General features: G+C 51.6%; 8 protein-coding genes and 1 pseudogene across 27 annotated transcripts; 4 read left to right on the forward strand and 5 right to left on the reverse strand.

Annotated features, from left to right (window-relative positions):
• The first annotated feature begins 11,519 nt into the window (after window positions 1–11,519).
• On the forward strand, window positions 11,520–15,379 carry IGFALS (insulin like growth factor binding protein acid labile subunit). Its single transcript, XM_045820772.1, has 2 exons — window positions 11,520–12,225; window positions 13,286–15,379. The coding sequence occupies exons 1-2, from the start codon at window positions 11,673–11,675 to the stop codon at window positions 15,085–15,087; spliced, it is 2,355 nt and encodes a 784-aa protein (XP_045676728.1). The 5' UTR covers window positions 11,520–11,672; the 3' UTR covers window positions 15,088–15,379.
• A 1,237-nt stretch (window positions 15,380–16,616) lies between these two features.
• On the reverse strand, window positions 16,617–22,213 carry NUBP2 (NUBP iron-sulfur cluster assembly factor 2, cytosolic). Of its 4 annotated transcripts, none has more exons than XM_045820624.1 (7): window positions 21,783–22,213; window positions 19,098–19,216; window positions 18,746–18,830; window positions 17,945–18,099; window positions 17,721–17,831; window positions 17,484–17,553; window positions 16,617–16,912 (listed from the first exon to the last, which is right to left on the reverse strand). In XM_045820624.1, the coding sequence occupies exons 1-7, from the start codon at window positions 21,796–21,798 to the stop codon at window positions 16,767–16,769; spliced, it is 702 nt and encodes a 233-aa protein (XP_045676580.1). In that variant the 5' UTR covers window positions 21,799–22,213; the 3' UTR covers window positions 16,617–16,766. The 4 variants fall into 4 exon arrangements, with proteins under 4 accessions (XP_045676580.1, XP_045676578.1, XP_045676581.1 ...); XM_045820622.1 differs by having other exon boundaries at window positions 18,746–18,944; window positions 21,783–22,211; XM_045820625.1 differs by having other exon boundaries at window positions 18,746–18,944; window positions 21,718–22,211.
• A 26-nt stretch (window positions 22,214–22,239) lies between these two features.
• On the forward strand, window positions 22,240–28,401 carry SPSB3 (splA/ryanodine receptor domain and SOCS box containing 3). Of its 3 annotated transcripts, XM_045820618.1 has the most exons (8): window positions 22,240–22,307; window positions 22,532–22,660; window positions 23,649–23,786; window positions 26,469–26,649; window positions 26,764–26,951; window positions 27,029–27,131; window positions 27,213–27,338; window positions 27,598–28,401. In XM_045820618.1, exons 3-8 carry the CDS (start codon window positions 23,661–23,663, stop codon window positions 27,936–27,938), a joined length of 1,065 nt encoding a protein of 354 aa, XP_045676574.1. In that variant the 5' UTR covers window positions 22,240–22,307; window positions 22,532–22,660; window positions 23,649–23,660; the 3' UTR covers window positions 27,939–28,401. The 3 variants fall into 3 exon arrangements, with proteins under 3 accessions (XP_045676574.1, XP_045676573.1, XP_045676572.1); XM_045820617.1 differs by lacking the exon at window positions 22,240–22,307 and having other exon boundaries at window positions 22,314–22,660; XM_045820616.1 differs by lacking the exons at window positions 22,240–22,307; window positions 22,532–22,660 and adding an exon at window positions 23,256–23,465.
• A 140-nt stretch (window positions 28,402–28,541) lies between these two features.
• On the reverse strand, window positions 28,542–32,051 carry EME2 (essential meiotic structure-specific endonuclease subunit 2). 2 transcript variants are annotated; one of them, XM_045820621.1, is made up of 8 exons: window positions 31,718–32,051; window positions 31,259–31,395; window positions 30,737–30,829; window positions 30,180–30,211; window positions 29,781–29,874; window positions 29,495–29,610; window positions 29,179–29,368; window positions 28,542–29,090 (listed from the first exon to the last, which is right to left on the reverse strand). In XM_045820621.1, exons 1-8 carry the CDS (start codon window positions 31,953–31,955, stop codon window positions 28,920–28,922), a joined length of 1,071 nt encoding a protein of 356 aa, XP_045676577.1. In that variant the 5' UTR covers window positions 31,956–32,051; the 3' UTR covers window positions 28,542–28,919. The 2 variants fall into 2 exon arrangements, with proteins under 2 accessions (XP_045676577.1, XP_045676576.1); XM_045820620.1 differs by lacking the exon at window positions 30,180–30,211 and adding an exon at window positions 30,067–30,158 and having other exon boundaries at window positions 31,718–32,049.
• On the forward strand, window positions 32,029–33,360 carry MRPS34 (mitochondrial ribosomal protein S34). The gene is made up of 3 exons (XM_045820626.1): window positions 32,029–32,412; window positions 32,566–32,608; window positions 32,695–33,360. The coding sequence occupies exons 1-3, from the start codon at window positions 32,092–32,094 to the stop codon at window positions 32,985–32,987; spliced, it is 657 nt and encodes a 218-aa protein (XP_045676582.1). The 5' UTR covers window positions 32,029–32,091; the 3' UTR covers window positions 32,988–33,360.
• Window positions 33,361–33,689: 329 nt separating this feature from the next.
• On the forward strand, window positions 33,690–34,829 carry NME3 (NME/NM23 nucleoside diphosphate kinase 3). The gene is made up of 5 exons (XM_045820596.1): window positions 33,690–33,774; window positions 33,854–33,984; window positions 34,081–34,182; window positions 34,266–34,378; window positions 34,478–34,829. Exons 1-5 carry the CDS (start codon window positions 33,729–33,731, stop codon window positions 34,593–34,595), a joined length of 510 nt encoding a protein of 169 aa, XP_045676552.1. The 5' UTR covers window positions 33,690–33,728; the 3' UTR covers window positions 34,596–34,829.
• A 22-nt stretch (window positions 34,830–34,851) lies between these two features.
• On the reverse strand, window positions 34,852–87,471 carry MAPK8IP3 (mitogen-activated protein kinase 8 interacting protein 3). Of its 14 annotated transcripts, none has more exons than XM_045820582.1 (33): window positions 86,991–87,471; window positions 72,663–72,783; window positions 69,964–70,034; window positions 69,576–69,667; window positions 63,451–63,474; window positions 60,657–60,798; window positions 56,796–57,042; window positions 55,723–55,825; window positions 55,357–55,475; window positions 47,757–47,768; window positions 46,814–46,831; window positions 45,498–45,555; window positions 45,039–45,191; window positions 44,056–44,137; window positions 42,727–42,857; window positions 42,116–42,172; window positions 41,864–42,034; window positions 40,950–41,076; window positions 40,690–40,785; window positions 40,395–40,553; window positions 39,538–39,703; window positions 39,036–39,218; window positions 38,756–38,945; window positions 38,534–38,653; window positions 38,378–38,458; window positions 38,225–38,292; window positions 37,958–38,106; window positions 37,417–37,588; window positions 37,218–37,331; window positions 36,984–37,022; window positions 36,653–36,832; window positions 36,397–36,546; window positions 34,852–36,321 (listed from the first exon to the last, which is right to left on the reverse strand). In XM_045820582.1, exons 1-33 carry the CDS (start codon window positions 87,306–87,308, stop codon window positions 36,200–36,202), a joined length of 4,035 nt encoding a protein of 1,344 aa, XP_045676538.1. In that variant the 5' UTR covers window positions 87,309–87,471; the 3' UTR covers window positions 34,852–36,199. The 14 variants fall into 14 exon arrangements, with proteins under 14 accessions (XP_045676538.1, XP_045676547.1, XP_045676542.1 ...); XM_045820591.1 differs by having other exon boundaries at window positions 60,750–60,801; XM_045820586.1 differs by having other exon boundaries at window positions 44,083–44,137; window positions 60,657–60,801.
• Window positions 87,472–100,034: 12,563 nt separating this feature from the next.
• On the reverse strand, window positions 100,035–121,407 carry JPT2 (Jupiter microtubule associated homolog 2). The gene is made up of 5 exons (XM_045820902.1): window positions 121,259–121,407; window positions 115,111–115,259; window positions 108,718–108,860; window positions 103,481–103,526; window positions 100,035–102,460 (listed from the first exon to the last, which is right to left on the reverse strand). The coding sequence occupies exons 1-5, from the start codon at window positions 121,300–121,302 to the stop codon at window positions 102,273–102,275; spliced, it is 570 nt and encodes a 189-aa protein (XP_045676858.1). The 5' UTR covers window positions 121,303–121,407; the 3' UTR covers window positions 100,035–102,272.
• Window positions 105,097–106,876, reverse strand: LOC123807109 (annotated as a pseudogene).
• Window positions 121,408–121,896: the final 489 nt, after the last annotated feature.

The raw sequence follows: 121,896 nt of genomic DNA on the forward strand, positions 1-121,896 counted from the left end.
TTGCTTATTATAAAGGATACAAACCAGGACTGGCTACGTGAAGAGACCCACAGGGTGGGGTGTGGGGGTGCCCGGAACGCTGAGCTCTGCCCGCTCTCTGAACTGCAGATATGTCCCCCTGCCCCAGCACATCAGGGCGCCCACCTACAGGAAACTCCATGGGCCTCACTATCGAGATGGTTTGGGGTGTCACTATGTCGGCCGGCCGTGGAATCAGTGGCCACATGATTGAACTCCAGCGCCTCCCACATCCAACCCTTTGATCACAGGGGAGGTCTTTTTCGTGTGACAACCCCCACTGAGTCATGTCATCAGTGCAAAGTCGGGTGGCCGGGGGAATCCCAAGGAATTAGAGGCTCCTTCCCCTCCATAGGGACAAAAGGCTGGAAAAATTCTTGATTATCTGGCGGGTACCTTTCTATCAGATTGTCTAACCTTTTCTCCAGAGGTGAGTTCTCTGGGAGCATCTGGTCTGTGGGTACTTTGTTTTTTGATGTGTTGTAAATGGCACCTTTTAAAGATTTTTTTTTTACATTGACTTTAGAAGAGAGAGGAAGGGAGGGAGAAAGAGACAGAAACATTGGTTTGTTGTTCTATTTATTTTTGCATTTATTGGTTGATTCTTGTATGTGCCTTGACCGGGGATGGAACCTGCAACCTTGGTGAATCGGGACAGTGCTCTAACCAAGGGAGCTACCTGGCCAGGGCAATGACACCTTCTTTTAAATTGCTCCAGTGGTCAAGGGCAATCTCCCGTGTTCCTGAGAACCCTCTACACTTGCTCACCCTGATGTTCTTTCCTTTGTAGCTGTTTTGAGGTCCCAACAGAACAACAGGACATTTGTTCTCCACATCTTCTTATGTTAAAGTGAGGCAAGTGGGCACGGTGACCTTTATTCTGACTGCATTAGTAAGTATCTGAATACTGATGGTGTGGCAGGTGTGGACACTCCAGGGATCCAGAGTGAACGGACAGAAGTCCCTGCCCTCATTGAGCTGCTCTTCTGGTGGAGGGATGCAGACAGTGAAGGTGGTTAAAGTGCTGGCAGGTCACATGGAGGAGACAAAATAAAGCAGGGAAAGGTACTTAGAGCACCCATGACTTCTCCTTAAATAGAGTGGCTAAGGGGAGACCTCACCGAGGAGGTGACATGAGAGTGAAAATTTGAGGGGGTTGAGGGAGCAAGCCGCCCAGGGACTCTGAGAAGGAAAAGCAAGTGCAGAGTCTCAGGGGCAGGTCTGCGGAAGAGCAAGCCTGTGAAGACAGTGCGGGGAGGGCGGTGGGTCAGTGTGTAGGTCGTGTGAGGACCTTGGCATCTACTCGGACGTGTGCAGAGGCAGGTCATAGTTGACTCTAAGAAGGACTTCTCGGAGTGTCATGGCAGGGCTGCCGGAGAGGAAGCTGGGGTGGCAGCCTGGGAAGGCCAGGTAGAGGAGGGACAGGTGGCAGGTTCCCAGTGTGAGCTGAGTTGGGGGCTAAGGCCGCTCCCAGCTTGGATCTGAGCTGTGAGTGCTAAATTAAGGGGACTCCGTGTCCATTTACTTACCAGGGACATGTGGGGTTGGGTTTGGACAGGCTGTGTTTAAAATGCCTGCGAAACACCTGGGCAGGCAGAGGAAGCTCAGGGCAAGGTTCAGCCTGGAAATGCATGTGAGGGAGTGGCCAGCATGGGGGTGGCGGGGGGAGTCCTAAAGCCAGGAGACAGGTGCCATCATGCGAGAGTGAGAGAGAGGTCAGAATGTCAGACGTTCATCAGTCCGGAGCCAGAGGAGCCCATGAGGTGGAGGAAAACCAGAGGAGCAGTGTTGCCGAGAGGAAGTGGCAGGTTTGGCAGAGGCACAGAAGGCCGCTAGGCCCCCTCAAGGTCGGCAGCCAGGCTGAGTCACTGTCATTACGTTGAGCACGTTCCTTCCTTTTTCTCCTTTGGGAGAAGCCATCCCAACCGGGAACTGGATCTTAATCACATAATTTTCCTGCATCACTTGACCGTTGCCCTTTGGTCTGGTGAATTATGTGAACAGTTTCCAGTGCTAAGCTGTCATTATAGTCTTGGGCTAAATCCCATTCAATCAGGACATCAGCTGCTGGTTTGGTTGGCTGGTCCCTTCCCTGTGCTGTCTGCCTGGTTTTGGCAAGTGAGGAAGTGACACGCAGTGTCTCTTGACTTCTTCAGGGCTTATGGCGGGTAATTCTGGTCTGAGTCTGGAGGTTTCACTCACGGGTATTTTTAATGGTTTAAGGGCTACTTCTATTCTTCTCCAGCTGCATTTGGTAAGTTTTTTTTTTTTCCTTTCTACGTTTACAAAGCATTTGCATTGCCTTACAGTCTGTAACATGAGCGCCTGGGTTCCCTCTCCTTAACAGAGCTCTCTCTGCTGTTTGGCCTCCAGCATCAGGCCCCTGCTTTCTCAGCTGCTGGGGGAGTCTCTGCTCTTTCCCAGCAGGAACGGAAAGCTAAGAATCCCCCTCAAGTGCCCTGTGTCAGGCACGCCACACACAGCCACACGGGGCTTCACGGCTTCTCCTTTCCGTTTCTTCCCCGATCTGTCCGTGTGTAGGTGGCCGAGAGGGACTGAAGTTACCCTGTCAAACACAAACCAGCCCTTGTCACCGATGACTCATCAGTGTCCTCCTCTTCCTTTTGAGCATTTTTATGTTAAAGTATTTCCCCACTGCTCTGTCACCTGTTTCCCTGGATGTGGGCTCCATCTCTCACTAAGCCACGTCCCTGTGCATTTAGCGTGACCCATCACTGATGCCTCCGGGACCTGCCCACTGCATGGTGGTCTTGCACGCAGCCGGCCAGCACCCTGGCCTGCCCAGGTCCTTGCTGTTCCTTTGACAGCTACACAACTGATCTGCTCTGTGCCACATGCTAGTCCCAGTGTGGTGCATTTCTCTCTAGCTTTTAGTAATGACTGTGCTTCACTAATAAGAACCTTTTAGAATTACTTTTATTTATTTAAATTGAAGTTGAGAGACATACAACATACAGTTAGCCATTTAAACGTGTACAATTCAGAGGCATTTAGTGCATTCACATTGCTGTGCAGCCCCCACTTCTGCCTAGTGATCTGAAACTTGTAATCATTACATTCATCTGAGAGTGAAACAGTAAAAAGAGAGGCCTCTCCTGGTCCCCCCACCCGCCTTCTATGGATGACCTGGTTCTGAGTTAGGACAGCAGAGAGGCCTGGGACAAAAGGAGATCTCCATGGATGTAGGGAGCCTGCTCTAGGGACCCTGAATAGATCCTGAGAGAAAGGCCCCAGGACACACTCATTCCCCCCACATGCCTTTGTCCGCTTGAACCTGAGCACAGACCCCACACCCATCTGGGACCTGACTGAGGCCAGGGGAGTGTGTGGGGCAGGAGGCAGGCCGAGGAGGCAGGACACCGAGGACCCGGTCCTTTCTCTTCTTTCACCCTCTACCTGGAACCCTAGCTCAGAGTCTTTCTGCTTATCAGCAAATATGCTTAGGCTGTGACCTTGACTTAAGCTCTAAAGCTATAATTTTTCTTTTCTCTATGATTTCTGTTAATAACATTCCTCGGTTACAGGAACAAACACCTCACATCTGGTTTCAATGGGGAGAGGTGATAGGGCAGTCAATGAAGAAAAAGAATCTTAGAAACCGAAAGGAAAAATAGGTAATTGAGCAATAATAAATGAAGATTCTAGGATAACTAGACAAACATCAGCAAAAATAAAGAAGATTGAACACTATCATTCAAGTGAATCTATTATTTATAGAACATTCCACCGACACTCTCTTCAGGTAGCTATGAAACATTTTCCAGGATAGACCACATCTTAAGCCACAAAATAAGTTACCACAGACATTAAGAGACTGAAATTATATACAATATGTTCTCTAACCCTGGTGGAATTAGATACCTACAACAGAATGAAGTCTAGAAACATGCCCCAATGTTTGGGAGTTAAATAACGCATTCCTAAATAGCAGGTGGGTCAAATAGGAGTAAAACTGAAAACACACCGTACCAAAATGTGTGGATGTGTCTAACACAGTTCTAGAGGGAAATTTATTTGCTTTTAACTGTATGAGAAAAAAGAAAGACCTCAAAGAAGAAAAACCTAGGTTTCAACCTGAAGAAACTAGGAAACAGAAGACCAAATGAAACCCAAAGGAATCAAAAGAAATAATAATCAGAGAGGAACTGAAATAGAAAGCAAACAAAAACAGGAAAATCAAGTTCTTTGAAAAGATCAATAAAATTGACACATCCTTAGTTATACTGACCAAGAAAGTAAGAGAGAACACAAGTTTTACCAAATGATGACTGAAAAAGAGCACATCACTGATGGTCCTACCAGGTTAAAGGACTTACAAAGGAATGCAGAGATGGTCCCAACTTAATGGTGGTTTGACCTACACTATGCAAAAATGATACACATAATAAATTACATGAGATGGTCAACACTTTATTTATAAAATAGACTTTGTGTTCATTGATTTTGCTCAACTGCAGGCTAATGTAGGTGTTCCAAGCACAATTAAGGCAGGCTAGGCTAAGCTGTGCTGTTCAGTAGGTTAGGTGTGTCAAGTGCGTTTTTAACTTCCTTGGGTTTATCAGGATGACTACAACATTAAGGAGCATCTACAGTAGGAAAATTCTATATCAGTAAACTAGATAACTTAGGAAATGGACAAATTCCAAAAAAAATACATCACTTGCCTTGACCAGTGTGGTTCAGTTGGTTGGGCATCATCCTGCAAAGCAAAAGTTCATCAGTTCGATTCCCAGTAAGGGCACATGCCTGGGTTGCAGGGCACACACCCAGTTGAGGCACGTACAAGAGGCAACTGATCAATGTTTCACATATTAATGTCTTCTCTCTCTCTCTTTCTCCCTCCCTTTCCCTCTCTGAAAATAAAATCTTTTTAAAAATTAAATTAAAAGCCTTGGCTGGTGTAGCTCAGTGGATTGAGAGTAGGCCTGCGAACTAAAGGGTTGCCAGTTTGATTCCCAGTCAGGGCACATGCCTGGGTTGCAGGCCGCAGGCCAGTTCCCAGCAGGGGGTGTGCGAGAGGCAACCACACATTGATGTTTCTCTTCCTCTCTCCTTCTCTTTCACTCTCTCCCTCTCTTCCCTTCCCCTCTAAAAGTAAATGACATTTTCAAAATAATTAAAATTTAAGTTTAAAAATCACTTAAATTGACTTAGAGGAAGAAAATCAGAACAAACCTACAACAAAAATTTGAATTAATACAAAGTCTTAAGTCTTTATGCAAAGGAAAGCCCAGGCTCAAATGTCTTCACTAATGCGTTCCATCAGTAACACCAATCACTCTCAAACTCCTGCAGAAAGTAGAGGAGGGGACATTCCCCCAGAAGAGGAGGACCTCCTCTGACCCCCTCTCCCACTTTGAAGTACCCTTGTAATTACACTGTGTCCACTGGAAAATCCACTGAGTCTTACTATTTTAAGGTCAGCTGATTGCTGATCTTAATTCCCCTTTGCTGTAGAACCTGACATATTCATGATTTGAGGGATAATGGCATGAGGTCTATTAGTAGTAAATGAATGCAATCTTACCTGTAAAATCAGGAACAAGGCAAGAATGCCTGGTCTGCTCCTGCTACTTCTACTCAGCACTACTGCATATGCAGTAAGGAAACACAGGAAAAAGGAAAAAGTAGTGGACATATTGGAAGAAGTAAAAATGTCCTTGGCTCTGGCCAGGTAGCCCAGTTGGTTAGAGCGTCATCCCAATATGTCAAAGTTGTGGGTTCAGTCTCTGGTTACAGCACATACAAAAAGCAACCAATGAATGCACGAGTAAGTGGAACAACAAATCCATGTTTGTCTCTCTTTCCCACTTCATCTCTCTAAACTCAATTTTTAAAAAAAGTCCTGACCCTATGTTTAGTTAATTCTAAGGAATTCAGATACACACACATACCTGGAACTAAGTAAGTTTAACAAAGTCCTAGGATACAAAATTTATAAAGAAAAGTCCATTTTGTTTCTATAAACTAGTAAGTTAAAAGCGAAATTAAGAAAACAATTCCAAGCCCTGGCTGGCGTAGCTCAGTGTATTGAGCGCGGGCTGCAAACCAAAGTGTCGCAGGTTTGATTCCCAGTCAGGGTACATGCCTGGGTTGCAGGCCATGACCCCCAGCAACCACACACTGATGTTTCTCTCTCTCTCTCTTTCTCCCTCCCTTCCCTCTCTAAAAATAAATAAATAAAATCTAAAAAAAAAATTCCATTCATAATAGTATGATAAACTGAGGAATTTATCAAAAATAGTGTAAGATTTATATACTGAAAACTAAAAAACTGATAAGGGAAATTAAAGATCTAAGTAAATGGACAGATAGTCCATGATTTAAAAGACTATTTTGAAGATGTCAATTCTCACAATATACAAATAATGTATTATAGAATTGTACACCTGAAACCTATATAATTTTATTAACCAATGTTACCCCAATAATTTTGGCCCTATGTGGCTCAGTTGGTTGGGCACTGTTTCACAAAGTGAGAGGTCACCTGTTTGATTCCCAGTCAGAGCACACAATTGGGGTACAGGTTCCATCCCCATTCAGGGCACATAGGGTTCAGTCCCCCATCAAGGTGCGTAGGAGAGGCAACCAATCAATGTTTCTCTCCCTCTCCCCCTCCCCTTCCTATTCTCTGAAAATAACATTTTTATTGAAAATTTTTTTTAAAAGAAGTAAAAACACCACTATATTCATTGTAGCGTTATTTACAATCGCCAAGATATGGAAGCAGCCCAAGTGTCCATCAATAGATAAGTGGATAAAACAACTATGGGATATTTACACAATGTAATACTACTCAGCCATAAAAAAGATGAAAGTTTTATCCTTTGCAACAGTATAGACAGACTAGGAGAACACTATGCTAAATGAAATAAGTCAGTCAGAGAAAGACAAACACCGTATGATCTCACTCGTATGTGGAATCTAATGAACAATCAGAACTAAAAAGCAAAACAGACTCACAGATGGAGAGCAGATGACAGCTAGTGGAGGGTGGGAGGTTAGAGGGTGGAGGGATTGAGCAAAAAGGAAAAAGGACTCATGGACATGGACAACAGTGTGGTGATTGCTGGGGGGAGGGTATGTAAGGGGACTAAATGGCAATGGAAAAAATATAATGAAGATTATCCAAAAAGTAGTTTTAAAAAGTGTTACTTCTCCCCAAATTGATGTATAGATCCAATGCAATTCCTGTCAAAATCCCAGCAGGATTTTGGGAGAAAGCAACGAGCTGATCCTAAAAGTTATATGGAAATACAGAGGACCTAAAAGAGCCAAAACAATTTTGAAAAAGAGCAAAGTAGGAGGACTTTCACTGCCTAATTTCAAGACGTATCATAGCCTTGGCCAGCACGGCTCAGTTGGAGTTTTTTAACCGAAAGGTTGAGGGTTCAGTTCCCAGTCAGGGCACATGCCTAGACTGCAGGATCCCCGGCTGGGACGCTGACCAGGAGCTAACAATCGATGTTTCTCACATTGATGTTTCTCTCCCTTCCTCTCTCTCTAAAAGCAATGGAAAAATGTCCTTGAGTGAGGGTAAAAAAATTTTTTTAACTTACCATAAAGCAACACTAATAAAATATATTTGTGCAAGGATAATAAGCATGTAGTTTAATGGAATTGAGAGTCTAGCAATAAACTCTTATATTTATGATCAACTGATTTCAACAAAGATACAAAGACATTTCAGTAGGGTAAATGATAGTCTTTTCAACAAATGGTGTTGGGACAGTTGGGTATCTATACTTAAAACAGTGAGTGAACCTAGAACCTAACCTCACACTATACATATAACTGGAAATGGATCATAGATAGACCTAAATATAAAATCTAAAAGTAATCAGGCTTTTAGAGAAAAACAGGAAACATTTTTTTGTGATTTTGGGTTAGGTATTGTTCTTAAGACACAATACCACAAGTGTGAGCCAATAAAGGACAAAAAAATTGGTAAATTGGACCTCATTAAAGTTAAAAACGTACACTTCAAAAGACAGCATTTTGCCCTGGCTGGTGTGGCTCAGTGGACTGAGTGCCGGCCTGAAAGCCAAAGGCTCGCTGGTTCAATTCCAGGTCAGGGCACCTGCCTGGGTTGTAGGCCAGGTCCCCAGTTGGGGGCGTGTGAGAGGCAACCGGTCAATGTATCTCTCGCACATGTTTCTCTCCCTCTCTTCCCCTCTCTTTAAAAGTAGATAAATAATATCTTTTTTTAAAAGATAGCATTTTTTTAAAGATTTTATTCATTTTATTTTTAGAGAAGGAAGGGAGGAAGACAGAGAGAGAGAGAGAAAGAAAGATCAATGTGTGGTTGCTGGGGGTTATGGCCTGCAACCCAGGCATGTACCCTGACTGGGAATCAAACCTGAGACACTTTGGTTCGCAGCCCGAGCTCAATCCACTGAGCTACGCCATCCAGGGCCCAAAAGATAGCATTTTTTAAAAAATGAGACAAATCATAGACTGGGGAAAATATCACAAATGTTATATCTGATAATCCAAAGTAAAATACATATGTATATATAAAGTATTGTATCCATTATATATAAAGTCTCAGAACTCAATAAGAAGACAATTCAATTTAAAAATGGGCAAAAGAGCCCTGGCTGAGTACTCAGTTGGAGCATCATCAGGGTTGAAGGTTCAATCCCTGGTCAGTACACATACAGGAATCAACCAATAAATGCATGGATGGGGGAGCAGCAGGTCGATCTATCTTTTTCTTTTTCTCTTTCTTTCCTTTCTCTCTCTCTCTCTCTCTCTCTTTCTCTCTTTCCCACTTTCTTTCTTTCTTTTTCTTTTCTTCTTTCTTTCAAGATTTTATTTATTCTTTACAGAGAGGAAGGAAGAAAAAGAGGGAGAGAAACATCAATGTGTGGTTGCCTCTCATGTGCCTCTGTCACTGGTGACCTGGTCTGCAGCCCAGGCATGTGCCCCAACTGGGAATCAAACCAGTGATGTTTCAGTTTCACAAACCAGTGCTCAAACCACTGAGCCACACCAGCCAGGGCTGATTTTTTTCCATCTTTATTATTGGTATTGGGTTGGCCAAAAAGTCTGTTTAGTTTTTTTCCATAAAATAAGAGATACATTTTTCATTTTCAGCAATAACTTTATTGATTTGGATATTTTGAGTGTGGCAGCTATCTCCTGCTATTGGCTTCTAGTGGGGAGAGGCCAGGGGTGCTGCTACACACCTTCCAATGTATAAGACAGCCCCACAGCAAAGAATTATTTGGCCAAAATACCAATAGTATCAAGACACTTCACAACCCACTATCGAGGCATTTGGTCAGTCACAGCACCTTCTCCATACAGTGCACATACAAATCTCTTTTTGTGTTTCAGTTGCGTTTTTACCTTTCTTGAAATAACAAAGCACAATACACGGAAAATATTGCATATTTTCTTCCATCTTTAATATTAAAATGGCTGCACAAAAATTCAATTCTGATCAGTCTTTTTAAAATGCATGCTGACACAATGCAATCTAACAAACTTTTTGAGTGAACTGGAAGACAATTAAGTGCTACTATAGCCATCAGATAGAAAAAACTAAACCAACTTTTTGGCCAACGCCATATTTGAGAAATCAAGTTCAATATGTAACATTGAAGGAATATTTCATGATAAGATACATTGAGAACTCTTGTCCCAACCATGATAAAAGGCACAACAAGGCAAACTACAGAGCAGAAAAGACGGGCCTCATACCCCTGACAAATGCCTTACAAATCAGACTTGACAGATAACCAAACAGAAAACTGGCCAGAGACTGAAACACGTGCTTCACAGGACAGGACAATGCACCGGCCGGGGAGCCTCTGAGGAGCTGCCATCCAACTGGTGATGGAGAAGACACAGAGCAATGAAGCCCGCTGTCCCCGCCCCGCCAGGAGAAGGGCAGACAGAGGAACATGTGCTGTCCGGCGTGGCCCCCTAACTATCCTGGAGGGAACCCTGAAGGGGTTCCCTCGCCTGCTATGACACACCCCTTCAGCACCAACAGAAGACACCAGCCCGAGAGCCTCACAGCAGCACCGTTGGAAACGCCCTGCTGTCCCTGGACAGGTGGGTCAATGCGTCCTGTGAGCTGAATGAGAACCCAGGGACAGCTGTTTCTAGCTCAATCTGGCTCATCTTGCAGACCCCACACTGGTGTCTGACAGGCAGCCAGACCCAGCGCTTCTGTGTGCCACCATTTACAGGAAGATCAGAAACAAACACCGATCCTCAGGGAGCCCCTCAGCTGGTCAACCAGAAAGAGGCTGGGCAGTGACCGGCCAGCCCACTACGGGGGCGGGGGGAGGGGGCGGCTGGCGGGCAGGGACCAGAGCTGGCCAGGCAGAGGTGACAGTTGTTCTCTTTAGAACGTTAAGCACTGATGTTACTACATAACTCAAAGATTTTAAAATGCCCCACCCAGATGCCAAAATCCTCTAAGGGTTTTCCAGACACACAAGCTCAACCAGGAGTTACAGGAATTTCCTGCCCCAACCCTCACATGCTCAGCGACAGGACCACCAACCCTCCTTTCCAGGCCGACCTGCACGCACCCCGCTCTAGCCTCCTTCTCCAGCACAGAGGGCCATCCATGAGGGGAACTTTCCAGAAGGGGCCCCTCTGGCCCCGGAACTCCTGCTGAATCCGCACTTTCTACTGTGTAAATGTGTATTTACTCTGTAAATTTCTGGGTGTGGACTTTCTCCCTGGCAGATCTATAATTTCTCAGAAGCTGAGAACCGACCTGGAAAAATATCAAAGCTCAATAAAGGGAGGGAGATAAAGCTGCCTCCCCATACCCTACCACTGGTGAGGCTGGGGAGGGGCAGGGTGAGGGTGCCGGGCCCCCAGGCCCTGTAAGTAGCCAACCCAGGGGCCAGGCAGAGCTTTCAGACCCCATGGGGGTCTGCTCAGAGAGCTCCCGCCTCCTCACCCCTCCTCTCCCCACTGTCCATCCAGTTGGACGCAGACCTGTTCCCTTTGAGAGTCCCCTAAATGTCAGCAAAACTTGCTCTCCCCGGACCCAGCTGTGCCTTCTCTAGTCCCTTCCAAACGCAGGCCCACCAGCAGGGGCAGAGCGAGGGACTCTGGTGGGCAGGTGCAGCTGACAGCCAAAGGAAGGGTCCCCCAAAGAGGAGGGAAGGGATGGCTTGAGGGCCAGATTGTACCTGGTTTGAGCAGGAAGGACAGAGACGGGGGTGGGGCGGGGGGGTGGTGTCTGGCGGGCAAGGGTGTGGTGGGGTGCCCTAGGCTCCAACAGCTTTCCTTGCCAGCGGTCACCTTCTACCTTCTGACCCCGGGCTGAGCTCAGGCCAGGCACCGGGCACACATCCCAGCGGCCTACCTACAGAATGGGGTGGTCATGCCCCCACAGCAGCCTTACAGGACAGCACGGGGGCTCCCAGCAGGCGGAGGCTGGTCCCAAGGCCAGGCCACCCCCATTCCCTTCCAGGGAGAGTGGCGCCTGCCTGCTGAAAGTAAACACAAGGCGGCTGGGCTCTGCCAGGCGTTTTTTTTAGGAGAGCAGGGGAGGGGCAGTGGCCAGACACCAGCTGACCCCGAGATCACAGAAAAAGCCAAGGCTGGGCTGGACGACCCCACCCAGGTTGTTAGGAAATGGGAAGGGGGTGGTCAGCATGCCAGGGCAGATGGGCAGGTCCATTGGGAAATGTGGCGACTCCTGCTTAACCCTCAAACGGCCATCTGCTCAGTGCAGGGACCCCAGGAGCTGCCCAAGGAGACCCATCCATGGGCAGGGTAGCCAAGCACAGGGGCTTCCTTTCCTGGACTCCCCAAACCTAGCCAAGCACCAACACCTCACAGGCTGTTCCAAGGGACACCCCCATGCCCCTCCCCTCTTGCTGGCCCGACTCTGCAGGCCTAGGCTGAAAGGGGGCGGTGCCCACAAGACAGGGCCCTGCCTGCTCTCAGAGCTGCACCTCGGCCCCCCTTGGACCCTCAGGGTGGATTCAGGGTGGATGCAGCTCCCAGCCTCACCCCTGTGCCATCTACACCCAGGACACTTGGCCGCCAGACAGGAGGGGGTTAATGGAGCCCAGGGTAGTGGGGATGGGTTGGCCTGTGAGAGGGTGCTGGCTGCCCTGGAGGTGGGGAAATCCAGAGGGCAGGAAGAGCCAGCCCCCAGCAGACCTGCTGCCTATTTTGCACGCGGGATGGCCCCGAGGAAAGGTGAGGCTCCCTGTGTCCCCAAGCCCACTGGGGCTCTGCAGCCCCCACGAATGGCTCAGCTCTGGGAAGGCCTGAACTTTTGGGAGCTCGTGGGGGGAATGGGGCCACAGGGGTGTTGGAGGGTGCAGCTGCACCTGGCCCCACAGGGTCTCCTTTTCCTCTCCCTGCCTAGGGGCCCAGGGCAGTGGAACAAGGGAAGCAGGGCGGGGGTCTTTCTACACCCTCGCCCAGGGCTCCTCCGCTGGGCTAAGGCCTGCCACACTCTCAGCCACTTGAAAGCCAAGCCACTGCCATCCTGTCCCATCTCGGGGCCCAGCCCCATCCAACTGCATATAGGGCACTCTCCAGTGCTGCCTCTGTCCCACCCTGAGCTCTCCAAGGGCAGGGATGGGCCAATGTGGGGGACAGCCCTGTGCCCAGCAGCGGTTCTGGGGCATCGTTGCCGAGGAGCTTGGTGCCCTTTGTCCACAGATGAAACCTGACCCTGGTGAGTCAAGTCCTGGGTCTCTGTCTGCCACCAAGGCCTGCACCCTGTTCCTCTCCCTGCAATGGTGCTGGGCCAAGTACCAGGGTGCAGGCTGAACGTGTCTGTCCAGCCCCCAAAGGAAACAAGTGCATACCCACCCAGGCTGGCTCCAGAATATTCTCTTGCTCATGCCTTCCTCCGGGCCCAGATGGCAGCCTGGCCTGGCTTGAGTGCCCCACTTGGGGACACAAATGGGCACATGGCCTAATTGCCAGGTGGCCAGTCCTCAGTTTATTCTGGGACAGTTGTCACTGCCCTGTTAACCCTGCAATGGTTTTGAGCAGAGAACATCCCAACTGACCTGCCCGCCTTCTGCTTCTGATTTAAGTGGGGTAACCACATTCCTCACTCATACTTTTCTCTCGTCCCATCAGCAGTGCCCCCTTTACAGTGCCTTGCTGGGGTCTGGGTGTTAGGTTAAATGGTGGCCCACACGTACAGGCTACGGCCCGTAAGTTTCTATGCCTCACTCGCCCTGGGGTTCACATCCTGAGCCCCTCAGTGCCGCCTCTCCCCAAGCTCCTCTCCCTGCAGGAGGCCTGGCCCTGGTGGTGTTGCTGGTCTCCTGGGCAGCACTAGGCCCCTGTGGCCTGGAGGGAGTGGAGCAAGGAGTGCCAGGGGACACCGAGGGCCTGCAGTGCCCAGCTGTTTGCACCTGCGGCCACGATGACTACACGGATGAGCTCAGCGTCTTCTGCAGCTCCCGGAACCTTACAGAGCTGCCTGACGGCATCCCAGATGGCACCAGGGCCCTGTGGCTGGATGGCAATAACTTCTCCTCCATCGCCGAGGCAGCCTTCCAGAACTTCTCTGGCCTGGGCTTCCTCAATCTGCAGGGCAGTGGGCTGGCCAGCCTGGAGTCAAAGGCGCTGCTGGGCCTACAGAACCTGTACCACTTGCACCTGGAGCGGAACCAGCTGCGCAGCCTCGAAGCCGGCACCTTCCTGCACACACCGAGTCTCGCCTCACTGGGCCTCAACAACAACCTCCTCAGCAGGGTGGATGATGGCCTCTTCCAAGGCCTAGCCAACCTCTGGGACCTCAATCTTGGCTGGAACGGCCTGGCCGTGCTTCCTGACACCGTGTTCGAGGGCCTGGCCAACCTGCGTGAGCTGGTACTCGCAGGCAACAAGCTGACTTACCTGCAGCTCCCCCTCTTCTGCGGCCTCAGCGAGCTCCGGGAGCTGGACTTGAGTAGGAATATTTTGCGAAGCATCAAGGCCAACATCTTTGTCAAGCTGCCCAAGCTCCAGAAGCTCTACCTGGACCACAACCTCATTACCGCCGTGGCCCCAGGCGCCTTTCTGGGCCTGAAAGCACTGCGCTGGCTGGACCTGTCACACAACCGTGTGGGCGGCCTCCTGGAGGACACCTTCCCAGGCCTGCTGGGCCTGCACGTCCTGCGCCTGTCACACAACGCCATCACCAGCCTGCGGCCTCGGACCTTCAAGGACCTGCATTTCCTGGAGGAGCTGCGGCTGGGCCACAACCGCCTCCGGCAGCTGCCAGACAAGGCCTTCGAGGGCTTGGGCCAGCTGGAGGTGCTCACACTCAACGACAACCAGATCCAGGAAGTCAAGGCAGGTGCCTTTCTAGGCCTCTTGAACGTGGCTGTCATGAACCTCTCTGGCAACTGTCTGCGGAACCTTCCAGTGAGAGTGTTCCAGGGCCTGGCCAAGCTGCACAGCCTGCACCTGGAAGGCAGCTGCCTGGGCCACATCCGCCAGCACACCTTCACCGGCCTCTCGGGGCTGCGCCGGCTCTTCCTCAAGGACAATGGCATCACAGCCATCGAGGAGCAGAGCCTGTGGGAGCTCCCCGAGCTCCTGGAACTTGACCTCACTTCCAACCAGCTCACGCAGCTGCCCAGTCAGCTCTTCCAGGGCCTTGGCAAGCTGGAGTACCTGCTTCTGTCCCACAACCGGCTGTCGGCACTGTCCGCAGAGGTCCTGAGGCCCCTGCAGCGCACCTTCTGGCTGGACATCTCGTACAACCACCTGGAGGCCCTGCCGGAGAGCATCCTTTCACCACTAGGGCGGCTGCGCTACCTCAGCCTCAGAAACAACTCCCTGCAGACCTTTGTGCCACAGGCCCCTGGCCTGGAGCGCCTGTGGCTGGAGGGCAACCCCTGGCATTGTGGCTGCACCCTCCGGGCCCTGAGGGCCTTTGCCCTGCAGCACCCCACCATCGTGCCACGCTTTGTCCAGGCTGTCCTAGAGGGGGACGACTGCCAGTCACCTGTGTACACCTACAACAACATCACCTGTGCCAGCCCGCCCGGCCTCTCCGGACTTGACCTACGTGACGTTGGCGAGGACCACTTTGCTTACTGCTGACCCAAGTCTTGTCCAGGCCAGACGCCGCCGTGGAGCCAGAATGAGTCCTCGCCGTTCCCAGAGCCTGGTGGTTGCTCCACCCCTCAACTCCCAGGGGCCAGGCTCTCCTGATGGGGGTCTCTTCCTCAGGGAACACACAGGCCCAGGGGTTTCGCTGGCATGGGCTCGGGACATGTGGGTGCTGACCTGGTCCCTGAGGGGCCAGATCAGGAGGGTTGGGGGCTCAACCCTCCCCAGCTGTCATCCATTAAAAGCAATGTTACAAACCCTGCCTGTGACCAGAGGGGTGAAAGTGGGGGAGGGGAGTGTCAGCCAGCGCACCTGTGGAACCCCCTCCTGCTGCCAGCTCAGCTCGCGCCCCCTTCTTCTCCCCTCCCTGAGCTTGGACTCCCTTCACGTCCTCCCACGCTGGGCCCCCCAGGATGCCTGCCTCCCCCTGAGGAGCAGAGGACGCTCACTCAGGTTCTCTTCAGGTGGTGTTCTTGGAGGCGGCCTAGCACCAGGAAGCCAGAGCACGGCAGAGGCAGCCTCTGCTCCAAGAGGCCCAGCAGTTAATGTCACCCAGGGCCAGAGTGGGTGCCAGTCCTCTGTCTAGACCCCTACTCCTGGCCCAAGCCCTTAATGGCACTTCTTTCTCCCCCTACTTTCTTTCCCTGACAGTTCCCTCCCTCAGTGCCCCAACACCCCCCAGGAAGTGGTACCTGAGGTGCCTCCCCAGACCCCCCTGCCACCCTTACCCCAGAGCTACATCTTCTCTGGCGACAGCTCTTCTTCCCTTGGAAAGAGTGGCATCACTGCCATGGCCTCTGCTTTCCAGAGCGGTCTCCTCTCCTGCCCTCCTGGGAAAGAGGCATAAGAGCCCTGGGCCTGACTGTGTTGCACACTCACCTCTTTTGCTCTAAGCTCTGCCCCAGGTCCCTGCAGTGTGGAGGGCGGGCAGCAGTCGGCACTACCAGCTGGCCGAGGCCCCCGCGCACACATTTCTCTGCCATCACAGGTTCCTCTGCAAACTCCATTCAAACACACCCTCACCCTAGTCTGCAGGGGTCTGCTGACAACTGAGTTGCTGGTCCAGCCCCGGGACTCAGGGTGCACCCTATCTGCTCTAGGGCACGGCCATACACTAAGGCAGAGGGAAGACTGAGGTGGAATGACCTGGAAACATCAGACCTGTAACCGTGGTGGCAGGACACATTTAATTGCGGGCCCCTTTGAAGCTAACACCTTACAGGTTGCTGCTCCCTTCCGCACCCACCATCACGGCCGCTCACAGCCCCACTGGCAGGACAGCATCTGATGGTGACAAAGTTCCGGCTGGCCTCCAGACCCACAAGCTTTGTGGACAGCGTGGAGACGGGTATCAGGTATGGCCTGTCTGGGGCATGTGAGAACCACGACATGAAGAGAGAGTGTGCAGGTACCAGAGCTTAGGTGGTGGCACTAGGACCTCATGCTGTCCCCTGGGGCCTGCCATAGACCAACTCAGCAGGACCACTCACTGTCAGCAGCTCTGGTGCCCAGCTGCTGCTGAAGTGCTGAACTCTCCAAAGGGCCCGGGCAGGGAGGTGCGCACAGGGCCAGCCTCTCGGGCCAGCCTGGCAGGCTCCAAGAAGCACACCCAGGACCCAGGCTGGAGTTTGTGAGCTTGAGCCCCACAGTGGCACCAGAAGGTATCTCAGTCAGGACAGCTGAGCAGGTGTCTCCTTCAAAATCTTCTGGGCTATGGCGGAAAGGGCGTGAAAGGCAGGGCTCTGGGGGAACTCCTGCATGAAGTCTCGGCCCTCCTCCAGGCATCTCGTGAGCTCGGGGTCCAAAGGCACAGAGCCTGTGAAGACAGGGGGGAGGGGGCCAGGGAAGGGGTGAGGTGGTGACAGCGAGGCCTGGGAGGCCATGTCCATATACCTCCCATGGCCCAGGAGCTGCTGTCAGTGCTGCTTTAACCCAGAGCAGACACCTGTCAGCCTCACGCTGGCTGCGTGCCTGGAAAGGGTCTTGGGCTCAATTTCCACCTGGACAACCACCAGCCCACCCAGCAGGCCCAGTTCTGCTGCCTCGGACTCTGCCCGCTTGTAGAAAATACAAGACGAACACTGGGAACATGTGGCCGCGCACACAGAGGTGCTCCCAGAGCCAGAGCCGGGGCCATTCTCCTGCTCTGAATGGGGTCCCGGTAGGCATCAGCCGCTGCCGCTCAAGAGTCTGGGGGCGCTGCCTTCCCCTCAGGCTATTTCTTTCCAGTCGGTTGGCAGTGACTGGCATTAGAGATGAACTGATCCCCACAACCCGAGGAAGACGAGTGGACACAGCTGCTGTTATCCTTCCCCTTCTTGGGCAAGAGGCGCAGGCAGGTGGGACCACCTAGAGCAGAGGCCAAGGGGCAGCCCTGACCCTCTCACCTAGGAAAGGGACTCCAGCGTGTTTGGCCAGCTCCTCACCGCCTCCCCTGGAGAAGACGTTGGTGCACTCCTAAGACAGATGTGCAGGGTCCACCTGAGGATTCTTCGCACTTGGGGAGTGGGGTCCAGGCCCGGGGAGCAGGTTGGGGAGGTGTGGTGTGGCATCCTCTTCTCCCCCGCCTCCCGCCTCATCCCCCATGCCCGCAGGTAACTGCCCCACAACCTTCCGTGACTTACCGTGCAGTGTGGGCAGACGAAGCCGCTCATGTTCTCTACAATGCCAATCACCCGCAACCCTGTCTTCCTACAGAATGTCAGTTCCCGCCGCACGTCCCCCACAGACACAGCCTAGCAACCAGGAAGAGCAGGGACGGGCCAATGGGAATCCTTAACAGTCACCCAGACGAGCGTAAAGCGCAGGGAGAGCCAGCACTCAGAAAACGGATGACACTCTGCAGTACCTGAGGTGTAGTGACCACGACAGCCCCCAGAGGGCTATAGGGGCGAAGGGCGTCCAAGGCAGCCATGTGCTCATCAGAGGTCCCTGGAGGCGTGTCCACAACCAGGTAGTCCAACTGCCCCCAGGCCACGTCAGATACAAACTGCTTTATCAGAGCTGCAAAGTCCCAGGCAGGACAGTGGTCTCAAAAGGGTCTCTCTGCGCCCACTGTCTCCACCCGGCCTCCAGTGCAGAGCCGCCTCACCCAGAGCAGGGGAGCACAGTGCAGCAGCAAGGCACTCCCGTTCCTGCCCCCAGCAACCACCCCCTTCTTCCCAGCAGGGGCCACCCCACCCCACAGGACTTCTGCTCGGGCCTCAGTAAAGGCCAGCTGGAGCTGTGACCCTCTTGGGACGCCTGTGTAGACCCCTCAATTTTCATAGCCCCTGCCCTGTGCCTCAGTGCCAGTTGGAGGGGGTTAGCGCACCCTGCTGGCGCTGAGGCACAGGAGTCCAACCTTGTTATCCCCTGGGACCCAACACACACAGGTTGGGCTCGGGTCTTAGCAGACCCACCCTTGCTGCCCAGGGGGAGGGGACTCTATTGAGAATGGCCACACAGCTACCTTGCCCTCCTGGCCCATACCCGCCATGTGGACACGAATACCACACCTGGGCCTGACTGGTCAAGTGAGCAGCGGGAGGCCCATGTGGCAGGGAGGGCCAGCAGCCCCGGGCTCTTGCTTGGCTTTTTAATTGAGCATCAAGGGATCAGCTGAGGGAGGCCGGAAGGCTGACAGCGCGGTCCCCTGCCTGGACGTTACCATTCTTCTTGGGGCCTCTCCACACCACAGCCTCATCTGGCTTCTCCAGCAGGAAGCCCACGGACATGAGGGAGACACTCTGCTCCTGGTCCACAAAGACAGGCACCCAGCCACCATCACACTGGTGCACGGCCCTGCCCTGCACCCGGAGCATTCGGGGGATGCTGGGGCCACACAGGTCCACGTCGAGGATCCCCACCTGCAAGGAGCCAGGATGTCCGCGTGGTGTGTTGGGGTCTCCCAAGGTAGGAAGAAACCGGCTGGCTTCCCTGTATGTTCACCCACAAGGGGAAGGGGGCAGGACTGGTTCAGGAGGGGACAGGTACTATGGTTAAGGATAGGAGGTGCTCACCTTTTTGCCCATGTGACGCAGGGCCAGGGCCAGCTCCGTGGAGATGGTGCTTTTCCCGACCCCCCCCTTTCCAGAGAGGATTAGGATGATGTGCCGGACGCCAGCCAAGTTTCCAGACTCTGCTCAGGAGGATAAGAGAGGAGATCCTTCACACAGATGCTCTTCACGGCTCGCTCACCAGGTAACCGCGTACCTCTTCCTGTGTCTTGAGTCCTCAGACCAGGGCAAAGACCTGAGACCTGCCCCTTCCTTCGCTGGAACATCTCCCTGCAGGCCTAGACCCTCCCCACAGGCTCCTCTAGTGCTGCTGCTCCCCCTCTTGTCTGAAATGCCCCCAATTGCTCCTCTTTCTAGTTCTCGCACTGCAGTGAGGCAAAGACTGCAGGCTCCTGGCTGAGCCAATGGTAACAGCTGGAGACTAATGTGCCCCACCCACTCATCTGGGATCCAAGGCGCTCAAGGAGGCCTTGGACTGCAGTTCTCAGGAGGGACCCTTACAGCTTTGGGGACCAATCATGTGTGCGTGTGAATGCCAGTGTCACCTGGCTACCAGCCATGCCTTAAGAAACACTAGGTACACAAGGGCAGCCACAGGGTGTCCCTGCCTCCTTTGATAACTCCCATAGGTCCTGGGCCTCACAACTCTGTAGACCCCGGCTCTCTTCCTACCAATGAGCCCCTAATGTCACCAAATAAATAATTCACCAACTCAATCCCTGCAGCAGGCAGGCATTACCATCTGCATTCATACAACCCTTAGCCCCTCTGCAATACCCCCTTGTCCTGGTCTCAGTGGCCTCAGGACTTCGCCATGCCTCTAACCAGCTGCTTTCCCCACCACCCTCCCCACACGTGGACAGGGCTCAACCATCAATCCAAAAACACAGTCTTCCTCCTGACCCACCACCTGTCAAAGGTCTGCTCAAAGGCCCGCACCTCCAAAGCCTCCCTAGCAAGAACTCAGAGAGTGCCTACCCTGGCTTTTGGTGGCAGTTCCTTGTCACCAATGCTCTTCCTAGATACTTCCAGCACCTGGGGCTGGGACATCTTGTAAGGTGACGACAAGGAAAGGACACAACCCCGACCAGGATTACTGCCTGCAAACAGGAAGCCCCAGACCATGGCTTGAGGTTACCCCCGTGGCAATTTAAAAGCTTAATTGCCGCCCTGGCTGGTGTGGCTCAGTGGATTGAGCGTAGGCTGTGAACCAAAGGGTTGCCGGTTCGATTCCCAGTCAGGGCATATGCCTGGGTTGCAGGCCAGGTCCCTAGTGGGGGCCATGTGAGAGGCAACCACACACTGATGTTCTCTTCCTCTTTTTCTCCTTCCCTTCCCCCCTCTAAAAATAAATAAATAAATAAATTTTTAAAATAAGCTTAATTGCTTTAACATCAAAAGGTATTTGGGAATGAACTTCGCTTTTGTTCAGGTGGAGGGCAGGGCTCAGGTGGAAACAAAAGCCAGAGGTGGGTCCTCATCTGGTCAGTTCCGCCAGCCTCTAATCACCAGCATGCACTACCCTCCTGGTGGGAGTGGGATGTTTCAGCTGAGAATCAACCAGGACACTCATGCTCTCATCTGGTATCAGGGAGGACTTCTCAGACAACAATCCTTAGGGGTTAACCACAGAACCCTTAACTTGTAAGGGTTCTATGGTTACTACCAAGTACCTACTGCAGTTGAGAGGTTGTACTGGAGGCGGTTTCTCCCCTCGGAAGAAGTGAGGAGCCCCCTTGACAGAAACGTGTCCTGCTCAGACTCAGCGGTAAGTCTAACCAATGTCAAGTCCAACCAAACATGATTATTTGATACACTGGACAAGTTTGTAACTTTTTGTGTGTAAGAAATCTTTCTAGAAAGATACAAGTAACTGACCCTGGAGAATCCTTCTGGGCACAGAGAGATCAAGCTTTTTTTTTTTCCTGTATACCTGGTTAAGCCTTTTTATCTTTATGTGCATCTTCCCCTAGTTAAAATAGCAGCTAGCTCTTTTTAATAAAACTAATCAATCTAGAAGATATTCTTTCCTTTTAGCAAGTCTGCCCTTATTCTAAAAATGCGTTTCAGATGTTTTTCCTCCAGTGCTATGTTTATAATCTGACATATGAATCCGCCATATAAGAGCTTAGTAACCCCAAGTACCAGACTAGAGGTATTTCAAAAAATAATGTGGCAAACCCCTAATTATAAAAGTCTATTTTAGTTAATCTTGCAAATCTGATTATACCCACTTGTATTCCGTCCAACACAACTTTCACTTTTTCAAGTATTAAGGTTTATAAAACTAGACTAAAACTTCCAAAAATAATTTAAAAGTATGTGACGTTCTGGTGTCTTTTTAGAACCTTGTATTTAAACGACTTCCTGTTTTCTTGCGGTATCACCAAATCAAAAAACCATAGCATAAATTCGGGAAAATATTGTGTTTTTAACAACAAACAGCATACGTGCTCTTCCTGAGTTCCCCTGTATCTACGTTCCCGAGCAACGTTGTGGTTACACGAAAACTTGTAACCTGATGACCATACACGCGTAAGTACACGTGCGCCTCCTTTTCACTGCAAATAAGACAATTCGCTACACACCCTTTTCACTGCAAATAGGACAATTCGCTACACACCCAGAGTCCTGACTAGCAGAAGCGGGACGACTTCTTCCTACCATCTCCAGTGACCGCACACTCACCCGCCGACGCCTCCATCCCCGTTGCAGGTTGCAATACGGTCGTCGGCTTCTTCTCTCTCCCTCTCTCTCCCTCTTTCTCTCTCTCTCTACCCGCCTCCAGCCAGACGAAAGACCCATCCGGCCAATGGGCAGCTCGAGGCCGTCCCCTTTGTTGCTAGGCCCTAGCCAATCAAATTGCACAAAGGCTGTACGCAGTTCCGGCGCGGACGCCGTACCGGAGGTGAACCCACTGCCTCGTCAATCCTTGAGTGTGGGGCAGCATCCCCGCCTCGCCCTTAGTCCCATGGGTGGGCGGGTGTTGTCCCAGACAGCTTGAGATGTAACCAATGAAGATACGGAGTCAAGATTGACAGGTTCAGCAGCCTTCTGGCAAGAGGCGCGGGCCGCGCGGCTGGCCAGAGCCCAGGGCCCGCAGCGCCCGCCTGCGGCTGTTTGGCCAATGCGATGCGGGGGGCGGGGATTGTTTACGTCTCGCTCGGGAGCGGAAAGTGGGTCACGGCCGTCAGCGACAGCGGAGCAGTGCAGGTGAGACCCGGTCGCGTCTGCGCCTCCCCGCCCGCCCGCCGGGGAGGACCGGGGCCCTGCGGGACCCCGGGCGGCGGAGCGCAGCCGCGCATTTGTTCTCGCGGCCGGCGCTGGGGCGGGGCTGGCGGAGCGGGCTGGCCCACACGGTAGGCCCGCCGCGCAGCGCGGGGAGGAGCCGCAACGCCGCCTGAAACTGGAATTAGTAGGAGTCCTCCTGCTTCCAGGCCGGAGACAGTCTCGTACGCTGGTCACTCCGCGTGTATCGCGTGGCGCCTACTGGGCGCTGCAGACGCAGCAGATGGTGACTAGGCCGGCCGACTGGAGCCGGCTGATGGACGGGCTCCGACACGCAGGTGAAGGAGCCGTGCAGCGCCGTTGCTGGAGGGAGGGGAATCTGGTTCTGTAGACTGCGCTTCCAATCCTGGAAAGCAGTGCCTACGCTCATTGACCAACAGCGCTGGCCTGTGTCTGGCGGGGTCCTCACGGGGGGACAGCCCCTGTCCTACAGGGGGGTTCAGTTCAGGAAAGAGCAAGGAAGTAGATAATCACGGAAGTCGAAGTGTTACTGAGTCGGATGCGGAAGCTGAGAGCCAAAGAGGGCAGGGGAAGGCTTTCTCGGCCAAGGGCAGGGAAGAGGTAGCAATTAGAACAAGGCCACTGAGATTGGAGAAGCCCAGGAGAACTTGATAGGCTTGGGGGGATTTTGCCTTTTATTCTAAGAACAGTGATAAGCCCTGAGAAGTTTGAAGATTTGTTAAGATTTACTTAAATGTTCAAGACTTGTTTCAAAAACATCTTGACTATAGGGAGTGAAGTGGGTGGAGTGAGACTGACCCTGTGGAGGTGGTGTGGGGTGTGTGGGGGCCCTCAGGCCATGGTGGGAAGGAAGAAGGCAGGTAGGTGGGGCAGGGGGGTGGTGATGGCTATGAGCCTGGCATGAGGAACTTGGAGGTTGGAGATGCCATTTGTCAAACTGTACAGTGGGGGAGGAGCCAGGTGAGATTTGAGATGCCTGAGGGCTATACAGGCTGCCCATCTGGGCTCCAGAGGCTGAGCTCAGAGCTGGGCCGAGATATGTATTTGAGAGTCGTGGATGTCCAGGTGGCTTTTCACACTCTGTACCTAGGTCTCATCAAGGTGCTTGGACACTGGAGTAAGGTAGGAACTTGTGCGGAGAGTTCTGGAGCCCCAGCTTGGTACCTACTTGGCTCAAGAAATCCTCCACCTTTTGGGGGGGGGGGTCTGGCACAGCTGGCCAAGGGACAAATGCTGGGGTTGTTGGGAGACCTTTCAGTGTGCCAGGTATTTTCTTTGCTCAAAACCTGCGCCCCCCGCCCCCAGATCCTGTCCACCATGGCCAGGCGCTCCCGGAGCGGCAGAGCATGGCACTTTGTCCTTAGTGCAGCCCACCGCGACGCAGATGCCCGGGCCATGGCTCTGGCAGGGACCGCTAACCGAAGCTACGACTCCGATGGGCAGGTGAGTGGGTACTACTGGAATAAAGTGAGGAGACCCCTGAGGCAGGCTTTTCCGTAGTGCAGTAGGACCCTACTGCTCATCCTGGGTTTGCCCTGGTTAAGGACCTACCCAGCCCTGAGGTGACAGGACCTCCAGACAGATACCATATTCCTCTTTGTACTCTTTGCACTGAAGAGGGCGGCAGTTGGTTTTTTGGTCAGTTCATTCAACAGAACATTTCCATTCCATTTCTCAACCCATTTCCAAAGATCGCCGTTGTTAACTCCATGTTAGCCTCCTGGACAGTTCCTCTGTCTGTACAAATACATGGTCTATGTTTGTGTGTATGCATGTAAAAAAGACATTGTCTTGAAAACTACAACTACTATGCTTTCCCCCACTCAGTCACCCCCAAGTTCAGGTTGGAACAGCAGCTCATCCGCTTGTCTCAGTGCAGACTGCCTGATGTACCCAAGGCTCTGCAGCTGGAGGCTGACTGCACCCACCCTGCGAATGGCTGGGCTGCGTGGCTTTTGCACCCGTTGCCAGGTGACTGGGAGGTGGAATCTCAATCACCTTCCAGAATCTTGAATCAGAGCAGGGGGTTGGCTCTGCCTTGAGTCACCTCCGCTGTTTCCTGCAAGGCTGATCTTCGGGTGACTTGTCTGTGCTTTGTCACGCCCGCTCTGCATGTTGCCCTGGCTCAGCCAGGCGTTCGGGGTGGGGGGTGGGCACCTCTCTTCCCTAGAGTGAGGGCTGAGCCCCGTGGAACTGCTAGGCCTTGAAGAAGACTTGGAGGCAACTATTCAGGGTTGATAGCATTCTTGGGCCTCCCCAAAATCCCTGTCCAGGCCAGCTAGAGACGCTGCCTGCATTCCTGTCCTGACCATGCGGCCCGAAGCAGTCTGTGTTCTTGTGTCTGTCCCTGCCTCGCTGGCTCATCACTCTGGGATGTGGGCAGTGTTGTGGGGCTGGGGTACTGTGTTTGACACATGCCTGCGTGCAGCCTGCCGCGTCACCTAATTGGTCTGGAGTACTTGGGTGTGTGGGATGACAGGCGGGTGTGTCACCTTGGCATCTTTGAAGGCTGAACACAGATGTCTCCCTTTCCTGTGCCCTTATGGCTTGCCCTGGGACTGTCGTCATCCACCCAGGCTGACCTCCAGGCCTGCAGTACTCAGGTCTGCACCCAGGCTCCTGACTCTGGGAAGGGGCTTGTGTCTGACGGTGCGCTGCCTTGGCTTTGGGGGAATCACCATTTCGTGCTAGTGGGCTGATTTGGGCTTGATTCCAGTCTCCTTTCTGGGCTCGCTCTGGCTGACTTGGGTTCAACCCCCTTAGTTCAGTCTCTGGTTGATTCACAGGTTTCTGTGTGGGCCCTGGGTATAATAGGAAAGTAAGAAGGACAAAGCTCTTCCCCTGCAGAGTTTCAGTTTTGGTGGGAGGAGGTAGACCAACAGGACGAAGGAGACTGTCGGAGGAGAGATGAGAAGGGAGGGGACCCAGGAGGCAGGGCTAGAAGAGCATTGGTGAAGTGGTGTGTGAAGAGCTGCCATCCCAGGGCAAAGAGACCTCCCATGTGACATGTGGAGGAAAGTGGGGGATCAGGGCAAGGGAATGGGCCTGGTGAGCTTTGATGGAGAGTGTGGCATATTCTCAGGGTGGTGTGATCTGCCCTAGGTCTGAGTGAGGTCACCCGGGCTGATATGTAGAGGGTATTTCAAGGAGGCAAGAGGAACTACCAGAGACTAGTGTGGAGGCAGGAGCCAGACCAGGACCCCCAGGCCAACCTGAGAGGGCTGGCAGAGCAGGCAGGCAGAAGCTGTCTGTACCCTCTGGGCCCTGGGCAAAGAGATCGGGGTCAGCCTGGGGTCCAGAGCCAAGGCGAGTGTCAGAGGGGCCTGTGTGGCTTCAGAGCAGGAATGACTAGTTGCACAGAGCATCTCTCACTGGCCTCCAGGAGACGGTGGGTCAGCAGTCGCCAGAACCTGATGAGTTGGGCTTGGGATCAAGCCCAGGATGGGGCCCTCCAGGTAGAGAGGGTCAGGCACCCAGTGAATGTTTTTCTGTGACAGGCTTAAAAGGAACAGCACGAAACCCCTGGGCTCGTTAGGGCCCTGGGGTAGGGGCTAAGGGTCATCACCCTTGCAGGGTGATGAAAGAGCTGCGGCCCTGGGATGTGCGTAGGTACTGCCAGTTAGGAGTCCCAGTGGGGCCCGGCTTCCACCCGTGGGGAGGCCCAGGCTGCCTTCAGTAGATCACCAGTGGCTTTGCCAAGAGGCTCCCCTCCTTCAGGCCACCCTTGGTGGGTCCATAGCTATTCCATGCTGTCAAAGTTGCTTGGAGATGGATGGCCAGGCAGGAAGCCCTGCTGTGGCTCACCTGCGCCTGGGCCGCCAGGCCCACTTGGATGTGCAAGAATGGGGTCGAGCCCTTAAGCCCACTCTCAGGAAGCTAGTGGCTTGGTGTAGGCCTTTCGGCAGGAGGCCCTCCCAGTTCCTGAGGCAGGAGGTGATGAGGGTCACTCTGAGGGCACTGTAGAAGTGGGCCAGCTGTGCACTGGGGACCTGGGGAAGCCCTTTGAGGCCAAACTCCCAGATTCTTCCCTTGGGGCCCCAGAGCAGTTCGTCCGTTGGTCTGTGCTCAGCGTGGCAGGTGGGTGCAGAAGGCACAGCGGGGGAACAACCTGCTTTCCTTTCTCAGCACAGTGACTCTGACTCTGACCCTGAGTACTTGTCCCTGCCGCCATCCATCCCCAGCGCTGTGCCTGTGACAGGCGAGTCCTTCTGCAACTGCGATAACCAGAGTGAGGCCTCCTTCTGCAGCAGCCTGTACACGGCAGCCCACCGGGGCAGGGACTGCCGCTGTGGGGAGGAAGATGAGTGTAAGCGCCTGGCATGGGGTCGCCTGGGCTGGCTGGGGCAGGCCTCTGGGGCCTGGTAAGGAGGACCCAGCAGGGGCTCCAGAGACTACCCCCGCCTGGCCTTTCCTCTCCCAGATTTTGATTGGGTCTGGGATGACCTGAATAAGTCCTCGGCCACCTTGCTGAGTTGTGACAACCGGAAGGTCAACTTCCATGTGGAATACAGCTGTGGCACAGCAGCCATTCGAGGCACCAAGGAGCTGGGGGAGGGGCAGCACTTCTGGGAGATCAAGATGACTTCCCCCGTCTATGGCACTGACATGGTAAGTTGGTGGCAGGGTGGGGGGTGTTGCTGGCTGCCCCTGCCCTGGGTCCTCTCTGCCCAGCCTGTGGTCCCCAGATGGTGGGCATTGGGACGTCAGACGTGGACCTAGACAAGTACCACCACACGTTCTGCAGCCTGCTCGGCAGGGACGAGGACAGCTGGGGCCTCTCCTACACAGGTACCTGGGGTCCCTTCGGCGGGGCAGGTGAGAAGAGCTCCCATGCCTCAGAGCTGACCCCCACCCTCTGCTGTCCCCCAGGGCTCCTCCACCACAAGGGCGATAAGACGAGCTTCTCCTCACGGTTCGGCCAGGGCTCCATCATCGGCGTGCACCTGGACACGTGGCATGGGACACTGACCTTCTTTAAGAACAGGAAGTGCATCGGTAAGGGCGGTCAGGGTCCCAGGGGAGACACGTGCCTGTGGGGGTTGCTCTCACTGAGGTGCTGCAGGAAGCAGAGACCGGGACCCAGGCTGAGTGGCCTCAGGGCTCCCGAAAAGGTGTCCTCGAAGAAAGAAGTCTAAGGTCCCAAGGTCTCCAGAAGGTGGGCCAGCACAAGCACCACCTGTTACCCCAAGAGGATGTCCAAGGAGTGGCCAAGTCCCCTCCTGGCCCAGGTTTCAGGTTGTGCTCCCTCCTCTAGGAGTGGCAGCCACCAAGCTGCAGAACAGGAAGTTCTATCCGATGGTGTGCTCCACGGCGGCCAAGAGCAGCATGAAGGTCATCCGCTCCTGTGCCAGCGCCACCTCCTTGCAGTACCTGTGCTGCCACCGCCTGCGCCAGCTGCGGCCCAACTCTGGGGACACACTTGAAGGCCTGCCCCTGCCACCTGGCCTCAAGCAGGTGCTACACCACAAGCTGGGCTGGGTCCTGAGCATGAGCTGTGGCCACCACAAGTCCCCTGTGTCTTCACCCAAGGCCACAGCCAGTCCCAACAACCCAGAGACCCGGCGCTACCAGAGGAAGCGCTGCCGAAGGACCTAACTTATTTTCCAATGAAAACTGCCTTCTGAGGCTGAGATGGCATTTTCTTCATCCTTTCCCTCGGGCTGTGCTCCAGGGTAACAGGAGAGGGAGGAGTTGAGCCTAGGTCTGCCTGGGCTCACTCTGCCATCAGAGGCTGAGACAGGCCATGCCGCAGGGGCTCAGGGGCCATAGGCCCTGGGATCCTGATACCAGGACTGTCTTGAGTCCATCTGCTTCCCGTGCCAGGTGTGGGAGCCACGGCTTCCCTCCTTAGAGTCTCTTAGGAGTCGGCCCCCCAGCCCTCCTGGACTGAGCGTGCAGGCCCAGGAGGTGTGGTCCACGGCCTGGTCTGAGGCCGGCTTTCTTGTAGCCACCAGCCTCAGGGAACCTTGGATTTGTCCTCACTTGTTTTGCATGTCATCAACTGTTCCTCCTGTCCAAGACTGAAACAACTGTAATAAACTTACAAGTTTATGCCTGACACCTCCATAATGGTAGAATTAAAAGGAATCCTTATAGAGACCTGGGCTTACAGGTACTCACAGCTTTTCTTCCATGGTTCTGGTAGTGCTGTTTGGTTCTGCTTTGGGGAGAGGAGCCCGGTTTCCTTTCTCCAGAACTCTGTCCCACCTCTCCTCTCTGAAGGCGCCACCCCCAAGCCTCCAGGTGACTGGTGCTCATCCCTCAGCTGGGACGTGGGTGCTCCCCAGCCCCTCCTGACTGTCCCAATTGGCCACCTGGCCTGTAGCCAGTGCAGGGCGCTGCCCCCAGCCTCTCCAGCCCACCATCTGGCGAGTCACCGGTTATTCTAGAACCTTTCCTGCTACCTGTGCCCTCCTTGGGTTCAGACCTGACGGGGAGCCCCTCCCCAGGCTAAGGGACAGGTTGTGCTAGGTGACTGCTCTCCCCCTCTCACCCCTTGTGTCTGGTCCCTCCCTGGCTGGGCTGCCTGTTGTCCTGCTGGTGGCAGAGAAGGCCCTGTAGGTCAGGCTGGCACGGTCAGGAGCTCAGATCCAGCAGGAGGTCAGGGTTGGTGGAGGTCAAGAAGAGGCAGATTCGGCGAGAAAGATCAGGTCCCACTCTTCGGAGTCGACCACCTCCATCCACCTTCACAGGGAGATCAGCCAGGAGGGCAAGGCGCTCTTGCTCGGTGCTGCAGGCCAGGTACGCCTAGGTTAGGCACAGGGATGAGCGGGGCAGGCCGTAAGGACCTGGCCTCCACATCTGGGAACGGGGGTGGGGCTGGGAAAGGGCTCACCTTCTGCAGAAGGCGGGGTGATGGGAAGGCAGTGACAACAGCATCAGCCACTGCTGGGCTGACCCGGTTGAACTGCCTGATCTGCCGCCACCAGGCCCCCCGAAGCCCTGTGCCATCTCTTGTCACTCGCTCGCCTGCCACCCAGCGCCCAGCTGTGCAGAAGGAAAAGGCCTTGGACTCCTGGAGTTGCCTGAGGGTGGGGAGGGTTCAGGGAGGTTTCATCTCTCCTGACCACACAGTCCCCCATCGGCCACCCCTCCAAGTGTTCCTGGCACCCTCCTGGTATCAGCTAGCAGCTGGGGTAGGGGTCACGCACTTGAAGGGGCGCTGGGCTAGAGCCTTGGTGAAGGCGCACACGTGCTGACTCAGCTCCTGCCAAGAGGCCACCAGCAGCACGTCCAGGTTTGCCCAGAGCTGCAGCAGCACCAGGGCCTGAGGAAGACACGCCCACAGGGTTGGGTCAGAGGAGGGCTCCCCTGAGGGACACCCAGCTGAGACCAACCCTACATGTCTTCCTGTAACCAAACCCAGGAGCTGGGCCTCAGAGACCAGACTGAGTGCCAGGGCCAAGGTCAACCACCTCACCCAACCTGACTTCTCACCTCCTCCACCTCAGGCCAGCCAACAACCACCTTGGCGCAGGCCGTGCCTGGAGAGACTGGCTGCCGCATCTCCTGGGCATTGGGCTGGCGAGACCTGCACAGAGATGATTATCCCCTCCAGCTCCCCGTACCCCACCGGTCCCACGCATCTTGCGTTCCGCTGCCCCCAGAGCCCACCCACAGGAGGGGTTTAGCCACGTCACAGTAGCTGCAGAGCTACCCTGACCTTTTCCCTGAATTCCCCGCCCCAGCCAGGCCTGCTAAGGGTACGAGGGTGGCCCAGTACCACAGGTAGGCGTCCAGCCCAATGACAGCCAGATGGGGGCAGGTGGGGCTCTCAGGAGAGATCCAGGGCACTGAGCAGGTTGGGCCACAGATCTGCAAGTTAAGAAGACTTACCACACTTGTTCTTCAGGGCGTGCCCCAGACTCCTAAAAAGAATTGAGCTCAGTCCCTCTTCCTGTTCCTGGCCTACTCTGCACCACAGCTTGGCATTTGCCTAGCAGCAGGTACTTGATAAATGCTGAACCTCAAACGCTGGGACCCAGAAGGGGGTCTAACCTATTGACACTCTGTTGGAAACATCAGCTGAGCAGTCCTATTGCTCCTTCAGCCACGTGGGGGCTGGGCTGTTGGCTCACGCAGCTAGATTGCATAGCCAACCCACAGCCCAAATCTCCAGGCCCCATCTCACCAGTTCCCCCACCTCTGGCTTCTGACTCAGCTCTACAGAGGGTCCTCCTTATCCTTGCTTCTTCTGCCCTCAAAAAACAGCTGCGGCTCTGGTCTGCTCCCCGACCAAGAGCCCAGCTGGCTCCCTGCATCTCATTCACAACATCTTGGTTGTTGAAGAGAGAGGGGCCCAGCCCCCTGCATGCCCTCTCCAGCCCCTCTGCCCTTGGTAAGGACTGGCAGAACATCACAGCCAGGCGGGGAACCCAGCCCCCACCAAGCACCTGGGTGAGCTGGAAGACACCCTGCAGAAACTCCTCAGGCTCCAGCAGCAGCAGAAGTTCCTGCTCACCTGCAGCCAACAGCTCAGCAGGCACCTGTGGAGACATCCAGCGGTACTGCTGCCCACCTTCAGCCTCAAGTGCCCCAGGGCCTCGGGCTGGGCACCACAGCAGCTGTAAGGCTCATGGCCACAGGCAAGCCCATGCCCACAAGGTCTGCTCCACAGAAGCCAATGTGGTTTCCTGCTGAGGCCAAGACCAGGGCTGGTCCGTAGGGCTGGCAGGAGCACTGACCACAGCGTCAATGGGGGTGGACCATTCCTCAGCCACCAGCTGCGTTCAGACCCTGGACCCAGGCCAGCATCTGACCAGCAGGGTGGCTTGAGCATCAACCACTCCACATTCCCTGTTCTTAGCTTATTTGCATGATTAGAACAGCTGCTTCATACAAAATCACAGAGGTGAAACACCCGACCCAGGACCGCACTATGTAAACCCAGGAAACGTGGCTGCTGGTGCACTCACACTTCTGAGGCAAGTTTCTGGCTTCACTCTGCTCCACCTGAGGCTCCGGGAAGGGCGCTGGGGCTCGATGTGGTACTCACAGCCCAGAGAGCCCAAGGCCTCCATCAGGATGTCAGCACCTGCATCTTCCAGAATGGCTGGGGTGGGAAGAATTGACAACTGTCACTCCTTTTTCTCCACATGAGGATGCTACTCACGGCAGACCCAGACCTGGGCGGCGTGTTGCAAACACACCGATTCCCCCAGCTCCAAGAGCGCAATCGGGTCCAGACCCTGGAGTGTTTTCATCAAGCTCCCCAGTTGGAAAGCCGGAGCCAATTCCTGGCCAAGAGGCAGCCTTGACAGATGCCCCTCTCACCCCACAGTGGGCCGGGGTCTACCTCCCAGGAGATTCCAAAGCCCGAGGTTCAGCAGAACTTCAGCTCCTCACAGGACCCCTGCCCTCACCCTTGGGCGCACCTGGGTCCACGAGCACCGTAAGTCGCCGCAGCGCCTGCTCTGGCCGCAGCAGCCGCAGCGCCTCGGCCGCCGTTCTGCGCTCCTCCGCCGGGTCCCGGGCCCTCGTGGCGGCCTCCGAGTCGGCTTCCGCGCTGGCGGCGCCCTCGGTGTCCGAGTCCGAGATCTCCCAGGTCGGGGGCCGCCGTTGTCCCCGGCCCCGATAGGACCCCCGGGCCCTCAGTGGCCCAACCTTCGCCATGGCCTGTCCAGTCTCTCCTCCGCTTCCGGCCTCACCCGGACGCCTTCACCATGAACACCAGCCACTTCCGGCAGGGGGCGGGCCTGGTAAAGAGTGCTGACGGCTTCCAGGTGGAGCACGGACGCACGGACAGACCATGGCGCGCAAGAAAGTGCGGCCGCGGCTAATCGCGGAGCTGGCCCGTAGGGTGCGGGCCTTCCGCGAGCAGCGGGACAGGCCGCGGGACTCACAGCGCTATTCCCTAGACTACGAGACGCTGACGCGGCCGCACTCCGGCCGCCGGCTGCCGGTGCGGGCCTGGGCCGACGTGCAGCGCGAGAGCCGCCTGCTGCAGCTGCTTGGCCGCCTCCCGTCCTTTGGCCTGGGCCGTCTAGTCACGCGCAAGTCCTGGCTGTGGCGGCATGACCAACCGTGCTACTGGCTCCTCACGCGTGTCCGGCCGGACTACACGGCGCAGGTTCGTGCGCCACTCATTACGTCCCGACTCCCGAGCAACGCGGGGCTGCACTGCTCACTCTACTTGCGGCTTTGTGGGACGGGTTCTCCTGCGTCCTGATCTCTGGGGGAAGGAAAGCTGTGTGAGCTTATCCCCTCCCTATTTGCTTTGCAGAACTTGGACCACGGTAAGGCCTGGGGCATCCTGACCTTCAAAGGTAAGGAGTCCGAGATGGGTGGGATGGCTGTTGGCAACAGAGTGTGCCACGAGTATGTGCAATAAACCCCGTCCTTCTTTCCTCAGGAAAGACGGAAGACGAGCCCCGGGAGATCGAACAGGTCATGTACCACGACTGGCGGCTGGTGCCCAGGCACGAGGAGGAGGCCTTCACCGCTTTCACGCCCCGGCCAGAGGACACTCAGCCCTCTGTGCCCTACCCTCCACTGCTCCGGGCCATGATTCTAGCAGAGCGACAGAAAAATGGGGACAACAGCACCGAGGAGCCCATGCTGAATCTGGGGAAAATACGCACTGATCCCTGGGACTACCCTGCGAAACAAGAGGCAAAGAATAAGGCTAAGAGCACTCCAGTCTGAAATGCCAGGACCGGCAGGCTGCCTGAAGAGTGTAAGGCAGTGAGCACCATTCTGATGAAACAAAATATCCTTGGGTTACACCTGAATCCGTTCCCCGGGTGCTGATTATTTTATCCGACCTCCGTGACTTGTTCTGAGACTGCACTGAACAAAGGTTGGCGCCAGACCCTGCACCTGTGTCTCTCCTCTGACCCCGTTGCCCAACGGGGAGGCCCACAGGAGGCAGCTGCTGGGGGAGAGCTGAAAGCTGTGCTAGCGGTTGTGGAGCCCCAGGGCTGGCACCTGTCACTTCCAGGTTGGCTTCCCTTCCTTATCAAAGCGTTGCCTCAACCAGAACCAAAGCTTGAACGCGAATAAAGGCAAATGAAACAGCCCCGGCTTGTGGTTTCTTCGAATTTGGGTTGGGAGACCGTGGCTGATGGGCTGCAAGAGTGTGGGGAGAGAAAAAATTGACATCGTAGTATATCTGGCCTGATGGATGGAGAGATGAGAGCGGATTGGGGGTGGCACAGATGTGGTCGTTGCACGGAAACCTCTGGGCCCCGAAGCCTCTGGGGTCCTGGGGTGGGCGTGGAGGATAGCCAGGGTTCACTATCTCGCCTGCGTTCTCCCAGCATCCACTCCCGAAGGCCGGCACGAGGGGGCGGGGGGGGGGGTCGGACCGCGGCCCCTTTAAGCGTAGGCCCCGCCTCCACCCCTCCCCCGCCCAGTCTGCGCTCAGCTCCAGCCGCTGCCGCCATCATGATCTGTTTGGTGCTGACCATCTTCGCTAACCTCTTCCCAGCGGGTAAGCAGCGCGGCCGGTACTGGGACTAAGCTGTGTGGGCAGGGGCTGCAGCCGGACGTGCCACTTCACCGTCCCGCAGCCTACTCCGGTGTGCATGAGCGCACCTTCCTGGCCGTGAAGCCCGACGGCGTGCAGCGGAGGCTCGTAGGCGAGATTGTGCGGCGCTTCGAGAGGAAGGGCTTCAAGCTGGTGGCTCTGAAGCTGGTGCAGGTGAACTCGGAGGCGGGGGTTCGAAGGAGGGTGCAGGGCGGGACAGGTGGGTGCGGGGGAGGGCGGTGCCTCGGAGCGGACCCCCTCCCTCTCCAGGCCTCGGAGGAGCTGCTGCGAGAGCACTACGCCGAGCTGCGCGAGCGCCCCTTCTACAACCGCCTGGTCAAGTACATGGGCTCGGGGCCGGTAGTGGCCATGGTGAGTGCAGGAGGCGGGGAGGTGCGCTGGACGGCGCCCTGGACCCCGCTCCACCGACACCTCTCCACTGATCTTGTCCATAGGTGTGGCAGGGGCTGGACGTTGTGAGCACCTCTCGGGCGCTAATCGGGGCCACAGATCCAGCGAACGCCCTGCCCGGCACTGTCCGCGGAGATTTCTGTATCGAGGTCGGCAAGTAAGGCCGGCCCCCAGGGACATTCTTACCCCAGCCCGACCACCCCAGCTGGGCATCGTGGAAGTCCTTCGGGCGCTCACTGGCGCTTTTCCCTCCCAGGAACGTGATTCATGGCAGTGACTCCGTGGAGAGCGCCCGCCGTGAGATCGCACTCTGGTTCCACCCTAACGAGCTCCTCTGCTGGGAGGACAGCACCGAGCACTGGCTGTATGAGTAATGGGGCAGCGGGGCTGGTCCTCCTCAGGCGAGAGACGACCCAACCCCAGGCGCCCAGGGCCTCTTGGGATAGACGTGCTGCTATAGGTTGGGGTTCACAGTGCTCCTCTAGGATCTCCAACAGGGGAGGTGGATCTGCCCAAGCCCAGCATGCCTGGAAATGCACCAGGATGGGGACCCTGGCACTCAGCTTGGTCCAGTGTTTCTTTTTATAATAAATTGAAGAAAATCTGGAGCTGATATTGGTTTGGGTCCAGGGACACAGAGGTACCGTGATAAGACATTTATTACATACAGAGCAGATACATAGGTTTGCTTGCAGGGCCAAAGCCTGAGAAAAGTCACCCAGCCCCTTCCCCCAGCTGCACCCACCTGCATAACCCCCCAGTCATTCATGGCCCTGTGGGAACAGACGAGGGACCTGACGTACATCACAGTGGAGAGTGGCAGGGCAGTGGGGAGAATCCTGCAGCTGCATGTGACTGCAGCAGTGTCTGGCTGGGCTGTGGGATGGCTGCCCAAGATCTGTGCTTCTCTGGTGGGAGGTGGGTGGGCAGCAGGGCCCGGGGCTGCCCTCATCAGTGCCTTTTGGAGCAGGAGTAAGGCCTGGGCAGGTGGAGAGGCAGCAGTCCAGGGCAGTACCCCTCAAAGCAGGCGAACACATGCTCCTAGAGCTGGGGAGGTGGTCCCTGTCCTTAGCCCTTAGGGCCTCTGCCGCCAGCTTGTCAGTTGCCCTTGAGGGAGAAGGCCACACCACCAGCCCGAGGCACTTTAGCATGTCTTGGGAACTGGGCTCCTTGGAGACTGCTTGGGAGGCAGGCCCTGGATCCCGTATCTTCCCCCATCACCCTGAGGCTGAGCCTGCATCCCAGTGGCCCCACCTTTATGCTGAGGCCTAGGCCTGCCCTGACAGACTGAGAAATTCCACCCTAGAGGATTCCAGGAAGGGCAGGACTGCAGGGCTTGCTTGCCCGGGACAGGGAGAGGGGACATGGGTCAATGAGGGCTACGAGAGCCTGCCACACAGGACAATCAGGGGGCTTGAGCAGGATGATGGCATCTGTCTTCTCAAACAGCTGCCCCAGGGAGCCTGGATGCATGCTTTCGTGCCAGTTCCTAGGTTGGCAGGGATGGGGCTGGGGGGGAATCCAGGGCAGGCTAGTGGTTGGGTTGGGTCCCTTAGGGTCAGACCCCCACCCTCATGGACAGCAGGCAAAGGCAAGTGGGCCCCGAGTATTTGGCAGACTGAAATCCCTGCTTCCTATCCTGGGTGTCCTAGGAGTGAGTAATGAGAATGGGGAGCCCAGGATGCAGTTGAGAGCTACCCGGGGGCTGCTTATTCTGGAATTCTGGACCCCGGGCCAGGAACTGCTGGGAAAAGGGTATTCCCAGAAGCTGCCCCTCCCACCCACATCCCCACCCTGAGCCAGACCTGCTTTGCTGCTTGCTGCCCCTGTCAGCTCCCAGGCCGGACCTAAGGTGAAAGCTGCAGGTTGAGAGGTTAGAGAGGGGCCGGTGGGCTGCCCCACGGGGCAGTCGTGGCAGGTGAGCAGGGCGTAGCGTATGTACAGGGTGATGTCAGGCAGGGGCGGTGCAGGCCGTGCCTCACTCAGGGGAGTAGGACACCTGCCACACGATGATGTGGCTGCGCTCGGCCTTGGACAGCATGGGCTTCACCTGGCTCACGTCTGCCATGCTCTCCTCCGTCTCGTCATCTTCTCCGTCGCCTGGAGGGAGCACACGGCTGTGAGGGGCAGTCCCTCCCTGGGAGCCCCTGGGGCCTGAAGGCAGCACCCACTCACCGATGCGGAAGTCAATGTAGCCCTCCCCCCCGCTCAGCACCAGCACGTTCTTCAGCTTCTGGCCTTCGGCCTCTGAGGCGGGGGCGGTGGGCCCAGGGCTTTCGGATGGGCTGTCCAGCACGCTGCCATTGAGAGTGGCCAACACGTTCCCTGTCGTGGAGTACAGGGAACTTAGTTGGGTGCCAGAGTACCCACGAAGGCTCCCGAAGAGAAGCCATAGGTGCTGCCTGGCAGGGAGTGGGGCCAAGCCACTCACCTGGCACAGAAACAAAGAACTTGACGGCATCCCGGTGCCCGTGGAAGCAGAGCTGGGCCTGGGCCATGGAGCAGTACGGAATGAAACTGCTGGCTGATTTGTCGGTGCTGTCGTCGCCATACACGTGGATGACGCCCCCCGGGCGGGCACCCTCCCCAGACGTAGGGGATGTCTTGTTGGCTGGAAACAGAGAGTGCCTGGAGGGGCCGAGCCCAGCGACTGGGAGATCTCCAGCAGGTGAGGGCAGAGGGTAGGGGAGCACCAGGGCCCCCAGGGCATCTGGGGTAGAGGGGCTTCTTTCTGAGAGCAGGAGGCAGGCCTCTGGACTTACCTCGGAGCCCCAGGAGTTGTCCTCGGTGCAGGACCACGGCTGGGAGAGGGGAGAGGCACAGCATGGAGCGGAGAGGAAAGAACCAGTCACAGGAGGGGCAGGCTGAGAGTGGCTGTGGCCACCTCGCAGCCCAGTGTCCCGTGTGGCCTGGCAGAGCATGCCCGCCCTAGGGTGCCACTACGTGCGGTTTAGCAGCTGCCATCACTACCTGAACAGGTGTCTGGGGTTACTCACTCTCGGTCAGAGGGATGGAGATGACGACTCCATTGCCGGTGCCCACCCAGAGCCGGTTTCCCGCAATGAGCAAGGCTGTGATGCGCACGAAAGAGAAGCCCAGCTTGCCCGTGCCTGGGGTGAGGGAGGAGGAGGCAGGGTCAGCACCGCCTCCGGGCCTCCTCTCTGCCCCACTAGGCCCAGCCCAACACAGCCTCACCCAGCATCTTGCTGACATAGGGCTCGATGTCCACGTCCTGCAGGTGCTGGTGGGTGTGAGCGTGGTACAGCCGCAGTGTGGAATCCAAGCGGATGGACACCCACACCCCATCGCCGATCCACGCCAGCTGCCTCACCTGGCTCTCCCGCCGTGGGTGGGCGTCAAATGATTTCTGCAAGGTCATGGCAGCCCGTCAATGGCAGAGGAAGGGGAGCTGAACTCACCACAGCCAAGGCTTCATCCTGATGTCCACCCAGCTCAATGCAACCTTTGCTCTAGTGCTTGATTGGCTCCCACAGGGCTAGGCTCCTAAGAGGGCCCCAGCCAACCACGCCACACCGTGAGCCTGCATCCAGGTGGCTGAGGACAGGTGCGTGGATCCCATGCAGGAGTCAACCTGACTTGTTTCAGAGTGAAGCAGCAGGTGGGCTCCAGTTTGGTGTTCACAGCCCAGCTGCCTTCTGCCTGCCCGTGACCTTGGACAAATAAGTCACTTCCCTGAGTACAGTCCCTCCCTGCAGCCCCTGCCGCTGACACTTGCCTCTATCTGCATGGTCTTGGGCTGGATGACGTGCACCTTGTTCTTGTAGCCACACCAGACTCGGTCGTACACGACTGCCATGCAGCGAATGGAGTGGTGTGGGTGGCCCAGGTCCATGAGGTGATAGTTGCTCAGGTCCCACTGGCCATCTGCAGAGAGTCCACCATACCTGCTTGGGCCTGGCCAGGTCCCACATTGGGGGCGGCGGTTCATACGCTGCCGGGACCATCAGGTATCGCCCACCTGCCCACGGCTGCCAGGCCTCACCTTCTCCTCGGTGGAAGATGGCTAGAGTCCCGTCTGCCAGCGCCACTAGCACTCGTCCTTTCACATGCCTGGAGGGGAAGGTGGTGAGCCAGGCTCAGGCTGGGCCATCCAAGACCCCCTCCCGATGCCAGCCCTTGGCTAGGGGTCACATACACCAGGCTCAACACCGAGTCCTTCAGCTTGATGGAGTGCAGACACGTCTTCCAGTTGGACACGGCCGAGTGCACGTACAGCCTGTGGGGGGAGGCGGTGTAGGCAGGGGCTCGCCCCAGGGGCCCTCCCCCACCCTGGCCCCAGAGCCCCACCTACCAGCCATTCTGGGCTCCCAGCCACATGGTGGGCAAGGCACTGCTGCTGGCCCCCTTGGGGTCTCCACTGGGCTCCTGCTCGGGCTGCACACCACTCAGGTTGGCCTCTGGCCCATTTTCACTGCAGGAAGGATGATGGCTCCAAGGCAGCCCATGGAGGCCCATCCCTGCCACCTCCACCAGCCTTTCCCTCCCCTGTTTCTGCCCGCCTGGGAGAGCCCACCTGCCGGGCTGTGCACTCGGGGGTGGGGCAGGGGCCGGGTCAGTGAAGACATGTTCTGTGAGGGGCCCAGGCCGCACCGCAGCTGCCTCTGCCTCACTGGGCCCAGAGTCGGGGACCTCTGTGGCCTCTGTGGCCTCCTCCGTGGACTGAGATGGGTTGACCTTCCCATTGGCGACAGTAGCCACCTCCCCTGTGGAAGCAAGTGGTAAGCTTGGCTGGGCAGGCGGAGGAACGAGGGAGCAGAAAGAAGGCTGCTCCAGGGCTCAGACCCAAGACTCACCCTGGCCCTTGTCCAGCACTGGGGTGTCCCCTCGGGAGGAGCAGTTGCTCCGTGGCACGTTGCAACGGGTGGCACAGCCCACCAGGGTGATGCCGGCCAGCACTCCGTCTGCACCAGAGTCTTCAGGGTTCACGTCGCTGTCCAGGAAGATCTCCCCTGGAGGGTAGTCACTGTCGCTGGCCGCTGCAAGACCACGCCCAGAGCTCATGTCCCCGAGGGGTGCAAGGGAGGAAATGGGGGTCCCCTGCTGAGGCTGTCCCGTCTACTTCTAATCAGGTGAACACCACACTGCATCTTCTCCTGCGTCTTTAAGACTAAGCAGGACGAGACCACAGCAAGGCCCTCCTTGGCCACTCCCCCAGCAGCTCCTGTGTGTCCACAGCACATGTCACAGAAGGCAGGTGCTGCTCCGCAAGTCTCCTTACTTGACATCCTGGGTGTCCTCTGGGCAGTGAGAACCCCGGCCTCCTGAGCACTGGCTCTGGTGTGGGGCAGCACTCACCGGGGATGCTGGAGATGCACAGGACGTGGGCATTGCAGACGGTGAACTGATCCACGACGGTGCCCGGCTGGTTGGCATCAATGATCACCACTTTGCTGGTGGTCAGGGTGCTGGTGAGGATCCACACCCGGCTGGAGGTGGCGTCTGTCTCAGGGAGCTCCTTTGCCTGTCAGAGCACAGGAGACCAGGCTGGTGCCCAAGGGTGGGCACCTCCAGCAGCCACACGGGGTCCTGGGAACCTCCTGGAATCTTCAGGATCTAGCCTTGCCCATAGCCTTAGGGGACGTGGCTGTTCTGTCCCAAAACCCAGATGGCAAGTGCTCAGAACTGCACTTTGTATCCAGATTGCTGGTGCAGGCGGTCTCACCTCCACAGGAAGAGACCGTGAGCTCTGAGCCCTAAGTCACTGGCTCCCAAATCAAGCCACAACATAAAATGAAGCCTTGGACTCCGAGTGTGAAGCCTTTTCTGCCACCCTCCTTGTTTAGTTCCTTCCACAGCTCCTCTGCAGGCAGTGAAATTTGCTCCTTGCAAGGACAGAAGGTCCCAGGGCACCTGACCCCTTCAGCCCTACTGCCTGCTGGGCCTTGACGTCTCTGATCTTCCCCACCCACCATAGCCCATAGGTCCTGGGTGCTGCGCTAGAACCAGAGGCAGCTCAGCCCCAGGCCTGCCCTAAGGAAGGGAAGGGAACTTCAGATGAGCCTAGTCTTGGAGCACTGTCCCTAACTCCCCTCTGTTTCTGTTACTGCCCGCCCAAATTCCGGGGCTGAGCACAGGCTAAGCATGCAAACGAGAGCAGACACAGACTAGATGGTCCAGGCAGAGGCAGCGCTGCTTGCTCCTGCCACTCTGACCTTCTTCTTCTCGGGGGATGTATGGTTGCTCTTGGCCTCTCCTTCCACTTCCTGGTTGCAGGTCAAAGGGTCAGAGCCTGGCTCCAGCTTGACTCCATTCCCAGTGTGGTCCTCGCTGGGTTTCCACCCACTCAAGTTGACACCCGCGGCACACCACAGCTGAGAGAACAGGGACACGAGGGCTGCGGCAAATGTGTGACAGAGCCTTCCCTGCAGTTCCAAACCTTCCCGGACCCAGCTTCCGGATGGGAACCTCTCCCTGCCTCACCCACTGCCCTGTCCCACCAGGGCTCACCTTCATAGTTGGATCTTTCTCCACCAGAGGGCGGCAGTACACAGGGACGGGCACGTTCTTCATCCGCGTGTCCTCCTGGCCGCCATTGGGACTCAGCTGCAACCACAGGCAGAGAGGCGATGTGGGCACGAGGCCTGGGGTGGCTCAGATGCGTGGTCAGTGGTTTGGCTACTCATCCCTCCAGAATTGGGGCTGGCATTGTGGATCCTCCCTGTGCCCCCCCACCCCACCCTGCGCATGCGTGTCCTGCCCCGCAGCACCTGCTTGTATTTGGCCGGCAGGCTCCAACCGCAGGCCTGCAGCCGCCCGTCGTCGTTGCGCACGTGCTCGCGCACCTGGCGGTACTGCTCACGCTTCTGCTCCCGCCTGGCAGAGGAGGTGCAGTCGCTGGGCGAGAGGAAGGATGGGGTACTTCTCAGTCTTTGGTGGCCCACAGGCCCACAGGCCTGCTCTGCAGGGAGCACACGATGCCCCTGGAACTCTCCCATCTGAACTTGTCTGTCTTTTCCCAGCCACGGAGGTAGGGCTCTTACTGCCCAGTTGGGCTGCCATCAAATGGGAGGTGGCCCTCCCAGCACTGGACTTGGAGACCATACCCAGCACGTGTCATCATTCGGGTTCCCGTTTTGCTGTCCCTGTCACTAAGGGACAGCTGACAAGAGACCTACAGTGCAGCACCCCCATCCCCCTGGGCGTGTCAGGGAAACTTCTACAGCTCTGACAAGGCACAGAATTCCCCCGTTCTGCCCTGGAGCCCTGGATTTCTTGGTTTCAAAATAATGGAAAAACCAAATTACAATCAGGAAGAAACCCAGCCCTGCAGGACAACTTCCTGTCAGCGCCAAGAACCCTTGCGAAGCCCAGGTGTGCAGGATCAGCTTGCTGCAGTGAGATCCACAAGAAAGGGTGCAGCGCACTGGGACTGAGACAGAGGCAGAGACTGGGGCGAGTGCAAAGGGACAGCCAGTGCTCCCACTAGGGGGCGGAGGGGCGCAAAGTGTGGTCACAGAGGTCATGGTCCTTGATGCCTCAGCCAGTGTCTTTCCGCCATGCACTCCACGCACAGCCCCAGAGCATGGAGGTGAGGCAGTTCCTCCGGCTTTGGGGCCCCTGGGCCACACGGCCTCCCCAGTGCCGGCCAGGAGGGAGGTGCAGGGAAGGGTAGGGCACTCACTCATCTGGGAAGAACTCCAGAGGCCGGCTGCCCGCCGAGATCTGGCACAGGGCATGGCTCCGGCGCTGACTGAAGCCAGCTGTAGTGGGCGACTTGTAATGGATGTTCACCGAGGGGTAGGACCGCTTGGCTGGAGGGGGGCTGGACGAGGAGCTGAAGAGGCGGCTGAAGCTGCCGCAGAGGAATGGAAGGTGAGGAGTGGGCCTGGGGTTAGCTTCCCTGCCGCCTCCTCAGCCCAGCACCCCGACTCACAACTGCCAGATGGTGGACTTCTTCTTCTCCTGGACAGATGGGTGCTCTCGGGATGCTCTACAAGGGAGGGGCAGAGAAGGAGCCCAGCTAAGCCACTGCCCAGCCTGCCACCCACACCTCACCCCACCTGCCCACTTCACTCTGCCCTGCCTGCTTCACTGTCCCACCCACTGCCCAGCCCAACCACCTTGGCCAGGCCTGGCCCCACCCAGTCTGACTAGGCTCCACTCTTCCTAGGTTCCCTCTTGCCTCCCTCACAGAACAGAAGACCCTTGCCCTGGACACCCTGGGAACAGGGCAACAGAGTCAAGGGAGCCCTGGGCAGAACTCCCCAGAGGGGCCCTGACACACCAGCCCGAGCAGTGCCTGCCCAGTTCTGGTCCAGGTGCCATTTCCTGGCCAGGCCAGGGCTGCAGTTGATGCCTGTCTCTCCTGGCCCTGCAGGCTCCCACCTGAGATTCCCTCACCTTTCCAGTCCTCCCAGAAAAGAAGGAGGTGCATGGGGCAGAGATCAGCCTCACGCCTACTGCCAGGACCTCTTATGGTGACCTCGCCTCACATGTGGAGACAGGAGCGCATCTCTGACCCCACGGGCAGCCCCGGGGACCCACCTGATCATCTCAGTCCACCGCACGGCCTCCTGCAGCTCCATCAGCCGCTCCTTGTACTGGTTGCGCTCCATAAGCACACGGGCCATCTCCACCCGCGTGAAGCGGCGGCGCTGCGCCATGGGGATCTTGTCCTGCAGGGAAGAGGCTCTGCTATTCAGCCAGTGAAGGACCAGCCAGCAGGCCAGTCCAGTGCCCTCCGAGGCCAGGTCACACCCAGAGTCCTCTCGGGCTGGCCTTCGGGTGTGGGTGAATCTGGGTGTGGTTTCCCATAGAGTCAAATGGGTGTGGAGGGTGTGGGCAGCGGGACAGTAGCCCCTGAAGTCTACCCGCCAATGGTGCCACCTTCTTTCCAGAAGGTCACAGGATACACTTGAAGGGCACAACAGTGACTTTTCCTATAAGCCCCTGGACACTGTGGCAATCCCACATGCCTCCAGTGAAACTACCAGGTAGGACTGGCCCAAGGTGAAACCGCAGGAAGAGGTTCTGGAAGTTCCGGTGGATCTGCCAGGGGTCTGCTATCAGTGACTTCTGTGGCAAGACCAAGTCTACTCTGTGAAGCCATGTCCCCGGTGGCCGCAGGGACAAGGGGGCCCAGGAGGGAGGTACCAGGTAAATGAGCACATGCACCCTCCCCAGGTCGCCCCGCCTCATGCAGCCCAGGCCCCACAGATGGGCGGCTCCGTCACCATGTGGGAGAGGCCTGGGGGAACTTCAGGATTCACCTGCAACTTTGTTTCTCTCCTAGAGCAATTGGAGTGGAGAGGAGTGCTGCACAGGAATAGCTACTGTTTCCTGAGTGCCTGCTCTGTAAGCTGCATCCTGATGCGAGCATCATATAACTAGGAAATTAACAGCTAATGAGTGGTTAGGTCCAAAATTCACCTGGGGTGAAGACCCATGACTGCCTCCTTCAGGTAGTACAGGTAGCAGAGGGGCCGGCTTTCCTCAGAACATTCCGTGCACCTCAGAGTGGAGGTGGGGACAGATGAGCAGGCTGAGTGCCTCACAGTGCCTCAGCTACTAGGGACAGTGGTGACGGGCACTATTTCTGCAGCCTGCTCTGCAAATTGGAGTGTAGGAGGCAGTGGCTGCGCTGTGTAGGCAGGGGAACCCTGCTTGAGGCTGTGCAAAATGCGTCCACTAGGACTGGGGGCTGAGGAGGAACTGTTCTGACTTCATGACACCCCGAGGCGGGGGAGGATGCTGCTAGGTGTGGTTGTCCTTCAGGTCAGGTGAGGGGCCCAGAGGCCCAGAAGAACGAGTGCATCCCTGGTAGCCCGCCCACTGCCATCCCCCCATGCCCCACATGTTAATAGTGGAATATACCAATTCTGTACAGAGATAGCTGCTTACATCCTCCCCCTCTTCTTTGGGTTCACGGCGAGCTATGATGGCCTCGGACTTCACTCTGCAGGACGAGAAGGAAGCCAGGTAGAGTAAGGGCCCCCTGGGCACCAGCCCACAGACTGTCCCACCTCTGAGCTACGTTCAGGATTCTTCCCTCAGGTTCTACGCCCTAAGCATTCGTGCCAGTGCCCTGAAGCCCACACAGCTGTCCAGCTACTCTGGCCGAGGAACAGGGCCTCCCCTGAGCAGTCCAGTGCTGATCGGAACAGCAGAGCCAGCTATACTTCAGGGCACAGGCAGTGCGGGCTTCAGGGAAGCCTAGAGCAGATCTGGCTCCCACTCTCACAAACCCCGCACAGGCGCCACCTGCCTGGGGCCCTCCTCTCACACCGCCCCTTTCCCATCACCACTCAGGAAGAACAGGCAAGGACCAGGCTGAAAGAAAAATGCTATCAGGAAGTGCAGACTGCTGGGGAGGAGACCCCAGAGCTTCCCAAACGGGCTGCATGGCTGCACCTTGGCAGACCAAGGGCTGGGGAGCACTGGGCACAGAGGGCAGCCAGCCCTCAGCCCTCCCTTTCCTCCTCCAAATGAACGAATGAGCGTAATGGTGTGACAGCAGCAGGAAGGCCCAGTTCGGCCACTCAGGAAAAGGCACCAAAGACAGGTCCACCATCCCTTTTGTGGGATTCCAACAAGGAAGGAGATGAGAGGGATAGGCTGGTGGACAACTCAGGAGCCGGGTGGGTGGAGTTGAACCTGAGATGCACCTGAAGGAGGACTGGGAGGCTGAAGCGAGCACGCAAAGTGAGCCGCTTTGGGAAGGGACGATCTCTGGGGTGCAGCTGGCGGAAGAGAGACAGACGGAACAGAGGCCGGGCAGGCTGGGTGGGCATCTCCCTCTGACCCCCACGCTTCCAGCCCAGGTCCCTGCTGCGAGCCCCGCCCCCAGCGCCACTCACCTCCTCAGCTCCTCCTCCAGGTCCTTGATGCGGCTCTCTAGCCTCAGTTTGGCTTGCCTGGCAGCTTCTAAATCCCCCTTCAGTACCTCCTGCTCCCCTGACAGCTGGTCCACTTTGGCGATGAGGTCATTCTTCACCACGTTCAGAGCATTTCTTTGAAAAGGCAGAAAGACCAGAGCCTCGTGTGAACCAGCATGTACATCATATGATGGGAGTTGCAGAGGGGTCCGCCTGCACTTGTGTATCTGAGAAGGCACACCCTGGTCCAGAATGTGGCTAAAGGTGGTTACCACATGCCCCCGTTAAAGGCGGTGACCACTGTCCCAGGGAGGGGTGGGCTCAGCCGTGTGCCTCCAGGCCCTCCTGTGGGGCCGCCCTCTGGGCTGACACAGTTGTCACAAGGAAGCCCTGGCAGGGGGCTATCTCAGCAACCAAGGCACTGGAGAAGGGCGTTCTTACTTGGTTTCTAGAAGCTGTGAGTTCTCCAGCAGCAGATTCCCCACTTCCTTGCCCATTCCTGAAACAAAAGGTGCAGAGGTACTGTGCCTGGCAAAACCAGCCGCTGATGCTAACACACCTACTTCAGAGTAACAAACACCCCCCAGGGGCAGCCTGCTGCTGGCAGGGCTGAGGAGAAGCATCAGGACAGAGGCCTGACCTGCCGAGGGAGGCGCTGTGACGACGGGAGAGGCCTCTGCTGGTCAGGAGGGCGCTCCACCCAGCAGTGCAGTCAGGGATGGCCCTGCTGAGCACAAGCCCTGGAGGACACCCAGAATGGCCCCTGGGAGGCACGGCGCAGGCCCCCACTGCCTTGATGGACACAGCAGCCCTGGGCTCACATCCTGGACCTCAGGGCTGGGTTCCTACAGCTTTCTACCGACGTGAAGTCTGTATACCATCAGGGCGAGCCCCAGCAGACCCTGAGCTGTGTCTGTGCACCCACTTCAATCTCTGGGCCCCCTGCCCAGCATCACCCCTTTCACCCCACAGAGCTGCCCCCAGGGGAATGGAGGTTAGAGCTGTGGTGGCAGGAACAGAGAAGACAGCACAGACAGAGACACCTAGCAGAGAAGATGGGATGGCCCCATGGCACGTGCAGCCCTCTGCTGGTGCTGGCAGCAGGACTGGCGGGGCCCAGCCAGGGGTGGTGGGGTCAGCAGGGGATGAAAGAGGGAGGGGGAGTGAGGAGGACAGTGCCCAGAGGGACTGACCTGGCTGCTCTGTGAGCAGGCCCCACCAGGGACCCCACAGACTGAGCTCTCCGCAGGCACATCACAACCCCCCCACACTACTGAATCTAACCTTTTGGGACGGCCCTGAAACCCAAGTCTGTTTCTCCCAGTTTCACTCCCCACCACAGTCTAACGCGACCGGGAAACGAGACACACGGGCGCACACTGTGCTCCACTTGGGGCTCTGCCTCTCCATTCTCATGTCCTTGCCTCCCATGTGGCCTGCCACCCCTCACACTGGAACAGCAGGCACCAGGCAGGCTCACCTCAGAGAGCTCAGCAGCACCCCAGGGGCTGGCCTGCCCTAAGCTCATGGGGGCCCAGAGAGGCTGGGGCCTCCTCTCATCGGCTCCCCAGGGTCTGCTCTGAGGGGGGGCTGTTGGGCGGCAGGGCGGAGGCCCCCACCCCGGAAGTCCCTGCTGACCCCACCTCTGCCCCACCATGCAGAACAAACAGACGGCTCATGAGCATGAGAAGGTGTTGGGTGCACAAAGGAAGCCCATAACGGGAGACACACATACTGGAATGGGGCCTTGGCCTTACCAAAAAAATCATCGCGCACTATGGGAGCCGTCCCGGTCCCACAGGAGATGGGCAACCAGGGCGGGAGGAAGGATCAGGAAAGAGGAAGGGAGAGAAAACAAGCGCGTTAAGCCAGTGCGGACAGCAGGTGGAAGTATTTTAGGGCTGCTTCTTGTTGTGTTGGAGGCAGATACAGGAGCAGGATGGGAGAGGGCCAGCTACTCCTTCTGGAAAGTTTATCCTTAGGTTGCCCAGACCACCGGGCCGAGAGCACTTGCCCATGAAGTAGACAGAAGGTCAGGGCACTGCACTGACCCCTGACACCACAACCTGGGTGGCGAGGGGTGGGGTAAAAGGTCACTTGACAGAAGTCTCTACAGGGAGGGAGAGCTGTGCCCAGGACCCTCGTGCCTTTACGTGCTGCAGGGCTGCACTCAGGTAGGCTGGGGCCTCAGAGACTCCTGCTGCAAAGCAAGAAAGCAGGGTCTCAGTCCGCCTGCCACATGAGGAGGAGACCCCTGAGCTGCACTTGGCAGGGGCCTCATGGTACCCCAGACTTCTGGGGTGCCCCCAGCAGAGGGGAGGCGGCGCAGAACTGCGCCTGCGGGCCTTGTCCAGGTAACTGTCCTACGCTTCCAACAGCTCTGTGAGACCTTCACAAGTGACTGTGGGGGGTGCTCGGCCTTCGAGAAGACAGGGTCAGGGCACAGCTTCTCCCTCAGATGTCAAGGTCACTGTGAGTGGGCTAGTGGAGCAAACCAAAGTAAGCTTCTGGGCAGCAGCAGGCTGGTGAGCAAAAGCACATGTGCCTTAGTGACCTGGGACAGAGTCAGGAGAGACAGGCTGCCCAGCCAGCAGGGACTGGAGTGTGACAGCAGCAGGGGGAGTCCCCAGGGCACCACCCCACTCCACCTGGACTGCACATCAGGGAGAGGGGCTACAAACAGGCAGGGCAGATACACACCTGAGAACTCCCCTGGGGCCGTGTCCAGCGAAGCACAAAGGGAGGGGAGAGGAAGTGACAAAGGTCAGTTGGTGACTGGAACTAACAAAATAAACTCTTGTAAAGAAAAGGCAACAATGATCAGCCATTTCCACGTTGAAATGCATGAAAGAATACCAGCACGTTGCCAGGCCTGTAGGCAAATCCCACTGTGGGCAGAAACCCTGAGGGAAAAAGGAGCCCAGCACAGAACATCCCTCAGTCTCCAAGGGGCCCAGAGTGCCCAAAACATGGGGGCAAGCATGGGGACCTGAGCAGCCCCAGGCTGCTCACCCATCTAATCCCATTACCCATCTGTCAGCAGGGCCAGGCAGACCCAACGGTTGAGGCCTGTCACACTGGGTACCTGTGTGGTGGTGTGCGGGTGCCTGTACATGGTTGTGTGGGGGGCTGCGTGGTGGTACGAGTGGCCGTGCACGTGTGCATGAAGTGTGGCTGGGTCTGCATGTGTCTGGCTGCTAGGGGTGGGGTGTGCTGAGGTGCCAAAGGCGTCCAACCACAAAGACGCCCCTCGGAGTGAGCAATGGGGAGTGAGCAAGCAGCAGACGGGCACCTGGCCATGCAGGGTCCCCGGGGCCGGTCTCAGGCGAGAGCACACCCTCAGGTGCGGGGTGACTAGCACGCAGGGCCCACTGTGTAGGGAGGGAAACACCGAGTCAGAGAGCAGAGACGGGGACGGGACACGCTGGCACGTGCTACCCTTACGTGGGTCCAAACCGCTCTCTGCTGTAAAGCCGAAGATTTGATGAGACAATACCGTTCCACTTGGTTCCAAATGAAGAAAATGGTATAAGAAGTCACTTAACTTAAACAGCAAAATAACATAAATCATTGTAGGAATTCAGGTACAGAAGTGCACCAATTCAAAGTGCCCTCTGTCCCCTCTCCTTCCCAGGGCAACCACTGTTAACACTCGAGATTCTTCCTCTCAGACCTCTTTCTGGATAAACACCAGTTTTTAAAAAACAAAATCACAACCATACTATCCATCTTTTGGGCAACTTCCTTCGTTTCACCTAGCAGCGTATCACAGGACCGTCCACATCAGAGACCTGCGACCAGCCACCACGCTGCCGTGTTCCCGTGCAGGAGCGCCTCCTCCCTCACTGCAGCACTCACCCCACTGACATTTAGGGCATTTGTGGGTTTGCATGGCCACCCACGACACTGCAACGCAGAGCCTCCCGCGTGGGCGAGGTGGTGTCTGCACTCTGGGAGCTGGCGGCCCTGCTGGCCGTCAGTGTGCAGCTCCTCACCCGCACCGCCAGGGCCGCGCTGCCCGTGGGGCGGGACACAGCCTGCTCGGTCTTCGTCAGTCTTCTGAGGAAAAAAAGAGTTCTCTCTATTTTCTCTTCATTTTCATTTCTGTATTATTCCTGAAACGGAGCATCTTTTCATGATTGTTGGCATCTTCTGTGAATATCCTATTTTATCCTCTTCCCATTTTTCATTGTACTCGCCTTCTTTTAACTTTCATGATGGGGTTCATGAACACTCATTCTGAACTTTCATGTGGTCACGCCCGACAGTGTTTCCCACTATGGCCATGGCTACAGAGACCCAGATCATGAAAATACTTGCCAGCACCCTCCTCCAGCTGTACTGTTCTTGTGTTTTTATCTTTAGGTCCTAAACCCACCTACACATCCCTTTCGTGTGTGCTGTGCGGGTGGGGTCACACTCCACATTTCTCCAAGTGGCGGTTCAGCTAACTCAGAGCCACAGCCCACCCGCTCTCCGACGACTAGAAACGCTGCATCTATCACACATGACTCCCCGCGGCTGCGGGCCTGTGCTTGACTCTCCCACCGGGGACGCAGCGCCGCTGGTTTGCTGCCGCCCCAGAGCCGCCTCTTCCATCACCGCAGCTTTACAAACTGTTTTGAAGCCTGGACGGACGTCCTGTGACCTTGTTCTTTCTCAAAACTTTCCAGACTACTCTTCACACATTCACTCTTCTTGATAACCTTCAGAATTCATCACGTTCCAGGAAAAAACCCAGCTGTGTGGGCCTTTGTACATGTATGAATGAATTCACAGATGAACAGTGGGCCAACCTGTGTGTGATGCCACCTGGCAGCCTTACGAGGCTCATCTTTAGATTCAAGAGTGTCATGGTTCTCCATTTACATGAGGTCTTTTCATGGTCTTCACTTATACTTTTAAACTTTCTTTACAAAGATTTTTCTATTTCTCAGGGTTATTTATAGGTGTTTCTTAGGTGTTATTACTAAGTGGTTGGGACCTGCTGCTGGACTCGATTGCAGCAGAGAACAGAAGTCGGATCAGCTATATGGAACTTCAGATTCTAACCAAGTCATGCCGGGCAAGGTGCTCAGTCTCTCTGTGCTTCCGCTTCCTCGTCTGTGAGATGCAGACATCATCTCCTTAGTGTGGCTCATTGTGGAACCCCCTGCTAAGTGGTATGAACTTCCCTTACTCCACACCTATGTCAAGTCCATGATGCCTATTTTCATATTGTAACATTTCTGAAATTGTAAATGGGTTTTATAATCAATGACATGTTATAGTTTAATCGGCAGCATGTTTTTTCTTTCTTGGAGACTTCTAAAATAATGGCGTGTCACATAATCAGTGGTGTGTGGTTTCAATGACGTATACTAAGATATACCACCGGGGGTCCTTCTTCCTCGTGTGCTGAAGGGGTTCACAGCCCTGGCAAGGGCAGTATGCAACAGCCACTCCGAGCACTTAGAGCTTGGGCATGCCGTCGTCCACCATGCCACCCGCCCCCAGAACCACACATCTCATTGCTTAGACAGACCATTAACCTGTTTCTGACATTACAAGATCTTTCCACTGTGAAAACTGTCACAAAACCAAGACTGACAGGACCACCCACTGCCCCGGTCTCTCCCCAGATTAGCAGCCACACAAGGTACCTCGAGTCAGGTACTCACTCCTGCAGCAGGCGCCTTCAGAAATACGGGGGTGGGGGACCAAAATTCCTGTCACTGACACTTACTGTGGCTGAGCCACACTCTGGTGATGACGGGGTCCCTCAGGTGAAGGGACAGGAGCAGACCCGGTCCGTCCCTCCGCCCGGTCAGACCCAGAGCAGGCCGCCCATGCCAGCGCTCCCTGGCCGACCGCAGCAGCACACGACCCTCCCTGGCTCCCCCAGGCCACCTGAGTCTCAGCACTCCCTGTGCTCAAGGCCCCGGAGAGGCACCAGAAGGTCTCCCCAAGGGCAGGGCCCCCTTGTAGCTCTCATTCCAACCAGAGCTAAGTGGTGCCTGAGATGACCACTGTCCTACAAAAAGAAAAGCATCACAGAGGAAATGCTGGCCGCACAGCAACACTTGAGCTCCGTCGCCCTATGAGAGAGGGCTTTGGCTTCCAGGCCCTCAGAACGAAGACCCACTGAACATGCTGGTGCGCCTTCCCGTGGAGAGACCCTGCCAAACGAGCTCCCTGTGCCAGTGGACGGATGAGGCGTCGATACCCTCCCAGGAACCTTCTACAGCTGACTGAGCTAGTGACCCCATCTTTAATGACCGATTCAGTCGAGGTGGCCTCCAGGTAAAGTTCACTAACGTGCACTTTCTAGGTCACGGCTTTTCCTCCCATCACTATCTGTGGAGGCTCTGTATGAGAGCGACATTCGGAGTGACACCACCTAAATCGGTAGTTGACGATGACCACAGGACGTGGTCACATGCTAGAGCATCCAACAGCCCCTAGGGCTCCAGGACACGAGGGAGGACACAGTCACATGAAGAGGCCCACCAGCGAGGGCAGCTCTGCAGCCGGGGGCCGCAGATGCAGGGGCAGACAGGCTGCCTGGAGTCGCCGGGTAGTGAGGAGGCTGGTTAGCTCGTGTGAGGGGCCGAAGGTGTGGCAGGAGCACTGGTCACAACAGGCAAAGTGGATGGCCCAAATGTCCACCAGTGGGTGAATGGGTACGGAAGTGTGATCCATCCAGACAACTGACCGTTATTCAGCCATAAAAAGGAATGAAATTCTGGTACGTGGTGTAGCCTGGATGGACCTCGAAGGCATTATGCTCAAGGAACCAACCTAGCCAGACAGGAAAGGCCGCTGATAGGAAACATCAGAACTCCGCAAAAGTACAGACGGGAGTAGAAGAGTGAGCGCTGCAGACTGGGGAGGGGCGGGAAGCGTCTACCAACAGGCAGGGATTTCCCTTCGGGAGGTCAAATGCTCTAGTTACGTGCATCTCTGAATATGCTCACAGCCATAAAGCACACACTGAGTGGGAGAATTCTATGGTGTGAAACTCCATCTCAACAAAGCACTTTAAAAAGAAAGCACAGCGGGTGGTCAGAGTCAAGACTGCCACTCTGGGTCAGACCTGGGTTTGACTGTGGCCCTGCTACTTTATCTCACCCCCACCAACCTCAGTTTCTTCATCTATAAAATGGGGACACGAGCAATACAATGGATTAACACTGGCCATGAACATAAAATGCTGGCATTACTCTGGAGATAGGTACAGGTGCGGGGGGCTCCCACTCCACCTCACCCTACATTCCATTTCCCACCCCAGCTGGCCAGCAGCAGCCTCAGACCTCCTCCAGCGCTCCTCCTGAGGCAACAGGAATGCCTCGTTGGGCCTACGGACCCTGACACAGAGATGCGAATGTCACCTGCCTGTGTGCTTTTCTAGGGTAGAAGCTTCCATGTATTTAACAAATTCTTAAAAGCTCACCCTACCTGGCTGACGTAGCTCAGTGGATTGAGCGCAGGCTGTGAACCAAAGTGTCGCAGGTTTGATTCCCAGACAGGGCACATGCCTGGGTTGCAGGCCACGGCCTCCAGCAACCGCACATTGATGTTTCTCTCTCTCTCTCTCTCTCCCCCACCCTTCCCTCTCTAAAAAAATAAATAAATAAAATCTTAAAAAAAAAAAAAAGCTCACCCTGGCTGGTGTGGCTCAGTGGACTGAGCGCCGGCCCGCAAGCCAAAAGGCCACGGGTTCGATTCCCAGTCAGGGCGCACGCCTGGGTTGTGGGCCAATGTTTCCCTCCCCCTCTTGCCCTCTCTCTAAAAATAAATAAAGTCTCTTTTAAAAATCCCCAAAAGTTGAAGAGCACCCATGATCTGCTGTGTCAGTTCTCAGCACCCACAGCACCCTCTCACCAGAGAGGCCCCCCCCGCCAGGATGAGCTCGCCAGGCCTGCAGGGGTGTAGTAGGGGTGTAGCCTCCCAGGTTGGCCAGGGCAGAAAGGTGCGGCCCCAGGGACTCAGTGTGCGTGACTACGTAACAGCCTCGACCACCGTGCCTTCTCGCTCTGCTGACAGGCGGGAGGCCTTCCCACGTGAGCACACCTGACTGAAGTAACAGCCAGGCCCCGCCCCTGCTGGTGTGAGTGCAAACCCAAGGGAGGCAGCGTCCAGGGAAGCAACATGTGGCCAGTCCTCAAGAGTCCATGCTATTCACCTTGGGATTCCCACACCTAGAAATCTGTCCTACAGAAATCACCAGAGATGTGGGCAAAGAGGCATACCCACAGATTTCCATAAAAGCAGTATGTGATCAGCAAAAATCACAACCAAGAGAACTGATTAGATGACTCACAGTCACACAAAGGAAACAAAGTTCAACTGTGTAGATTAGGGGCCAGGGGAATGGTAGTGTCACCCAGAGAAGAGCACAGACGCGAGCTGACACGTCCCGTGTGACCCACGACGCCGGGAAGGCATCACCGTGACAGGAAAACACACGGCCCGTGGGGGGGGGTCCTCTGGTTTTTACTCTCTTCTTGGCAATTTCTGATATTATTTGAGCATTATAATATGCATGTATCATTTTTCTAAAATTAAAAAATGCCTAAAACATAATATGTACCACATTATCTGAATTATGTAGAGTGGAAGAATATCAAAATATTAAAAGTGATTGCCCCTAATTAGATTTTTCTGAATATAAATAGTTTCTGCATATTTTTAAATGTAACTTTTTTGTACAATGCTCACGAGAAAGATTCCATTAAAATGCATACTGCCAGAAGTGGGCATACTGCTCCTGCTCTTGGACGGAACGGCCTTTCCCTGTTCAGCCCCTCACCACCAGGTGTGGACGTCGTGCACAGCACTGGCCTGCACACACAGAAATGGGCAAGACGGCCAGTGCTGTGTGCAGTTCACCAAACTTTAAAAACTGGCTGAAAAAACTCCCACTTCAGGTACAAGGCGGTGCTGGTGCTGACATCCCAGATGCTTTGCTCTTGGCAGGCTCCCCTACCCCAAGCCCACCAGGAGGCTACCCAGCCCAGGGCAAAGGACGCAACAACTGCCGGACTGACAGGATCTGCTGGAGCCTGCCCTGCAGGCCCAGCCCTGGCAGCGGCTGCAGCCGGGAGGCGGGCCGGGTCACTGGGACAGCGCTGATCACATGAAATGCTGAGCGTGGGAGCCCAGTCGCATTTTGGGACATCAGTGTTCATCAGTGAAGTGATATCCACAGAAAGACTAGCAATAAAACTCTTCAGTGTGAGACAGCTCTGTCTCCTTGGGCAGAAAACAAAATACAGATCCTAAGGTCTGAGGCAGCCCCCAAAGATTCTGGGAGTAAAGTAGTTTCCACCCCAACTTGCCGTGTGCACAGCTGAGGGAGCACCTGATGGTGGGAGCGCCTGATGGTCGCAGCACCAGAGGCTGCTCCCCCTCAAGTGACGAGGACAGAGAGCCCTTTCCCTGTGAGCCGTGTCAGTGGAACTGGGTGTGGGGAGGGGACCGAGAGAGCCACGGTTCCTGGGAAACAGAGAGACTCTGCCCGAAGCCCGCCTTACCAGGGGGTCACATGGGGAGGAAGCACTGAGTTGCAGGCCCTGAGGTCCTGGAGCTCTTCCAACAACATGGATTTGGGGACAAGGTTGCTTCTCAAGACTCAGGCTCTGGACAGATGGTCGGGGTTAGGGGTCTTCCGGGGTTGGGGAGGAGGGATACATGACATGAGGTCAGGGCAGGAGGTTTGAGACCCACTGAGAGTCTCCTGAGGTGACACTTCTGACTTCCTGCCTGCTGCACCGGAGGGCCCCAGCCTGGCCTGGAAGCCATGTGAGCAGTTCTTGGCCCCCAGCAGCCGCCTGGCAGACTCAGGCGCTCTACATGCCCGACCAGCACCCCAGGATGGAAGAGACGACCGTGAGCAAGTCTGTGTTGAGCCACCAGCCCTGCACCCACATCAGACCCAGACGCAGAGCTCTGGGGGAGACCGGAGGGTGCTGAGACAGCACTGAGCCTGTCTGGGCATTTCCTTTCAGAGTAGAGGAGGTGGCAGGAGCCACACGCAATACATTCCTAGAAAGTGGACTGCCTTGGGGACAGGGCGGGGCAGGGTGGGGCGGTGTTTCAGCCTGAGTGCTAACTGGCATGGGTTCCTTTCTGGGTGAATGCCCGTTTAAACTACATAGTGGCACAACTCTGAGTTCCATGGTGTATGAACTGCATGTCAAAACTGTAGAAAAGAAGTCCCTAGCTCACAGCTCACAGCTCACAGGACTTATCTTTTTATTACAGACAACACCAACAGCCCCAGGGCCCCAGGGTCACGAGACAGCTCAGGTTTGTTTACCTAGCAGATCGGCCCCTTCGTCCACATCCCCGATGACCTCGGACCCAGCAGTCGACAGCTCGTGGTACAGGGAGTCAGTGTTGATGCCAAAAGCCTTGTTGACGATCCCCTGGGTTGGGCTGTGAGGACACGCAGCAGGGAACGGCAGAGTGAGTGGGCAACATCTACAGGCCAAGTACGGAGACTCTCCAATGCCCCATGCAGGCACGCAACGTCGGCACAGCACAGGCACTGGGGGAGGCAGCAGGTCTGTGCCCCAGATACCCTCCCACTGTGAGAGGCTGCCGGGGCAGCCTCACCGAAGGCACAGACTCCTGAGGTGAACACTGGGCTCACCAGGACCTGGGCCGAGGGCCCAGTGAGTACCTGTTGCCGGTGCGGTCTAGGCGGGGCTCCCGACCCATGTCCAGCTCTGGGGTGGAGTCGATAATGTCTTGAACATCAGACCACTCGTCACTGCTGCCCATGCCTGGGGGACAGATGGGACTGAGGTCAGGAGGGTGCCAGCAGTGCACCCATTACTCATGGCTGTCCTCTCGCCTGATGTCCAGAGACCCCTGCAGATGACTGCCAGGCAGAGACTATCAAGAAAGGGTTTTTCCGCCCTGGCTGGTGTGACTCAGTGGATAGAGTTCACCAGCCTGTGAACCAAAAGGTCACCAGTTCGATTCCCAGTCCGGACACATGCCTACAGGCATGGCCCCCAGTTGGAGGCGTGCGAGAGGCAACTGATCAATGTATCTCTCATATATCAATGTTTCGCTCTCTCTCTTTCCCCCTCCCTTCCCTTTTCTATAAATAAAAATAAATAAATAAATAAATAATCTTTAAAAAGCGGGGTTCCAGGGCTGGTGTCCCCCCAAATAGCCTCCTTCTCATGATCTCATCTGAACGGGACACATGCCCTAATTTCCCCCTCCCTTTTCTCTAGATGATGGTGGTCCACTTTAGACACTGAGTTGCATCCCCCAAATTCAGTGTTGAAGCCCTAGCCCTCAGGACCTCAGAATGCGACTGTGTTTGAAAAGAGGGGCTCGAAGGAGACGGTCGGGGTAAACGGGCCACAGGGGTGGGCCCCGATCAAATCCGACTCCGTTCCTATGACGAGAGGGGATTAGGACATAGACACACACAGGGCGGCCGTGTGTGGACACGGGGAGGAGAAGGCGTCTGCATCCCCCGGAGAGAAGCCTCAGGGGACACCAGCCCTGCTGACACCCTCTCCGGCCTCCGGAGCTGAGAGAAAAGAATGTCTATGAGGCCCAGCGTGTGGTTATGATGGCAGTCCGAGCAGGGTGATGCATGTACCGAAACTATACTCCATGGGAGGGAGAGAAAGCTCCCTGGACGAGAGGGAAGGGAAGGCAAAGAGCAGACAGCAAGTGCACGGGTGCTGCCCGCCCCCTGCCCGGCCCGGGGAGCGCCCAGAGCCGCAGTACCTATGCTGACGTTCCGCATCTCCTGCGTGACCTGAACCTCCATGTTGCGGCTGTTGCGCTTCTCACGGGCCCGCTTGCTGTTCTTGGTGCCAGCGCTGTAGTCCCCCAGGGGCTGCAGGCTCTCGTTGAGGGGCGTGACTGCGGCCGAGGGCACAGAGGACGTGGGCGTGTTGGACTTGGTGCCCGTGGTGCTGGGCGTGGCGGCTGCTGAGGACTGGCCCGACTCGGACATCTCATCGTGTGGACACTAGGGCCGAACACGGGAAGAGGGGAAGCTTGTCGCGTGGGCCACGACCCCCTGGGGCTCTGGATGAGGGCCCCTCACTCGGCTTCTTTGCCACTTGACTGTAATAAAACAGCATCCGCGCTGGAAGGGACAGGTGGACCCCTGCGCTCCCGCTGGGCTGATTCCTCACGGCCTCGTCACTGGCTCATCTAGCCATTGTCTCTGGCTTTCCAGAGGCAACTGCCACCTTATTTAAATGGTTCAGATGGGGCTTTCTGCTTGCATGCTCCCCGATGACGCCGTGTGATGGACATGGATGGAGCTGCACGGATATGGCAGGCAACCCTTTGCAGCCAGCGGTAGGGGTGGTCAGAAACAAGATGCAGTCCAGGGTGGGCAGAGGGCTCTAATAACGGGGCCAGGGAGGAGGCCTCTGATCCCGTTACTGCTCTGCTGCCCGGCACTGGCCACCTCTCCCGCCCACCCCTGTGCCCCTCCCCCGCCAGTCGGGAGCTGTGAAGGGGCACGCACCTCCCTGGTTCTGCCCACCATGGCCTCCCAAACAGAGACACCAGGGGACATGCAATGCTTAACGTCCATAGCTCGGCCGGACCAAAGCCTACTCTACGTATCTACGTAAATACAAACAAGCTGAAATTCCACTTCTGCAGAATGGGACATTCTCAAGATATTCTAGGAGTGAAAAAAACCAGGTCATTAAAAACTAGTCAACAGTGAACCTGAAGAATTTCGTGGAGAGAACACATGTGCTTGACTGAGTTCGGGACATGAAACAAACACCTTCTCCTGCCGTCTCTCCCAACGGAACTGCTGGACAGTCGCCATAAAAATAGCTCCCACTCCTCTCTCTGTTAACTAACATCTATAACCGAGTCACCCTGAGCAGGGCCTCAGAGCCTCTCCGCAGCCTGTGGGAGGCAGTTCCCCTCGGCACCTGTCCCCTCTTTTGTGGTGCTGAGAAGGGGCACAGTCTCGGGAGGGGCTAAAGCCCCTGGGGTGGGGGTGCCGCTGAGAGGTGGCTCACGATGCACATCCCAGTGACCCTATGGTGCCACGTCACACGGTTTCCCCAGAGGGCACACTTCCAGGGAAACTTTCTAACAGGGGAGGGGCTGATGAGGGGGGTGTGCTGCCCTCTCCATAAAGCTGGATGAATGCTAGGACCAACTCATACCTGCCCATAACTGGAAGGGCTGACCTCTAGGGGATCAGGCCAGAACTGGTTGGGGGACTTGAGACCTCATTTTCTGACCAGCGGGTCACAGCCAGGCCCAGGGCAGGACGCTGCGCCCCCCCACCTCTCGGGGCGAGTGAGTGAGTTCTGGCCTCCTGTGACAGGCTTCTGACCTCTCTAGCAGGCACCTCACAATTCCATACCCTCTTCTAGGGAGGGGCTCTTGACCTGGGAGGCCATGTCCCCAGGTGACACCAATGATGTCTGGAGATACGTGTGCTTGTCACATCTGGGAGCGTAAGTGTTCTTGGCATGTAGTGGACGAGTATAAGGGTGTTGCTCGACACCCCACAGAGCACAGGCTGGCCACACTGCCCGGGCTGCCGCTGCGAGGAGCAGGAAAGTCCTGCTTGAGCGCCTGTCCCTCACCTCCTAGACGCGCCTCTGTCTAGGCATTTCCGTTTGGGTGTGGGTCCCTCCGCTGAAGGCCAAACTGAGAAGGAAAAACCCTTTCCCTTCCTCAGCACCAGCACACACTGAAAGCCTCCGTGATGGCTCCCCGAGTGCCCTGTCACTCTGCACACGAGGCCCCTGGGTGTCCTGCAGGAGGGGCGCTCTGCTGCCACCGGGTCCCATACCAGCACTTATGGAGACAAGGGTACGGGAGACTGTTTGCATGGGAATTCCGGACAGACCAGGGGAGGTTAGGTGCAGGGGTCCCCTCTCAGGGGACCACACCTTCTGTTCCTCATCAGCCCCGTTTCCTGGCCTATCTCCGACTCTTCAACTTGTGTCTGTGGATTTTCCGTGGGGGTCCTTGACCCTGATAATCACTGCGGGAAATTCTGCAACATAACCAGGATACCCCCAAGCTCCCTTAGCTCTCCATTACCCTATGGTCCACCACTTACCCACGGATACTCCCCCTGGCCACCACTTACCTAAAGGCAAACCTCTCAACCTCCTAAACATCAACGTGTAGCAGTGACCTCCAAATGCAAAGAACCCAAACTCTTAGCGGTCTTTCCTCACCATGACAGTAGCCACAACTGTTTGGTTAAAACACTGAAAATACAGTACATAAAAACAAAAAACAAAACAAAAACAATAAAAAAATGAACAAATTAGGAGAACCTTAAAACCTAGAGCATGAAGTTAAAAGAACTTAAATAATTGTTGAAAAAAAGAAAATCAAATAAAACACACCTAAGAACTAAAACATAAAACACTGCAATTTATTAAGAGAAAGACTACGTCAGACAACACAGGGAGAGAGAGGACGTCCTGGGAGAGGCCGCTCAGACACAGGCGGGGAACGACAGTCCGGGGGCCAGAGCGAGCGAGCGAGTGGGGCCCCGGGGGCTTTCCGAGGCTCATGCGGCTTCTTCCAGAGCTTCCAGGGAAGCCCTGGCTACAGGCTCAGTTTTTGTTCTAGAGAGTGAGTGTGAGCAGCCAGCTGAAATGGACAAGCCTAGCCTGAATGGTGCGGAGAGCTGGGACCCCACAGGCCCACGCCCTTCTGCCCAGCCCCCACCCGCTGGCAGGATAGCCTGTAACTGGCAGGTGAGCGCTTGGGTCAAATGTCACAGAGACATGCTCACTCCCTGGATCAAAAGCCGAAGCCACTGGAGTCACAGTTTGCAGCTACCTCCTGTAGGCAAGCCAGACCCTGAGAGGCGGAGGACAGTCAGCATGGATCTACAGCAGAAAGGAAGTTTCCGGGACACCTGGGCCCCATGTCCACAGCCCAGCCACCCAGATACAAAGGCCCTTTGCCTCCTGCAGGCATCTTCCAATAGTCTCTACAGGAAATCCACCAGTCCCAGGGTCACCTCCTCCACCCCTGAGGGTGGCATCCTTACCTGGCAAGGGGTCAGTCTCCTGTCCTGCCACAGTCTGCCTCTTCCAGACAAGCTGAGCTCATAGATCAAAACTGGCTGCAAGTGACCAGGGAAAGTTCCTGCCCTCAGCTTTCCCCGTTCCGGGTGCACACCCAGGATGTCACCTTCTCAAACTCGGAGATCCAAAGCCATTAGCATGTACAGGCGAGTGAGAACAGCCCAGAGGAGAGAAGCTGCCTCCTGGCCTGACTCTCCTGGTTGCTGAACAAACCTCAGACGCCAGAAGCACAGAACACTCTGGGCCAGCACTCGGTCTGGCCGAGAGGCTGGTACTTTGGGGTTTATTTGGGGGCCAGTGGCTAAGCTCAGTCCTAAATGGGCACACCCTAACTGCAGAGGGGGTTAGCCTGGACTGATAGGTGCCAGTGCAAGGCCACGCCCTCCTGAGCCGGCCCAGTGTCCCCACTGTCGCCGCACATCAGGGAGGGGTCCCGCTAACCCAGGAAAAGCTGCAAAGGGTTGTATGCAAAGGCTGGGCTTCCTGAATGGACATGGGGCGACAGGGAGAAGACCCTCACTCCACAGCACGGCTACAAAACCTGGTAGGTGGAGCTGAACTGCAGCTGGCCGAGGTCACTCAGGTGCCAGTGGTCCCCCGAAGGCACGAGCTTGCCCCCCATCTGTGCACGTACCATGCCGTCGGTCAGGGGGAAGACATTCAGAGAGGTGGGGCGCTCCTTCCTGCTGAAATGTGAGGAAGAGGACAGGAAGCGGAGGGTCAGACGGTGGCTCAGGAAAGAGCTGAAGACTCTGCACATGTGGACGCCTATTCTGCGGACAGCACTGTTCTGCACGACATCCCTTACCTGGCTCAGGGGAGAGGTCAGCTGCTGTGGGGGCGTGGTCCCCTGGGAGGCCTGTCTCGAGTGGGAACCTCCGTCTCCTCCTATCTACAGCCCCTCTTTAATCAAAGGTATCCACACCTTCAGGGGAATCTCTGCTTCACTACGACCCCATATAATAACACTTGCCTGTTTGCTATGTTGTGATGTATCATTTTTCATTTTGATTTTTAAACAGACACCTTCAGTGTAAGCTGAGACACCCGCAGCAGGACTGCCGAGGGGCAGTGCTGACGGGCTCCTCTGAGTGACGGCTGCTACGTGGAGCCAGGCAGGAAAATCAGCTCTGTTCTGCTACTTGCCTCTGCCCCTCTCGGCCCCACCCCCACCCCTTTACTGCTTTCTCATAGGACCTCACTGAAACAAATGTTTGAACTGAGTATGGAGTGAGAGGGCCCTGCCCTTGCGTTGGGGGGTCACCCCCTCCACAGCACCTTCTCTGGCCCCGTGTGCTGTTCTGTCACCATGCAGCACCAACATGAGGGAGGGGTTCTTTCAAAGCTGTGCTAGGAGACTGGGGCTGTCGGGCAGCCTGGACTTGGGCTTGTCCCTGAGAAGACACTCGTGGACCTTAGTGCCAGTGAGGGCAAATCAGGCACCAGTGGAGGAGACGAGGCCAGCTTCCACCCCGCCCCAGGACAGGCACACTGCACCCCAGAGACTGTCGCCTCCAGGGCCCACGCTGCTCGGAGGTGTGCTGGCCAAACGTTATGGCCCCTCATACCTCAGCCTGTCACGCTCAGAGCTCAGCCCCAGAGAGGCAGGTGGAAGGGGTGCTGGGGACCTCCTCAGGGGCTCCAAGGAGCTGGGTACAGAGGCTAGAATATTCTGGAGAGAGGTAACAGGTTTTCTTGTGCTGCTGGGTGGACGCAGGTGATGAAGAAGGGGAACAGAGCAACCCCTGCTGACCAGAACTGACTGTGGCTGGGCAGATGGCCTCAGAAGTCCAGACTGGGGACGGGGTCTCTCTAGCTGGGGCTGCCACACAGGATGAAACACGAAACCTGTGAATCAGGCCCTGCTTTAGCCCCTCTATGGCCGGCTCCTCCATCCTGTTCAGGAAGCTGCCACCTCCTGTAGAACAGGGCCCCTGGACTCACGGGCACCTGGCTGACCCGTCATGGGAGCTGGTCTGTGGCAGGGACAGAAGCAGATTCTGGAGCAGTGGGCTCCCCCAGGGCTGGGGCTGCCGATGCCTGAGGGAGCCACACAGAGGGGCATGCTCAGGGCCAAGGCCTGTCAGGAAGTGCCTCGCACAGCCCTCATCACCTGTGACAGAGGGCGCCTTCTCAGACATGTCACTTAGAAGCTGAAGGAACTAGGACCCTAAGAAAGACATCAAGTTGGAAAGCTCTGAGTCTGCAGATTCATCAAGACGTCAGCAGCCTGCGACTCAGGGCTCACTCCGGCTCTGACTCAACTCAGCCCACAAGGACTGAGGCGTCCGGGAAGGCAGCCTCTGCCACATACTCAGCAGGTCCCTGGAGGAGGGGGGCCAGGTGAGGACAGGCTGCAAACTCCACCGGCTCCCTTGGGGCTCTCAGCCTGTCCTGTGCTCACTTTTCCTCCTTGGGGCTCCCAGTGCTGGAATGGGGAGCCCCTCTCCTGGCTGGCTCTGACCTTGGGTGAAATGCATACAGTGGGTCCCTTGTTCCCAGACAAGTTCAGTCCTAGCTGTCACCAGATGCTACAGGATAATGGCAGGGGCAGGGTGTGGCATTCTCAAAGGACAGGGGACACCTGTCCATACCCTGCTCCCACAGCTGTGTGTGCAGACACATACTACGCTGGGACAGAGCCAGGCCCCTGTCCCCCAGCAAAAACCATCACCAGGAATTCTGTCTCGCCATCTCTTTGTTGTTCCCCGCAGAACCGCAGATGGGCCTGTTCTCCAGGCCCCGTTAGCGCTTGCTGGGCACTGCTGACTGACGGCCCAGAGCTCTGCCTGAAGTTTGGCCAGTGCACCCTCTCATTACGTCCCTGCAGCTCCCTCAGGGGATACCTATGCTCGTCCCCTTCGGAGGTTGCAGCCCAAGGGGGTCATGCTATCTGCAAAGGTCATGCTGCCTGTGGAGTCATGGTCACGCCCTGGCTCTGGGTCCAGGGCTCTAAGTGACTGAACTAGGCTGTCTGACACCAGAGCACAAGGTCTCCCCGCCACCCACTGCCCACTATGGCAGTGCCAGCCCCGGGCTTTGGATGCACGGTCCCATCTGTGAGCGGGCGGACATTCGCTGAGTGAAGTCCCTGTACCAGCATCTACTCCCGGGCTATCTGGGGAAACATGGGCTAGCCTGCTGCCTCCTGGGTGGCGTGGCCCTGAAAATGCCCCATCAAGAGCCTGTGGTCTGTAACAACACTGCAGGAAATGTGTCAAGTGGACTCAGAAACCTCCTGGGCTTGTAATGACGAACCACTCAAGTTCTAAGCTCCCCAACCCCGAAGGCCCGCGAGCACCTCAAGTGACGGGCAAACGCTGCACAGGCTTTACCTTTTCCTCCACGACTGACGAGGACTGTGGACAGCGACACACACAGGCCCAGCGGGCGGCAGTGACAGCACAGAGAGCAAGACAAGAAGACAGCATTAGAGGGCACACCAGAAGTGCACCTGCTCACACAGAGAACACGTATGCAATGACCCAGGCAGGCGCCCCACTCCATACTTGAGACAGATGCTGAAACATGCAAACATCTACACGTGACAGACGCACGACACACAGACACATGACCCTCTTAGCTTAGAGGGAAAGTCCCAAACAAGACCTGTGCAGCAGGTCAGCAGGTCACACGTGTACTCAGCAGAGGGCGGTGGGCAAGTGTGCTCTCCAGGTGGCTCAACACATGTGTATACGTGGGCATGCGGGGACAGAGTACACAGCCACATGTGTTCATGAACCAGACTGAGCGTTTCGAGCACACAGCAGTTTTTACTCTCACGACACACAGTTCCAGAAGCCAGGTCAGGAGTGAAGGAAAACGCCTGTCAGGGTCAGCGGCAGCCAGAGGCTCCCCAGCACTAAGGGTGGGCCCTCATGGAGGGGGTTAGAGACCCTGAGTGAGGAACCTGGGCAGGCATACATGTGTCCCCCAAAGATCCCAAGTTGTGGCGGGAGAGGCTGTACCCCAGAGCAGAGTGGTCCAGGATGACAGGCGGGGCCTCCCCCTTAGTCCACCAATTAGCAGCATGGGTCACAAAGCAATGTCTGACCCCCTGAGACCCACAAAGGCCAGTGGTCAGCACAGTGACAGAAAGCTCGTACTTTCTCTACATCCGTGAGTGTTCCTAGTGAACACGTGAGGCAGGGGTGGCCATCCATGTCTGTTCACCTGGACACCGGTCCAGGGGCACATGGTGGCCCTCAGAACATCTTGCTCCCAGCAAGTGTCTGGGCTCTGGAGGAACAGCTGCTGGGAAGGCCGGAGCCCCGGCAGCTGCTGCAGCAACCACGGCACAACCAACCATGGGCTGCTGACGAAGCTAAATGCCCCCAGCTGGCTGGCCGGGCAGTGAGGGCGCCCAGGTACACTGCGCCCCACCCCTGTTTCCTGTGCCCTGCTTCCCAGACAAGTGCTGTTGCAGCCAGCACTCCACAGGAGCACGCTCCCCTTTCAGCCCAGACCTCCTTCAGGAGGACTGCGGCCGGCAGCCCCAGGCTGCTTCTTCCTCTGGCAGGCATCTCTCTGACAAGGGGGCAACTCTGGATTGGGAGTCTATTAACAGAGAGCACCGAGGGCCTGGAGACAATGGCAACCCCCCGACACAGTGCGCACATGCGGGCCCCAGGCATCCCTTTCTGGCAGGGTCAGACTGGGAGGCGAGGCTTGCAGAAATCTGGACCAGAGCCCCAGCCTGGACAGCCAGGGGTTTGCTTTACAAGCGAAGGAGCTCCTGTGGGCCACGGCTTGGTGTGGAGAAAGCCCCTGCCTGGCACCACCCCACCACAGGCACTGCTCTCTACTCTGGGCTCCAAAGGCCCCACTCACCCGAGGCTACAAATGGCTATGGGTGGCAAGCAGGATCTGGCCTCGCCGGCATTGAGAGAAAAGGCCCACAGACCCATCCCTCATGAAACAGGTTGGCGGGTTTCTTACGACCAGCCTGTTCTAATTCCCTGGGGAGGAGGAGATCCAACACAGTCTGCAAGAGCTGCTGAGGGGCCTCAGAGGGGACCCTGTGAGCTACCTCATGCAGGTCCAGGAGTCATGACCACAAAGACACTGCCTGCCACTGGGCCAGGGGCTTCTCTGGGGAAAGAAGATGCTAACTTCCCACAGGCCTGTCTGCCACAGGGGCTGAAGCATAACTCTGAGCAGCAAGGACACCGGAGGAGCCAACACTGCACTCGGCCAAACTCTGCCCCATGACGCATACGTTCCCGGACACGGTCCTGCCTCCACCACACACAGGGACTTCCACAGAAAGCACAGCCCATCCTGCAGTCATGGTGCCTCCTCCATGCAGAGGAGGAATCGGAGGTTGGATTCGGCCCCTGATGAAGACCGGGACCCTCAGGACCCAGCCACAGAGCATGGGCAGCTTCTGCTTTTGGCTGAGCCTATATCATCCTAAGGTTCTGAGGACATCGCTTTCTGTAGCAAGCCTGCGGCCCAGAGTGCTGACCACTGTGACTTACGACCCTGAATGCTCACGGCCTCTAAGCCCCGAGTTGAGGTCACACCTCCTTGGCTCCCAGGAAAACTGCATCCCTCTCCTGGGCCCAATACTGCATGACCTTCGAGGGGCTCCTGCCTTGAAGAAAGCTGGTGGGGAAAATGGCCTCAGGGCTGTAGAATGCTGCAGCTCAGGAACTGGTCCAGTGCCCAGCACTCACCAGAGATGCCCCAGCTCAGACTGCCCTGCCCAGCTTCCCCCTAAACAACACGAAGACCCCTGATTCCAGGATAGCATTCCAGTGCAGTGTTTTCAGAATTCCCTCACCAACTTATGAGTACCAAGAGTGAGGATTTCCCAGGGTGCTCAGGAGAAAACGTCCATAGCTATGAAATGGTAGCTGGGAGATCTGTATTCCCCATTTTCACATACACCTGATGCAGGAACAATACCTGCCGAGTTCTGCAGTTTAACAGTCTTTGATCCACACCCCTCAATTCTCCCAGGGCTTCGAGGCTGCCTAGGGAACAGCTTCCATGCCCTTCTGGAGGGCAGGAGCATTTTCAGCAGGAACGCCCACAGCAGCTGTGGACCTGCTCCCCACAGACAGCTGCGAGATGCTGTTCCTCCCTTGTCGCCCCCCTTCCTGGGCCCTGCTAAGCCATTGTGTACACAGTACATATTCCTTCTTTCTTTTTTAAATTACTTGTTACTGATTATGCTATTACAGTTGTCCTGATTTTCCCCTTTTGTTCCCCTCCACTCAGCACCCTATTCCCTCAGGCATTCACCCCACACTGGTTCATGTCCATGGGGCATGTGTGTAAGTTCTCTGGCTACTCCGTTTCCTACACTGTACTTTACACCCCCATGGCTATTCTGCAACTACCTATTTGTACTTCTTAATCCCTCACCTCTCGCCCATTCTCCCACACCCCTCCCATCTCTTTATCTTTAATCTTTGGCATTTTAATTATGATGTGTCTTGGAGTGGGCCTCTTTGCATCCATCTTGTTTGGGACTCTCTGTGCTTCCTGGACTTGCATGTCTATTTCCATCACCAAATTAGGGAAGTTTTCTTTCATTATTTTTTTCAAACAGATTTCCAATTTCTTGCTCTTTCTCTTCTTCTGGCAGCCCTATGAAGAGAATGTTGTATTGCTTAAAGCTGTCCCACAGACTGCTTACACTATCCTCATTTCTTTGGATTCTCTTTTCTCCTTGTTCTGATTGCTTGTTTTTTGCTTCCTTATGTTCAAAATCATTGATTTGATTCTTGGCTTCCCCTTTTCTACTATTGTTTCCCTATAAATTGTTCTTTATTTCAATTACTGTTTCCTTCATTTCTGACTGGATCTTTTTTATGCTGTTCAGGTCCTCCTAATTTCCTTGAGCACCCTTATAACCAGTGTTTGGAAATGCATCTGATAGACTGCTTATCTCAATTTTGTTCAGTTACTTTTCTGGAGTTTTGATCTGTCCTTTCATTTGGGCCATGTTTCCTTGTCTCCTCATATTGGCAGCTTCCCTGTGTTTGTTTCTATGTATTAGGTAGAGCTGCTTTAACTCCATGTCTTGGTAGTGTGGCCTAATGTAGTTGGTGTCCTGTGGGGTTGAGTGGCACAGCTTCCCATCACCGAAGCTGGGTACTCGAGGTGCACCTTTTGTGTGGGCTGAGTACACCCTCCTCTTGTAGTTGAGCCTTGGTTGCTGTTGGCAGACCAATGGGAGGGGTTTACCCGGGCCAGTCAGCTACAAGGACTGGCTGTGATGACTAACCACCCACCTCTGCCCTCTGTGGAGGATCAGCTGTGCAGGGGTAGGGATGTGGTGTTCTGAAGGGTCTGTAGCTGTCCACTGGGTGCACTGGTCCCGGGGTTTCCCAGGTGGTGCAGGGTAAGATCAGCCCCCACTTGTATTTTCCCAGGGCACTCTGCCTGAGCTGTAAAGCAACCTGAGATGGTTGCCACTTGTGCTGGGCTTGGAGATTTCTAGGCAAAGCCAGGCTGTGAATCTAGGCTGCTAGTTCTGGGCCTGAGGATCACTGAGGCCAGCTGTTACTTGTTTGAGAAGATTTAGGAAGTTGTGAAGCATAAGTCCTGACTACCCATTCATATGGAAAAGCAGCTTGGGTGGCGAGGAGTCTCTGGAGATCTCCAAGGTGGGTCAAATAGTATTAGCCAGGTTGATGGAATCTTAGATATGGCACCAGTCTGTAGGCTCTGTGGAGGGAGGGCCCAGAAAAGGGACAATGGCCTCTGCTCACCTTGAGGTCAGACACTTCAACCTCCCCCTGCACACCACTGTTGCCCTTCAAGCTTCCTCCCCAGCACTGAAGCCCAGAAGGAGGGAGTCTGAGTAGATGAGACCGTGTGTAGGTTCTTTAAGAAGAACTGCCCTGGCTGGCATAGCTCAGTGGATTGAGCATGGGCTGCGAACCAAAGCATCGCAGGCTCAATTCCCAGTCAGGGCACATGCCTGGGTTACAGGCCATGGCCCCCAGCAACCGCACACTAATGTTTCTCTCTCTCTCTCCCTCCCTTCCCTCTCTAAAAAAAATAAACAAAATCTTTAAAAAAAAAAAAAAAGAAGAAGAACTGCTTGGAGCTCCAGTACTTTCTCCCACCAACTCAATTCCCACTGGTTTTTGCAGTCAGGTTGTGGGGACTTATCTTCCTGGCACTGGAACCGTGGGCTGGGGACCTGGCATGGGACCAGCCTATTCCACACCTGCACCCTCTCGATGGATGAGGTTTATTTAATTCCAAAGTTGTCAGACCTTCATTCAACTTGATTTTTGTCAGTTCAGAGGAATGGTTATTCTATATTTTAGTTGTAATTTTGTTGCAGTTGTCCAAAGAGGTGAGCCACATCTGCCTACACCGCCATCTTGACCGGGAGTCCCAAAGTGCGCATTTGTTTCACATTTGAAGACTCCAGTACAGGGATGCAACAGCTTTGCCCACGGTGACCCACAGAATAACTGAGGATGCCCACGAGGAAGGATCTGAGTCTAGTTGTTTACAGATATAGCCCCGTAAGGATGCAGGACAAAAAAACCTTTTTTAGCCAACAAGGCCTACATGTGACCTGACTAGAAGCTGTAAGCCTTTGCCTACAGGAACAGAGGGCCACAGCTGGAAATGGGCCAACGGCTGAGCGTAATCTGTGGGGCCTCAGATGCCCACCTAAGTCCATCATCCCACCTGATGGAGACTTATAACATTGGTACCAACCTCCCCCGCCCAGGTCAATAACTCTGGTCTCTCATGGGGCAACTCCCTGAAGCTGGCAACACTCTGGAGATCTTTGACAATCTGCTCCCTTGGGGACTGGTTTTATCTGACCCAGGGGTACAGAAGATGGAGAAGGAGCCTGGCCTCTGCAGGTTTCTCCCCACTCCTCTAATAAACCAGCGCTGAGCTCCTGAGTTCAGACAAGCCAGGGCCTCTCAACCTGCTGGCACCGGCACTGCCCTGCCCTGCAGCAGGAGTGCAGCTCTCGTATTCTGGGGCCACTGAATGAGACTTGCACAACACTGTACCACCCTCCATCTCCATCCTTTGGGCATCTCCTCATGAGGCTGAGACAAGCAGGAAGCAGTACCTTGTTTGACCTTAATGGACATCATGTATATTGGGTGACTCAAATTTTCAATGTCCTGCACGTGTCTGTAAATGTCTTAAAAGCACTGCAAGTGTTGATTCTGAGACTACAAATACATTTTAGTGAGTAGGCAAACTCACAAAAACGGAATCTGCAAGTATTAGGATCGACTGTCCACAATTTCCCCTAGGCATTCGTGACTGCATGCAGGCTGGCAGAGGTCTACCCACGTTCCCTCACCCCTACTCTAGTGCCTGGGAAAATCTCAGCACACATTCTTGGCTTAAGCCATGCACTCCGACCAGACACCCCTCTTCCCAAGTCAGGAGGTTGCAGATCTCTGGACTCCTCTGCCACAAAGCACCACGGGGCTCTGCAGGCTCTGGCCCTGCCTACCTTCGCCCGGGCAGGCTGCTGTCAGTCTGGCTGTTTCCCCCAACTTGCTGCATCTTGGACCTCTCGATGTGCTCCACGTAGGTCTGTATCATCTGTGGAGAAGGACACCTGTGTGTGAGTAATGCCTGCTGACCAAGGCCTGTCTGCAACCTCTCTCTGACTTACAATGTTCTTGACTTGCCATGCTCTGGTGGAAATAATGACGGAGCTCAGCAAAATGGAGCCTGACCAGCGCGAGGCTGACAGCCTACCGGCTTGGCAGTAGAACACCAGGAAAAGAAAGGCCAAGGAGGCAACCCCAGGTCAGCAGCCGCCCCAGTGGCTGCTTTCTCATGGTTCCGCTCTAAGTGAGGCCTGTGTGGGCTGGAGGTCATGGCTGGGCACCTACCTCTGTGTGTCGCTGGTGCAAAGCGTTGTACTCCTTCTTCATCTCTGATTCCCGCTCCTCCAACCGGGAAACTGGAAAACACGACAGCTCTTTGTCAACCACACAACCCAGCTCTCACCATTCCATCCTGCTCTACGTTTACTGGATGGAGGGTGGAGGGTTCCAGGACAAGCCTGGTGCAGTCCACTGCAGCATCTGAAGCTTAGAGTTTGTTGTCAGCAGGAGAGAATGCCCTGGGGGTACTAGAATGCAGGTTCTGACTTGGTCTGGGGTGTGTATCATTTGTGTGCTGCGTTATCTAAAGCTATTCAGTTCAGCTATAAAAAAAGTACAGGACAGGTAAAACACACAAAGCATTACTACCTAAGCCTAAGTTAGCTAGCAGCTTCAGAGATGCAGGCAAAACTCACAGGATGTGTGAAGTGTGGACCAGAGGTGAGCAAGTGGCTGTGGAGAAAGGCAGAATTTGTAAGTGAGTGATCTCTAAGGTATGGTAAAGAGCCAACGCACAGCCACATCTGAGACACGGGACAGACACTTGAGTGTCCCTTACATGGGTGTACCAAGGGCTGAAAGAACCACATCATGATTATACTACCTCTAGGCTGGCAGCTGTGTCACCCCTATACTGGCAGCCCCTGTGACATACAGGATGGTCCCCTCTGGCCTGCATGTGTTCTGCCTCCTGACTGCTCCGAGGGGGAGCTACAGCGACAGTGGGTGACCACACCCCTACACCTCACCAATGGGGCAAGCGTGCCACTGGACTCGAAAACCTTCTGTCTGTGGTCCTTTGTTCAAACTGCAACTCTGTCCTTGTAGTCCCACCAAGAGGAGACAGCTGATATGCAGAGCCAGGGACAGGACACATGACAGTCATGGGCCCAGGACTCATGTGGCAGTCCTCCCAGCACGCGCCCTTGTCCTCGGCATGTGAGCCTCTCCGTCTGCCCCGCTTTCTGGTTACTGCTGTAAACTGATTTAACAGCAACACTCCTCAGCACCTCACTCAGTCCCTATGCTCTCCTGTCCCATGGTTCCTGGTGCAGCTTTCCCAGCAGTGTCCTTGGAGGCTACACTGCCAAGGTCATTCCCTACTGACAGGTAGAGCCTCAGAGCCTGCATTTGTAATACTCCAGGTGATGCGGACACTGCTGGTCAGGGGGCCAAACTTGGAGGAGCAGCAGGTATCTGCACAAAGCAGAGTGACAGCCTGGTCATCCCTGGAAGAGCTCCGAGTGCCTACAGACTCTGGCACGCAACACACATAGAACTGGCTGCCAGAGGAAGACCCCCACCCCCGGCCTCTGCTCCAGCCTTGGGAGGGGCTGGCTGGCTGTGCACAAGTCCCCGGAGAGGACTTCGGGGTCAGAGCCCCACGACCTCTGCTGACCGCTCTGCTGAGGCAGGTGTACAGACCGCTGCCCGGAGGCTCGTCCTCCTCTCCCCTCTGGCTCCACTCCTGGCACTGACCAAGTGATCAACTTCAACCTGTAATTTGATGCTTACGTGTTTTCCTCCTAAGAAGAACTGAAAAGGTTTGTTTCACTATGAAAGGTACTCTAAGCCCTGGCTGGCGTAGCTCAGTGGATTGAGCGCAGGCTGTGATCCAAAGTGTCACAGGTTTGATTCCCAGTCAGGGTACATACCTGGGTTGCAGGCCATGACCCCCAGCAACCGCACATTGATGTTTCTCTCTCTCTCTCTCTCTCCCTCCCTTCCCTCTCTAAAAATAAATAAGTAAATTTTAAAAAATAATAAAAAAATAAAAATAAAAAGGTACTCTAAGCAAAGCGAATGTTAAGGAATCTGTGTGGTTACAGAAAGGGTTTACCTGTGCATGCCTACACTGGGCCTGTCCTTCGCTTCCAGTGGGTAAACGTGAGGGTATTTGTCCATGCATGCAGCCCACGGCCCGCTGGCTGCCCAGAACTCAGCCACCACCCAGTGGGGTACTGGCCTTTGAGTCCTGATTTGGGACAGGGATAGACCCAGCACATCCAACCATTTTTCTTCCCAATTTTATCTGAAGTTTTCAGGGAAATGAAAGCTCCCACCGTCCAAGGGAACTGGGTAAAGCAGCAAACTAGGTCTCCATCATCAAAACCTCTAACTACAGAAAACTGAAATCACACAGATCATTTTAATTTTGACAGCACAATTTCAACAAAGACTTCTGAGAAGAATAGTTCTTATCCCAAGAATAACCAAAAGCCCCTCTCTTCCCCTCTCCTTGCAGAGAAGAGGAAGGAACCTAGGGGGGCCTTAATCAGGGCCTAGGAACTGTCACTCCAGGGGGCTGCATCATCAAGCCCAACTTCCAGGTCATGAAACGGCAATCCTTCCTCAGCGGGGTGCAGACAAAAGCCTCACGGGGCGGGTAGGCAGCTGGGGAGCTGTCCCGAAAGACCACACGAGGGTCACGAATTTGTGATTGGGGGTCAGACTGTAGTATGTGCAAAAGTACCACATCACCAAAGGAGCCTTCAATATTTACTGTATTTCCACAACGAATTGGAGATTTCTAATTACAGAAATATACAGCAGTGTGACGGTTGAAGGAATCACAGTGAAAATAACATCAGGCTATCACTGGGTTTTCTCACTCTGTGTATCACAGGCTCTCAACAGTCTGCCCAGCTGGAGCAGGTCTGAAAACAACAAACAAGGCAGTTTCAGCCCTCAGGCTGGCTACTTACTCTGATCTGCATAGTTTTTGGCTTTCAGTTCCAGCTGGCGGGTCTGAAACTCATAGTGTTCCACCTGGATTTGTAGCTCTTTCTTCTCTTGTTCCAAGGCATCTTCAAACTCAATGAATTTCTGCAAACGGAAGGGAAAGGGCTGGCGTCATGAACGTGGGATGGCCAGACGGCAGTGGTCCCTCTCAGAAGGGCCAGAGGCTTCAAGGACCGAAGCGAAAGACCAGGCTTGGCCAGAATGCAGGGCTCCCAGGCCTAAAACCTGCTTCCCTTTATGTCACATTGCCTGTCACCCTCTTCAGGCAAACCCTGACACAGACCACAGGGGCAAGAGGAGTGACTGGCTCTGTAACCTTGTAACCAGCCATCTGGGAAGACACACGAGGCCCAGAATTTAGAACGCCCCATTCTTGGTTTAATTTTGGAACTCAGTACATTTTTAACAAGACACCCTGCATTTCCATTTTTATACTGGACCCCACAAATTATGTAGCTGGTCCTTGTGCTAAGTTTCTGAGCAAAATTATCAAACCAAGTGAAAAGCTCTTTGAAAAATAAAAGAAGCTCTTGAAAGGTCATAGGAGGAGACCTAGCTCCACATTGAAGCAGCTTCTGAAGCCAGCCTCTGGTGGGGGCAGGGACGGCACTGGCTGCCACACGGACGCCACCAGCTACAACTCCTGTGACAGCCTCAAGGGGGAGCTGTTAACACCTCAATGTTACAGAGCAGGAAAAAGTACTACTATTGAGAAATTTCATTTGTAGTTGAGAACTGGTATCAGCTGGGTTAAGACAAAAAGAGCTTCTCAGAAGATGGCGATAAGAAACATTGCTGATTTCAGGTTTGGGGTATCTAGAAAGGTCGACTGACTTGGGTAGGCCACAGCTGCGTTTCTGTAATACCTGCACCCGCTCCCCCCCTGCCCCCACCCTCGGCCCTAGAGACGATTACTCTGACAGCAGAGGTTCAAAGGTCATTGTGCTAAAACCGCTGCGGGGCAGGGGTGGCCCCTGTCCCGAGGATGACCTACTCTGTGCTGGGGCTGAGGGTGGAAATCCCAGAGGACGGGTGGGCGAGGGAAGACTTGGCTTCAGGAAGAAAGTCTGTGTCAGTGACATCACATGTAATTTAAGCAACGTGAATAAAAAAAATGCCCCTCAGCCAGGAAGAATCAGTGGTTTTGACTGATCGTGGGTGTAACCAACATATGTAAGATGAACAAGTGCTCTTGACTGACTAAGAATATGTTTTAAATTGGGCAATTTTAATTCCTATTACTTAAAAAACTTAAAAGAATGGCATAAACAACATATGCTTTTGTAGAAAAATCATATGAGAATGTGAAGTTAAAAAGGAGAGTATTTTTTGAAAACCATAATTCTACCATCCAACGTCAGTTAAAATTGGGCAAGTCTGCGTGTGTGAGTGAGTGTATGAGTGTGCAGGGCGGACTGCGATCATTTTGCACACAGTGCTTCGTGTCTGATTTATTCGTTCATTTAAGCATCTTCTACATGAAGATGCTTAATGAAGCATTCGTTCACTGGAGCATCTTTCTACATGAAGAAACAGATTCTGCCAATTCCATGTTTAACAGGTGTGTGTTCTACTGCATGTGCACGTGAGGCGCAGTTTACTCATTTGATGGCCTATGCTTCTCTGAAACGTCCGTTACTATCATTCATTCCTACGTGTGTATCTGCCCAGGGACTCCCTACCATCCTCGGCTGTGGCTGAGCATTCCTGATGACTCTTCAAATGGGTCAGTATCCCAACTCCCACGCCCCGCACGGGGGTGGCCCCCTCTCCCAGAGTCTCACCACCTCTCCAGACAGCTTAACAACACTGCTGCCCCTCTGACAGGTGGGAAAATGGCCTAGCACAATTCAGTTCCTTGATTGCTGGTAATATTTAACATTTTTCATAAATTTATTGGTAATATATAGTAATTTCTCACATAATGTCGACTGTGACTTCAAGTGAAGTAACATATAACGAGGGCATTTTACCACAGGCTAACTGATATACACAAGAGTTAAGTCCCTACAGCATTTCATCAATACTGTAACAAAAGGACTTTGAACAAAAAGGTGTTATTTGAGGACCTGATGTATATTACTTCTTTGTGAACAGCTCACATGTCCTTTGAGCCATTTCCCACCAAATGTTCATATTTTTCTTGATGATTTGTAAGAACCTTTATTCTACACCTAATCACAAATTTGTTGGTCTCATGTGCTGCAAGTACCTTCCCCAGGTGCAGTCGGTGTGAGCACATATAGAAGTGTACTTACTTCCGAACTGCTTACTTATTTAATGAGTTATCTTTTCCTCATTGTTTGGAAATGCCACCTTCATCATATGCTAAATTCTAATATATATTTCAATCTATTTTTGAGCCAGCACCAAAGGCTTGTAGTGTTACAACATCTTTTCACAGCTGGTACATATTCACCCTCTTTATGTCTCCTTTTAAACATTCTTTCTTGGTTATCCCCACTGGTTTATCCTCTTGGATGACCCTGAGAATCATCCTCAGTCACATGTTTATTTTTTGAATAAGCCCGTCAGAAAGCACCAGTTCTCTGGTCCTCGAGAAGAGGCCCCTATTTCTGATCACAAATGCGCAAGGCCAGACGTGGGATGAGGTGAAAACCCGTCTCGAGCCAGTGAACAACTCTGTGATGGGGCAGCTGAAGCTGGGAGATGGAAAATTTTTAGAAGTGATCACTGTCCTACCTCAAGAAGGTTTTAATACAAAGAAAAGGGTTCTTTCGCGCTACTGTCATTTCACTAGAAGTTTTTCTCATCTATACTTCATCATATTACCTGTATTTGATATTTGGAAGTCAGCTAAAAAGATTTTCAAACTAAAGACAATGTAAGAAAACCCACCTCCAGTTTCTTAAGGTCAGACAGACTTTTTAAAATATTTTACTTATTTTATATTTAGACAGAGGAGACGGAAGGGAGAAAGAGAGGGAGAGAAGCATCAATGTGTGGTTGCCTCTCGTGCGCCCCCCTACTGGGGACCTGGCCCGCAACCCAGGCATGTGCCCTGACTGGGAATCGAACCGGCAACCCTTTGGTTCACATAGGCTGGCATTCAATCCACTGAGCCACACCAGCCAGGGCCAGACAGACTTTTTTAAATCTATCCAGATAGGTGACCATTAAAATCCAACATAGGTGACAGTGCCAAAAAGTCTTGTCATGCCAAAAAATCCATATGCCTATATATTCCTGATGAAGTTGGCCCCAAAGCAGGTCACATGCAGAAACCCTCTGACTATGGTATTTTAAGGCTTTTCAGCATCAGGAAATACAGGGACATTAACCTAGACAGATAACATCTATGTAAGCTGTGCACATGGACAGCCTCAAGGCCAAAGGCAAAGACACAGCAGAGGCAGGGAGATGGACCCCATGTGGGTGGGTTGACACACAGGATATTTGTGGTTCCCTGGCCACATGGAATCCTGGTGCCAAAGAGATGGTCCCCTGGAGCAGGAAATGCTCAGACCTTAGTAACTGACATCCTTTCCATCCTCTAGGCACTACCAGCTGACAAGGGGCATGAGTGCTCACGGGGAGCAAGCCCCTACATGAACAAAAAGCCCCAAGAAACCCACAGGGGACTACCAGCAGACTCAAGACGACCCTGGCCTTGGCCAGCCTGACCCTCCCTGCCGGGCTCCAGGGGCTCCTGAGCTGGGTGAGGACCACTGCTCTCCAGTGTGAGACCCTCCCGGTCTCAGAGGTCAGCAGCATCTTTCCAGCGCCAATGACGAGGGACCCGTAGAGACTCTGGGTTTAAGAAAATGTTACTGACACAACATGGTGCTCTACAGCTTACAAGAAATCCTCTTCTTTCTTCCCCTCTTGAAAACAATATTTCAATGTCATTAAACTGCAGTTAACAAAAAAAAAAAATGCAAGCTAGCCATTTAACCGTATGGAATATGCGATGCAATCCTCATCAAGTATCATAAGGAATAACTGATGTGAAGGAACAGTGCCTGGCCGAGACCAAACATATACTTAATCCTCGCTTTTTATGAGGCCATGCTCAGCGCTAGACTTGAGATGAGGTAAAAATTATCTCGACAAGTGAAGAGTACTGGATGGGGCTGGAAATAAAGCAGAAGCTTTGCGTTGGTAGTTAAATAAACAGATGAGGGAACGAAGTTGCAAATCAAAGTTCTCTTCCAGCCCCAGGGAGGGGGCTGCGGCAGGTGGGGAGATGTGTCAGCAGGGGAGTTTTAAGCTGGATTAAAGTGAGAAAAATTCAAAAGGTGTTTTCAAAGAAAAACATATTTTTATTTACAGATCACTTACTTTAGATTTAAAAGAATCAAGAACTTTCAGCAGTGGGGGACAGTGTAGGGTAGAAACTGAGTTAAGTCTAGTAAGGAAGTCTTCTGTAAGAAAAGTAAAGAAAAGCAAAAGGAAAAGGTAGAAGCTGACTACAACAAAACATGAGTGGAACTGAGAATAAAAAGGTAACTCCTACTATTCGGGTTGAGCAGGTCTGCAAGGTGCTCACTGGACTGTAAGTATGTCTCGCCCTGACTGGTGTGGCTCAACTGGTTGGGCTTCATCCCCAAAAGCGAAATGTTGTCTGTTCGATTCCTGGTCAGGGCACACGCCTGGGTTGCAGGTTTGGCCCCGGTTAGGGTGCGTGCCAGAAGCAATCCATTGATGTTTCTCTTTCATGGATGTTTCTCTTCCTTTCTCTCTCCCTTCACCTCTCCTTACACATACTATGGATTTGAGTTTATTTGGAATTATCATCTGTCTAACCAAGTCTATTAAAAATGTCATGTAGTGCATGAAAACCCATGGATGTTTAAGGTAACCTTTATGACAAACCTTTAAGTACCCCCAAAAGCAATGACAGCAACCACACAATTGAAAACGCACCCTGGCATGGCTTATCCTTAACATGTACATGTGAAATACCTAATTCCGACTTCGAAAGACCAATGCACCACAGGAGTCCCTTTATAGATTTGTTTTTAAGGTATAATTCCCTCCCCCTCCCCATTAATAAAGTTCTACTTTAAAATTCGATGCAACCTTGGTATCTGAATTTGCTTTTTGGTGAATTCAAGATATACACTGAAATACCCTGAGTGTGGGATCTTCCAAAGTCTAGGATTCAAAGGAAGCTTTTCTCAGTATTACAGGGAATAAGACCATTCTTTCCACTTTATACATAAAAGCAAAGTTAAGAAACTGACTTTTCATGTCAACTATAAAGTTATGACAACAGAAGCTAGTATTCCCAATTCCCAGAATGCAAGAGAGCTTACTAAGTAAACACTTTCCGAGAACATGATCATTCGAGTGTGTGCAACTTTTCTAACCCCCAGATGGGGATGTGAGAAAGGCAACTGATTGATGTTTTGCTCCCTTTTTCCCCCTCTCTCTAAAATCAAAAATAAATAAATAAAATCTTTTTTTTTAAATGTTGTTCTTTTGCATTACTGATCATTTAATTCCTTCCTGGGAGTGGGGGTGCAGAGTGAATTTCCAGAAGGAAAACACTCTTGGGGGGGTCTTTTATGTTAGGGCAGGCAGAGCAGTGAACACTTGGGATGCTTGGTGTCAGCCTCTGTGCCTGGAGGGACGCCCTTCTCCTGATGGCCAGTTCCCGGCACTGACAGTGACTTCCTGACGTGATCAAACATTCACCAAGGGCTCACAGGCGGCGCTGCTGAAATCCTAAGACCTCACACCACAGATGCTCCTCTACAGTGTCCTTTTTCCATGTCTCACACTGGCCGCCATTTAGATCTGGAACGCAGGTGAGTGGGGGAGGACATGAGTGTGGGGGCCCCGGAATGACAAGAGCTGTCCCCGAGGCCCACTGGGTGACGCGCCGGAAAGGAAGAGCATTTCTGTAGTAAATAAAGCATTAGACACATGTCTGAGAGACCAGACCAACAGGCAGAAATCCAAGAACCTGCTTGAATTCATAAAAAAAAGCAGAGGTTCCTCACGTTTATGTTAAAGGCACTGCTGGTACAGCATCTGCCCAATAAGAATCCCAGCCAATGGCACTGGGTTAACTCACACTAATTTTCAAGAATTAGGAAGACAGAAAAAATGTATGTGTAAGTATACAAAATATTTATATATTATATACTTATTTATATACTATATATTAAATTATAACACATACTTTATATATTAATCATAGCATATACATTATGTTTGGTACATGGGGAAATAAGAAAAAGGAAGATAAAACTAAAACTGTAAGTCCTGGCTGGTGTGGCTCAATGGAGTGAGCACCAGCCTGTGAACCAAAGGGTCACCAGTTCCATTCCCAGTCAGGGCACAGGCCTGGGTTGTGGGGTCTCCTTTTGCACAATGATGTTTCTCTCCCTCTCTTGCTCCCTCCCTTCCCCTCTGTCTAAAAATAAATATATTTTTTTTAAAAACTGTAAACATCCCACCCTGATGGGATAATTTCCTCAGGGGGAAATTATTCTCAAGTAAACTGTATTCTCCAAAGCAATCTTAGTAGTTCATACTGGCTTCCTGTACAATTTAACAGGAGACATGCTAAGGAAGCTTGTAGCGTGCCTTTCTGCAGACAAAGGCTCTTGTCCAGAACTGAACACGGTGAACTTGAGACAGGCCCACAGCCGCGGGCACAAGCAAGCACCCAGGGGCTTTTGCCCTGCTCTGGGTGTTCGTTTCCTGAGAAGACAGAAGTGGGAAGAAGGCTGGTGAAGGCAAGGCCAGGGAACAGGAACCCAAGACGAAGCAGAGTAGAAGGAACGGCACTCAGAGAGCATGGAGAACCCAAGAGCCGGGCAGGTACACCTAGGAAACTTTAATGAAAGGTACCCCTTTGAATATGTTGCTGTTGATAATCCGAATTTAAACTTCCTAACCCCCATCTCCCCTGTCCCACTTAACTTGGCATTTCCCAAATCTCTTGCCCATAAGAGGTGGTCTGCGCCGAGACTATGCAGTGTCTTGGCAAATATCTCATTTCCTTGGGATGAGACTTTTTCACTGGGGTAATAAGGGTTCTTTCTTAGGACACCACAGTCCCAAGGCAGGCCACAACTGATTCTAGCCTCTCCAGAACAAGTTACTGGGGTATGGGACTGACAAATGCAGGAGGTTACTTCATCGATAGGAGAATGGATAAACACCCACACAATGGGATACCTCTCAGCACTAAAGGAATGAACTAGCAACCACCTGGATGAATGTCAAAATCATTCCGCTGACTGAAAGAAGCTAGAACAGAAAAAAGTATACACTACACCATTCCAGTCATATAAAGTTCTAAAAAATGCAAATTACCCAAAGTGACAGAAAGCAGATAGGTGATTACCAAGGGTAGGAGAAGCGGGGAGAAGAGAGACTCCAGAGGGGCACGAGGAAACTGGGGGTGATGATGATCATCGTTGTCTTGATTGTGGGGATGGTTTCTGGGTGTTGATGTGTCAAAACTCACCAAACTGCACACTTCACACATCTACAGTGTAGTGCACTGACCTCAATAAAGTTGTTTTAAAGAAAGAAAAGAGAAAAAGAAAAAGAAAAAGAAAAGGAAGCCAAAGATTTAACTCTGGGTCATAAGCACCAGACAATTTCTAGGTTCTGGGATTTCCCACCAGACCTCGTCTCAGCCTTTCAAGGATTTTATCACCTCTGTTGTTTCCTAAATAGTTGTCATTTTTTTCTTCTTCTTCTTCTTTTTTGGTTCATCTCATGTAGTTTCTTCTGTCTGGTCTCTTGTATCAAAACCCACCGCTTTGGGATCTCCCTTCTCTCTGGAACATGTTCACTGAAACAACGAAAACGATCCATCTTTTAAGCATCTTCCTTTCTTGCCTGAAGGTGAGTAACAGAAATGTTTCCTGCCTGACCTTATAGAAAAGTGACTAAATTCCTCTTGATTGGGATTCTTTGTGTTTCCTGGATTTGTACCACAATTTACAGTAGCCAAGTGCTGGAAGCAATCTAAGTGCTCACCAGTAAATGAGTGGATCAAAAAACTATGGTACATTTACACAATGGAATTCTATGTAGCAGAGAGAAAGAAGGAGCTCCTGCCCTTTGCAACAGCATGGATGGGTCGGGAGAGCATTATGCTAAGTGAAATAAGCCAGGAGGTGAGGGACAATGATCTCACCTTTAACTGGAACCTAATCAACAAAAGAAAAAAGCAAGCAAAATATAACCACAGACATTGAAATTAAGAACAATCTGACAGTAACCAGAGGGGAGTGGGGAGGGGAGAGTGAGGGGAAGTGGGGAAGGGTTTTCAGGAACAACTGTAAAGGGCACATGGACAAAACCAAGGAGGGGTGGAAGCAAGGGAGGGAGGTGGGTTTGGCTGGGGTGGGGGGGACTGATGGTGGTAAATACAGACAACTGTAATTGAATAACAATAAAATAATTTAAAAAAAAGAAAAGAAAAGTGAGTCTGACTGCGTTTGGTTGTGACACCCAGTAGGACAGCCCCACCAACCACACGTGCTTGTCTACACTTACACTAGTGAGAGCCACATTTAGAGTGTCAATGGCCCTGGGTGGCCATGGGCTACTGAATTAGACAGCACAAAATGGAAATTTCCATCACCACAGAAAGTTGTGCTGGATAGACGGCTGCTTCACACTCAAACTGCAGAAAAGAGTTCCTGACCTTCAGGAACTAAATAGAACAGCTCAGTGTAATGTGCACAGAGGCCAGGGAAGCTGCTTTCCCCCTCACACACACACACACACACACACACACTAACATGACTAGCATTTCTTTGGGGGATGTGATCAGGGAGAAAAGAGCAGGAAGGGCACCACTGACCCTTGGTGAAGCAGGAAGCAGGTATGGGGATGCTGGGATGCAAGGCACAAGTGCAGAACCTGCTCCCCGGGTCTGGGCAGTGTGGAAGGTCTGGGGCGGGCCAGCTGGAGTGATGGGGACCATTCACTCCCAACACGCACTCACTGAAGCGGCCAGCATGTCAATGTGCTCCGTGCAGTCTCCGCGCCAGACATGCACAGGAAGCAGCCAGTGATCTGGCAGCGGGAAGAGCATGCAGAGAGGGCAGAAAAGAGTATAAGAACAGTAGGGCAGGAGTTCAAGCAGAAGGGGGGTCCCCTCCTGGAAGTCCCTTTGTCTACTGAAAATAGTCCCCATCCCTACCTTTCACTCTACAATCCATGTCCCCATTTTATCACTATCTGGATGTATGGCAGCACCTCCCTCAACACCTCTCCACCCAAGTGCCTGCCCCAGGACAGAAGGACATCCTACAGCTGAATCCTGAGAGCCTGCAGCCAAGCCTGGCACTCAGGATATTTAGTTGAATGAGTAAATGGATGAGCAAGAGCGGGAGGTGTGATCTGCTTCCACAGAAGCTCACTCTGGCTGGAGAAGGTTTGGGAGAGGGGAGAGTGGTTGGGGAGACCAATATGATAGTGGCAACTGGAACCAGGATGGTACAGTGAAGATCAAAAAAAGGAGGCACACTGCCCTGGCTGGCGTGGCTCAGTTGGTTAGAGCGCCGTACCGTAACTGGAAATGGTCTCTGGGCGCCAGTCCCTCGTCTGGAAGTGTATGGAAGGCGAATAAATGATGTCTCTCACACTGATGTTTTTTTCTCTCCCTTCTTTCCTAGCTCTCTAAAAGCAATGAAAAAGAATGTCCTTGGGTGAGGATTTAAAAAAATTTTTTTTGAAGAAGGCATATTAAAACAAAAAAGTGGGCCAAAAGAATGCTGGCGCTTAGTGAGCAACTAGATATGAGAGGTGACACAGACAGCCCCAGGGCCCTGACTTTCAAGGGAGCACAGGAAACAAACGCCTGGAAAATCCATGTTGCCACTGACAGTGCTCCTGGCTTGGCCTCTCACAATTATCTTTTCTTCGTGCATTAACGGTCATCCTCCCACCCTCATCATTCCCCCACCCTCAGCAATGAATGGAGCCTGAGAAAAGGAACCCTGTCTCACACTTGGGTGTCTCTGCCCCAACACCCACCTTGTACACAGTAAAGATTTAAGAGATTCTTAGACAAGCTCAACATCACCTCTGGGGGCGTCCTGAATCTCGTATGAGGTCACGTGAAAGCCACTGAAGGACATCCTACAGAATAACTGGCCTGTGAGGTCACAATCATCAAGGTCATGAAAAGCAGAAAGTGAGGATCCGACCCAGAACAGGGGAGACCCCGGAAGCATACGAGTTCCCGAAGGTCTTAGCAGAGTGAGAGGAAGGGACGGACAGAGAGTGATGTGGGGAAAAGTTCACATCTGGGAATCTGGGTGACGGGTATGATTTTTGCAATCTTGCCATAAATTGTTCCAAATAAAGAACCAGATATTAAATTTAATTTAGAAATCCCAGTTTTGGAAGAGCTAACTTGTACCAGTCCTTGACCCTGCTGTCTAACTGCCACCAGAGGGCTCCTACCATGGCAGGACGGGGCATGGCAGCAGGGACAGGCCCCCACGCCAAAGTGGGCATCTTCCCTACATGCTTGCCCTAGCTGAAAAGTGTCTCTCTTTGTTCCTGTACACCTTTTTTTTTTTTCCATTTTGAGGGGAGATTTCGGTGTACTTCTGGTCACTCTGGCACAGCTACACTGGGCCAATATTTGGAGGCAACTAGGAAAGGCAGCTCAGGCCACCAAATCGTAATGGCTTCATCTAAAACAAACACACAATTTTTAGAAACTGATCTTAATACTACAACATGGCAGAAGAAATCACATACCTTGTCCAAGCAGTGATGAATTATACTAAGTGTAATGTGGGCAACAAGAAAAAAAAATTCTGATTCAATGTATCAATTCACTTACGAAAAAAGGCAAAATGATAATCTCTGTGAAGTAGGACTATGGCTTCCCCCCACCTCCATCCTAATCCAATCTGAGTGCTCTTCTATGAAATGGATTACTTTTATATAACTAGAGAACAGTTTGGGGTCAAACTTCTCTCCAGCTGGATGCTCTTCTTACACAGTTCCAAATGCTGCAGTACCAGCAAATAGCCACACAGATACCTCTTCGACAGCATCCACTTGGTTTGCTTGTGACAAGAACTAGTTTCCTCAGGGCAAAGAAGACTTTAAGGCAAATGATGGCTGCTAAACTCACACGCGTCTCTCAAACATTTTTCCTCTCATCAGCTTAGTCCTTGGCCACAGCAAGGAAGGGGGCTCTTTGCTGCCCAGGGAAACAGGGCACATGGAGCCCTCCGCTCGCTGCCGCCTTGGGTTACTACTGAGGGGCATCTACTCGCTCTCCAGCTGTCCCAGTCAACTGCCCACTTCCAACCTTCTTTTTTAATGGGAAAGAACTTGGATTTTTTTAAATTTTCAACATTTTTTAGGCCTCTGTAGAAATTGCAGAAGCCAGCAATAGGTCCAGTTAGCTCTGCAAGCTTGAGCAAGATTCATTGCTCTCCATTACCAGGGTAAAACCTGCACAAGGAGAGACTAAGATATCCAGTGCTTACCAACCAAAGCTGCCCTGAACATCCATCAAGGTGCTCCTCCCTGACTCCGCTACATCTGCCTCGAGGCAATTCTGCAGAAAAACAAGAGCCAGTGATGGGACTTGGCACTTAAAATGAAAGTGATTTGCCAGGTCTGGCAACCCACTCGTTTTACAGAGGTAGCCACTGCAGCCAGAGTGGGGACTGGTCACCGGGTATGCGGCTCCCAAGGGCAGGGCAGTCGCTTAAGCTTGCATCTGAGGACTCCAAGGCCCTTTCCCTGGTCCCCACTATCTCTAGCTACCATTGCTTCCATTAAGTGAGCAGTCCTAGGATCAAGGAGCCACCCTAGGACCAGAACATACTTGCAACTTCTCACTGCTGTTATTACGGGCAAGCAGCAGAGGACAGGGTTGTTTGCTGTGCTCAAGACTTTGAAGAAGAAAAAAAAACCCATGAAGATTCTGTCTGCTCATAAGGCTGCAGACGGCTCAGGTTACCCAGCTCTGACTAAGCCTTCTGGAGCAGAGTGCTCTCCATGCCGGAGCTACTCTGCAACATGAACATGTCTGCAGCCTATGACGTGCCAGCTCTTGTGCTATCAGACACACATCTGTGATCTCAATCCCTGCCTAGAAAAAGAGGCCAATCCACAAAGCAGTGGTCCTTTCCACAAAACTGAAAGTGAATGCCTGCTAGGTTTCAAAAATGAGCTAGAAAACCAAAATGGTTACAAGATTTGGCCAGTTTTTTGTTTGTTTGTGTTTTAAGTTGTAACATCACTTGCAGTCTTTCCAAGGGTGGACATCTAATCACATCTAATCACAGCCGTGTTGCTGGCTAGTCAGGCATTTGCTTCATGGCTCTCTGCTCAGGAAGCTCTGTGCAGTTTCTCCTAATAGCTGGGGCAACGGTGGGGGTTGGCCTTGAAGGCATTTTCCTCCAAACCACAAGCACACTGCCCCCAGCTCTTAGTCCAGGGGAGTGGAGGTGAGAGGTCAGAAGCATACTTGCTCGTGGTTGCACTTGAACTGCAAAGAGCAGAGCAGAGACCTAATCTATGTAGAACTAATTTTAAACTAGAGGTTATGGTTCTTAGCCTTATGGTTGTCCATCTTGGTTTTCTCCTTTTAGTTCCTTCTCATCCACAATGTTGACCACATAGGTACTGATGAAAGAAAGGAAACCTACTGGAAACTTCAGTCAGGCATCCAATGACCACCACGAGTGGTCAGAGCAGTGGAAGGAACACCCCAGCACAAGAGAGGTAGCCATAGCCTCATGGGTGGGTAAGGGGAGCCCCAGTGCTCTAGCCCTCAGGGGGTGCAGCTTTCTGATCGTCCATAGCAGTATGACAAGGAAAGAACCTAGGCCAGGAGTCAAGAGACTGGGTCCTGGCCTGGCTCTTCCAGGACACGTGACCTTGGTACAGTCCCTTTAGTTCGCAGACCAGGGCTCAATCCACTGAGCCACACCAGCCGGGCTGGTACAGTCCCCTACTTCACAGACCCAGTTCCTTCCCCTATAAATGCCTGGGGCCACTCTGAACTCTGAAATCCTGAGATTTTGCATCCCCTTGAGAGTTTTAAATCAGTTTTGGTGGAGCTTGGCACCCCAATCAACAGACAATAGTTTCTTGACAGATGCATGAAACCAAAAGCAAAATGAATCAAAGTAGGACTAATACAAGGCAGTGTTAATTTTTATAAACATGCTTTAAACCAAACCAGGGCATAAACCACTCTGGTCCAAATAAAAGAGAAAATACTGAAATAATCTATTTCAATGGTAAAGTCAAGACTATGTTCAGCCAAGTTAATTGGAAAGTTTAACATTTAATAAGAAACTGCCTAATCGTCAAACAGTATCACCTCATGTCTAGAATAACAGAATGTCAGGTCTGAGAGACCAACTAGGGCAAATGACTCATTTGACTGATGGAAAATCAAAATGCAGATGGGGCAAGAAACATGGACAAGGTCACGAAGGCAAAGCAGGGACGGGAGCCCACATCCCACATCTGCTCCATTCTGCCACATCCTGCTAAATATTTGATGGTGAATGAATGAAGTTAAGTGGCATTCCCTACAATGCACGGTTCTCCTAACTGGTTCACAAGTAAGGGATTCCCAGGTCATGGAAGTATCCTAGAACATAAGTATTTTGAAACTCTACTTTTAGCTCCTTAGAAGCCAGACTAAAATTTCTCAGCCTTTTCCCACCTAAGCTAACAATCTTTCCAACCGAGGGAACCACAGGGCAAAGAAATCACCTCCAGAGACCTGGAGTCCTTCAGCTGCTGCCAGAGAAGCAGCCTAACTGTAGCTTTAGTCAGGTGTTTACACCAATTATCAAATCGATCCATGTCACAGACCTTCAAAACACTGGATTAGGGACAAGGAAAAGGTCTGACAGCAGACCTCTTCTGTTGCAGAACCTTAAGAATCTCAGAAATCCCTTTTCTGGGAGGGTTTAGAATTGTAGCAACAAGAGGTAGCAACTGGGGTCTAGTTTGCGAAAAACAAACACAAAAGCAAACAGAACTGGAAGTCTGGAACCAGAGGTGGGTACTGAGGGGAAACCGAGGCTCAGCCCGAGGCTCAGCCCGAGGCTAGGGGCTGTTTAGGCTGCAAGCTCCACCGGTGAAACCCAGTGGTTACGGGCTCTGGCCTCTGGGCTGGAGCAGTAGGCAAGGGGGTCGGAGAGCGGGGACGACCAAGGCTCATCCCCTGGTCTGGGCTAGGGGCCCCAGCAATTTGGGAGCAGTGCTGGGAAGGGCTAGCGGGTCAGGGTCCCCGGGAGGGGCGGGGAGTACGCGGTCCACGGGCGGGTCCCCGGCGCGGCCGGCCCACGCACCTCCTCGGCCTGCTTGCGCAGCGCCTTCTCGCGCTCGTACTGGGTGAGCAGCTGCTCGTTGTCCTCGCGCAGCAGCTCCAGTTCCACCTCATGCTCCTGGTTCTCGCTGAGCACCGAGTCCAGATTCTCCAGCACGTTAACCACGAGCGGCATGAGCTCCTTGACCACCTCCTCGTCGTAGCAGTGGATGAGGCGCTCGAATTCTCGGTAGATGGAGCCTGCCAGGCCCGACACCCGCTCCGACATCACTGAGCCGGAGCAGTAGTCATCCTGGTACACCACCACGCCGCCGCCTTCGTCCATCTGGATCTCCATCATCGCGGCAACCGCTGCCGCCAGCGCGGCCTGCTGCCCGCCGGCCCGCCTGCTCTCCCGCCCCGGCTGCCCTTAATCCGCAGGCCGCGGCCAGTAGTCTCGGTCGCAGCGGCTATCGCAAAACCTTCAGAGCTCAGTCACCGCCGCCGCTGCTGGTGCTGATGCTGCGCCCGTCAATCAGAGGCAGGAAGTCCCGCCTCCAGGAAGTCTCGCCCACCGGGGAGAGGGAATGTGGCCCGTCGGTCCCGCCGCAGTCCTGTGGCGCCGCGCCGCTAGGGGTCGCAGGGGCCGTTCAGTAGAGGAAAGCCGGCTTCTGGATGGGAAGCTCGGGGGAGCAGGGAAGGGAGCGCTTCCGGTCAGGCAGTCACAGTCACTACCCATCCGCCAGTGCCTGTGATATTTAGCGTGTTCCCGTCAGCTCTCAGACATTGGCCTGGGCTTTTAAGTGACTTAGTATATGTCGCAAGAGCATACATATATATGCAGTTGTGTACGATTTAGAGACTTAAACGAGCATTTGTGCGTCCACCCTCCCCTTCAGATGTGACCATGGAGCTGACCTAGTGTACTTTGATTTAGCATCAGACTGTTACTACGCGGTAGTGCACACGCCTACACAGAAAGCATTCGGAACTTCTCTTCACATAGTGGCTGCCATCCATACTATCCCTTCTGGGATTCCAGTTAAGTGCAAGTTGCCTATTACCCTAAAATACAGTCAATAAGCTCTTTCATTCTGTCTGTTTGATGTCCTACATTGTGTGTAACTCCTTCAGATTTCCCAGCTTCACTTCAGCTACATGTAACCTATCTAACCCATCCATTGAGTTATAAGTTTTAATGATTATGTTTTAAATTTCTACTTCGATATTATTTTATTATTGTCTATCAATTTGGATACACTCATTTCTTCCACTTTCAGCTACTTATTTTAAATCTCTAGGGTTTATTTTTTTTTATCTCAAAATTAATATCTGCAGCCTTTGCAGGTTTGATTCTGCGGTCTGTTGTTTTGGTTGGATCTTGCCAAGGCTGCCTCTCCCTTCCCTTGAGATACTATTCCTTGGAACTACATTTGTGGAAATACTTTAGGGGAGAATTTAAAACAAATAGCTCCCAAGGACTTTTTTCTTTCATAGGCAAGAGTACACCATGAACCCAAGACTTTCAGCTTAAGGGCTCCATAGGTAGTGTGAATTCTGACCAAAGTCAAAACAAGTAATTAATAGAAAAAATTTTGACTTCTCCTAAAATATACGTTTCTCAAAATAAATTTTCAGATCACACCTTTGAAATAAATGGGGATTTGTAGGGGTCTGGAGAATGACTGGGTTTGTAGAGATATAGGCAAATAATAGGGATAAACAGAAATTGATTATGCGCCTAAAGGAACTGAAAATATTGTTGTGACTATTCAAAATACTGCTAACTGTAAAAAAAAACTTGTTTGCTTTCATAGAGCAATTTGATAAATGGTAGCAATATTGAAGTATTTGTATTTTTCTCTCTACTTGACCCCTCCAGAATTTGGAAACTCTTAGTATTATTATTTTCATAACATGATATTTGTTCACATGAATTCAATAGTAATCTGATTTTCTTCCAGCTTCCAATTGTGGGTTTATTAACGAAGACTTTGACTGGAATGTCATGTCTGGGAGAGACATGCCTAGACTCTGTATGTCAGCAAAAGCTTTAAGAAATAAGATTGACCTTGGAGCCAAGAAAAGCCTCTTGGAGAAATGGCCTGATAACTTGCATTTTTACACAGTTCATGGCAGTCTCTCCAGGTAAGGAGTGAAGGTTGCTTTCCAAGGAGAGCGCAAGGAAGAACCTCAAGACATTTTAGGGACCTCAAGAACTTGAGTTTACCCAAACGTGGAGGTATTACAAGCAAAGCCTGATGCCAACTGTGTGGCTTGGCTTTCCCACCTTGAGAGGCTAAAGTTCATTCTGAAAATTCCTTGCAACATTCCAGCAAAGTAGATTTAAGAAAGACTATATGATCAATTGCTATTCTTGTTGTGTTCATGCAACAATCAGGCTGAATTGAAATTGGACTTAATACAGTAAATGAATTGGTTTTGATTTGGCTCTTTGATAAAAATGAGGGTGATTTTAGGAGAAAAAATAGGTTTCAATAAAATCTGTAACACACAATTATGGACATTAGACTATAATTCACTGAATTATCTGTCAAATGTTATTTTTCACCTATAAACAAGAATGGATCCTGAATTTTTCAACTTTCTTAAATGTTTTGGCTAGAGCTTCTAACTTCCATAGAAATGGAAGAAAAATTGAGAGTGGGGATTTGTGACAGTAGAAAATTGTAATGATGGGGACTTTTAAACCACCCAACCATTCTTTTGACATTATTGCTATAAGTGCCACTCTAATATGTGGCTTGTAAATGAACAGCATGTTTGCATAAGAATCTTAGGGGCTAACTTCAAAAGATACAGACCTTAACCCTCAGGCTTCCCAGCTCTGGGAGATCTGCTGACCTTTAACCATGGAACCATGACGTGAAGCCAGGAGGACGCACATCAGACCATCACTTGCTTTATCAACATGGACTGCTAGTCCACACACAGAGAACTTCTCAACCCCCTTCTTGATCTGTTCGTTCTGTCCCCTTCCCCCTCCTTATAAAAAAACCTGTCTCCATTAAGAGGTGGAGATGGGCTTTGTGACATGAGTCCCCCATCTTCCAGGAGATGGGCTTTGAGACGTGAGTCTCCCATCTTCTAGATGACCAAAATCTGCAAATAACACACTTTTCCTAAACACCAGCACCTGCTTCTTGAGTATTGGCTTTTGTAGCGGCGAGAAGGCGGACCTGTGTTCAGTTACACACCCGCCCACTAAAAGATAAACTGAGGTTTCAGTCTTAGATTCAGATGGTCTGAGCTTTGATCCTAGCCAAGTGTCTTAATCATTCCATTTCCAACCCTGTAAAATTGAGCCTAAAAATATTACCAACCTACTAGGAATGCTATAAAGTAAACTAATCCATGAAAGGGGTTTAGCACTATCTCTAGCAAATAGTAAGCATGCAATAAATGTTATATAGAATTGTTAGTTGTATTCTCAGAATGAGTCAGTATAAAGAGATGAAATGTTTTTGTTTTGTTTTGTTTTTTTTCCTGGTGAGCAAGCGTGTAGTATATGAGAATACAGGCCCCTTCCCACCATGTGGGCATGTGATGAAGGCCAGCCATAAGCAGACTGTGGGACCAACCTTGGGAGCCTAACCAGCTCCTGGGGCAAGAAAAGCCAAAGAGCCCCAGCTGGTGTGGCTCAGTGAACTGAGTACCAGCCTGTGAACCTAAGGGTCACTAGTTTGATTCCCAGTCAGAGCATGTGCCTGGGTTGCAGGCCAGGTCCCCGGTGGGGGTGCATGAGAGGCAACCACACATTGATATTTCTCTTTCTCTCTTTCTCCTTCCCTTCCCCTCTCTCTAAAAATAAATAAAAATCTTTTATTTTTATAATTATTTTTAATCTTTTATTTATTTTTAGAGAGAGGGGAAGGGAAGGAGAAAGAGAGAGAGAGAAACATCAATGTGCAGTTGCTGGGGGCCATGGCCTACAACCCAGGCATGTACCCTGACTGGGAATCGAACCTGAGACACTTTGGTTCGCAGCCCAAGCTCAATCCACTGAGCTATACCAGCCAGGGAATAAAAATCTTTAAAAAACAAAAAAGAAAAAAAAGAAAAGCCAAAGAGAAGCTGCTTCTAGGTGAGCCCACACTGTAAACAACTTCAGAGAAACAGCTAACGTTTTGATCCCACACAGCTTGTGCACCACAGCGTACTCCCCCTCCCCACATGCCCTATTTGCTTTGTTTTCTGTGCTCTACACAACCTGGTGTGGGAAAGCCCATGCTACAGAAAACTGTCCCAGCCAGTTGCCACCAGTGGGCACACAAGTCTGATAAACCCATGTCGTTCACAGCCAGTCCCTCTGGGTTATTCCTTTGGAATTGGCAAGCAATACTCTGAGGTTTCCTTATTTTTTTGAAGTTTTTATTTATTTATTTTTAGAGAGGGAAGGGAGGGAGAAAGAGAGAGAGAGAGATAAATCAATGTGCGGTTGCTGGGGGCCATGGCCTGCAACCCAGGCATGTGCCCTGACTGGGAATTGAACCTGTGACACTGGTTTGCAGCCCGAACTCAATCCACTGAGCTATGCCAGCTGGGTCCTTATTTTTCAAATATATTTTATTGATTATGCTATTATAGCTGTTTCATTCCTCCCCTTTACTCCCCTCCACCCTGTACCCGCCTCCCACATGCACCCCCCGACCCCTTAGTTCATGTTCATGGGTCGTACATATAAGTTCTTTGGCTTCTACATTTCCTGTACTATTCTTACCCTCCCCCTGTCTTTTTGTACCCATTTATGGTCCTTATTCCCTGTACCTTTCCCCCCATTCTCACCCCTCTCCCTTCCCACTGATAACCCTCTATGTAATCTCTATTTCTGTGATTCTGTTTCTGTTCTAGTTCTTTGCTCAGTTTTTTTTTGTTGTTTTTGTTTTTGTTTTTTTAGGTTTGGGACTTGTTTAGGTTAGGCTTAGTTGTGAGTTTGTTATTTTACTGTTCATAGTTTTTAATCATCTTCTTTTCCTTAGATAAAGTCCCTTTAACATTTCATATAATAAGATCTTGGTGATGATGAGCTCCTTTAACTTGACCTTATCTGGGAAGCACTTTATCTGCCCTTCCAGTCTAAATGAAAGCTTTGCTGGATAGAACCAATCTTGGATGTAGGTTCTTGCCTTTCATGACTTGGAATAGGTTTCTTTTGAGAAATCAGCTGACAGTCTTATGGGAACTCCTTTGCAGGTAACTGTCTCCTTTTCTCTTGCTGTTTCTAAGATTCTCTCCTTCATTTTAATCTTGGGTAATGTAATGATGATGTGCCTTGGTGTGTGCTTCCTTGGGTCCAACTTCTTTGGGACTCTCTGAGCTTCCTGGACTTCCTGGAAGTCTATTTCCTTTGCCAGATTGGGGAAGTTCTCCATTATTTGTTCAAAAAAGTTTTCAATTTCTTATGCTTCCTTTTCTCCTTCTGGTACCCCTATGATTCAGGTGTTGGAACATTTAAAGATGTCCCAGAGATTCCTAAGCCTCTCCTCATTGTTTTGAATTCTTGTTTCTTCATTCTGTTTTGGTTGAATGTTTATTTCTTCCTTCCGCTCCAAACCATTGATTTGAGTCCCGGTTTCCTTCCCTTCACTGTTGGTTCCCTGTACATTTTCCTTTATTTCACTTTGCATAGCCTTCATGTCTTCCTCTATTTTGTGACCAAATTCAACCATTTCTGTGAGCTTCCTGATCACCAGTGTTTTGAACTGTGTATCTGATAGGTTGGCTATCTCTTTATCACTTAGTTGTATTTTTTCTGGAGCTTTGATCTGTTCCTGCATTTTGGGCCCTTTTTTTTTTTTTCTGGTCTCAGCGTGCCTGTTACATATAAGGGGTGTAGCCTTAGGTATTCACCAGGGTGGGGCAACCTACATCACTGTGTTGTGGGGGAGGGGTCTAAGAGGGGACAATGGCGCTTGCTCTGCTCTCAGCCGGCTTTCAGTGATTTCCTCTGCTGCCCACAAGCAAAGTGGGCCCCTCTGTTGCTGATTCCCAGGTGGGTGGGTTTTTGTATATTCTAAGACCCTGTGGATCTCTCCAATGAACTCTCCTGTGAGGCTGGGAGTTTCTCCCACTGTAGGCCCCACTGGTTTTTTCAGTCAGAGGTTTTGAGGCTTTATTTCCCCAAGATGGAACCCGGGGTTGTGCAGTCTCTCTCACTCCCCAGTTGTTCCTCCCAGTTTATCTGCACACCAGTGTGGGACGACCTGGTCCATTGGCTGCCACCTCACTGTGTCCATGAGCCACCACCTTGCTGGGAGTCCTCTCCGCCCAGCTGCCTGTTTCCATCTCTCCTGCTGGTCTGGATGAATGTTTCTTCTTTAACAGCCTGGCTGTCAGACTTCCACACAGTTCGATTTTCTGGCAGTTCTGGTTGTGTTTTGTTTTTAAATTTGTTGTCCTTCTTTTAGTTGGATGAGGAGGCACAGGGTATCTACCTATGCCTCCATCTTGGCTGGAAGTTGTGATACTCTGAGGTTTTCTTGAACCTCAGCTCTTTGTATAATAATTGGCATACTTGGCAGGACTCCAGAGAAATTCCATAGAGTCTAGGGCTGGTAGAGATGGGATGGGAGGCTTTGCCAATATTGTGGGGGAAATTCCTGTTTGGAAAAAGAGCTCCATGTGGTATGATGTAGCAACCCTGATAATTAGGGGCCACTGTGTGAGTGGAGGGGGAGTGTGCCCCGAAAACACCAGCAGGACTACTTTTGGCTCTGGAATTAGTGATATGGAAGCTGCAACTGGCAAAATGAAAGGAAAATTTTAAAATGAGTCCTTTGAGCACCCTAAATCCTCCTCCTAGAGTCCTGGAGGCTGCTGCGGCCCCAGGGACAATGGGGGCCTGGGGGCCGCCCCAAGCCCTGTGCAGGCTGCCTGAGCAGCAGGGGCGACCGTCCCACCTCAATGTGAAGGGAAAAGTGCCACTTTTAAAAACTCAAGTGGCTGAAGTCACCCAAGCCTGGTATACCCTTCCCTCCTTCAGCCTCCTGAGAACACTAGGTAACTAAACAGCTCGCTTTTAAACGCACTAAAAGAATGCAATAATCGCCAATAATCTAAATGGGTGGTTTAAATGTAGTCTTTCAAAGTCACTAACATAAAATACATGTTTACTTTGCTTGAGATTACAAAAGTAAATTCATGTTATTTATCTGTTACAAAATTTGTCAAGAAAAAGGCTGAGAGGGCCCTGACCAGTGAAGCTTAGTTGGTTGGTGTTCTCCTGCAATGGGAAAGGTCCCAGTTTGATTCCTGATCAGGGCACATGCCTGGGTTGCCAGTCTGGTTCCCAGTTGGGGTGCGTACTAGAGGCAACCAGTCCATGCTTCTCTCTCGCACTGATGTTTCCCTCCCTCTCTTTCTCCCCTCTTTCCACTCTCTCTAAAAATAAATAAAATCTTTTAAAAGAGGATTAGGTAATAACTAACTTTAATATCTCATAGGGTTATTAAGAACTAATAAATAAATGTAAATAAAGTGAAAGGTTTTTGATAAAGCTTTTCAGTAATAATTATATATACCTAAATCTAGTTTTTTAAAGTCTTTGGTAACTTAAAACTTTAGAGTTTTACTAAATTAAATAATAAAAATTATTAAATAACTAAATATTTTAAAATAACCCTAAAATAACCCTATATGGCTTTGGTAATAGAAGGTATAAATTATAGTAATATATTTTTGAGAAAATAAGGGGAAAATAATTGTTCTAAACCTAGGTATTTCTGAATGAGTCTATGAAGAGGTCAAGCTGGAAATGGGCATTATGTTGACCTCTCTTTCTCTCCAAAGTCTAGAAGAGGGTGTTCTATGGGTGGTATTGCACCTAGAAGCACAAAGATGGGCAATAAACCCCAACAAAATACAAAGGCCTGGGCTATCTGTCACGTTCTTGGGTGTCATCTGGTCTGGTGAGACGAAAGTATTCTGTAATGCTGTTACAGATAAAACACAAGCTTATCCCTCACCCCCTGGGAGGAAAATGCTGCAAGAATGTGTTGGGTACCAGGTTATTGGAGAGCCCTTGTCCCTCATGTGGCCCAGACACTGCAACCTCTGTAGGCTCTTGTCAGGGAAGGACAACAGTGGGATTGGTGGGAGAAGCAGCAGCGGGCTGGGGAGGAAGCAAAAGGAGCAGTTAAACAGGTGCAGGTGCTTGGTGTCTACGAGCCAGCCCTGCCTGGAGAGCTGGGTGTACACGTAACTCAGTGGGGATGTCAGGGGGCTTTGGCAACAGCAGGGGAGGTTCTACAACCAACAGGGCTTTGGCCCCAGGTACAGAAAGGGGCTGAAGACAGACACAGTCTAATGGAGAAACAGCTCTGTGCCACCTATCAAGCCTCACAGGCAACCGAAGCTCTGTCACCAGAAGCTCTGCTGTGGTGGTGTGGACCACCTGTCCCATGGAGGGGTGGCTGCATGACCTGCCTCACACTCCAAAGGCTGGTGTAGCACAGACACCAACAACAGTGAAACGGAGTGTTTACCTGCAACAGAGACAGGTCTGTGCACCATCCTCTCTTAGCCAGGAGCTGCAGGTGTTGTTGGGGCCAATCCCCTTGGGGTCAGGAGGAGATGCTGAAAAGAACACTCAAGGACAAGCCTGATGGCCCTTCCCCGGTGAAAGCTGGCACGGTTCCAGTGCCCCCCGAGCATGGTGCACTGCCGGCTCCTGCAAAGGGCAGCCCCCAAAAGGGCATGCTCAGGCCTGGACTATCCACAACAGGCCCCATGGGGAAAAACGATGTGGGCTGATATGCGGGTGGTTGTACAGTGTAAGGAGGTGGCCCTATATCATGTCACAGGACAGCAACTGTTACTAAGTCCAGGGAAGGAGGAAGCGGATGCACCATTCGCATTCGACGGCTAGAAGAGGCTTCCGCAGAAGACTGGTCACAGGGCTACACCGGAAGACAAAACATACAGGGCAGGAAACTCTATGGGCAACAGCCAAAGACTGGGCCTCCCCCTGAAAATGACTGACATTATTGCAGCTTATCCACTGTGTTCTGTACGTGCCAGCCAGCACCCATGTCCCTTCGTGGCCACAACAGGCTGTTATGTGCAAGACTTGGCCCACAGCCATGACACTGGAAGGCAACTGCACCTACCTTGTAATCCTACAGAAGCCAGACAGTTAGAACGTTAGAGTGCACTGTTGACAAACGTCCTGCCAACCACCAGACCCACCTGCAGCATTCTAGACAGGGCAGAAGTGGGCATCCCCAGTGAGAGCCCAAGTTCAAACAGTGGCCACTAAGATAGGACCTCTTTGGGAAGGTCTTACCTATTGTTGCCAGCACCCCAGGACACACACCCTTTTTGGGAACCTCCCTGCCTGGTTTCAGAAGCTGTAACCCCCCATGACTAAGGCTGAGTAAAGAGACCTTGGGACCCTAAGCCACTAAGCAGACAAAGCTTATCTCCCTGGCAGGGGCACCACCTCTGCCCCCTTTACTTCACTCTGCTTGGCCCCGAGCAGATGACCGGTTAGCCAATGACAGGTAAGATTCCTCAAAGGAGGGATGACCTAGGACAGGCACAGTCATGAAGGAGCCCTCAGGGAAGGATTTGGGGGGGCTATAGAAAAAGGGGGTGATGGACCCTTGCCCTTCGGCTTTGACAGCTTGAGTCCTCATTCTATCTGTGAGAAGTTTCCTAATCTCTTGGCTGCCTTACTCCCCCTGCCTGACTTAACCCTGAAACAATGCCAGAGAGGTGGTGTGGCCCTGGGCAGGGCCGGGCGGGTTCCTTGGGGTGATCAGGCTTAAGAAAGAATGCATAAAACCCTGTGAAACCTGCTTTGCTAAGAATGTCCTCGATTTTCCGGTAAGCGTCAAAGCATAAAATGAGTTTGTTCCCCATAGTTTTATAGTCCTTTAGCTAACTAACCCTGACTCAGAATAAGCCCTCATGTTCTTTGAATGTTACCTATTATTTGATCATTACTGCCAGACAATGGATGATGAGCTTTACCTATACTCCCTGTATTCCTATGCAAATAAACCCAATAAAAGCCCATTGAGGAACAGGTTCCTGGCCCTTCTCCTTTGAGAGATTGGTCACCTTTCCTCCCCAAGCAGATCATGTCTTGGTAGATTTATTCTCATCCATGGTGGATGGGGGGAGGGGAGGGCTCTGCATGCAGAGTCCTCCCACACACCCTGAAGCTAGTGTAGTAACCTGGCCCTGGGAAACCCAAACTGGTACCCGCTGGTGTGCTCTCCTAGCCCCATGGTGGGGAGGGTCTTTCCCAGGCCTTCCTTACACAACCTGCCACAGCTGGTAAACGGCCATCTACTATTCAAGTAAGTAATCCTGGGGAACTTATCTGGGCAGGTACCTTCATTACCTCCATCGGGCACCTTCACATCCTACTCTCACAGCCAGCATTCCAGGCTGGGGGGCATCACCAGAGTAAAGGTGTGGCACGGGAGACCATGGAGATCCCTGAACAAGCCACTGTTCTTACACTGGGTCGAGCAGGGCCTGCATTCTACCCACCGTGCTGATTTGCCTCTATGGGACCTGCTACACATTTGTCTCCTGACTTCAGTGCAGGCGACCAGCTTTGCAAGGTGGGCTGATGGAGGAGCTCTCCAGCCAAATGTTCTGGACTGCTGGGTGTGTTCGGAGATGCCCCTCTCTGCTACTGCTGGGCTGCCTTGGAAAATGAACCCAGTCAACCTTATAGGACAATCTTAACATGGTTTGGAAAGTTGTCTTGGGACCACCGATCAGCATTGTATATGCTGACACTGTTACATATGAGTCTGTTACTCCTTTGCTATTACGTTGCTGCAGCAGAGTATGGGTACAATGTCTCACCCATCCTCCTCCCTCCCCAGGACATACCTGGAAGATGTAACAGCAGATGGTACTGAGCGGAGAAGGCGGGTACCCGCGTTGGGATGGAGAGTGGGGTGTGTGAGAACATGAGCCCCTCCCCAAGCTCCATCCCCCTTCTCACCGTGTGGGAATACCACGAAGGCCACCTGTAAGCAGACTCTGTGGCTGACCTTGGGAGCCTGGCCAGCTCCTGGGGCAAGTAAAGGCCAAAGAGAAACTGCTTCTAGATGTGAGCCCAGACTGTAAACAACTGCAGAGAAATAGTGTTTTGAGCTCCCACAGCGTGCGCACAAGAACATATTCCCCCCGCCCCTCGGCCCTGTTTCTGTACTCTACATAACCTTGTGCTGGGAAAGCCTGTGTTGTGAAAAAGTCACCAGGCAGCTGCCACCAGTGGGCACCCAAGTCCTCATAAACCCATGTTTTTCACAGTCAGTCCTCTGGGTTATTTCTTTGGAACTGGCAAGCAATACTCTGAGGTTTCCTGGAACCTCAGCCATTTGCATCATGGCAAGTTACGGAGAATGCTTTGAGGAATGTTTCAGAACTCTGCCTTAGTTTTTTTCCTCCCAGAAATTTGACCCCTCTGAATTCTTAAAGTAGTAGATACAGTAGGGTAGCTCCTACTACCAAAAGAGGTCAACTGACTTGGCCATCAACTTTTAGTTTTTATTAGTAACAAACATGATTAGACATATTTGTTACCGGAAACTGGTTAAAACAAAATGAAGCTTTTAACACGATGATATGCTGGATAACACCTGATGCTTACTGAGGAATACAACTAGGACCACTCTTGAGAGCTCAACCTAACTAGAAGTTTTGTTAAATAGACTTCCTTTCAGATTTGTAAAGATCATGTGAAATACAACTCTTTCTTTTTATCATTACAGAACCCTCATAAAATGCCACATGGACACACAGGTTTCAAAAGTTCTACTTTCATCTCTAAGTATCCCTAATGCTAGGGATTAAGAGCATAATGAGTTCAGAAGAAATTAACTTGGATAACACAAGTATGTACATCCTTGCAAGGTTTCATTCACAAAGATAACAGAACAGATTGATGTTCTATCAAAAGAGCAAGTGTGTTTCTGGGTAAGGTATAGGACGTGGAGGTGGCAACCCTTCGACATTATTCACCTCCTCCACAACATGGGCAGAGCCACCTTGGTCCTTTCAGACTCAGCCATGGCCTTGCCTCTGGAGACAAACAGGCCCTGACACTCGGACCCCAGTGCTCACCTGTGGCTGAGCCACTGCTACAAATAGGTAATGTTGCCAGAGACTAGCTCAGGTCTTGGAACATGCTCTGTACTCCCAAACACATTTTCAAATGAACAAATAAAGATCATCTCAGGCCCTGACTGGTGTGGCTCAGTTGGTTGGGCATCATTCTGCAAAGTGGAAAGTCGTCCTGGTCAGGGCACAGGCCTGGGTTGTGGGCCAGGTCCCCAGTTGGGGGTGTGTGGGAGGCAACTGATCAATGTTTCTCTCCTTCTTTTTCTTCCTCCCTTCCCCTCTAAAAATAAATAAAATCTCAAGCAAAACAAAAAAAAGTTCATGTCAGGTAACCCACGTTGGGTTTCTTTCCGAGGTGCCGTCCCAGTCGTTGGCCCTGATCCAACAGGCAGATGGTGTGGGGCCTCCTTGGGGGCACTCTCCAGGTGGGCCGCCTGAGAAGCCCCATCACCTGGAACCCACATCATGTACAAGACATACGCACACTCTGCTTGCAGGACACAAGAAAATAGCTAATAGGTAAGAAGGAAAGCCATTCAACCTGTGCTTTCTCCACAGGGCCTGGATCTATGGGCAAACCCTCACAGCTCGGCACCTCATCTACTCATTCACGGCTTGTCACTGGGGAGTTTCAAAACCAGTTCAGAGGCAAGTTCAACAGCTTCAGTTCGCTAGGAAAACGAGCGGTGGAAGGGAAAAAAGGATCATTACAACTAAAAACTCTTCCACATTCCCACTCATTCTCCTCAAAGCTACACCTCCGGTTGTGAAGTGAAAGAAATCTACATTCATAACCTTAGAGAATATCAGTTTGGGCATCATCTGGGGCAAAAAAAAAAAAGCAGCAGCAGCAAACGCTTCTCCAATGAAAGGCTGCGAGGGAAGGAGTGGAGATCAGGCGCTCTGGAGGCTGGACGTTAAGGAAAGTGTGCGCGCACACACACAGGCACGTAGACAACAAACAGGCAAAGACTGTGAGTACATGATTACTGAGTTTAATCCAACTGTTGTACCCAATTCTGCCTTGTGAAAATAACAAAATGTTCTTATCAAAATTACATCGTCATGTAAGTACAGTTTTGTTTTTTTTTTGATACAGCTCTAGAAAAAAGTTGGCACCAAATGCACATAAAGTTTTAAGGCTTAATAAAAATACAGACTGGTAATTTCTCAATGCAGCTTAGAGGTCGAGAACAGGATGCTAATAGTTAATCAGTCTTCCAGACACAGACAGCCCTAATGTCTAGAGCATTTTCCAAATACAGATGACCATCCCCATCGGGCTCACAGGAGCAGAAACTCCTCTTCTGCTTCTCCCGGTGACCAGACTATGGAGACACTGGAAACCCACTCCTACAGCCCCAGGGAGGAAAAGGGGGTAAAGATGAAGAGAAAAGGCAGGAGTAGTCACTGCTGCCCAGAGGCTCCTGCTATAGCTCCTGCTTTCCTCATCGCCCTGGGCCTCTCTTCCCATCTTCGGTTTCCCCATCTCCGCCCCAGAAATCCCCACCAGTGGACAGAGCTGGAGTTCCTCCTGTCATTTGGCTGACAGTGGGGGTGAAGCCACAAGGACCAGCAGTACGTCAGGGTCTTCCTAGCAACCCAATTTGGAACTCACAAACCATTTTCTTGTATGTGAAAAATAAATGTAGTTATAAATGGCAGCTCATTTCCACCATTAGCACATTTCATTTTAAGTTAAACAAATCAGTGTATTTGGCCTTAAAAGGCTAAGCACCACTTACAACATCTTAATGTGGAAAAAAAGCTCTGAGTTCCAAATGAATTTCTTAAAAAGGGACTATCTGAAGCACGGAGACAGGAAGTACTTGATAAAGTCACATGGAACGAGTATTTCTTTGCTGCAAAGTCAGCACGACAACTGAAAGGAGGGAAACTCTTTGGTTGACTAAGCCACATGCAGGTCCCCTCCGTGTGCCAGGTGTGAGAAGTGGGGTTTGGCAGGCGGCTCCTGCAGGCACTTAGTGTCTCAGCCACTGTGATTATAACTCAACGCAGATGTTTCCTTTTCAATTTTAAGAATGATGAAGACAGTTCTACCACCTGGCATTTGCTCTGTAGGCACCCATAACAAAAGCCACTACCACACAAACCCTTTCTCCTGTGAACTACTGGTCCAGCATGAGTGAATGGAGACTATACCCTTGGAGGCCGAATGTAAGAAACTTCTGCCTAAGTAAAGCAACTCAGCCGGCCAGCTGGGGCTTTGCTGTCGAACTAGTAAATCTCCTCCTAGCCTAAGGCTTCCAAGTCTCTTCTGGAAAAGGAATACAGTCCAGAAGTTCTGCAGAGCTTTATAAAGGGTGGCCTAGGCAAACTTTTCTTCTTTGGTATACCTGAGTAACTTTTTCCTAGAAAGGTGTCAAAATAGAACAGTCAATAGTCACTTATGTAAAGCTGCTGTTTAAGAATAGCTCTTTAGTTATATTGAAGAGTTCAAACCTAAGAATCCGAGGCTCTCAAGCATCTCTCCTACCCAATGTCAACAGGAATAAAGACACATAAAGGATTTAAATAACCCAATTACCCGGATGTATCTGGACAGTTTTAGTCTTGCAGAAGTCAGTGGGCCTTGCAGATAGAGGAACTGTCCACTTTGCTGGTAAAGGGCAAAGGCCAAGACTTAGCGATGAGAGGAAAAAAAAGAAACAATTCACAAGCAAAACCAGTCTGAGAATAGACCGAGACCAGCCCCTCATGAGCGAAAGGCAGATTCCTGTCAGATCACCACAGAGGATCGGGGTAAAAATCTCTCCATAAAGTGTAAGACTTACAATAACTTTTTGGTTTATGTCCAAAGTGTTTCTAGATTTCTGAGGCTTTAAACTCTGCTACTACGTTAAGCGATTTCTAGGTAGCACTGGCTGGCAGACTGCTGAAGCCGCAGGGACATGGGAGATCCCACTTCATCTGGGTCCCGTGGCCTCGCACCAGCTCCCCACCCGGCCCACCTGAGAGTTCCTCACATCCAAAATCAGACTGTTCACCAAGGAGTCACATTTCCCCCAGAGATACGTTTCTCGGCGTCTGGAAGGTGTGGTCCTCTGCGGCTCTCTCGGGGGCAACGGAACCTGAGCAGCGGCTTCAGATATGCAACAGACCCTCTCCCCACCCCCATTCCTTTGGACTAAAGGAAACTATTTGAAATCCTATCTTTCGAGTTTCTTATCTGGCTACAGGGGAAGCAATAGCTTCTCTAGTAGAAGGAGATGCTGGATTTGCCTCCAGGTGGATTCAGGACTTTGTTGTGAGATCGAGGCCGGGGGCCCAACCGGGGCTCATGGCTGTCAACCGTGGGCGGGGCCTGGGGCTCCTGAGCACCGTCTGCTTCTCTCCGGCGGCCTTTCTCACCCGGCTCTTCTCTGGGCAAGGTGCTCGTTGCGGCTGTGGGACAAAGTCAGCAAATGACCCCATTAGAGGCTCCCCCATACCAGGATGGTCAAGCTATGCACAGGAAGTCTGCGACACAGACCAGCTAGCAAGAAATGCAACTGTAATGGGAAAAGGGAGAAAAGCAAAGAGAAAGGCCTCCATCTGTACCAAAAAGACTCACTCATTATTAGCAAGGCTATTCTTGAACTGGGCATAAAGTTGGGGCTTAGTATAAGCAATCCTTGCTAAATTCCTAAATAAGTTCATTACTTATTTATATTGCTGGTTGGACTCCGTTTCCTTTTTTTTTTTTTTTTTACCTCAAGTATAAAAAGCAAAGTGAACATATAAAAAAAAGAGGGAGACAGTCTTAGCTGGAGGATCTAGCAAGGTGAGGCATGATTTTCTAACACCATTACTCTGGACTTTCTGAATGAACAAATTCCCATGTATCTTGGTCATGAGTTGGGGAAACGGGGACCGAAATGGGCAGAAATCAGTGCTCAAAGTCAGCTCACAGAATGTGGTGGGACTCGAGCCTGACATCTAGCCCCACCACGGGGACAGCACCCTCCCCGGGTGATGCGTTACGGAGATGCCGGCTCTCCCCACCACGTGCAGCCTCACATCCTCACTTCTCACCCTTCCTGTCCTCTCTGCTTAGGCCCTTTTCCACGTTAGTTCTGCTGGTTCTGTCCTCGGTCACAAGTATATTAAAGACTTTGGATCCCCTGCCCTTCCCTACACAAGCCAGCTTGTAGAATAGGATACCTTGACCTTAGGCCTAGGCTGATTAGCAATGACAAGAACTGAAGAAGAACCGGTGGTGACCAGTTAAAAAGCTTTCATCAGAAACAGCTGAGCCCATTTCCTTGGGCTTTTTCAAATACCTAATCCTCTAAGCAACAAACACAACCTTGCTGATTTTTCTCGGCAGGAGGTACGGGAATGTTACCTCTCATCCTCTGGGGTGCGCCAGCCCTTTTCCAGAGTGAGAGCATTCAGGGGAAGAGCCAGGAAACAGAAGCTCACCTTTAAGGTCCAATTTTGGGTCTTCCTCACACAAGAGTACATGGTCCTGCAACAAGACAGACCCCATGTCAATATGTGATTCAGAAACTTGTAACCCTCAGTCGGAAGAACGATGAAAATCAAGGCATGGATAGATGACCTGAGTCCATTTTTACCTCTAAAAATGTTTTTATTATGGTCAATTTAAACCATAAACAAAGTAGCACCGTGAACTCCCTCATTACCCACTGTACAGCTACAGTGACATTGGCTCACTGCTCTCCTGGCCTCAGCCACACAGCTCTCCCAATTTCAATCCCTCCACCCCCTGGAGGAGTTATTTTAAAGCAAATTCCAAAAATTTCATTGACTCATAAATGGTTCAAGATGTGGCTCTTAAAAATGTCCTTAAAACACACACACACACACACACACACACACACACACACACACACACTATTCTCACAGCTACAAAAATTAAGGCTTCCTTTAATATCTAACACCCAGTCCAATTTCAGAACACTGGGATATGTTTTCAAGGCTCATCCATGCAGTGGCAGGCACCCGAGATGTCATCCCTTCTCACGGCCGCGTGCCCCGCCATCTGTGCGGCACATCCCGTTAGCCATTCGTTGGCTGGGTGCCACCTGGGTTGTTTAATAGCATCGCTGTAAGTAATGCTATTAAAATAGGTGAATGAGTATCTTCAAAATTTAAAAACAGAAACTATCTAAGTTTCTATCTAAGAGTGGAATAGCTGAATCATACGGTAAATTCTATGTTTAACTTTTTCAGAGACTGTCAAATTGCTTTCCACAGTGGCTGCACTATTTTACATTCTCAACAGCAATGTATGAGGGGTTTCCATTTCTCCATATCCTAACCAAGAAGCAGCATTTGTTATTTCTCTTCAAGGCCCATTTAATTCAGTATCAAAAGTGTGATACGAAAGGTCCAAATAAATGAAGGAACACGTTCCCCCGTTTACACCAACGACAATGCTCTTTGAACACGCGCCTGTTGAATGGAATGGGGATTTAATAAATTTCACCACTAAAAAGATAACACCGTGAGTCTCATCACAGCTAATATCCTTACACAATTTAGTTGTGAAATGAATGTTCACAATGCTTCAGTTTGAACCTGAGGTTTGATACCATATCTTCACGTCTTTAAAGCCCTAGGTAAGATTATCTACAGCATTAGCAACCATTCAAAGAAAAACCATACTGACTGAAGGCTCATTCAAGTACAGCTCCAAACTCAATGGTTAAATATATGAACTACTTGTACTAATGTCTATTATTTAATTCTCTTATAACTATTGCTTCTTGGCAAATAAACCCTTTAAAGGCAAAATTCACATTATTTGAGTTTTGGACCAAGAAGTTCAACAATAATCACGAAGTCCGTAGTCTGTTGGCAAAACAGACACAGGGCCACTAAGTCACTGTGCTCAAGGTGAAGAGCGATGCGTACTCCATTTTTACATTTTACTGGAATTTTACATGTTCGATTCATGATTTTATATCTCTACTTTTCATTCCTCCAAACTGTCTGAAGACAGTGTGCCATAGACTTAAGAACTCTGTTTCTTCCTCTACTTCAAACAAACATTTCTCAAGTATCTACATGTTCTAGAAGGGAGATTTTTCAGAGGTGGCCACTTCTTTGTCATAGTCTGACACCATCAGGACTCTGAAGCAAGAGGAGGGGAAGGAAAAAAAGCTGAAATACAAGGTTCATCTGCTAAGTTTTACATTAACCATTAAAGCTGGAGAGTCTAAGAATGTGGCTTTTCTGGGCTCAGAAAGTCTGAGTCTTGGTGTGGAAACGAGGACCAGGCCGTCCCACCGCTGCTTTCTCTCAGTGGGACTGTCGGGGAGTCTTGACCGGGGAGTATGATTAGTTTACCTACTAGGCGTGAACTTCCAGGCACTCAGTTCATTTTCGGGCTTGTTCCAGTTCGCCGTTCATTTTTAGGAAAACCAAGTTGATCAAGGGGTCTACCATTGTGGATCTTTGTTGGGCAGTGGGCTGCTGGACTTGTTTGAGGCACTGTATTTGATTTGTACTCTCTTGCATGACAAGGATGTTTTTCCTTCAGGCAGACTCTTGCTGTTGTTGCTTTAGTTTTTCTTCCAACTCCCTTAAGCCAGTTATGCCATTAGAGTTCAGATCTGTGTATTTGCCTTCCAAAGCCTGTGCATATGCTTCATACTGTTTCCACCTTAAAATTAACTCATCTTGGTGCCATAACTTTGAAGTCTGCCTCACTCATTCGAACCTTTTTGGGAAGAGGTTCCTCGCTAGTCCTCTAGAATCTCGTTGCCTCTCGAGTTAGCCACAACCATCTGACCACCACCAGCACCACTGCAGGAGGAAGGCAAAGGGACGAGGTGGACCAGAGGTCTCCAGGTGCCAGGGAGGAGCTGAGCTCAAGTGACACCCCCTGTAAGCTGCACAGGAGCTGGGACAGATACAGCCTATGGTGCAGGGTGGACCATGAGGTTGGAGGTCAGCCACAAGGCACTGTGGGAAGGGCCTATTATTTTTTTGATAATAGCCATCCTAGTGAGTGTGAGGTAGTACTTCATTGTGGTTTTCATGTGCTGATTGAAGAAATGTCTATTCAAATCTTTTGACTATTTTTGAATTGGGTTGTCTTTTTGTTGTTTGGTTGTATGAATTCTTTATATATTCTGGATAGCAAACCTTGATCAGATTTGTGATTTCAAATGTTCTATGGGTTGTGCTTTCATTCTCTCAATAGTCTTTTTAAAAAATTTATTTATTTTTGCCCTGGCTGGTGTAGCTCAACGGATTGAGCAAGGGCTTGTGAATCAAAGGGTCGCCGGTTCAATTCCCAGTCAGGGCACGTGCCTGGGTTGTGGGCCAGATCCCCACTGGGGGGCACATAAGAGACAACCACATATTGATGTTTCTCTCCCTCTTTCTCCTTCCCCTCCTCTCTCTCTAAAAATAAATAAATAAAATCTTTAAAAAATGAATATTTATTTTTAAAATTACAGTTGACATACATTATATTAGTTTCAGGTGTACAACATAGTGGTTTAGACATTTATCATTTACATACCTTATGGAGTCATCACCCCATAAGTCTACTACCCACCTGACACCACACACAGTTGTAACAACATTGTTGACTCTATTCCCTATGTGCACTTTATATCCCCATGACTATTTCTATAACTGGCAATTCGTACCTTTTACTTTTCATCCAGCACTCCAACCCCCTCCCATCTGGCAACCATCACTGTATTCTCTGTATCTATAGGTTTGTTTTGTTTGTTCATTTTGTGTTTATTATTCTAGATTTCACATATAAGTGAAATCATATGGTATTTGTCTTTCTGTTTGAATTATTTCACTAAGCATAGTACCTTCTAGGTCCATACCTCCACAAGTGGCAAGATTTCTTTTTTTCCATTGTAGAAATGTACATCTTTCTCCTTCTACCAATGAATACTTAGGCTGCTTCCCTATTTGGCTACTACAAATAATGCTGCATTGATGGTGTCTTTTGATGTATAAAAGCTTTCAATTTTAATGAAGCCCTATTTATTTATCTAAAACTTTGTTGCCTGTATTTTTGGTGTCTTATTTAAGAAACCATGGTCAATTCACTATAAAAATTTCTCCTTAAATTTTCTCCTAAAAATTTTAGTTTTAACCCTTACATGTAGGTTTTTGATCCATTTTTAGTCAATTTCTACATGGTGTGCCCTGCCCTTTTTTGCATGTATACATCCAATTTTCCCAGCACCATCTGTTGAAGAGACAGTTCTTTCCCCCAGTGAATGATCTTGGGACCCCTGTGGACACACCAATTAACTGTAATTGTGAGAATTTACTTCTTGGTTCCCAATTCTATTCCAATGGTCTGTATGTCTAACTTTATGCCAATGCCACACTGTTTTGATTACTGTAGTAAGTTTTCAAATCAGGAAGAGTGAACCTCCAACTTTGTTCTTCATTTTCTAGATTTTTTGGCTATTAGGGGTCCCTTGAGATTCCAGATGAATTTTAAAATGAATCTTTCTAATTAAAAAAAGAAAAAGAAAAAAACAAGCACTATTGGGACTTTCACAGGGATTGCATTCTTAAGTGTTTTTTTTTTTTTTAATTGGGATATCCAACCACTCTGCCATGTAATTTCCTATATTTTGGATAACTCTGATTGAACCCCTGTGGTGTGCATTAAATGAGGTTTCTCTGATTCAGATATGCTTTTTACAAGAATTCAAAGGTGGTCCGTGATGGCCCTCTGTTATGGGACAGTAGTTTTTGGGTTGTCTCCTGTTTTGTGATGTTGGGAGCCACTGATGATCACTGCCTACCCACAATTTCATTACAAGTGTGCAAAAGGTTGATCTCTGAATTCTGTTATTCCTTGTTCATTTATAGGCTGGAGTACTTTTATAAAAGGCAACTTCCCCTGAAGAAAGTTATCCTGAGGTCCAGTTCATGCAGGAAATGCTGTCTAAACATTTTACTCTATGTTTGAGCAGTTTTCATAATGAATTGGTCCTCTGGCATTCTCCAAAGGTGACAAGTAAGCCTTTAAAAAGCATACTTAGGGAACTCATGAATTCTAAACACCTGCTGAATTTTAATACAATGCGTTTGTACTTATTAACAACCATTAAAAACTGTCAAATTTTGTGACATGTGAACTCTTTTGTATGTTCAATTTTATCACTATTCTGACCATCCCTCAGTGACGTGCAGAGAAGAACAGCAGTGCAAGTGCAGTGGGCAGTCGCTGCTACCCACACACTACGACCGGCTTCCCCTACGGCTCAGCCATCAAGAGGCTGGAATTTTTTCTCCAATGACTCAGTGGAGCTTCAAAACTCAATTACTGCCCTGGCTGGTGTGATTCAGTGGACCAAATGCTGGCCTGAGAAGCAAGTGTCGCTGGTTCAATTCCCAGTCAAGGCACATACCTAAGCTGCAGGCCAGGTTCCCAGTAGGGGCATGCAAGAGGCAACCACACACTGATGTTTTTCTCCCTCCCTCCCTCCTTTTCCTTCTCCAAAAATAAATAAAACCAACCAACCAAACAAACAAAACAACCCTCAATTACTAATGACTATACCCAGAAAAACCGCCACCCTTCATGTCTCTTCCTAACAACATGTCAAGCTGCCTCAGAGCCTTTGAAAAAAGAACTAGGGCCAGTGCTTCCTTTTCTTTTCTTCCTTTCATGTCTGTTATGTGAATGTAGTCCATACCTTGGGTTTGTTTGGGTGTGCCAAGGGTAAAGTGGTGGTCACTGGCGACCCAAAAATGTTACTGGTCTTCCCACCAGGTGGGTTCAGACGCTGTGAAGTATGCACAGGTGTTGATTCCTCAAAGATACCACTTCCTTTTCCCCCTGCAAAAACAATCACAGAACAGTGAGCAATCCACAACACCCATCTGCTCCTGCCTTCCACACTGACTACTTCAGAGACCTCTTCTCATAGTACCACCCTAGTCCAGGCCTAAGTCCAAGCCAAAATGGCTGGGATGGTTAGAGTTCCTAAAGACCTACCCCTTTACCAGGTGCCTGCTGGGGACCTGATTTCTGGAACTGAGCTGAACTGGGCTGGCCTCTACAGGCAAGAGGGTAGAGATGACATAAAACAGTATTTTCCCCATAGAATTTCTTTATCCCTGAACTTTTCATGCCTTATTTTGGATGAAGAACCTTCTTCATCAAACCCATGAAAAGTTCTTTAGTAGATTAAAAACAAACAGCTTCTGAGTTTTTAGGTTGGACAGACAGAATTGAATAACATGCCCTGTTAAGAGGCAAACCTGTAATCTGGTAAAATAACATTTAGTAGTCATTTGCTGATCTCGTTCTGGTGGAATGGCCAGTAACAACTAGATATGTCAGCAAACCAGAGACATTTAATATCTTTGCTGCCAACTCTAAGTAGTCTGATAAGCCATAATCAAAATAGGCATGTAAGCCTTGACCAATGTGACTTGGCTGGCTGGGCATTGTCCTGCAGACTGAAAGGTCTCGGGTTCAATTCCTGATCAAGGAACATGTCCAGGTTGCAGGTTTGGCCCCCAGTTGGGGCACATATGGAGGCAACTGATTAATGTTTCCCACAATTACGTTTCTCTCCCTCTCTCCCTTCTCTCTTCTCTGGAATACATTAAAAAAAAATACACATAAGACGTAATTTCTAATAAGGAGATGACTAAGGCCTGGATATGAAAAGTAAATGTTTAAATACCCTACATGAAGCAGAAAGATGGATACAATACCAACGGATCATCTCTTCACTCCATAAACACCAAGCGCGCACCTCCTGTGCACAGAGTGCTGTGCTATGTGGAGGTGGGGCCGTCCCGATTACGGCTGCGGTGCACCAACAATTCACCTCACAGGAAGGACAAAAGTGCATTCCGCTAACTAGGTAGGTGGCTGCACACAAGCAACTTGGCCATTCTATACCCCAATAAAAGGAACTTCTTCACAGCACTATGAGAGGATTCAGTGACTTACTGTAGCTCATATACCAAATGCTTAGAACAATGCCCAGGACACAAATGCTCAATAAACATTGGCTATATTTTCTGTCCTGGATGTACTGTTCAGTGAGAAAAGGTGCAAAACAATCTATATAGTACAAAATGCCTTAATCTAAAAGAGGGTATTCTTTTTTGCTCAGATCTGAATAAGGAAAAGTGGTTAGTCACTTAGCTATAATAACTTACACTGTTTTGACACAAGGCCATGGAATCTTAAGAACAGTATGGATGACGAGCTCCATGTGCGCTCTGAGGGGAGCAGGCGCCCCCCAGGGGTTGGTTCTCTCAATAGCCCTCAGACCGCCACTGCTAGAATGGATTCTAAAGCAGTGGGGCTTCCAAGACTCCAGTCTTCTAGGGGAGACATAAGAATCACAGAACACAGAAAGGAGTGGCTGGGGTTCCCTGGCTTTATTTGGGGGGGGGGGGGGGGGCGGGACACAGAGAACATGTGGGACTGCCCTGCAGGACAATGTGTGCACACACACACTCATGTAACATTAGTGTGATTACAAACCTTCTCAACACTGGCTACTGACTACGCACATCCCAAGGAGCCATAAACCCCAGGCTGGAAACCCTCGGGCTGGGCAACCAGCACTGCGTGGTGTGAAGGGCGGCTGATCTGTGGCCAGACTGCCGGGTGAGGACCTTGCTCAGTCACTTACTCTGTGAGCCCAAGTAAGTGACCTCAACCTACTTTTGTCTCCATTTTCTCTACTCTAACAAGGTATAAATAACAGTACCTTCCTACGGTGGTTGGTGAGATACGAGTTAATACAAATTAATACTCATGAAGTGGATAAGACCTCAGCAATGCCACCAGGCTGTTGTTACTAACAGTGTGTTGTTACCAAAAATGTCTAGACCACAAAGTGAAGAAAAACTACTGCTTGAGGCTATCCCCTTATTGCATTGTTTCAGGTTATGCTGAAGTAAATTATTTTTACAGTGCACATTCACCTTAAAAAAAATGGAAACCCTGGCCAGGTGGCTCAGTTGGTTAGAGCGTTGGCCTATACACCAACAAGTTGTGGGTTCAATTCCCAGTCTGTGTGTATACAGGAGACAACAGATATTTCTGTCTCACATCTATGTGTTTTTTTTCTTTCCTTCCCTCTTTCTCTAAAATCAACAAATATATCTGTAGCTGGGGATTAAAAAAAAGAAAATAATTAAAAATGGAAGATAAAAGTAACTCATTTTGAAGATTTTGGCTAGAGGCACTGCTCATTTAAAAACATTTCTTTAATTGTAAACCGAACAGAAAAGTTCGTTAAGACACAACTATCACAAGTAAAGACAAAGCAAACACCCACATGACTACCGCCAGGTTGTAGCTGCCACCAGCACCCAGAAACCTGGTTATTCCTTCCCCGTTACTCCAGGTCACCACATGCCTGAATTTTCTGGAAACCACAAACTTGTTATTTCTCTTATGATTTTAGTGTATGTGTCCAATCCTAAACAATATAGTTCTGTGTCAGTATTTTACCTGAAAGAAATTCAGCTTTGAAGATGAAAAAGGTACTCAATGTACCCATAATCAAAGAAAGATAAATTCAAGATACACTTTTTTAAGAACCAAATTGCAGCCCTGGCCAATGTGGGTCAGTTGGTTGGAGTGCCACCCTGTAAACCAGAAGCTTATGGGTTTAATTCTCAGTCAGGACACATGCCTAGGTTGTGGGTTCAGTCCGCAGACTGGTCAGGGTGCACATGAGAGGCGACCAATTGGTTTCTCTTTTACATTGATGTTTCTCTCCCTCCCTCCCCTCCTCTCTAAAAATCAATAAGCATGTCCTCGGGTGAGGTTTAAAAAAAATTGCAAAAAACAAGACAATCTGGCCTTGGACAAGTGGCTCGGTTGGTTGGTGTGTCGTCCTGTGCATCAAAAGGTTGCGGGTGCAATTCCTAGTCAGGGCACATACCTAGGTTGAAAGTTCTATCCCTGGTTGAGGTCCATATGGGAGGCAACCGATCAATGCTTCTCTCTCTCAAGTTAATATTAACTTATCCTTGGGCGAGGACTAAAACAAAGATAAGACAGTGTGGCAGCAGAGTGTGAGGAGCAGGGGCATCACGTACGTCATGGTGAGCACTGGCGACCCACCCACAGAAGACTAGCTGGAAGTATCTATCAGGAGTTTAAATCATCCAGCAATTCTATTTTGAGAAATTCATCCCAAAAGATATCCTTAGGAGGTATATTTGGAGCTCCAGAGCCAGGACAACCCATATGCAAAGGCCAGTTCTGCTTCCGATGCGCTGTGGGGCTTGGGCACAACAGTGAACCTCCTAGAGCCTCAGCTTCTTCTGTAAAGGGGGTGACACCACCTACCTCCTGGGGCTGCAGAGAGAACCAAACACACATATGCAAATCCTTTAGCACACTCCCTGGTCTATATTAAATGAACCATGCATCCATCAGTTATCATTAGATCGCCAGAAAAACAACTGCGGATGATTTACACCAGGTGACTGTGAAAGCACACGAACGAGGAGCAAACGGACACTGGGCGTGACAGCCCTTGGTCAGTTTTCAGTGACTCATGCAGGAAGCCGCACAATCTGTCCTGAATACTTTTCTCCAAAGGCCCTCTCACCGGAGGGCTGTGGGTCTAAGTCTATGAAACTGAAAAAGAAACAAGGGTAGGAGTTTAGGCCTGAGGCTGTGGACACAACTAGCAGTTTTCTGTTTCTGGCTTCCCTTGAGAATACATCACAGATAATTTAAAAAATAAATTTTTAAAATGTTATTTATTTATTCTTAGGAAGAGGAGAAAGGGAGAGGGGAAACATCAATGTGTGGTTGCCTCTCACACACCCCCTACTGGGGATCTGATCTGAAACCCAGGCATGTGTCCTGACTGGGAATCGAACTGGTGACCCTTTGGTTCGCAGGCTGGCACTCAATCTACTGAGCTACACCAGCCAGGGCAATTTATTTTTAATTTTTAAAAATATATTTTATCTACTTATTTTTAGAGAGAGGGGACGGTAGGAAAGAAGAGAAGAAGAGAAACACTGATGTGAGAAACACTGATCAGTTGTCTCTCGTGTGCACTGAACCCGAAACCTAGGTATGTGTCCTGACCAGGAATCAAACCGTCAACCCTTCACTTTGCAGGACGATGCCCAACCGAGTGGCACCAGTCAGGGCCATCGCAGATAATTTTAAGGAACATGTGGCAGGATCACAAGAGACAGGAACTCGGCACATGGACTCATGCTGGTTGCTGATGTACCTTGTAACTAACTATGCACAGCAGAGGCTTTCTCCCTCTCCAGTCAAGAGGAGCCCAGGGTGCCCAACTGGGCACTAGAGCTGGGGCACCATAATAAAAAAGTTCGTAAGACACAACTATCACACATAAAGACAAAGCAAACACCCACACAACTACCACCAGATCATACAGATGCTACTGGCTCCCAGATTCTGTCCCCAAGCTGTCACACTTTCCAGGGAACCTGACACCCCAGGGGTAGCTGCAGATACACACACTGCTGAATCAAGGCCAAGAGAGCTGGCCTGTCCATCTTCAAGGGCCTCAGATTTGATTCAGTTTGCCACGTGGCCCAACATCATGCTATTGCTGGTACAAAGGACGTGCAGGGCTGGATACAGTAGGAACATTATTCACTTGGTAAAACCTTATAGCGTCTCTACTATAAATGTATCTACACCAACCTTATGCCCCCAACCAATGAAATAAAACACTAGCTTTTGAACCTACTGCTTTTGTTTATCTGGGTTTGGTCAAAAAAATACAAGGGGAAAAAACTCCCCGCAGTCATCTTCTGGAGGGTAGGCCCCTTGTAGCACAGGCATCCCCCACTAGATGAATGTTCTAGGTACCCATCTGTATCAGTGTGCCCAGCTGGGGTTGTTGTGAGAGGCTGCATACAGCCTCTGAATTTTTGGGGGAATACTCAGTGTCTGCCCATTTCATGATGGGTGATTTACAAGCATACCTGCCCATACTACACTGAGTATTTAGCAGTTTTTGACTGAAAATGGCATGGCCCCTGTGCCCAACCCTCCCTATTCACCTGATATCGCCCCAAGCTACTTGTTTGTATCCCTGGATGGATGAAAAAAGTCCTCAAAGGGAAATGTTTTGTTGACGTGGAAGAGATGAAATAAAAATTGGCAGAAGCACTAAAAGGCATCAAAATCAACATGTTCAAAAACTGTTTTGAGCAGTGGAAAAAAATGTCTCAACAGGTGTACTGCATCAAGTGGAGAGCACTTTGAAGGTGACTGAAGTATAAACATGTAAGAATAAATACACATTTTTAAATAAATAAATTCCTGTTTTCCGGGGGTCCCCCCTTATATGTATTTAAGAAAAAAAGTGTATCCAGAATTGAAGTGGAGTAGCAAGCAGCCCTAGCTCTGGTTCTGCTCGATTTTATTATTTGTCTGAAATACTGATTCCTATGTCTGGCCCCTCAGATCTTGAAGGATGGGACGAATCTTGCTTCTCCTCACGGATACAGACAGGGGAGAGCTCTTCTGGTAACTAGCCCTGCATGGTCCCGTCACTCAACTGGACAGTCTATCAGCCAAGGAAAACACTGCTCCAGATGCTGTTCCACTCTGACCACCAGAACGCGGGTGAGAACGACACAGGTGTGCGCTAGACCAGGTCCTCCTTTTTTAGAGCTTCAAACCCACCCACACGCTGAGTGTCCTTCCTAAGAAAAATGTTTAAATACGTAATCTGTGCACAATTCTAGGGATCTCAAGGAGTCCATGGGACAACTGGGAAAGTCCCCCTGGTGGGAGAGTGCACCCTCAGCACCTACACCTAGCCAATGTCTGCTGACAGAGAGGGACAATTCGAGAATGATCGAGGCACCTTCAAGGAAAAGTCTTCCTCACATTCTAGAACTCTGATGGGAGGGGATAACCTGTACCAAAAATTATGTGAAAGGATTTATATATACACACACACACACACACACACACACACACACACACACACACACACACACACTATATATATATATATATATAAAATTTTATCAAAAGAGCAGTGAAAAAAGAACAGGTAGAGGCCAAAGAAGAAATGAGTCACAAAGGCCCGTACCCGGGGGGTTGGTTCTCTTAGGAATGTTCTGAGGTTCTTCAGTTGGTCCAAAAATATTCGATGCCATCCTATTGGGTCGGCTTGAAGGAACACCTTCTTCTGGACTTCCGAAAAGATCGCTTGACGCTCCTCCCGGAGGCTTCATGGCCCTGCAGACACAGAGCGAGCAGGAGTGAGTCATGGATGGCTGACGTGGATCTCAATGCCCAAAACTGGACAGGGCACATGTACTTTCTTTTTTCAAATTTTATCCTCACCCAAGGATATGTTTTATTGATTTTACAGAGAGGGAAATGGAGTGAGAGACAGAAGCAATGATCAGCTGCCTCCCATACATGCCCCGACTGGGGAATCAAACCCTCAGCCTTTTGGTGTATGGGACGACGGTCCAACCAGCTGAGCCATCCGGCCAGGGCCAAATGTACTACTTTCTTAGTGTCTGTGGAAAAATTCCATACTGACGAGACTAGTTTATAGATGGCCATACCACAAGCTTCCTTTACTGCTCTTAAAAGTTCCCTTAAAAGTTTTCTTTGTATGTCTTGGTTATGCCAAAAACCTCTTGAAATTGTGTATACTTTGAAATTATTCCTGAGACCTCTTATAAGTAAGTTAGTTTGCCTAAGACAGGCAAGTTGAGCTGTATTCAGTAGCATTCAGTACAAATTTTAATTAGTATACAGTAGCGTGAAATACTATAAACACATACAGTGGTGTTCAATACTGTGGCTTTCCGTATGCCAGCTACAGCTTTAAAGACCTCACACAACAGCCCTCTGAGGCAGGAACTACTATCACAAACTGTGAATCCGAGATAAAGCAAAAGCAGGAGGCAGGCCACACAAGGAGCAGCAGAGCCAGGACCCACTCCCAGGCAGTCTGGATCCGGAACTCCAACTACGCCCTCACGCCTCTCTTAAAGGCCTCCAGCAAAACATGAGGGGGGAGCACACCATGCAGCCACAAATCGAGCCTGACTCACCGAGCTGAGTCTTCAGAAGGACTGTTGCCGCCAGCGGCCACAGGCCCTTGGATGTGGAAGGGCTCCAATGTGCTACACGGGTAGACTGCACACCAGATTTCAAAGACGAATAGGCAGAGTATCTCTTTAATCTTGTCTTCTACACAGTTCATATGTTGAAATAGTGTTTTGTACATGATAGGTTGAATTATATATTAAATTAATTTTTTTCCTGATTCTTTTTACTTTTTAAAATGGGGCTACTAGAAAATGTAATGTTCCTTATGTAGCTCACATTTCTATCGGAAAGTGTCAGCTCAGACCATGGGGAGTGCCAACACGAACCCAGGTGAGTCCTGAGACTCTGCACCAGGACAATCACCTCCGGTTCTCAAGTCTGGAGTAACCTGTGAAACGCCGAACACCAGGAATCAGAGAACACACCTGCCAGCACCACTGTTCACTCCAGAGCAACCCACATGCACCAAGCGTCATCTCTAAAGCACATCGGCCAGATTCTGAGGGTTGATTTTAATCAAACAACTACGGAGAACAGTGGCGTTCAGTTAACAACACTGCTCAGTCAACAGCAGCAGCACTTGCCCAAATCCCCGTCTGTGGGGACCTGACGCGCACAGCTTGGCGGGTCTAAGGTAGACGTTTCAGAAGAGAGAGATCAGGACCACGAGTCATTACTGCAGTAACTGAAGGATTCAATCTTCACAAAGCTCCACCTGATACCCCCTGAGTTTGCTTACTTTCACAAAGAAGCAACACAATGAGTTTATAGCATTTTTCAGAACACTAAAAATTTTTAAATGGTATTAAAGGAGAGAAGGGCCTACTGAAATAGTGTTAAACTGGTGAGCGGCCCAGGCTCCTTCACGAGACCTAAGCAACAGTGACATTCAGAAACGGAATAAACTGCAGAGCTCAACACATGAAAGCTCCGATCCAGTGAGGTTAGGCCTCACTGGAAAGCTATACAAACACTGTCAAAAATTTAGTTTACAAAAATAATAGGATATTTAAAACGTTTCCTCAAAAGAGCTAGAATGGGAGCTGATCGTTCACTGTGATTTAGAGTGATCCCCCTGTGGTAGAACAGGACTGCGGGAGCACCCATCTGCTCTCCAGAGGGCAGGCGTGGCGGCCTCGGGCCAGAGGGAGACCAGCCGGCCAACCAGTCACACCACAGAAGCAGCCAAGGACGCAGCGGGCAGGCCTTCCACGCAGTGCCCGAAGTCCCTGCCTGCTTGGGAGGACGGTGAAGGTGGGTACCTGTTCAGCAGTTAGGATTTCCTTAAGGATTTTATGAAGAAATAAACATTACTTCAGCTTGAGGGAAAAACGTCTTAAAACTAATCAATAACCAGATTAAATTAGTAAAGGCTTAATAGGACTTGAGATCGCGCACTTTGTTAGTGGACACAGTGAGGCCACCTGACTCCTGTGTGCATTTATAAGTCCCAGAGCCCTAGTCACACCAACAGTCTCTGTATTTTTCTTGACACGCTGCAGCAGGTCCAGTGTGCTTGGATCTCTAACACCATCTCTCTGAAAAAGGGAATGGAGACCTGCAATCTTCAGAACTAAACTGAATTTAACAGCATGTCTCATGCTGGCATGAGTTAAGATTCCCACTTTACTGACTTACTTACAGAGCCTGCGATCACAGCGAGCAAAGAGCACCTTCGGGGCACAGGAGGTAAGTCATAGCTATTTGAAATGATGACATGCTAACCTGGAGTAGTGGAAATGCAGTGTTTATTCTATTATTCTCTATACTTTTCTGAGTTTTATTTTACTTTGAAAACAGGGAAGAAAAAAACTAAAGGTGCGAAGAATGTAGCAGCAGAGAGTCCTGAGCATAACAGCCGAGCCACCATTTCCAGCACAAACAAAGGCAATGGGGTCCGCAGCTGCACGCGGCAGCAACACACTGCACGGAGTGCTTAAACAGGGTCTCAGATAAACTGGACGTTAAAGAGTTAAACAGACATTTCAATAAAAACGGAACCCACAACAATGGTTTAATGTGGCTCTACTATCAGTTATCACTATGACACTAATTTGGGAGAGGGCGTGGGAATACCACTGAGCACAGACATTTTGGGGATGAAACCACATGTGGGACTGTTCCCCAGTTATTTTTTCATTTCAACATATTTCAACAAAGATATTCAAAAATACAAAAGAGAAGCTAAGGGGTGTGTGACGAGAAGGGGAGGCACACACAGCTCAGGGAGTATGCATGGCATGAGCAGAGAAAACAAGGCCTGGGGTGGGTCTCCACGTTCCTGACCCTCCAAAATCTTGTCCCTGTGTCAGAAGAGCTTTTGGGGATTGATCAAGTTCGGAGAGAAGCAGAGAAATAGACTTGTATTAAATTCTTTACAAGTAGCCCTGGCTGGGGTGCTCAGTAAGTTGGAGCATCACCCCATACACCAAAAGGTTGAGAGCTCAGTCCCTGGTTGGGGTGCGTACAGTAGGCGATTGATCCGTGTTTCTCTCCCTCACTCTCAAATCAATAAAAACATATCCTCCAGTGAGGATTTTAAAAAATCCTCACAAATATATTATACCTGGAATGTCCAACCTGTAGCCCACAGGCCCAGGATGGCTGTGAATGCAGCCCAACACAAAACTGTACAGTTACTTAAAATATTATGAGGTTTTTTTGTGATTATGTGTCAGAGTATATTTAATGTGTGGCCCAAGACAACTCTTCTTCCAGTGTGGCACAGAGACCACCAAAAGGTTGGACACCCCTGCCAGCTTAAAGGAAGGACCTTAGATTAATGATGGCTAAAGCAAAATGCTTTTATAGTTCAAAATCCCTTTAACACAAAATGATTAAGAAAATGAAAAACACAGGTGGAAGAGGAAAACCTGGCTGGGTAATTCTATATCCACCACTTAGTTCCCTCCCTCCACAGCCAATTAAAGTGTAAACCCTACACTGCCTGTCTAGCTAGCTAATCAAGTCCTTTAAGGCAAAGCTTCCAACAGATCCCAAGCAGAAGCTTCCAATTACAGGTAATTATCCAATTATGAAGACTGTTTTTCCTGCTTCAAAGTTCTGAAAGACTTTTCTCCTTTTCATAAAATCCTCTCCAAAAATGAATCTCCCTAGGAAGTGTAGAGACTACCTTAGAGCACCGGCTCTGCAGCTAATGACTGTAGCTTGCGGTCAGCATAACAGCAGTGTTACTCAAAGCTTTTATTCCTACACTCAACCAGTGTTTCCTGGGCATCCAGTGTATGCAGTGTAAACAATGAGGGGATATACTTAATGGACACAACTGGGAAAGTGCTAGGAAGAGGCTGTGTGGGTGGCACACAACAGTAGTCACCAGGCACCAGAAACTCAATGCATCCTGAGCACTCCAGGGGAAACTCCTGGCCTCCATCGGTATAGATTTAGATGCAAGTGATTAACAGTCATTGTTCCATGGATTAACAACTACTTAATTCTTAGGGGCATTAATGAGTTAGGGTGTTAATCCTGACTCCACCAAATTTAAAGGCTCTTAAGCGAGTTCAAACAGTTCTTTTATTTAGTATCTAGTATACAGTATTTAGTTCAATAGTCCTTACACACAGTCTCTTCTACAGAAGAGCTCATAATAAAGAAAACTCTTGGGCATCTTAAGACCCAAAACTTAAAAGTGCAAGCAGTCTCCCCAGTGGCAGGACAGACCTCAGCAGCTCTGGCAACTAATGTATCTTACTTCCAATACTTTAAAGTTAAAAAGAAAGTGTGTTCTTTTTCACCCAGCCTTGGACAGCGGTTTCAGAATGACACTGAACATCTTTTCCAGCCACTGGCTGCCAGAAACTCACTGAAGTGGACAATGAACACAAACTCCGGCCAGTGTATGGCCACAGAAGTTGCTGCTGACACTCTGGGTGAAGAGTGTAAGGGTTATGTGGTTGGAATCAGTGGTGGGAATAACAAACAAGGTTTCCCCATGAAGCAGGGTGTCCTGACTCAAGGCTGTGTCCACCTGCTGCTGAGCAAGGGGTATTCCTGTTACAGACCAAGGAGGACTGGAGAGCGAAAACACAAATCAGTTCAATCTCAGTGTTCTCAACTTGATCATTGTAAAAAAAAAAAAAAAAAGTGGGGGATAGAGATATTCCTGGTCTCTAAGGAATATCTCTGGTCTCACTGGTACTACTGTGCCTTGTCACCTGGGGCCCAAAAGAGCTAGCAGAATCCCCAAACTTTTCAACCTCTCTAAAGAAGATGATGTCCTCTAATATGTTTAGAGAAAGCCCCTAAACAAAGAAGGTAAGAAACCTAGGACAAAAGCATCTAGTATTTAGCATCTTGTACTCCACTTGTCTGCAACATACTAAGAAAAATAAAGAGGCTGCAAAATATGTCAAACTTTTGGCTAAGAAAATAAAGGCAAAAAACCCCACCAGGAACAGATTGCCAAGAGACATAGTCTGTTCTCTTTGAGAGCTTCTACTTCTGCCTCCAGTCAAAACTGAGGTTTTCTAAGAGCAACAAGTAAGAACAAAAAAGAAAAGGAAAGTATGTTGTGGTGTGCAATGAGATCTCCGTTTCTATTATCTGTAATGCGGCCTGGTTCACCATCAGCAAAGCAGGGAGGGCAGTGCCTTGCCTACTTCCTGGGGTGCGGGATTAGGGAATGGCCACAACTACAGCCCAGGGCTCTGGGATCAGGACAAGGGCACACCCTGGCTCCTGGGCTGGGGGACTTCAGGTGGGCACCACCTGCCTCCCCAGGCTGCAGGATTAGGGAAGGGCTCCACCTGGCTACACAGGGCTTCGGAATTAGGGGAGGGCTCCAAAGGATTGAGATTAAGAGAGGATTTCAGGATGGTGACCTTTCCCGGGGCCGTTCAGCAGCGTGGCAGGCGCCAACACAGGCTCCAGGAAGGCGCCCGGCAGCCACCCACACACCCGCTTTGTCCAGGCTCCCGGAACTCCCAGTCCCGAAGTAGCAGACCACTCAGCGACGTCTTTCAGGCGCGCTATGTAGGAAAAATGCGGAAAGGCGCACCTCCAGCCCTCAGCCGAGATGCTGGTGGGTGTAAGAGCACACCCGCTTGTTTGCCCATCTCTCCGATGCCGAAGCTGAGACTGCGGCTCTGTGAGGTCACCCGACAGCCTCCCCGCAGGCCGCGCCCGCACCCACGCCCGCGCTGCACCTGGAGCCGGTTCGGCCACCCTCGCTCTCCGAAACCTGGAACATGTCGCCCGCTGCTCAGCCCCTCGTCGTCTGCCGCACAGCGGTTCCCGCCAGGCTCCGCGCAGCCCTACTCGCACGCAAGCACTTATTGGACAACGCCGATGCTGGTCACGTCATCGCACCCTATCAAGGCATCGAGCCCCGCCCCATCCCAAAAGCCGAAGGCTTGTGGAGGACCGCGCTCTCAGCTAATTGGTGGGAGCAGGTGCCGCTGATGGTGTCAGGAGTCAGCATTGGGCAGGAGCCAACAGAAGGCGGGCTGCCCCTGAGGCGGGCGGGGCCGTGACGTAGGCCCTTGCGGCTAGTGGCCTGAGGCCCGCCGGTCCAACTCCCGTTCAGGCATTCGCTGGGAATCGCTTCCTGGGCGGGAGAGCGTGCTACTCTACCGAAAGCCAAGAGGAGCCGAACTCGTGCCCTGGTGACCCAGACACGCGGGAGTAAGGGGGCGGAAGGGCAAAGTCTAGACTTAGACGACAACCACTTTCCCAAGGCCACTGACTGGCTGCTTATTCTTAAGGGATAGTGGAAGTATCTGTCAAGAGACAGTGGATTTTGCAAACCAGCCAATGGCAGGTGCAGTGGTTGGCAACAGACCAC

The sequence above is a fragment of the Phyllostomus hastatus genome, unplaced genomic scaffold (genome assembly GCF_019186645.2).
Source record: "Phyllostomus hastatus isolate PE091 unplaced genomic scaffold, TTU_PhHast_1.1 phas_scaffold_442, whole genome shotgun sequence".
Classification (NCBI taxonomy): Eukaryota; Metazoa; Chordata; class Mammalia; order Chiroptera; family Phyllostomidae; genus Phyllostomus; species Phyllostomus hastatus.

Coding starts and splice junctions, on each gene's coding strand:
- IGFALS (XM_045820772.1), top strand. CDS start 11,673: ATGCCAGGGCAGATGGGCAGGTCCATTGGGAAATGTGGCGACTCCTGC. Junction 12,226..13,285: donor CGGGATGGCCCCGAGGAAAG/GTGAGGCTCCCT, acceptor CTCTCCCTGCAG/GAGGCCTGGCCCTGGTGGTG.
- MAPK8IP3 (XM_045820581.1), bottom strand. CDS start 87,308: ATGATGGAGATCCAGATGGACGAAGGCGGCGGCGTGGTGGTGTACCAG. Junction 70,035..72,662: donor CAAAAACTATGCAGATCAGA/GTAAGTAGCCAG, acceptor CGTGTTTTCCAG/TTTCCCGGTTGGAGGAGCGG. Junction 36,833..36,983: donor ACAACTCCTGGGGCTCCGAG/GTAAGTCCAGAG, acceptor CTCTGTTTCCAG/CCAACAAGACATCCCCTACG.
- NME3 (XM_045820596.1), top strand. CDS start 33,729: ATGATCTGTTTGGTGCTGACCATCTTCGCTAACCTCTTCCCAGCGG. Junction 33,775..33,853: donor CGCTAACCTCTTCCCAGCGG/GTAAGCAGCGCG, acceptor ACCGTCCCGCAG/CCTACTCCGGTGTGCATGAG. Junction 34,379..34,477: donor TTCTGTATCGAGGTCGGCAA/GTAAGGCCGGCC, acceptor TTTCCCTCCCAG/GAACGTGATTCATGGCAGTG.
- NUBP2 (XM_045820622.1), bottom strand. Junction 17,554..17,720: donor TCGTCTGCCCACACTGCACG/GTAAGTCACGGA, acceptor CATCTGTCTTAG/GAGTGCACCAACGTCTTCTC. Junction 16,913..17,483: donor CGCTGGAGTCCCTTTCCTAG/GTGAGAGGGTCA, acceptor CTGTCTTCACAG/GCTCTGTGCCTTTGGACCCC.
- JPT2 (XM_045820902.1), bottom strand. CDS start 121,302: ATGTTCCAGGTTTCGGAGAGCGAGGGTGGCCGAACCGGCTCCAG. Junction 115,260..121,258: donor GGTGGCCGAACCGGCTCCAG/GTGCAGCGCGGG, acceptor CTGTGTCTGCAG/GGCCATGAAGCCTCCGGGAG. Junction 102,461..103,480: donor CCCAAAATTGGACCTTAAAG/GTGAGCTTCTGT, acceptor TTTGTCCCACAG/CCGCAACGAGCACCTTGCCC.
- EME2 (XM_045820620.1), bottom strand. CDS start 31,955: ATGGCGAAGGTTGGGCCACTGAGGGCCCGGGGGTCCTATCGGGGCCGG. Junction 30,830..31,258: donor CAGAAACTTGCCTCAGAAGT/GTGAGTGCACCA, acceptor ATGTCTCCACAG/GTGCCTGCTGAGCTGTTGGC. Junction 29,369..29,494: donor CTAGCCCAGCGCCCCTTCAA/GTGCGTGACCCC, acceptor CCCCACCCTCAG/GCAACTCCAGGAGTCCAAGG.
- SPSB3 (XM_045820616.1), top strand. CDS start 23,316: ATGCCTGAGGGCTATACAGGCTGCCCATCTGGGCTCCAGAGGCTGAGC. Junction 26,650..26,763: donor CTGTGGGGAGGAAGATGAGT/GTAAGCGCCTGG, acceptor TTCCTCTCCCAG/ATTTTGATTGGGTCTGGGAT. Junction 27,339..27,597: donor TAAGAACAGGAAGTGCATCG/GTAAGGGCGGTC, acceptor TCCCTCCTCTAG/GAGTGGCAGCCACCAAGCTG.
- MRPS34 (XM_045820626.1), top strand. CDS start 32,092: ATGGCGCGCAAGAAAGTGCGGCCGCGGCTAATCGCGGAGCTGGCCCGT. Junction 32,413..32,565: donor GGCCGGACTACACGGCGCAG/GTTCGTGCGCCA, acceptor TTTGCTTTGCAG/AACTTGGACCACGGTAAGGC. Junction 32,609..32,694: donor GGGCATCCTGACCTTCAAAG/GTAAGGAGTCCG, acceptor TTCTTTCCTCAG/GAAAGACGGAAGACGAGCCC.